Source organism: Mustela nivalis (genome assembly GCF_964662115.1).
Source record: "Mustela nivalis genome assembly, chromosome: 9".
Lineage (NCBI taxonomy): Eukaryota > Metazoa > Chordata > Mammalia > Carnivora > Mustelidae > Mustela > Mustela nivalis.
The window spans coordinates 94,065,252-94,209,430 of NC_139028.1; the positions used below are offsets into that span (position 1 = coordinate 94,065,252).

Here is a 144,179-nt window from a genome sequence, read left to right on the forward strand (position 1 = left end):
GTGATGTTAGGAGGCAGGAGTTTTGCAAGCTGGAGATACACAGATACAAGCTTATACGTGTAATCACGATGTCAGTGAAGAGCATCTGCTGGTTTATGATAAAAGCGCAAAACGCTGCCTTCACACACTCGGACCTCAGCTGCGGGAGCAGATTTTGATTGGTATCAACAACTGGAACTCATGGCTGTCTGGGAAGAAATTGAATTTGAAAAGTTCTCTTCAAAGGGCCTGCAGAGAGCCAAGAGGGATAAATGTAGGCAACTTGCTGAAGAGAGTTGGGGGCTTGGATGGAGAGGCTGGGGGAAGGAGGGCCGGCAGGCCAGGTGCACGTGCCCAGAGGGAGCCAGGCCAGTGCAGGACCGTTAGACACTTCCAGAATTAACCACAGCTAATGGCTTAGCAGGGAGTGCCGGGCTCAAGGCTGGAAACGGGCATTGAATCGTCCAAACACCAGTTTGGCCTTTTTGTGCTTTTCCTCCTGCTAAATTAGGCCAAGATCTGTCAGCAGTGTTTTATTTTTAATTTGCTCGGAACGACGTGGCATCCAAGGCAGCTCTGACTTTGCTGTTTTAAGACGGAAGTCCGAGTTTGCTTGTCACGTGGGACATTGTCACGTGACCCACTGACATTGTTTGTTTGGACTTCAGGAATGTTCCAGAAAAGTGGGATGGTTGGCTACCTTAGTATCGCTTAACTTCTAGGTGAGTCTTTAGAACCGAAGCCTGCCTGATACTTGGAAGCTGGGACTCCCTGCTTTTTCTAATTCTGTGATAATTTCCTATTTCCTTCAACATGAAGCAAGAACATCTGGCCCTTTCTCTTTCTGTGAGTCCCGGGAAGATGCAGGGTTTTGGACCCTGGGAGGAGGGTTGGGAAGGGCATCGTCTTCCTGTCTGCTGTGTTGTCTCCTCTCTACCTGACCCCAGTGAATGAAGGACTTAAAGGCTATAAAGCCCACCCATCCTGCAGGTCCTGCTTCCTGCTGATCTGAACACGGACACCGTCTTTAGGGAATTCTTAGCTCCCACCTGTCCTGTCTCAGTGTCATAGGGACCTCAGGTGATGGGTCTGTTCCTGTGAGCACAAACACACCGAAGCACGTAGAAACCACAGGCCATCTCTCCCAGGAGCAGTGGCTCCTGATCTGTCTTTAGCTTAGGGAGCAGGAGCTGTGTGTGTGCCCAAGGACTGCTGTGCCATTAGATTGGCCCAAGTGCAAAATATTGGAGATATGGGGCTCCTGGGTGGCTCACTGGGTTAAAGCCTCTGCCTTCATCTCAGGTCATGATCCCACAGTCTGGGGATTGAGCCACACATGGTCTCTCTGCTCAGCAGGGAGCCTGCATCCCCCTCTCTCTGTCTCTGCCTGCTTTGTGATCTCTCTCTCTCTGTCAAATGAATAAATAAATAAAATTTAAAAAAATTACATTGGCTATAACTAAAAAAATATATTGGAGATATAAGAGGAGTGTCTTACGCGGGCAGCACAGCACAGATAAATCCTTGCACCTGCCCCTTTGACAATTTTTGCTAAGAGAACATAGAAGATCCCTCACATACTAGGGGGACAGAGATGTACTTTGGGAATAAACCTGGCCTAAGAACTAAGAATGGGGTTTGAAACAGAGATGGTGTTAAGTAAACAGAAGTATATTCTTATTTATTTATTTATTTATTTACTTATTTTTAAAAGATTTTATTTATTTATTTGACAGACAGAGATCACAAGTAGGCAGAGAGGGAGGCAGAGAGAGAGGAGGAAGCAAGTTCCCCGCAGAGCAGAGAGCCCCCATGTGGGGCTCGATCCCAGGACCCTGAGATCACGAGCCGAGCTAAAGGTAGAGGCTCTAACCCACTGAGCCACCCAGGCATCCCCAGAAGTATATTCTTGAGTCATCTTCCCCTACGACTACAGACTGGCTTTTATTATTCCTTTACAGTGGAGTGGAGTGCTTAAGGAACCTGCATTCACCAGCTAGTAGCTGTGTGACCCTGGATGGGTTCTCCATTGCTCTAAACGTGTACTGCTCCTCTTTAGAGATAAAAATGTCAAATGTATAGATTGCTGGGACAATTAAATAATACGTAAAGCACTTAGAAGCCTAGCCTATTGCTCGGGGCTAAAATGATCAATCCAGTTCGTAGATGAGATTCTGGCTCCCAAAATTTAAGTAACGTATTGAAGACCTGAGGCATGATTCAAAACACGTTTAGTCTTGTTGAAACCCAGTGTTGTTGCAAGGAGCACAACCTTCCCTGACTGAGAATTGCCCAGGTAGGAGGATTCTGGGATGGGTTTGGATCTTATTTAAAAGTAAGAATAAAAATAATCAGAGTTAGTATGTGGTGAGTTTCTACTAAAGGCAGATTCTGTCCCCCACATTTTCCTGTGATAATTCTCACTGTATAATGTCGCTGACTCTGAGGTATATGCTGTTAGCCTTTCTATCTTACAGATGAGGAGACTGAGGCACAGGGCCATCGCTGCATCTTTTGGCAGAAGCCTGAACTTCTGTTGACAAGTTCATGTCCAACCCAGACAGGCTTGGGGAGTGAACTGGCAGCTCTGGCAACGTTCCAGCACACCCCCATGACACTCGGGTCCCCAGCGAAGCTTCCTGAAGAGCCAGGTGCCAGCTGGAGCTGGAGGCTCCTGGCCTGTGATTGGCTGCTGGCTTGTGTGGTTAGCCCTCTGTGGTGGGGGGAGGCTGGGAAGGGCAGTGGAAGCAGATAAATAATGCCGCTGTCTGCTCTGGGGGCGCTGAGAGAGCCAAGAGGGGGAGGAGAGCACACTTGGCCTTCTCTTTGGTTATCACGTCATATCAACCGAATTACAGACATCCCAACCCTTTGGCCAGGCAGCCTGCTGAGCAAGGTAACGCTTGTACTTTCATGCCCTGAGCCACAATATTTATTATATTTTTGTGTTTCCAATCAGAAGGACTTGGGCTTCTTTTCTTTGCAGGGGATGAGGGGAGGGATCAAGGGAAGCTGACAACAATTTAATTTTTCTTTCTAATGCGTAAAAACTGGAAAGGGATAAGAAGCCAAGTTTAGAAAGACAGCGTAGGTTCATAGAGAAGATACAGATCTCCAAATTGCTGGAAAGGTGTATGGTGAGCAGAAGAAACCTTTAAGGAGTGCTTCTCAAATAAATGAGTAAATAAATTATCAGAAGGAAGGTGTGACTCTTGGGAAGAAATGTTGTGTTTATCTAGGCATGGTAAGTAATCAGCAAACAGAATTTCAGGGTGGGAGGAAATGTAGTTTCCCAGGTACTCCCAGTATTGACAGCAATTTCCTGAACTCGATTGGAGTAAGTAGGACACCAGCTTTTCTCAAAGTGTGATCATGGACTACCCCTCACAGCAGAATCCCCAAAATGCTTAACAAATGCGATTTCTGGACTCCATGCTTGATAAGCTGAATCAGAACCTCTGGAGCCAGATGATCTGCATTATTATTATTATTATTATTATTTTACACAAGCTCCCCAGTGATTCTAACACATAATAATTTTTAGAATTGCCCCTGTAGAGATGCTACACTGAGATGATGTGCTTGAACTGGGATTCCAGACTAGGGTGTGTGACTGTGCCCTTCTCTTTCTGAAGTAGTTCAAGCAAGAGGTTGCCTGGAGGAAGGGAAAGAATCTGAGAGTCATTTTGTGGATGCCTGAGACTTCTAGAAAGGCTGTTGTTGCTGCTGACTTTTTGATGAACGTGTTGGGCAGAAAGTAGAGATGGGTACTTATGGGGTGAATGGTTGGGTGCATGAGTACCTGAGTGGGATAGGTGTGACAATGAGGGGTCCCGCTTGGGCACACAGTGGCCACTTGGCCGTTGTACACAGACCAAGTCGAGGATGTGAAGAGGGGAGACTGTAGGTCAAGGGCTTGGATGTAGGCGTGTGTAAGGTGGGGGCCGGGCTGGGAGTGGGAGGTGGTGCTGCTGTGTGACTCAGCCTCTGAAACCAGCTTGTCGCTCACTCACCACACTGAAGCTTTTATCCGGGCCACGCTATCCCAGCCAGCTTTGTCCAAATGAATCTGTGCCCTGTGTTGACAAAGACCCCACAGCTGTGGTGGCAGGTGACAGCCACATTGAGATGGCAGTGCCTCAGGGGAACAGAGCTGAGCCTGTAAGCGAGGCTGGTTTGCTGCTGAGATCTTTCGTTAGAAGAGAGATCTGGCGTTTGTAAGATTCCCGAGTGTCAAACGATGGCCACACAATGACTCTTACATAATCCCAACTTCGTGCTCTATCGAGATCCATATTTTTGTTGGCTTTCTACTCGTTCACTAGAAAAGAAAAATGAGGTTGCTGATCAGATCTGAAGCTTAGCCAGGTCTTAAAACTTTGGAGGGGATTTAGGAAGAAATAAAGAAAGATGACAATGGGTACATATGAATCTCATTTTGTTGTTGTTGTTGTTGTTTTTAAGATTTTATTTATTTATTTGACAGATGGAAATCACAAGTAGGCAGAGAGGCAGGCAGAGAGAGAGGAGGAAACAGGCTCCCTGCTGAGCAGAGAGCCCGATGTGGGGCTCAATCCCAGGACCCTGGGATCACGAGCCAAGCCGAAGGCAGAGGCTTTAACCCACTGTGCCACTCAGGCGCCCCTGAATCTCGTTTTTTTTTTTAAAAACATTTTATTTTTATTTATTTATTTGATAGAGAGAGATCACAAGTAGGCAGAGAGGCAGGCAGAGAGAGAGAGAGAAGAAGCAGGCTCCCTGCCGAGCAGAGAGTTCGATGTGGGACTCAGTCCCAGGATCCTGAGATCATGACCTGAGCTGAAGGCAGAGGCTTAACCCACTGAACCACCCAGGAGCCCCATAAATCTAGTTTTAAAACATTTTTTTCCCTAAAGCAAATTGATCAAAAAACTTAAAAAATAATACATATTTGTGATAAAAAATTAAAATGATGTAAGAATGAATAAAACAGAAAATTAAGGAGACCTTCTTACAGTATCTCTGTTTTTGGAGAATAAAAATTGTTAAGATTTTAGGACGTATCCTCCCACAAAGTGTGTGCTTGTAGATGTGGGCAAATGTGCGTAAATGGAATCCTGCTAGCTCTTGTTATCCTGTTTCTGCATTGTCATGTGGGTCTCTTTCCGCATCATTGATGCATAGAGAAATTGCACATATGCATTAAAGCATATGGCAGTGTTAAATGTCTGGGTTGTTTTCCATTGTATTTCTGGACCAGAGTTTACTTAATAATGTCCTATTGGTGATTATTTATGCTATTTCCTTGTTTTACAGTGGAGTGGAGTGCTTAAGGTTTTTTTTTAAAGTAACAAATAATTTTTTTTTAATATAAATCTCTTTCTTTGTCTCCATCTCTCTCCATTCAATATTCACTGTGGGAATAACTTATGGAATATTTATTCCCACACAAGAAATGACCTGTGGGAATGTTTCTCTAGAATAACTTCCTAAAAGCAAGTTGATTGCATCAAAGATATAGTTAAACTTTTTTAAAAAATGGCTAAATTGTTCACTAGAGATATTATATCAATTTATAGTCCTCCCAAGAATGTATGAAGACACGTGCATTTCCCCATACTTTCATTAATGTTGAGTAGTAGTATTTTCAATCTTTGTTAACCAGATAGATAAAACATACCTCATTAGATCTAGTTATTAAAAGTTCTGTCTTCTGAAAGTAATACATGTTTATTTCAGAAAAAGTAGAAATCATAGGTAAGATAAAAAACATAAAACATCTATAGCTGGGTTTGACTGGCTGGCTCAGTTGGTGGAACATGTGACTCTTGATCTCGGGGTTGTGAGTTCGAACCCCACGTGGGGTATAGAGATTACTTAAAAATAAAATCTTAAAAAAAAATCTATAACATCCACAGATAATCACGATTAGCATCTTGGTGTATATTTCCCTCAAAACAAGAAGAACACATCTCTTCTACCCCCTTCTTGCTTCTAGTTAGGATAAAGTTTCAGCAGTTGCGTTGAAAACAACAAATACGTTTGATTTGGAGGTCAATGGCTAATAATTGATTGGTGATGGTATGCTTTCTCTGGGAGTATTTAAATGAATGTATTTTGGCAGATTTGGACATAACAGTTCAGACCAGTGGGAGTCAGAAGGGGAGTGGGTAGGGTAGGAAGAGAGTTCTAGAGATCCCTCCAACATGCCTGTGGTTGATTTACTCATTATGAAAGTTCATTATTTAACTCCAGTGATGGTGACGCAGTTTTTTAAAAATAAAAACTCAGAAGACTATCTTGGAAATCCAGAGAACTCATGATACAAAAACACTGGGTAGGAAAGTCTAATGGATTAAAAAGGCATTTGAGAAGGAATTCTAGCCAGTGGGGCCGGGGAGACCTGGGAGGTCTTCACCCTTGACACAGGACAGAATTTAGGAACATAACTGAACCCTAAACAACAAGCCCAGTGTTTGCTGGGCTGCAGGTGAAATACTTTGGAGATTAATGAGACCTTGAAGATGATTGAAATTGTTTAGATTTAACACGGTCCTGCATATAGAACAATTGAACAGGATTTCCTTTTTAACCATGTCTTGGAAATTGGCTTATAGTTTTCATGAAGAACATCAGCCTCTGAAGCCTAGAGCATACACGATGGACCAAACCGTAGTTTAAAGGGCTGACTTGAAAAGAAGCTTCGGTAGAGCAGTCAGTATTGACCGCTGCACCTCCTTCCCCGAAAGCCCCAGCCCACCCAGCTGTTCATCGGAGGATTAGCCTCCATGACCACGTGACTCTATAAAAACATCATCAGCTGCACCTGGGTGGCTCAGTCATTGAGTGTCTGCCTTCGGCTCAGGTCATGATCCCAGGGTCCTGGGATCTGGCCCCACACTGGCCCCATCACTTCTCCCACTCCCCCCGCTTGTGTTCCTTCTCTCACTGTGTCTCTCTCTGCCAAAATAAAATCTTAAAAAAAAAAAAATCAAGTTGGTTAGTTAATTTTTTAAAAAAGATTGTATTTATTTATTTATTTAAAGAGACAAGGAGTATGAGTCCGGGGTGGGAGCTGGGCAGCAGGGGAGAGAGAAGCTCAAGCAGTTTGTGCTAAGCACAAAGCCTGATGTGGGGCTGGATGTCACGACCCTGAGATCATGACCTCCGCCGAAATCAAGAGTCGGATGCCCAACAGACTGTGCCACCCAGGCTCCCCAATCTAGGTAGCTAATTAATTCAGGGGGAAAAAGTGTTGCTTCACATAATTTGTGGGTCAAGAGTGTTAACCTCAACACATCTGGGATAAGTAGATTACGGATTGAAACACAGTTGCTGCTTTTCCAGTGATGTGTACTAAGGCATTTTGAAAATACTGGGCTAAAAGGATCAGGAGAGGACTCAAATGGCATTTGCAGATTTTTTTTCCGCAGCCCTACCCAGATTGGTAAGGTTTCCTGGCAGATGTAATTGCTAATATTTTTTATCAGAAGAAAAATATTACTCCTACCTCTTCTTATTACAAGCTATCAAGCTAATGACCATTGTCTAGTAATGACTTCCAGGATGACCTGTGTTATTTTTTACCTGACGCTACTTGAATTTTTCATTTTAAAAGTCCTTGGGAATCTTTGTAGATTCATACTATGGCAGCTTTAGAGAGTTCTGTGGTATTTTGTTTCTAATGTAGACACAGCCTTATAATTTACAGCAGTGTTCACTAATTAAAATTGTAAGCATAATTACTATCCATGATACTTATTATTAGTTAGCATTCATAAAGCCTCAAAATTCACTTCATCCTTTCAAGTAGTGAGTAATTAGTTTCTTTGGGTTTGTAGCTTTATCATCCCTTTATGACCCGCTCGGAAGAAATAAACAAACAACCTCCTGGGAGACTGCTTTAAAAAGCTGGAAATATATTGTCCAGCTAGTGCAATGAGGCTAATACAATGCAGGAAATATGACTTTTCCATGGTTTTACTAGCCAGTTTTTCCTTGTATTTATTCCACAAATAAAAAAAATATTCAGCCCTAGTATGTACTAGGAATGTTGGAGAGATAGAGATGAATCACTCAGAGAGTCTGTCCTCAAAGACCTTAAGGTTTTGGTGGCAAGAAAATAAGATCATACAAATATACATAAAATGAACCACAGAGGTGCATGTTGGTAAAGATGACCATGGACATGGTCAAAGCAGAGAATGACTGTTCTCTGCACCTAACAGAGTATATTAAAATAAGAGGTTTAATAAGTAACTTTTTGGATCAATGAATGAATGAATAGTTGAATGTATTAATTTGCATTCCTTCTAAGATGCATCAGTGGGATATCGAATTTTTTCTTCATCTGACTTTTTTCATTGTTCTCAGGAATCTCAGCCAGCATGGCTGTCTCTTTGCCACCCACCCTGGGACTCGCTTCTGCCCCAGATGAAATTCAGCACCCGCATATTAAATTTTCAGAATGGAAATTTAAACTATTCAGGGTGCGATCTTTTGAAAAGGCACCCGAAGAGGCTCAAAAAGAAAAGAAAGTTTCCTCTGAGGGGAAACCCTCTCTGGAGCAATCTCCAGCAGTCCCGGACAAGGCTGATGGTCAGAAGCCAGCTCTGAGTCAACCAGCAGTAAACGTTCACCCTAAGTTTCTGAAGAAATCCCATGATGACAGGAAAGAAAGAGACAAAGCCATCCACCAAGCCAACCTTCGACATCTCTGCCGTATCTGTGGGAATTCTTTTAAAACTGATGAGCACAATAGAAGATATCCAGTCCATGGGCCCGTGGATGGTAAAACCCAAGTCCTCTTACGAAAGAAGGAAAGGAGAGCTACATCCTGGCCAGACCTCATTGCCAAGGTCTTCCGGATGGATGTGAAAGCAGATGTTGACTCCATCCACCCCACTGAGTTCTGCCATAACTGCTGGCGCATCATGTACAAGAAGTTTAGCAGTGCCCCATGTGAGGTTTCCTTCCCAAGGAATGCAACCATGGAGTGGCACCCCCACACACCATCCTGTGACATCTGCCACGCTGCCCGCCAGGGACTCAAGAGGAAGAGCCATCAGCCAAACATGCAGCTCAGCAAAAAACTCAAAACTGCGGTTCACCGAGCTAGAAGAGCCCATCGGCACAAGAGAAGAGCGAAGGCAAGGATTAGCAGCAAAGAAGTGATGCAGAAAATTTCCAGCTGCAGTCATATACATCTTAGTACCAAGCTTCTTGCCGTGGACTTCCCGGCACACTTTGTGAAATCCATCTCCTGCCAGATTTGTGAACACATCCTGGCTGACCCCGTGGAGACCACCTGTAAGCACGTGTTTTGCAGGATCTGCATTCTCAGATGCCTGAAAGTCATGGGCAGCTACTGTCCCTGTTGCCAATATCCCTGCTTCCCTACCGACCTGGAGAGCCCAGTGAAGTCCTTTCTGAGCATCTTGAATTCCCTGATGGTGAAATGTCCAGCCAAAGAGTGCAATGAGGAGATCAGCTTGGAAAAATACAATCACCACGTGTCAAGCCACAAGGAATCCAAGGAGACTTTGGTGCATATTAACAAGGGGGGTCGGCCCCGCCAGCATCTCCTGTCCTTGACCCGAAGGGCTCAGAAGCACCGCCTGAGGGAGCTCAAGCTTCAAGTCAAGGCTTTCGCGGACAAAGAAGAAGGTGGAGATGTGAAATCGGTGTGTCTGACCTTGTTCCTGCTGGCGCTGAGGGCCAGGAATGAGCACAGGCAGGCGGACGAGCTGGAGGCCATCATGCAGGGACGGGGCTCTGGCCTGCAGCCAGCTGTCTGCCTGGCCATCCGCGTCAACACCTTCCTCAGCTGCAGTCAGTACCACAAGATGTACAGGACTGTGAAAGCCATCACTGGGAGACAGATTTTTCAGCCTTTGCATGCCCTTCGGAATGCTGAGAAGGTCCTCCTGCCGGGCTACCACCCCTTTGAGTGGCAGCCGCCTCTGAAGAACGTGTCCTCCAGCACCGACGTGGGCATTATTGATGGCCTGTCAGGGTTGTCCTCCTCTGTGGACGATTACCCCGTGGACACCATTGCGAAGCGGTTCCGCTACGATTCAGCTTTGGTGTCTGCTCTGATGGACATGGAGGAAGACATCCTGGAAGGCATGAGAGCCCAAGACCTTGATGACTACCTCAACGGCCCTTTCACCGTCGTGGTGAAGGAGTCTTGCGACGGAATGGGAGACGTGAGCGAGAAGCACGGCAGCGGGCCCGTGGTTCCAGAAAAGGCCGTTCGGTTTTCGTTCACGGTCATGAAAATTACGATAGCACGTGGCTCTGAACATGTGAAGGTGTTTGAAGAAGTCAAACCCAACTCTGAACTGTGCTGTAAGCCCCTGTGTCTCATGCTGGCGGATGAGTCTGACCACGAGACCCTGACGGCCATCCTGAGCCCTCTCATTGCTGAGCGGGAGGCCATGAAGAACAGTCAATTAATGCTTGAGATGGGAGGCATCCTTCGGAGTTTCAAGTTCATCTTCAGGGGCACCGGCTACGATGAGAAACTCGTGCGGGAAGTCGAAGGCCTCGAGGCTTCTGGCTCAGTCTACATTTGTACCCTTTGTGACGCCACCCGCCTAGAAGCGTCTCAAAATCTCGTCTTCCACTCCATCACCAGAAGCCACTCCGAGAACCTGGAGCGCTATGAGGTGTGGCGTTCTAACCCGTACCACGAGTCCGTGGAAGAGCTGCGGGACCGGGTGAAAGGGGTCTCATCGAAACCTTTCATCGAGACGGTCCCTTCCATTGATGCGCTCCACTGTGACATTGGCAATGCAGCCGAGTTCTACAAGATTTTCCAGCTAGAGATAGGGGAGGTGTACAAGAATCCCAACGCCTCCAAAGAGGAAAGGAAGAGATGGCAGGCTACGTTGGATAAGCATCTCCGGAAGAAGATGAACCTGAAACCAATCATGAGGATGAACGGCAACTTTGCCAGGAAGCTCATGACCAAAGAGACCGTTGAAGCAGTCTGTGAGTTAATTCCCTCTGAGGAGAGGCACGAAGCTCTGAGGGAGCTGATGGACCTTTACCTTAAGATGAAGCCTGTGTGGCGATCATCGTGTCCTGCCAAAGAGTGCCCCGAATCTCTCTGCCAGTATAGCTTCAATTCACAGCGTTTTGCTGAGCTCCTCTCTACCAAGTTCAAGTATAGATATGAGGGCAAAATCACCAATTATTTTCACAAAACCCTGGCACATGTCCCTGAAATTATTGAGAGAGATGGCTCCATTGGGGCATGGGCGAGCGAGGGAAATGAGTCCGGCAACAAACTGTTCAGGCGCTTCCGAAAAATGAACGCCAGACAGTCCAAGTGTTATGAGATGGAAGACGTCTTGAAACACCACTGGCTGTATACCTCCAAATACTTGCAGAAGTTTATGAATGCTCATAATGCATATAAAAACTCCGGGTTTACCTTAAGCTCGCAGGCAGGCGTAGGGGACCCCTTAGGCTTAGAGGACTCTCCGGAAACTCAAGATTCGATGGAATTTTAAGGAGGGCAGCTGCTTTTGAGTTGGTTTTGCAAATCAGTTTTCTTCTGGGTTGCACTGAGACCCCCTCCTCACATGCTTCAGTCCTGTGTGTAGGGTTTCGCCACCCAGGCAGTGGTAGACGGGAGAGGCCCGCGGTGCTACATGCATGTCACGAATGGATAACTGATGAGCTGATTGCTGGAGCCGTTTAGGGAGTTCAGAAAAGCAACAGGAGAAATCAGTTATTTGAAAGCTCAGTAACTCAGAACAGGAGTAACTGCAGGGGACCAGAGATGAACAAAGATGTGCATTGTGTGTGACTGAGTGACATGGAAAATCATAGCCAAGGTTGTCAAAAAACAGCCCAGGAAGCCAGGAAAGGAATTTGTTTTGTGGTTCCCATTCTCTACCCCTTCAATTTATTATACTTTGTATTGAGATACACATGTTTGTTTGTTTGTTTTTTTATACCATTTCTGGAGAATTCTTTATTTTGTAAATTTTGCAGATCTGGGCTTATGCCACAAGATTAAAAAAATCTTTAAAAGCTTTTCAGATTTCTTTAATAAGAACATCTTACACGCTTGTATGACATGATGGCCTTCGCAGAGTGCCTCAGTGCGTTTTCTTACTTGGTACATTTATGCAGAAATACCCTACATCCAGGAAATTTTTGGAAAGTCAGCCCTCTTCTGAGTTTCAATGATGTCACCATGGAGTGACCTTAAGAGTTTAGGAGGTCATCTGTGACTATGATTTTTTTCAGGAATAAAGTTGGAAGAATAAAACTGTTATCTACAGTTATTTATTAAGTCTTCTGATAATTCATTTTTACTTAGCTGTCGGTAGCCAAGTACGATTTTTATTTTTGTTTTTTTTAATTTCATTTAATTTAGCATCTCTGATGCTCGTATAGAATCTTAAAGCCACAGAGGATTTTAAGATCTGGGTTGACTCACTGTGTAAAAACAGGTTTAATGTCTTACCAAAAATTTCTGCCAGATTTTTCTCCATGTGAAACCTGAGTCAATTTTACTAAATCCAGATTTCATGGAGTCTTTCCCTCTGAAGTGTGTTACTCTTTCTATTAAGATCAGTTTACTTTCAGTGCATTCAGATTTTTGGAGCAGGATACTTTTGTACTTTTCTCACCTGCTAAATTTAGACGAAGCCTGTTCATAGCACAGAGGAAGAGTTAACATTTATAGAGTGTTTTTTTCCTCATTTTTAAATATTTTCACATTCATTTTGCTTTGTTTCTCCTCACAACAACTCTGTGAGGGTAGACATTGTTACTATTCCCACTTGAGGGAGAGTTAAATAATCAGTCCAAAGTTACAGTGATAATAAATGTCTAATCTGGAATTTGAGCTCAGGCCTTTTGTCTCCAAATTCCATACTCTTTCTACTAAAAAAAATTAACCACCATCTTTTTTTTTTTTTTTTAAATACGGCAGTGTCATAATTCGCTTAGGATCCCCAACTAATCACTGCAGTTTACAATTCTTGGGAGTGGGGATGGTGGGTTGATAAGTCATTATTGTGCTTTGGGCCTTTTGATAGGAGAAAGTGATGGGAAAGCTCCTGAGAGCCCCCCCCCCCCAAAGCTGGGATGTCTCCAGTTATTTGGAGACTATTGTCTTCATCCTTAGAAATTTGGGAATTGCCAATTGCTGGCAATTTAGAGCAGGCATAGGATTTTATATGCTAGTGAGTCATAATGATATGTTAGTGTTAATTAGTTTTTTTTTCTTTCTTTGATTTTATTGGCCATAATTGCTACTATTCATACACAGTATACCAAAGAGCTGTGTAATTTAGTTGTCAAACGTGTGTCAGAGGCATTATCCTAAATGATATGCATTTGGTGCTTTTGCAGGGATTGAACCCCCTATTTTCCATTAAAAAATACAGCAGTTTCCCTTGCTTTTTATATACAACATATATAGAAATTACAAAGACATTTGTAATTTAGTTGTCAAAAATATATACACATTTTAATTGTATTTTTCTCGAAAATGTCAAGTTTTGTATTTGGCAAACTAATGGGCTTCTGGGCCACCCCTTCCTTTCCTCTCATTTAATCCTTACAGCATGTCTCTGCACTAATAAACAGCTAAATTCATGTAATCACTCATTTCCCGAAGCATGCTGGTGCTGGTTATTTGTAGACCAACCCCCTCCCCCCTCCGCCCGCCCCGTTTCCACTCTGTTGTCTGATTGGTAGCACTGTAAATACTTTCCGGTATTAAATTTTCCTTTTCTAGCATTGTAGGAACTATTTTGAATGCATATGGCACACTGTATGATTTATAAAACAACATTCGCAATAATCTCTTAATCAAATGCTGTTTTGATAAGCCCCAGGAACATCTGGCCGCAAACATTTCAGGATGTCGAAATGCTGCCTATGGTTGTGTTAGCCCTCCTTGTTGAGATTGCAATATCCAAGGTCTGGTTTTATCCTCAGGTTTTATTTTTGACAATGCCCATTGTAAATGTGGTCACATACTCCAGGGAAATTAACCACACAGGATAGAGCTTCTTTTTTTTTTTTTGGAGTATAGACTGGGGCTTCAGAAGGGCAATGCATTTTCCTCCCGTGAAACCTGATTCTACAAGTTTTCCTGCCAACCCACGGAGACACACTGCAGGGACCCGTAGAATGGCTGATGAAAACCGAGGAATGGTCCAGGGGAGGTCAGAAAGTGCTCTGGGATTCATAAACAAGCACTGAGATGCCAGAGCAGGAGAAAAGATACCTTTTTCCAGGTGAGCTGGAATGTAGTTTTGCCTCAATTAGTTTTCACACAATATAGATGAAGATAAAGATTTTGTTGGTTGAGTATGCAGGTCTCGCATTATATCAAACAATTCAAATTCTGCACAACCAGGAGACGGCAGCAGTGGTGTTTGGGAGGAGCAAATCACCAAGTGATGGGAGGGATTTCTGAGTGCGGATAATGTATGTCTCTTCAGTTTTTGTGTGAGCGATGCTCCATTCTTGTACTGTTAAGACATTTTAAGTAAGGGTGGATATTTTGTTCTCTTTTATTTTATTTTATTTTTCTTTAACTATAGTAATCTACATAAATACACCTTGGAAATCATTTTTGATAAGATATTTTGTGCAGAACCGCCCTACGGTTTGTTTTCTTAACAAATAATCATAAAGTTTGTTTAATGGCTCCCGAGAGCCTTCTTTTTTGTGTTTTAGGGAACGTTCAGGTGCCAGAATGCAATGGCATTTATTTGATGTTGGTGACCTGTGTTTCCATGTCAAATGTTTTGAAATTAAATAAAGTATGTGTTTCAATACTTACTTTCGTATTTTAATATTTTTTCTTCTTATTAATATTATGGTTATTGTTAACAATTTTATGCTTAAGTATTTGAAATAAAGGTTTAAAATTTGGAAATAAGTGTGTCTTGTGATTTATATTCAAATAATACTCTTGAGTGCAACGTTTGAAAAAACGAAGTAATGCATATTTCCTGAGGGAAATACAAAATAAATTTGGTGGTCTTTAGAATAAAGGGCAACAGAATAGTGATTAATAGATATCATTTACCCTAATATCAGCTGAGACCATTTGTTTCTGGATATTTGAAGTGAATAGTAAGTTTTTCGAAAATTTAGAATTTAGGGGCTCCTGAGTGGCTCAGTCGTTAAGCATCTGCTTTTGGCTCAGGTCATGATCCCAGGGTCCTGGGATTGAGCCCCACATTGGGCTTCCTGCTTGCAAGGAAACCTGCTTCTCCCTCTCCACTTCCACTGTTTGTGTTCCCTCTCTCACTGTGTCTCTCTCTGTCAAATAAATAAAATCTTAAAAAAGAAAAAAAAAAAAGAAAAGAAAATGTAGAATTTGAAAATCAATAGCTTTTTTTTTTAAATTTTATTTATTTATTTGTCAGAGACAGAAGGAGAGAGAGCGAGTGAGCACAGGCAGACAGAGAGGCAGGCAGAGAAGCAGGCAGAAGCAGAGGGAGAAGCAGGCTCCCCACCGAGCAAGGAACCTGATGTGGGACTTGATCCCAGGACCCTGGGATCATGACCTGAGCCGAAGGCAGCCGCTTAACCAACTGAGCCACTCAGGCATCCCAATAGTTTTTTTTGTTTTGTTTTGTTTTTTTAAGATTTTATTTATTGAGGCACCTGGGTGGCTCAGATGGTTAAGTGTCTGCCTTTGGCTTAGACCCACATGGGGCTCCTTACTCAGCAGGGAGCCTACATCTCTCTCTGCCTGCTCCTGCTTGTGCTCTCTCTCTCTCTCTGACAAATAAATAAATAAAATCTTTAAAAAAAGAAAAATAACATCCTAGGATCATGACCGAAGACAGACGCTTAACCTAACGAGCCATCCAGACACTCTGAAAATCAATAGTTTCTGACTCTTTTTGAGAATCTGATAAAAATATGGGCCTGTTCCCCAGAAAATTCACATTTTTCATATACTCAAAACTTTGATCAGAGTGGTTGACTTGTCCATGGTCACAGAGAGAGTGGCAGTACAGAGCTGGATCCCAGGTTCTTTTGTCCAGTGGTGTTCCTGATGGCAATGATGCCGGTGATACTACTACTACTAAAACAACATCTGCCCCTTCGCAAACAGGGTCAAAGGAATTGCCATTGGTTTTCTCACAGATCTTCCCTGTCGTGTGCGTGGTCACTGAAGCTCCACTCAGCCTGCGTGGAGGCAGAGCCACTGCTCCGGTTTCCCCATCCAGTCCTGCCTGTCTTACCGTCCCATAACTGGGTGGTCTCCTTGTCAACCATGAGTTTTCAAGCATCTCAGCACCACCTTTGCTGGAGAGCTCTGAGCTCTCTCCTGCTCAGAACAACGATTCAACCTGGTGCTTCTGTGCCACCGTGCCAGTTTTTATTTTTATTTTTATTTTTAAAGATTTTATTTATTTATTTGACAGAGAGAAATCACAAGTAGTTGGAGAGGCAGGCAGAGAGAGAGAGAGAGAGAGGAGGAAGCAGGCTCCCATGCGGGACTCGATCCCAGGACTCTGAGATCATGACCTGAGCCGAAGGCAGCGGCTTAACCCACTGAGCCACCCAGGCACCCGTGCCAGTTTTTAAAATACAGAAATATGTTTGTACTTGTAGGCAAATAGCTTGTGTCCCAAAGGCCCCAGGACCCTTCCCATTCTGGCAGCCTGCCCCATCCTCTAGGAACTCAAGATCCAGCAAGTAACAGGTTAATCCTAGCACCTCAGGGAGCCTTCAGGACTGCTCCCGCACTGTTTTCTTGGCTCGGTTACTTGGTTTCTTTTTTTACCTGTTATCCTTGCCTGGTTTTGTTTTATTTTTTCCACTTTCATTGAGACGTAATTGACAAACAGAATTGTATATCGCATGTATGACATAATGATTTGATATGCGTTGTAAAATATTTATCATAATATAACTGATACATCCTCTCACATCATTCCCTTTTATTTGGGTGTGGGGAGGGTGTTTAAGATCTACTCTATTGAATGTCAAGTGCATAATACAGTATTGTCAGCTGTAGTCAGGACGCTGTTCTTTAGATACTCAGAACTTTCTCATCTTATCATTGAAAGTTTGTGTCCTTTCACTAAGTATTTGAATGTTACCACTGCATTTGAGAAGGAGGCATCTCTTTGCCCTTTAAGGCCCAGCTAAGTTCTATACTGTTCCTGGTACCCTTTCTAACTACTTCAGCCTTTATTTTATTTTAATTTTTTTAGAGAGAGAGTGTGTGTGCATGAGTGGGGGGTAGGCCAGAGGGGGAGAGAGAGAATCTCAAGCAGGCTCTGCACCCAGTGCAGAGCCGACACGGAGCTCCGTCTCACGACACTGAGATCATGATCTAAGCTCAAATCAAGAGTCAGACACTTAACCAACAGAGCCACCCAGGCACGCTGGAGCCCCTCAGTCCATATTTTAAAGAAATATGTGGAGGATGTCTTCTGCACCAGGCAGTGTGTGCTTGGCCCTGGACATTCAGTGGTGAACAACACAGTTTCTGCTCACAAAGAACTAGGTGGAAGTAGAAATTAAAACCACAGTAAGCCTAACAAATGCATCACAACACACTCTAGTAGGTGTTAGGAAGAAAAAGTACTGAGTACAATCTGAGTACAGTAGGACAATGGAATTTAAACTGGGAGATCAGAGAAAGTGTCTAGGAAGAAGGAACCTTGAAGGAGAGATGGGTAGAGGGAGTGAGGTGGGGGCAGATGAGGAGGCATGGACCTGGGGCCGACTTAGCCTGTGGGAAGGCTCTGAGCTGAAGAGCAATCAGTGGGGTCTGGGAACAGAAGAAAGTTCCATCTGGCAGGGGCAGAAGGAGTGAAGGCAGGAAAGGAGTTGCGTGTCTGGAGAATCAGGCAGAGGCCTCGTTATGCAGGATACGTGGGCTGGGAGAAGACTTTGAACCCTACCCAGTGCAAATGGAAATCTTTGAAGAGTTTTTTTTTTTTTTTTTAAAGATTTTATTTATTTATCAGAGAGAGAGAGAGAGAGAGAGCGAGCACAGGCAGACAGAGGCAGAGGGAGAAGCAGGCTCCCTGCCAAGCAAGGAGCCCGATGCGGGACTCGATCCCAGGACGCTGGGATCATGACCTGAGCCGAAGGCAGCTGCTTAACCAACTGAGCCACCCAGGCGTCCCAGTCTTTGAAGAGTTTTAAGCAGACAATGGTTGTCATCCATGCCAAGTCAGGGATGGGACATGAGTGAAATGCCTACGGAAGGTCTAACTGTGAGGGGATTTATCCGAGATTGAGAAGGGTCATGCATATATATTTAAATGACAAAGTAGTAATTTCAAACTTTTTTTTTTAATGTCAATTATACCAGGCCTGCTAATTCACATATCTCACTCCCTCAGACGACTGTGGCCAGCACGAAGGGAGGTTTGACTGTACCATCATCTTTTCATGAATTTAGCATTTCTTCCCATGACAGTTTTCCTTCTTCTTTGTGGGAAGTTCCTTTTCTCCTTGGATTCTATACAATCCTTTGCCCCCTCCTGATAGTGACAATGTATCTCTGTCCTTACAAAATACACACTGAGTTACTTGCAGGCCAAGTATGTGTATTTTTATGCTAAGGTCTGATCAAGGTCTAAATAAATACCTTGAGGTCTGTCACATATCTTTCCATTTTTGTCTTCGAGAAGTTCATTGACATGTTTTTACCCACAGTGATCAATTCTCCAATTCTCTAATACCTACTGGATGTCCCATAAGTCCATTCAATTATGACATTAACTATCCAAAGTTAGCCTAGACTCCCAGGTGAATGGCTCAGTCCCATAAGACTGCCCCCCACTTTGATACCAGCCATAAATGAGGTGCCCAGTCTGCCCATACTTCTGCCAGTCAGCTACAAATCTGGAGGACCCCATAACCCTTTTAAAAGGCTGATGAGGGAGACCTGAGTGGCTCAGTTGGTTAAGCGTCTGCCTTGGGCTCAGGTCATGATCCTGGAGGAAACAGGGGATCCACAGAGCCTGCATTTTCCTTTTTATTCTAAAAATTATAATGTAAACCAATACACGTTTACTGGGTTGATATCTAGAGACAGAATAAGCTGTTAGCTCTCTTAGTAATAAATGTGCTTTATTAGATGTTTCCTGACAGAACTAGGTTTGGGGAAATGTGATATCATTTATGATACATTCCAAGTCAAAAGGCAATATTCTATACTAGAGTGGAATTTGGTGGCATATACATAATGTGGAATTCTTGTCACTGTAGATTAGAATAGCTGCTTATTCAATCTAAATTTATCACGAAATGCTCAAGAGTGGTACAAAAACAGCTGAGTCCTAGGTGGCCTCACAGAGACAACTGTGGCCACGCTTGGAAATGAAGGGGCAGAATGATCTCCTTATTATGTGAGCCCACTAGGGACCCAAAAACAGCTAAGAGAGAACTAGATCTAATGATTTCTTATGGTTAAGGCGGATACACAACTCAGGAGTCATCATTAAGCTGATATCCTCAGGCTCTGTGGAAGCGTGGATGTTGTAGTGGAAGCTAGTGAGAAGGATGATGACCTTAAGAATCAGACGCTTCACCCCCAATCACTCCGACTCCTGGCAACCAGGCATTATGTTTCTCCCTGGAACTCAGAAAAAAAGTTGGGTGAAGAGAGAGGACCCTAAATTTATCGAAATGTAATTTCCAACCCACAATAAAAAGGATGCATAATACAATATAAGTTACAGAAAAATACAATTTTGTTCTTGTACTTCTGAGTATATAAGCAGAGATTTGCTAGCGCCCTCAAGGAGGTGATGGGGTTCAGAGCAGTCTTCCTGGGGAGCAGGCATCTGAACTGAGATGTGGAGTGGGCAGGAATGGGCCAGCTGGACTAAATATTAGCCGGAGTGATAAAGCACAAGAGGAAAGGTATGCCCAGTAGAGAGGATGGGTTTGTCAAAAACCCTGAGTACGGAGACAACTAAGAGTTCTCACTAGAAATGTTATCAGTTTAGCATTTCTAGAAATTGAGCACAATAAAAGAAAGAAAGCAGTGAAAGAAGTAGTGAAACAGGAGGTACAGGGGACAGGGCAAATACTGTGAATGAAGTTGTATGTGACTTTACTAAGGAAAACCACAGGGGGCTGGCCCTTGCTTCTCTCTTTAGGCTCAGGACATTCCATACTCCCCTTGTTTACTATGTTTTAGCCAGACTGACCTTTCAGTTCCTCAAAGGTGATGACCTTCACCTCACCCCAGGGCCGTAAGCCTATTTCTTTTTCTTACACTTCCCTTCTTCCGGACACATTAAATTCACTTGTACTTGTAGACTAAAATGATCACCTTGGAAAGCCCTATACTTATTTATTGATTCTATTCTGCGTAAACCATTTCCAGACTTATCTTTAGAACTTATTTATGTGCCCTATCAGAAAGCCCATCTTGTAGCTTGTACTCAGAATTTCTTTTTTTTACCTAACGTGGTAATATAATACTGAGCATTAGACCCTACTAGGCTTTGGATGATGTTTGTCTGTTTCCAGAAACCAATTCCATCTCTAATGGTGGGAGAGGGGCAGTTGTTAAATTTCTTCAAAGAAATGAACCATGAGGGGGCACCTGGGTGGCTCAGTCAGCTAAGCGTCTGTCTTCCGCTCAGGTCATGATCCCAGGGTCCTGGGATTGAGCCTCACATTGAGCTCCCTGCTTAGTGGAGAGCCTGCTTCTCTGTCTCCCTCTGACTGCCGCTCTGCCTACTTGTGCTCTCTCTCTACCTGTCAAATAAAAAAAAATAAAACCTTAAAAAAAAAAAGAGAGAGAGAGAAATAAGCCATAGCCCTGAAGGTGACTAAAATGTGAGTCCTAGAAATGTTTTAACTATGGGGTGCCTGGATGGATTAGTTGGTTAAGCTCAACTTGCTTGACCTTGGTTGAACTCTTGGTTTCGGCGTAGATCATGATCTCATGGCAGTCGTGGGACTGAATCCCACATTGGGCTCTGTGCTCCGTGTGGAATCTGCTTCAGATTCTTTCTCTCTCCTCTGCTACTCCTCCCACTCACTCTCACATGCTCTCTCTCTCAAAGAAATAAAATCCAAAAAAAATAGAGAAACGTTTTAAGCAAAAGCAGTACATCACCGAAGTGAGTACTCTTCTAATGTGATTCAGTTGAATGTTTGCATATGATTATTAGAACAGAAGTCTCATTATCTTTAATGTCACATTTGATGGACTCACTGGTGAGGTGACTTAAAAAGACCTATTTTTACTCAAATAGATGGTAAGCAAAACCAAAGTACTTGCTTTTGTAACATACATTCATATACCACACACACACACACACACACACACACACACCCCACAGAAGAAGCTATGCTGGTGGGATCTGAGTTTAACTACAGAACCCAGTGGGCTCAGAATTAAATCACTTGGTTATCATATCTTCATCTCACTGACTACAAAACAAATGTGGTAATAATTCTTTAGGCACTTAGTCACTATAGACAAGTCAAGATAATAGAATGTATCTACCTCTTGAGGAAGTAGCTCTTTTGAACTCTATGAAGGTTATTTCAGTTTTAACGTCTACCACTTCCATTTAACAGGAAAAAAGAAATCAAATAGAGTGATCCTGAGAAAATGAAATAGTAAAATTTTGTCTCTAATTGGGAGAATTAATAACTGGAGGAAATCAATACCAATGGAAGACATTTTAATATTCTATTAGTTTTACATAGGTGACAAAAACAACAAAAAATGAAACAGTGGTATAATAAATGGTTCAAAAGGAATATTCATTAAGCAACATTACTAAAATGAACTGAATGTGATTTAATTTATCCAAATTACTTTTAGTATCTAACACATGGAACTGGTGTAGATGAACTTGTGTTCTGGGGGTTTATCTCCTATATGGTCACGTTTCCCCTAAATCTGGCCATAGTAATTCACACATACACTGTGGACTTTCAGTGAAGACTGATGAATAAGAAGCCACGGCTCCAGCTCTTAGGATAAGGTGAGAGGCTCTGTCAGAAAAATACTCCAAAAGGAACGACATTTCTTTAAGATCATCTGATTATCAGTTGATGTCTTGGACCCTCAAAATGAAGTCTTTTTAATTTTCTTTCAAGACAGTATCTAAATGAACCATTGCAAGCACATTGATTTTATAATTTTCATTGGCAGCAAACTCCACATATCAACTAGACGCATACACACACAAATTTGTTTTTCCCCATTTAAAATCATCTACCTATTAACTTTAGAAAATCCTTCAAACTTTTTTTATTTGGGGGAAATAATACTGTTGCTCTTTATGAGATTTAATCAGTGGTCCTTTCTTAGTGTGCTCTCACTTTTATTCTCTTTTCCCAGAATTCTAAGTAGCAGTGGACTTCAGTTTTCATTAAATCTCTCAAAAAGAATTTGTTCAAGTGACTGGCCTTGGTTCATCTTCCATGCACCAGATGGTGGGGGGGATCCTCTGAAGAAAGTTCATGCAGGTAACTTGATATAATGTAACAAACTTGCTGTAGATGCCTTTCTCTTCCTTCATGTCAATGGAGACTGTCTTATAGTTTACATAAGCTATAGGGACCTTCTTCTGTTCACAGGCATAACTAAGACGTCAGTTTACAGTTAGATGTGTACAAAGAGCACTAGCGTGGGATATAAGTGATTTTGGTTTTAATTTTTGGCCAACCACCAAATTGTTATATTGTGCAAAATAATTTATTTAATTCTTTGGGTGTTAGTTTCTTGAACAGTTTTACTTCATCTTAAGTACCCTATAGCTTACTTGTAACCAAAAATCCTGTGTGGGATATAAGTATATCTTGATTACTATTACTGCTTCTGATTTAGGATTCCCTGGATGAAAAAATTCAGGTTAGAAATTCTCATTTAAGATATCTTTGAGTAAATGATTTTCAAGTATTTAGCATTGTATTATGAGCACTTTTCCTTGGCACTTAATTCATAAAACTAAAAAAAAAAAAACAACCCAGACATTTTCAATTAAAAAATTAGAAATATAATTTTCATCATTGTTATGATTCTTTAAAATGGGTTTAAAATTTTGATGCATGTGAATTTGAAAGGCTTTTGTGAAACTAATCAAACAGCCTTCTAAGAAAAGATTTCTTGGCAGGAGTAATAATTTTCCCAGAACCTTTTTTGTGGAGAGATTTCAGTGGAGGCTTTTTTAAGGGTAGGACTCTTTTGGGGGTTTGCAGTGCTCTTGCTATCTTCACGTGCTCATTGCAGTAATATTTGTTGCTTCCTTCTGACAGTTGAATGAGCGTGCGTTCTGCCAGATCCATGCACTGGGCATGGACCCAGTGCCCATCTCCATGAGAGCAGTAGATCATGGCAGGTTTGTTGAGCTCAGTTGAATAAAATGGTACCCAAGTGTTGATATCCACATCGCAACTAGGGCAGCATGTAATCCAGTAGCCTGTCTCAGACTCATCTTCCTCATCATCTTCATTGTAGGTGTCAAACTCATCGTCACCATCAAAACTACACGCTTCTGCACTGAAACAAAATTCTTCTGAGTCTTCAAAGGGAGTGGAGTCCCCTGGGTCTTCTGTTGATGTCTGAGTATTCGTGAGTGTTTTCTGATCTTCATTCACATCGCCTTCAGCACATTTCAACATATAGAAATAGAAAGCTTCTGAAGTAGCCTGTTTATTGTCTCCTGGTATGCCGAGGAATACAGTTCCATTTCCCATATTGCTCCCAAACCAGATCTTGCTGTGCTTAATATCTGGGGTCCAATCTGGGGTCTCCATCTCGCGAATGTCTATCTTATTGTCCTCCAAAGAGACGATGTTGCATACCATTCTCTTTTGATTTTCAAGCTGATAGCCACCAACAATAACAAATTCATCACTGTTTGTTTGAGTCAGGATCGCACTGGAGACAGAGATTCCTCCTGGCAAGACTGTGCAGTTCACAGCTGGGCTACCCAGTGGGAGATCAACCTTTATTCTGTATAGGTTGGCAGGGCGGATGTTACTGGCAAGTGAATGTCCTCCTAAAATATAAATGGTATCATTTCTGGCAATGGAAACATGAAAAGACAGCCCATCCTGAAGTTCTGGAAGTAGGTATGATGTCGAGCACCCAAATTCAAAATCCACCAAGAAAACATGGGGCAGACAGTCAGCTACACTATTCCATTTTTCTGTGGTTCTTTGGGCAGACGGAATGTATGACCGTCCTCCAAAGAGAACACCCATACTTTTCCCTCGACTATACACCACATCGATGGAATGACCGTATCTGGCTTCAGGAACATCTCCCACCAAGTCTTTCTCTGTGCAGCGGAAAGTAACCTTTTTGTTGTTCTTGCCAACAAAGGACATGACGTAAATCTTATCGGAAAGCTCATTGTTTGGTGTTTTCCCTCCATGGATGATGTACTGTTGCTTTTCAGACTCTACGCCGCTTCTGAATATGCAAGTGGCCGGGTAACGAAGAGGAGGAAGGTAGCAGGAATCCTTGGAGAAAAAGACAGGCTTCAGTTTGAGATGGTTATGCTTTACATCAAAGTGGAAAACTCCAGTGGGGCAGGACCTCTTTGGCCAGCCTTTTTGGCCAAAGAAGAAAACTTGCCCATCAAAATTCATTAGTGAGAAGCCTGGTTGAATTAAGGCCACGTTATTACTGACTGTTACCATCTGTAGTGACATATTTTCTGATCCTGTGGAGATCTTTTATCTGAAAGAATTAAAAAAAAAAAAAAAAGTGACATATATCTCTCCAAACAAATCACTGTTTGGATCACCTCACATGTTAAACTTGTTAAAAAAAAAAAAATTCTTCAACAAGCTTGTAGTGGGACTAGCAAAACCCGGGCAGCTAGAAGCACAGAGCCACAGAACCTCTCTTCCTAAGAGCATCCAAGCAACTGGGACATGTTTTAGACATGGACTAGTCTCCCTTAGATTTCTGGGAATTGTAGTCCTTTTTCTCCTCACAGACTCACCGCTTATTGGCAGAAAGAACTACATTTCCCAGGAATCCGTTGTCCTCGGGCTACGGAGCTACGATTGTTTTTGTTGCTTCAGGACGGGAGACTCCTAGGATGCCTCTCTGAATAAAGACGCTCAAAGTGCAAAGTGACTAGATGGGAGCTAAAGCGGAAAACTGGGGAATGGGAGGTGAGAGTGGCCGACGCACACCCAACATCCGGGTTCCCGGAAGGCCGCAACCCCAGGAGGGGCGTCAGGCAGCCCGCTGCCGGCTGCTGCCGGTTCCTCTCCGGGGTCTCTTAAACGGGTGACCCGGTAGGAGGCACAGCCGCTTCTGGCTCCAGTGGGGTTGCCTGGAAACCGCAGCCTGAAGGGACGGCCCGGCCCAGGCGTCTTTGCAGACTCCTCCCGCCGGGACGCTTTGGGGGACTGGACTCAGTTGCAGCTCTGAGTGTCCCTAGGTTGCTGGGATGGGGGGTGGGGGAGGGCGTGCGACGAGGGGGACACGGAGGTCACAAAGGTTGCCACTGTTTGACTATTTTACGGAGGCCAAGGACCAGCGTCTGTTTACCTGGAGTGCAGGGTAGAAGTGACCAGATAATGGTTCAGTAATGGAAACACTGGAATTCGATTTTAGCAAGCGTCGAGCCTTGCTAAGGCTCCTTGTTTTCCGCAGTCGCTCTTGCTCTGGTGTTTAGGATTCTTTTAGCGAAGCAAAGAAGACTCCTAACCACCTCCCTCCCTCCTCCATCCTTCTCTTCTTCCTTCTCCCACTCTCTCTCTTGGAAAAAAAAAAAAATAGTGGCTGTTATTTCAGATTTCTCTCTTCCGCCCAAGACATTTGAAATAATTCTTCAGTAATTCTGTAGTAAGCAGGCGCCAAGCAAAGAGGTGCCAGAATTATTTAGGATTAATACTAGTATTGAAATGCCAATTGAATATTACCCCCACCTTAAAAGACCACCAGAGATGTGAGTCAAAGCCAATCAGCAAGGGTCGTTTATTGCAGGTTCGAACCTGGACCTCTGCGCCGCTTGTTGCCCATAACGCCGAGAGGTCCAGAGCTGGGTTGGTGCAGGGTTTTTATAGACAGGTACAAACAAGTTTCGGGTGGGGCTGAGCTGATTGATTGACAGTTTGAACAAGCATACTTGGCGTCAGTGAATTGGGTCAGGGGACCCCCGCGCGAAAGCGCGAAAGCAGACAAAGCAATCTTACAGAAGCAGAACTGGCCGGTTAGCCCACGCATGCGGAAAAAAGCACTATCAGGATATTGAAGGCCTGGTTACTATCAAGTAAAGACAATTGGGAGTCTCCTGGTGGAATCTTACATTCCTGCTATCAAGCATCCTTGTTAGTGAGAATTAGGTTCAGAAGAAATTTAACTTGATTTACTTTTCCTTCTACCTCCGCCTCCTTCGGTTTTTTATGGAGGGGTGGGTGACATTAGGGCTATCGATAAGGTAACTTCTTTGTTGTAATCTCAAGGACATTTGCAAACCAAGGGAGACTCCTGTCTTGCAGGATTGTGATCTCAGCAAGTTAACTATTTATCGTTTTATGGCAGTCAGGGGTGCCTGAGGAATGCTACACATATGGAGGGGAGTGGGTGAAGGGGGGGGTGCAAGGCGCCAGCTTTTGCTTTGTCCTCAGCCAGCCTCCTACTCCTTCAGAATTATAGTACTTTTTTAAAAAAGATTTTATTTATTTGACACACAGAGAGGTCACAAGTAGGCAGAGAGGCAGGCAGAGAGAGAGAGGAGGAAGCAGGCTCCCCGCTGAGCAGAGAGCCTGATGTGGGATTCGATCCCAGGACCCTGAGATCATGACCTGAGCCGAAGGCAGCGGCTTAACCCACTGAGCCATCCATGTGCCCCAGTATTAAAGTACTTTTTAAAAAAGGTATTTATTAGATGAAGGAAACCTGATTAGGTTTTTTTTTTTTTTGGATTAAGTTTTTATTACTGTTACTTACCTTCAGAGATTCCAGGAGCTTTAGAAGTAAGCTCCCTGTTTGTAAAAGTGAAGTCCTAGACGCCAAAGGTTAGAGGAAACAAAATAGTACAGATTCCTGACTGTTAAGAGTAAATTGTTAATATGCTTCAAAAACAGTTTGAAACAGTGTCTCTGAATATGGCTCTCAGTACTTCAGAGTCTGGACTCTGCAAGCTGGTGGACCGTATTCAAATCCTGTCTCTCACGGCTAATGCTATGAGCTTGTAATTTTACATCTCATTATCTCAGTTTCTTCATCAGTAACATGAGGTAATTACTACATCCTTGGTCGGGGTTATTTATGGTTAGTAAATTAATACACGTAAAGCACTTAGAACAGGGCTTTGCACACTGTGATAGTTTTTATAATTATGCTTTAACTTACCAAAGGGAAGGTTGTTAGTACACAATTACCTGCAGTCACAGCAGATGATATAACGTTGGAGATGCTTAGAAGGGAGTTAGGATCTGGGATTTGGTCCGTGGGTTTAGACTGATTAATTTTTTTGACTAATGAGAATTGGATAAGCATATCAGTGGAGCAGCTAGTGGTGAGTTCAATTTAAATAACAGGAAATAATTCATTTATTTTTCTGTTACCCTTTCTCTAACCACTCATTAAATAGGCACACTATGAAGTCAGAGTCCAAATCCGGGCTCTGAAACTTAGTTGCTGTGTAACCATCTTGGGCAAGTTATTTTTCCTCTGTTCTTTCTTTCCTGTAAAATGGGAATCGTATTAGTACGTATTCATTGGATTGTTTTGAAGGATAAATGGGATAACACATGTAAGTCACAAAGCACAGTGCCCGGTATATAATGAGCATTTAATAAATGTTAGTTGACACTGTATTTTTATTCTCCCTGCAAAGATTTCTTGGACCATTTAGAATCTATGGTCAGTCTTCATGCTATCTTGGAGGGGGGTGCTTTTGCCTTGAAGCACTTCTGTAGATCAGATGTAATTAATTGCTAAATGTTCTCTTCTATTTAGTTTACTTAGGAGATTCCTCAAGATGTGATATTTTAATAATCATCTTGTGGGTTTTTTTTTTCCCCATCTTGTGGGTTATTAAACCAAATGAGGACATGGTGAGTGAGAAGCATTATTACTAAAGTTGCAAAAGCAAGCCTGTCTCTTTAGACCATGATGGTTTATAGGTTCAGCAACTTGGCCTACTTACAAAATAACATGGGTGTTTTCTTTATTTGGGGCCTATCCAAATATACATAAGAGAAGACTTCTGGGAACTAAGAAAATGCTCTCCATAGGAATTAAAAGGAAATACTGTTAACCCTCAATTCAGTAAATGAAAACCATAAGTGATTACACTTAGCATGATATGTGATGATTGTCAGAGAGTTGTTTATTTTTTGGTGGAGTGAGCGTTGAAGCCAAAGCCTGTTTATCTTAGATACCTCTGAAGACTGTTACTGGGATGTAGAGCAAGCCATACAGGGGCAATGCATTCTAGATCCCAAGGGCTGAACATACACCAAGAGCATTTGCTTTTAAACAGCGAGGTTTTTTTTTTTTTTTTTTTAAAGTGTTCATTGTGGCCTATTGGCTTCATTTTAAGGTTGTCATAGGGAATTTGGTTTCTCATAAGTGAAAACATGATTACTGTAGATTAACAGACACATTTTCTTAGGCAAGGCATAAAAAATACTACCCATTTTTTGTAGCTTAGTTTGGGTCCCTAAAGATTTCTGACCTGTCCTTCTTTTGATGCCCCGCTCTTGGTATACCTCATGATTTTAGGGTCCTAAAAACAGTGGTGAGGCTTATTACTAGTAGGATGAATTATTTCCTCTCGTGACACACTTTAAGTATTTGTGCATTTAATTTTTAGAATATCCATTTTAAACCATGACCAGATGACTTAGGTATTGAAAGGGTAAACAGGAATGTTGAAACACTGAAAGTGTTTTCATATTATTCTACCATATTTATTTAGTTTTTCAAATTTGCTTTATTAACTTAAATATGTTTTCACTGGAGTAGACTATTGTATATTTCCCATGGTCTTAATATGACTATATTAATCACATCTTGGTTTTTAAGAGTTTTTGAAAGGTTATACTAGAGCTAAAATAATCTACTTTCTTTAAATAGGCTAGATAAAAAAGGTAGATTTTGAAAAAGAAGATACTGTTCTTCAATTGAAGGAAGTTTCAAAGTTGACACATGAAAGATTCTTTTTAAAAGACAGAAATAGAGGACCAATAAATTTATACAATTTTCCCAACCCCATGCTAACATTCCTCAGCAGGGAGGTTTTCATTTATTCACTGTGAAGCTGGGGCATAGTTGAGAATCAAAAGAGAACTAATGGTGTGAGGTCTGGGTTTGTAGTTTCCTGTGTCTGAACTAACTCTTTTTTCCTTCCAAAGAAAGGTACTGTACTCGGAGGCATTAAATCTTACTGATCGGTGTTGCCCATGTTTTCCTGATCACTCCAAAATAGCAGGTAACCTCATGTAACTGTAGTCATTCCGTCCATGAATTAACACTATCTTGCACAGCTAATCAGGTTCCAGGCATATATTATTTGATTTTTTTTTTTTTTTTCCTGGCACTGAAACCCAGGTTTAGGTCTTTTTTCTGACACTTATGCCAGAGAAACATTTATGTACATGGGCTCTGATGCCACAGGAATTAAATCCTTGCAGTAGCTTGACACCAGAAAGCCCCATAGTTCCGAATTTTACAGTATCCCCTCCCCGTCTGGACACCCAGTCCATCTGTGACTAACAGACTGTACAGGGAAGCATCACCTTTCCCTGAAAGTTGACAAACGTGGGTGCCCATCTTTTAGCTTTGGTAGAAATGAAGGTTTTGGACCTACCTGAAGGCCAGAAGGGCTGCTCACCCCTCTCTGAATCTTTGCCGCTAGACCAGGTATTAAATATCAGCACTTGGGGAAGATTCACTGACTGACCACTCTGACTGTGGCAAGCAGGAGGCTCACAGTCAAGAGAGTATGTAAATGCGCCTACAGATGTTCCAGTGAACACTGATCTAACGGGAGTAACTGACTGTGACCTTTTTTTTTCTTGTCTTTAGATGGTTGAGGGAGATATTCACCAGGGTATACATACGCTCAAGATTTAACTATTTCCTTACTGAGCAACAATAGAAACACAATCCACTATTTGTAAAGACCCCCCCCCCAAAAAAAATCCTGCCTGCAACCTGATTTATGTTTTTATTAAAAACATTTTAGAAAAATATAGAAAAGAATAAATATAATTGCTGTGACTTTAATACTATTAGGAATACAGTGGTAAATTATTTTTCCTAAAGTAGAGACCACCAATACCAATGCCAATCATTTTGATTTTGAACTGCTCTTTAGTAGTCTCATTTTTTTAATTTTTTATTTTTTTAAATTTATTTGATAGAGATCACAAGTAGGCAGAGGCAGGCAGAGAGAGAGGGAGGAAAGCAGGCTCCCTGCTGAGCAGAGAGCCCTATGCAGGGCTCGATCCCAGGATCCTGGGATCATGACCTGAGCTCAAAGCAGAGGCTTTAACCCACTGAGCCACTGAGGCGCCCCAGTTTCATTTTGTTTAATGCAAAGCTCAGAGGTCATTCCAATTATTGGAGGCCTCCTTTGTACAATTTTATACAGGAGCTGCGGTATAATATTGTACAGCGGAATGATTACGAGAATGGGCTTTGGCATCAAAGTGATGTGGTTTTCTTTGCCAGCCTGCCGTTTGCCTGTGGAGTCATCTTAATCTCAAAGCCTCTGTTTCTCTGTCTCTGAAATGGGGATAATAGAAGTAGTCACCTCAAAAGATTGTTAGAAAAAGATTAAGTCAGCTCATGTCTTTAAAGTGCTCAGTGCCCAGTAGCAATGAATGGGAGTTTCTGTTGCCGTACATCCTTGTCAGCATTTGGTGTTGCCAGTGTTCTGGATTCTGGTCATCCTAGCGGCTGTGTAGTGGTATCTCATTGTTGTTTTAGTTTGTATTTCCCTGATGACGTATGATGTGGAGCATCTTTTCATGTCCCTTTTTTGTCATCTGTATATCTTCTTTGGTCAGTTGTCTGTTAAATTTCAGCTCATTTTTGTTTTGTTTTGTTTTTTAAGATTTTTATTTATTTATTTGACAGAGGGGAAAAGAGAGATCACCAGTAGGCAGAGAGGCAGGGGTGGGGTGGGGGGTGAGGAAGCAGGCTCCCTGCTGAGCAGAGACCCTGATGCGGGGCTCAATCTCAGGACCCTGAGATCATGACCTGAGCCAAAGGCAGAGGCTTTAACCCACTGAGGCACCCCTTCAGCTCATTTTAAAATCAGATTGTTTTCTTATTTTTGAATTTTAAGAGTTCTTTGCATATTTTAGATAATCAGCTGGGTTTCTGGCAAATATTTCTGACAAATATTTTCTCCCAGTCTATGGCTTTTCTTTTTATTCTCTTGTCAGTGTCTTTGGCAGAGCAGAAGTTTTTAAATTTTAGTAAGGCCATCTTACCAATTATTTCTTTTATGAATTATACCTTTGGTGTTGTATCTAGAAAGTTGTTGCCATTCCTGTGAACTCTGAACTTTATGGTTTTTTTTGTTTATGTCTGTGGTCCATTTCAGCTAATTCTTGTGAAGGGTGTAGGTCTGTGGCTAGATTCATTTCTTACCTATGGAGATACAGTTGTTCCAGAATCTTTGTTGAAAAGACTATCTCTGTTGTACTGTGTTGCCTTTGCTCTTTTTTTTTTTTTTTTTAAAGATCAGTTGATTTTATTTATGTGGGTCTGTTTCATTGTTCTCTGTTCTGTTCTATTGATCAGTTTGTCAATTCTTCACTAATACCACACTATTTTGATTACTATCGCTGATTTAATTTTAAAACGATTCATTAAAAACAGTTACTTCAGGAAAAAACTATAACACTCATTAGCCCATCAACTAATCATCAAATTTTTTATTGATTTGTTCTCTACTATGATGTTTATCTAAATATATATACATTTTACCTGGTTATAATGAGAGTACATTTAAATTTCATTTTATCTTTTTAATATAATATTTCATATACACTATAATCGTATATTTTATTTTCACCTTTATAATTTTTAATAACTTCCTAGAATTCCATTAAGTAAATGGAATTGTTGGTCATTTAATCAGTTTCCATGTAGCTTAGATGATAGAATGCGTGATCAAAGGAAAACAGGTCTGACTTTGAGTCTCAGTTCTGCCACTTACTAGCTAAATCATCTTTTTGAGCTTCAGTTCCCTTATTTCTAAAACAGAGATGCTACCTGCCTTATTGTAAGGATTAATGGATATAAAGTGTTTGGAGAGTGTACTTAGTAAATCTTGTCTGATGATGGTACTATAAATACATTTGAACAAGTGACTATTTTAATTCTTTGCAAAATTTTAGGATATAGTGTCAGGGTTGACTTTTTAAAAACTGATGAGTAGCTCAGTTGTTTGGCTGGTTTTCATCATTTGAAGTGTTGGTCCGTCCTTTAAAAAAGCCTTGTCATCTCTCCTAGTTACTTCCATGATGATTTTTTTCTTTGTCTGCAAAAGAGTATTGGATTATTTCCCTAACCTGTTTATTGTGTTATATAATGATTGTAGTACTTGAAATTCCAGCATCAATGACAGCTCTCATAAAATTGACATATTGGATATCTCCATAATAAATGCAAAATAAGCAATGTAACACAGAAACCATGGGTATGTTTATGCAAGTATTTTTGCCTTTGTATTTTACTACTAACATAAAAAAAAAAAAAACAGGCGGTTTGTTGCTGAATGGGTTATTTGTTTCCTGAAGCATCTGGAAATTAGCAACACATTTGGAAATGGGTTTTAAAGCCCTCAGCCTTTGCCACACCATTAGGAGGACATTGAACTTGCAGTGATGTTAGTCAAGATCCTAGTTTGCTTAAAGTGCTCAGCATAGAGACTAAATGTGAAATAATCAACAGTATTTACTGATCATCCACTATGTACAGAGGCATTGGAGAATGAGAAAAATTATCACAGACACAGGGCTTGCCTTTAAGGAACATACATGGTAGTAGGACGAAGCAACTTTACATACTTCTTACACTCACCCTTAAAATTCTGAAAAGTTCACCAAGAAATCATAATTATAGGTTGCTCAGCTCATTCTTAAACCTTGAGGCAGAATCAAATTTAAACTGAAATATGTTGGTTTGCCTACCTTACATCCAAAACCAGCAGATAATGAAAGAATGCAAGTCCATGCAATTACAGAATAAAATATTGTTTATTTAGCAGCAGGGAGATGAAAGTAGCAGGCTGTACTGACATAGTAACCGAACAGTTAGGAAGCATTGCTGGAGAAAAACAGAATGCCAGTGATGGAAGACAGCTTCAAGTCCAGTCCCTCTAGTTGTGCATTCAAACAGCTTAAGGCCAGAGAAGTTAAACCATGCGACAAGAATAACACAGCTGCAGGGGTGTTATACAGGGTGGGTTGAGGGGAGGCAGGGGAGAAGCACTCTTGTGTGAACTCGTGACTGTTTTTGTGCAGAGTGCCTCTCAAGCATTTCTATCCCCATTTTATAAATGGGGAAACAAATTACATGGTTGCTTGATGAATTAGTTAAGTGTTAGTGACAACTTTTCATAGCATTCTGATGGGAATAGATAATTTTTATTTTTTAAATAAGTGGCTGATTTTTAAGGACATAATACAAATAGCATAGGAAAAGAGATACTTGTAGCTCCCATAATGGGAGCTACAACTGAAACTGGCAAAGAGGAGAAAAGAGGAAGGAAGAGGAAATATATAGAAGGAAGCAATCTACAGTTAGTGTGATGGATTGTCAAGAGAAGAACATGACAAGTGACTTGTCACTTTTTACTTAGGGCAATTAATTAAATATGGCCACCTGACAAGAATGACTGGTATTTTCCTATGTTTCATTGTTCTGTGATTTAAGGTGCACTCTTTGCCATAAAATAAAATGGAGAAAAATTTCAGAGGTGATTTACAATGTTGTACTAGGAAAAAAATTCACTTCAAAAATTTTTATTTTTAGAGAAGGAGGTATTTTATGTTTCTTAGTTACTCTCTTTGGATATAGAAGCCATGTTGGTGTATGTATGTTATGTTGTATATATTGAGGTAAAATTACAAATAAAATGGTGAGATTAATTGGAATCTGGGAAAGCACTGTATGACCTCTGAAAGCTCATTTATTATTCCAGCCATAGGAATTTAGAATAAAAAATAGTTGAGAAATGCATCCTTAAAATCCTGTTTCTTTTAAGAGAATGTCAAATGAAAAGGTCGATTTTATTAGCAAGATCTGGCATTTCGAAACACTTAGAAATTAATTTCTGCAAGCAGACTTGATTTAGTTGGGTTTGTCTACACCTGCTCCTGACTAGCTGTGTGGATTTTGCTTTAAAGCAAGCTTTCTGGTGTTTTAGAAGTGTTGTGCAGTATGCAGGTGGTTGACAGGCTCAGGAAGCTGGCTAGAAGGGGATAACTTTAACAGTGTTTGCCTTTATGTTAAAGTTGTTCTGCAGTAGAGAAGACATAAGCATTAATGAGATATTAATGGCCCACATTAATGGGGCATCCCATGCGAAGATGGGATTACAACTGAGCTAAAAAATCTCTTACAATTGAAATACTAATGAGTGATTATAGAGCTCTGAAGTTGACCCAGAAACTACTGCGTCTACTGGATTCACAGCTTTGTTAGGATCCTTGAGGAAAAAATGTTCAGTGCAAGACTTAACTGTTATCATTCATAACTCACTGATGTAGTTGATTGCATTTCTGAAGATAGGAGATCAGTTTTGAATGTGGTTGAAAGACATGTATTGAACATTTTTCTTGATAAATGTGCTAGTCTAGAATTAATGTACTTGTAGGAGGTTTATTAGGGGGTGAAGACAGGGTATTTACTTGTGATCATCCATAACTTGAACTTTTTCAACAAATGGGATAAACAAAAGTGATAGTGAAAAAGAAGTCTGATTTCCAAAATAGTAGATTTTCTGAAATTTGTCTTATGGGTATATCCTTCAGATACCATATCCACTGGCAATCTGCTTTTTATAAAACAATAGGGATTGAGTGGGAAGAGGAAGTTTGAATGCTTAACAGTTTGCATTTTTCTTTGTTTAATGGAATTAATAACTGTGTAATTGAAAACAGTCTAATACTCAGTTGACCTGCCTCGGTGAGTCAATGCAGACATTTATGGATTGGCTTAAACAGCTTGAAGGAAGAGTATATTTTGGGGAAATAAAATTGATTTTATACAATCTGCTGATGAACAGCAAGGCTTAATGAATGATAGCCTCAAGAAATCTCATTATGGTAGCTTGGATGGATGAGCTGGAAAGGCAAGCAAATTTTTCAAGAGAAAAGTTCCTGCTTAAACATGTTATTTTATAGATTACTGTTACTCCCATCCCCCCAGAACTTTCTGCAGGGGGGAAGACAATCAACATGCATGAGTTCCAACATTCTTGGTAAACTTTTAGTGATGATTTTCTTAAGTCTTTTTTGCCTTCATTGACTTAGCCTTCTTCTGCTGCTCCTCTGCCCCCCACCCACCTGTAAACTTTTAACTTCAAAATAATTACAGATCACAGGATAGACTCACGTAAAGTTGCCAAAAAAAAAAAAAAAAAATGCGTAGGGACGTTTTATGCACCCTTGCTCCAGCCTTCTTCAGTGTTAACATCTTGTATATCTGTAGTATAGCATAAAAATCATTAAACTGATATTGGTACAAAACACAAACATATTCAGACTTCACCAGTTATATATACACTAATGTGTGTGTGTGTGGTTAAACTATATCATATGTGTAGCCTTGTATAACCACCACCACAGTCAAGATACTCAGCTGTATCACCACTACCCCATTCATGTTACCCTATTTATATCTGTATCCATCCACTCCCCCATCCCTAATCCAGCAACCATTAGTCTCTCTCTGTCTTGATAATTATGTTGTTTCATGAATGTCACATGAATGGAATCATACAGTATGTATGTAGCCTTTCAAGATTGGCTTTTTTCACTAAGCACAATTTCTTTGAGGTTCATCCAAGTTGTTGTGCAAGTAATAGTTTGTTCTTTTTTGTTGGTGAGTAGTATTCTGTGGTACGGATGCACCATGTTTGCTTGACTATTCACCCATTAAAGAACTTTTGGGTAGTTTTCTGGGTTTGCCTTATGAGTAAAGCTGCTATGAACATTCATATACAAGTTCTTGCACGGGAGTAAGTCTTTATTTCTCTGGGATAAATACCAAGGAGTGGAATTGTTAGCTTGTAGGGTATGTCCATTTTTAGTTTTGAAAGGAACTGCCAAATTATTGTCCAGAGTGGCTGAATCCCCACAATTTTTCTGATGATTTTTCTCATCCATTTTGAGGAGTGTGTAGTAATAGCTCATTGTGGTTTTAACTTGTATTTCTTTAATGGCTAATGATACTATCTTTTCATTAGATTATTTGTCATTTATATATCTTCTTTGGTAAAATGTTAATGTCTCTAGTTTTTTTAATTTGGATTTTTCTTGAATATTGGGTTTTGAGAGTTCTTTAAATATTTTATTTGTTAGTCCTGTATTGTATTTGTAATTTATAAACATTTTCTTCTAGTCTGTGATTTTTCTTTTCCTCTTCTTCACAAGATCTCATAAAGATCTTAAAGAGATCTTCTTAACAAGATCTTTCGTAGAACAAAGTTTTGAATTTTGATGGGGTATAATCTATCACTTTTTTTCTTATAGAGAATGCTTTGAGTGTCAAGTCTAAGAACTCTTTGCCTAGTCCTATGTCCTAAAGATTGTCTGTATTTTTTTGTGCTTCTTTTATAAAATCCACTATTTTACCTTGAGATGTTTTTATTATTCTTACTCCTATTACAGCCTTCATTTAAAAATACTTTCACTCAATTTCATATTGCTCTAATGTAAAACTAATCATGACATGAACACATTAGAGCAATTCCATACATTAGAGCAATTCCATATTGCTCTAATGTAAAACTAATCACGACATGGGTCATCAGAGTCATTCCTGTTCCAAAAATGGAGTCCTGTATAGGATGCATAGGTTATAATCCTCTTTAGGATAAGGAACAAGATCTGTTTCTATCAAGGCAGCTTTTGCGGGATCTGTATTCATGGCAAGCATGTATTTAGTCCACATTTTTTTTTTTTTAATTGGATAAAGTTTTTAGAATGGGTGTCTGCTTTTTCTCTTTTCCTCACGGTGAGATTTGTCAAGGAAAAAAATGTACCTGAAAATGCCTACTACTAAGACCTTTGCTTGGATGGCAGTACTGCTTCTGCCTTCATAAGCTCTGTAGTCAATAGTAATCTCCAAGCTTTTCCCAACTCCAAGTATTTCCTTTAAAATTTACTGCAGAAGTGTACTTAGAGCAAGCGTTTTTTTGTTGTTTTTTTTTCAGAGGAGGGAAGGAGAGAGAGGAGAGAGAGAGAGAGGAAGTGGCTGGGGACAGAGGGAGGAGAGGGAGAATCTTAAGCAGGGCTCAGTCTTACAACCTTGGGATCATGACCTGAGCCAAAATCAAGAGTTGGACACTTAATGGACTGAGCCACGCAGGTGCCCTGGGGAAGTCTTTTTATAGAGGTCAAGGGGCACCTGGGTGGCTCAGTTGGTTGAGTGTCTGCCTTTGGCTCAGGTCATGATTGCAGGGTCCTGGGATGAGTCCCACATTGGGCTCTCTGCTCAGTGGGGAGCCTGCTTCTCCTCCTCCCTCTGCCTATCACTTCTCTTCCTGGTGCTATCTGTCTCTCTCTGTCAAATTAAAAAAATAAAATAAAATAAAATCTATATAGAGGTCTAGATGCTTATGGCATCAACATTTTAGTGATAGTGAAGAATTCTGTGCCTTTAAGTGTTAGGAAAGGGTCATTGGGAAAAGTTTATAACTTAAAGTACAGCATATTCTTTGATGCTAGAATGGCAGTTTTTATCTCATGCTGATAAAACACAGTAGAAGAGTTACTGTGCCCGTACATGCACACACGCGTGCACGCGCGCGCACATATTCTTTCCCTTTCTTTTCCTCAGGGTGTTTTGCATGTTACTGGGTACAGAGTGTTTTTGGAGGCCTGGGTATACCCATCTGGGTGAGATTGCTGCCTTTTCCTTAATTTCCTGCTGACTTTATTTATGCCTTGAAATTCATCATCAGAAGCATGCTATTACTACTTTTGATATGAGAACCACATTACTGTTTCTCATCAATAGTCATTTCTTGACAAAAACCCTACCCAAAGTGTTTTTCTCAGATTTATTCTCTATCACTGGATTAGATGGCCTTCAGGTTTCTCTCAGCCCTGAGAATCAGTGACAATTTCAGTCATTGGATTTCTTTCTCTCTTTTTAATACGATCTAAAAGACATGAAAAATATTAAAGGATGTAAAATCGGTGTCGTTCAGTCAAGGAAGAGGAAATCAGTTCATACTGGGTCTCTTCTATCCCATAAATAAATCTGTACACTTGCTATGTAATTTGGTCTTTTTGAGATTTGCCCATTTTCTGAAATATAAAAGGAGACCCATCCTGTGAAGTACCAAGGTTGTTGGTTTCATTTCCGTAGGCAAGGTGAATTCTTTTGATAATATTCCATCTTACAGTTCAGCACACCAGGAGATTCTTATTGAGCAGAACTATGAAAATTTGAGAAAGTGGATTTTGACAGCCTCTGCACAACTCTTTAAAAATCTGTTATTTATTATTTTAGAATATCAGCAGTAAACCTTGCAGTTTAAAAAAGACAACCCTATTTTTACCAACACACAGCTCTCTGTGCTGTTAAAAAACAGGTTACACACTTTGAGAGGAGACTAGTTCGTGGCGACTTGTTTCCAAAGATTTAACCACTCTTGCTTCTGAAAGTTGCATTTTCTTTAGGTGGGTTGCATTAAGCAGAGATCCGAAGATAAACATCAAAGATGCGTTAAATCAATGGTGAGAATTCCACATGCCATATTTTCATAATGATGTCCTTTCAGAGAGCACAGAACACAAACTAATTTGGGAGGTTGTTAGTTTCTTTATTCAGTGATAGGAACAGGACTCCAGGAAGATTAATGTGATTTTTCTCTCCATTTCTCAGTGACTGGAGAGGAAGAGAACCAAACCTGTGGTCTTCCTGTGAAATTTACTAGTCCAAGTAGAGCAAAACATCCTCCCTGTGTCTCCTCCTAATGGCTGTGATTGTAAAAGTGTTATGTGTGATTTACTGGTCATTATTTCTACACATTTACTTATCTTCACAATATGTTCTGGGCCTTTCATGAAGAGCTCTAAGCCTTAAAACATAAAAATCAAACCAAAACAAAGAACCCTACTACGGGAAAGTGTGTCTCCCTTTTTTTTCTTTTAGAAATAATACTTCACGATAACACAAACATACATGAATGGCAACTGAAAAAACATTACTTCCTTCTACAAAACCACTGGGATTTGCATAAACCACTTTGGCTGTCTGGTAAATGATTATCTGCTCTGTCAGTCCTTGGGGACTTTCAACATTGGGTTATATGTATTTTTATAGATAAGGAAAGTTATGAATTTGCAGGTGGGTATTTGTTAAACTCTTCAAATAATGACCGTTTAGGAAACTGGATTTTCCAAAAGTCTTTAAAAAGTCAATAAAAACATTTCTTCTCCTGTATTGTGATAACCACATGAATAAAATTAAAGGTCTTGAAGGAGTTTGAATGCGCGCTGTGCATAGCTTGTAATTGTTTCCCTTTGGTAAAACTGAGATGCGTTAAGGCTAAAAACCTCAAAATATACCACTTTGAGAATTGGAAAGGAAGTTTGAAAGAATTTCTATTATCACTTTTAAAGCATCCACAAGGAGACATTTACAGCGATATAAAACACAACCTGGCTGCTTCTGTTTGGTATTTGCTTGATGAAGGAGATTACCCAAGATGGTTTGAGGGAGAGATTGATGTCATTCAGAGTTGGAATTTTGCTGGGGTCCAGTTCTGGAAAAGCAGATTGACATTAACATTCCTGTAATTAAATACATATCCTACTGACAGGGAAATAACAGTCGCCTTCAAATTTATTTATTATTTTTTATCTAATAACTGTAGCATAATTTATTAAACTTTGGCTTGTCAAAGCCTGGCTGTGTTACAGGTAAATTTGCATAAACCCTAAGTGATGCTTTTTCCTATATTTAATTTTCAGGTACAAATAGTTTGAGATCGTTTCTTTGGTTTTGAGTTCATCTACAGCTCTGTAGAAAATTTTCATTTTATTTTATTTTATTTATTTTATTATTATTATTATTTAAACATTTATGTACTTGACAGACAGAGATCACAAGTAGCAGAGAGGCAGGCAGCGAGAGAAGGGGAGGGAAGCAGACTCTCCGCTGAACAGAGAGCCCAATGCAGGGCTCGATCCCAGGACTCTGGGGTCATGACCTGAGCAGAAGGCAGAGGCTGTAACCCACTGAGCCACCCAGGTGCCCCTATTATTTCCATCTTATTTTGGGGGGTTCTGCAACACCATATTTTTATCTAGAGGTGTAAACCATGAGTGCTTATCTTATTTATCTTCAGGTGACATTGGTGCCCTCAGAGGCAGAGGGGTCACAGTCAAAGCAGGTCAAGGGCAGAGTATAATACTAAGTCTGATCTGTTACCATCATGATCATGGTGGCCGGCAGTTCTGAAGGGCCTTGTGTGCCCATTTGATCCTCAGAGCGATCCTGTGAGGGGTGTGTGGAGTCACAGTTGCTTATTTAAAACCCTTATGGTCAGATGTGTTTCAGAATTCAGAATTTTTTGGAGTTTATAAAGGTAATCAGGGATAATACCACATATGACACAAAATCTACAGTGGGGTCTGGGAAAGCACCTCAAAAACAAGCTCGTTAAGATTTCTTCAGGGAAATGTATGAGCAGTCACCCTGAGTAGAAGAAATAAAAGCCGTAAATACTTTCATGTTAATTCGAATCAGGTCTTGCCCCCAGATGATGTTAGATGTCATCTTATGAGAACACTTTTGTGTCTTTCTGAACTTTTGGTAAATACCAAATAAAATGAGTAACAAATAACAAAGTTTTCTCCTGTTTTAGAGAAACGGAAGAAGCTTGGCCCTTTCTCCTCCTGCTGTACACTGTTGGAGAACCCCCTCCTTTTTATTATCCCCCGCGAATTACACTGACTGTGTAGGCAGTAAAGACTCTTCTGCTTTCTGTAGATAGTAAATTTCTCAAAGCTATGCAAGAATGATATTTCATACCGAATGAATGGAATTTAACAAGATGAAATATCACAAGGAAAAACTAAGTTCGAACTGCAAGGATGGAAGCATTGTGTCTCAGCTGACAGGCATTTAGCAGTGTGTTAAATGAACTGACAGTGCGAGCAGGCTACCGGCAACGTGGGTGCGCGTCGGCGACACCGTGCAGTGTTTGGAATGTGAGAGTTAGTCCAGTTTCACGGGATCCAGACCATGTCTGGGATCTTGGCTTCATTTTTGGATGGCATTTTTTATTTTTTAAGATTTTATTTATTTATTTGAGAGAGAGTGAGAGAGAGCAGGAGAAGGGGAGAAGGTCAGAGGGAGAGGCAGATTCCCTGTGGAGCTGGGAGTGCCATGTGGATCCTGGGACTCTGGGATCATGACCTGAGCCAAAGGCAGTTGCTTAACCAACTGAGTCACCCAGGTGCCCCAAGAATTGTATATTTTGAAGGGAGATGCAGACAGTATGAAATCTTTTCCAGGTAGATTGAGCAGGAGGGGGGAAACTCTTGAAGTTATGTCATGTTAGGCATAGGTGAAATAATTGGGCGACTTTAGTTGAATGTTTTGCCAGCTTCTAGCAGTATTTGACTACTGTACCTGCTTAAATGAGTAATTTTAGCTTCATATTGATTGATTGCCAGCTGTATGCCCCATCCTAAGCTGTTAACATTTGGAGTACAAAAATGAAAAGACGGGGGCCCTGCCTTTCATGGGATTTGTGTCTAATTGGACACAGAAATGTACACAGCTATTTCTAATACAATGTACGTCGGAGTCCAGAAGCAGCCCAGAGAAATTATGATCAGCTCTCTGGGGTGATGGGAGATGGAAGGCTAAGAGAGAAACCAAATTCTGAGCTGGGTTTTGAAAAAGAAATTTAAGTGAGTGAAATAAAATTGAGGAGGGACAGCATAGGCTTGTTCAAATATTTGGAAAGCTGTCCTGTAGAAGAAGGATTGAAATTATTCAGTATGATCTCAGGGGCTCAGGGACCAGTTGGGGAAATGTACAGGGAGAGAGTTTAAAAGAGGTCTTTAATAGAGCTGTCCAAAGGTTTCTTTGGAATGTTCAGAGTTCCGAGTCGCTGGGTGTGTTAAAGCACAGACAAGTCAATTGTTTGGCCGCAACAGTACAATAGTACATGGTAGGGCCAGAGTGTCACGTAACAGATAGAATGAAAAACATCGTAAAGTGTGTAAGGGCATGCGTTCTAAGGATCCGGCTCTAGAACCCATTACTTCTACCTACTGGCTCTGTGACCTGAGCTCAGATTGTTACAAAGTTAACATTATCATGCTCAGAACAGCCCTTCATACATAGTAAATGCTAAATAAGTAGCTTATGAATATAAGCTATTATTGTTGTCATTGGATGCGTGGTTGACATACTTTGAAATCCATCTCACCTTGAAAGACTGAATTTCTGCAGGTTTCTACAGCATTTTCAAGGAGGCTGGTCCTGCACAACTCTCTAGTTCGTGTTTTTCTTTGTCTCCTAGGTAAAGTGGCCTTGTGAGAAGGAATGCCTGCCCAAATATCAGATTTGGAGATCATGGATGAAGATCAGTTAATTGAAGAAGTCTTGGATAAGTTTGTAAATTGCCATGAACAAACATACGAAGAATTCCTGAGCACTTTTACTCATCTTTCAAAAGGTAAAATGGAGAAGTAGACTTTCTACAGCAGTAGAGATAGATTTTATTATAATCTTATGTCTTTGCTGCCTTTTCAAAAAGACTGTGCAGTAAGCATCCATTCCTTTCTTTTAATCAGGTGTTTGAGACAGATGGATATAAATACCAACATTTTTATACAACCAAGAGTTGTATTATGGAGTCAGAGCCATTGCATTTGAAAATCAACAGGGACCTGAGAAATAATTTTGTGTAATTCCTTTATTTTTGAAGAAATGTAACTGCAAAGAGTGGAGGTTTTTTAAAGTGTATTTAAAACTTTTAAGACATACAGCATAGTATAGGCTATGGAGTTACACTGTATCCATTTGGATCCTGGTGTTGCCACTTTCTGGGCACGTGACCTTGGCGGAGGGGTTTGAGTTGGGGTTGGGGTAAAAACAGTACCTTAAAGGATGAAGGTTAATTGAGGTAATTTCAAGTCAAACTCTGAGCCTAGTGGCAAGCGTGTAAATACTTAATGAATGCTAGGTATTGTGTTCTTGTCATCGTTATGATGATGATGCTAGGGTTTCTAGAGAATGGAAACAATCCTTTAGATCGGAAGTGATAAATTGAAGCCTAAAGGCCATACCCATATTGCCTGTTTCATTATGTCTTGTTTTTTTTTTTTTTTATTGAGCTAACATTTAAAGGATGGGAAATTTTACATAAAAATATTAACTTGCTTTGTGTATTTCCAATTAAGAGAGGAGACCTGTTATCTCTTATTTCCCTGATGGCAATAGCAGCTAGAGTTCGGGAGCCCTTGCTGTGTGAGCTCCCCGTTTGTCACACCCTCTGGCTCTCACACAAGGTAAAAATGCGTGAGTGTGCCTCACCTGCTTCATTCACCCAAGTGGTGCCTGTAGGCGTTTGAGTTTGTCCTATTCGTTTTGGTTTCACTTCAGCCCGCCTGCTGCTGACCTGCTCTCATTCTGGTCCTTTGTGGGTCATCAATCCACATCTGTGAGGCAGTAGGTTCCCCCCTTGCTGCACTGTGGACTCAGCGGAGGGTATTGTAGAGCGCGGTGATTTTGGGGCCCCCTCAGAGTCTTAACGGGTGCCCAGAAACCTGCACTTTGTAAAAATTCCCCCTGGGGATTCTAATGTGTACCTGACTGAGAACAGGGAGTTTCAGAATCTCCCGAGGTGATGACATTTGTCAGGATACTTGACTTCATGATTTTAAACCATTTATCATGTGTCCTTAACAAATGTGTAAGAAAGGTTTTTACAGTGAAGAAAAGGAAAAGTGATTGTACCTTTCTTTCTTTCTTTCTTTTTTTTTTTAAGATTTTATTTATTTATTTGTCAGAAAGAGAGCACAAGCAGGGGGAGTGGCAGGGAGAGGCAGAGGGAGAAGCAGGCTCCCCATGGAGCAAGGAGCCCGATGCAGGACTCTATCCCAAGACCCTGGGGTCATCACCCAAGCCGAAGGCAGATGCTCAACCAACTGAGCCACCAAGGCGTCCAGAGTCTACCTTGCTTCTTTTGCAAGATAGTTGTGATGAAGTTTTAGAATGTAGGTGAGGTGCAGTGGGGTGAAGTCTGGAGCCGATGACCAAGAAAGAATTCTTCAGACATCTTTGGGGCAAAATGATGGTTTATTAAAGCACGGGGACAGGACCCACAGGCAGAAAGAGCTGCTGCCCCGGGGTTGTGAGGCGTGACAGGTTATATATGATGGAGAACTTTTCATATGCTAAAGAGGACCTACAGAATACTGGAGGCCATTAGGCCTTGTCATTGTCCAGGTCCTTTTCCCCTTCTTAACAAGGTATTAACATTAACATAGTTGGGAGACTCCTAAAGAATGTCACACTTGACCCACCCAGGGGTTGGGGGAGGAGTAGGGTGTCAGCTTTTGCTTTGCCCTCTGCCAGCCTTCTGTTCCCTCATCCGCTGGAATATCCATATTTGTTTTGTTTACAATTTTAAACTGCGGACTGTGTTTTTGTTTGCACTTAATGGAAAAATTAGGTAATATCTAGTTTACTTTGGGGTTGTGAATGATCTCCTCTGACAGGATATGTGGATCCAACTACTCTTGATTCATGGCCAAATCATCTTTTGGTCTGTGACCTTGGGTTTGGGAAGATGTTTGCCTTCCCCGAGCCTAAGGATTTTGTTCCATGCTCTCTGTACCTAACAGCGCAGCGTGAATGGTTGGGGTAGGGTCCTGGAAACAAGTAACACTAGCAGGATTAATACATTCTGAATGACAGTGGCATTTTGATAATCCAAATTATTTTTGGAAATTAGTTGTAAAACTGACTTTATTTTCATACTCTGAAACAGTAAGAACTTCTTGCAAGCACGTGGATATTTTAAAGAGGTTATAATGTTTTTGTTTTGAGGCCAAGAGGTGTATATTCTGTTTTCAGATTTCTGTTAGGTCATTGCATGCTGAGAAAGAAACTGTTGCAGATATGGTGACTTCATTGCAAGTTCAGTTTTGGGCTCCAAACTGAGCTGAAATAAATGATGACACAAGTCACATAAACTGCATCTCCAAGCGCACTTTTTTTTTTCTCCTTTCAAAATATCCCTAGGCGCCAGTTCACATTATAAACTAATGACCTGAAAAAATTCTTCTTAAAGCACAAAGAATCGTGAGTGCAAAAATGTGTCTTCAATCAGTAAGCGTCCTTGTCCCCCCTGAAACATTTAAGTACCTTCTGAAAAACCAAACAGCCCTTAGGGACAGCCTGAGCATCAAGTGACATCCCGCAGAATTGATCGAAGTGATTGTGATTCTGTTTTAAGGAAGACAGGAAAGCTGTTTCTTCAGACTTTGCCCCTTCTTTCCAGCCCTTCGTCTGTCTTCGTGTGCTCAGTTTTGCTAATGTGTAGAATCTTCTCCCTGTGAAAGTGGTTACCAATACACTATCATGTACATTTCTTTAGAGTTTGGTTTCTCAAGTCTATTACGATTTCCCCTGACTGACTGTTCTATTTATTTTTATAATAGTTATATGCCAGAATGCTTATAGGATTCATTTTCTTTCCAAGAGTGTTAAAAGGGTCAGTAATCCTATTAAAAATATTTCCCTGGAAAAAATTTAACTATAGCCTGGTTGTAAGAAACTCACATCATTGCTTCAGACTGTTGGAAAAATCACTGGAAACTGTAAATATTGTAGCAAAATCTTTGCTCCAGTATGTTGATGTTGATCACGTTTGGCAGGGTATTTTTTTTTTAAAGCAATTCTGTTTTTTTTAGATCATGGTACATACTTGATAATAAATACAATCTTCTATCAAAATGTTTAAAGAGACATATTAATTATTTATTTTAAACAAACAGTTATAATTGAATTCTCAGTATTGTCATCAGTTCAAGAGAGTAAGACCAAGTTGCAAGATTTGTATTAGAAAGTCAGTGTGCAGGGGCGCCTGGGTGGCTCAGTGGTTAAGCCGCTGCCTTCAGCTCAGGTCATGATCCAGGGGTCCTGGGATCGAGCCCCACATCGGGCTCTCTGTTCAGCAGGGAGCCTGCTTCCTCCTCTCTCTCTCTGCCTGCCTCTCTGCCTGCTTGTGATCTTTCTCTGTCAAATAAATAAATAAAATCTTAAAAAAAAAAAAAAAAAGAAAGTCAGTGTGCAGAATTTGGTTTTATTCATTATTGGTGAAGATGTTATTATGTTGTTGATATTATTGTGGGTAAAGATAAGAGGCTAAGTTTCAATCTTTGGCATCTCAGTTTCTTTGTGAATGTGATTAATTTACAGGTTAAATTTTTTTTTTTAATTTATTTATTTGTCAGAAAGAGAGAGAGAGAGCACAAGCGGGGAGAAGGGATAAAGGCAGAGCGAGAAGCAGGCTTCTCACTGAGCAAGGAGCCCTCTGAGGGGCTTAATCCCAAGACTCTGGGATCATGACCTGAGCTGAATGAAGGCAGAGACTTAACTAACTGAGCCACCCAGACATCCCTAATTTACAGGTCTTTCTAAACTCTACATGTAGGGGCACCTGGGTGGTTCAGTGGGTTAAAGCCTCTGCCTTCGGCTCAGGTCATGATCTCAGGGTCCTGGGATCGAGCCCCGCATCAGGCTCTCTGCTCAGCAGGGAGCCTGCTTCCCCCTCTCTCTCTGCTTGCCTCTCTGCCTACTTGTGATCTCTGTCTGTCAAATAAATAAATAAAATCTTAAAAAAGGTGATTTAAACTATCCATCTACAGGAAAAACACTCCTTTCCCTCCTTTGTCTGACATATTTCTGTCATTTACCTAAGTTATAAAAACACAGATTGTGAAAACGTATTTGATTTTCTGTTAATGCCTTTATTCACTTACTCATTAATCTGTGTCTCCTAATGGTCTATGTTATTGTTTTAGGTGATGAGGATCCAAAAATAAGATATAGGTTATGTTTTCAAGCTCATAATCTAGGAGGGAAGATGAATAAGTAGACAAAAAGTTACATGAGTGTATGATAAGTACCAGAATGGTGGAAAATACAGAATTTTGTGAGAGCTCATAAGAGGGACATACAGCACTGACTTGGGCGGGGAAGACAGTATAATCTACCCATTGAAGAGGATGCCCATAGTGAGTCTGCAGTAACTGCTGAACCAAAAATTGCCTTGGGTCCTAAGACATAAGTAAAATAGAATGCAGGAAGTTTTGGCAGATAAGAGCCAAATTGAAAGATGTTCAAAATGCCTCCATTGTTGATTGTCCTTTAGATCATGTTTCCATTTGTTTTAGTACTAATATATATATTCTTTAAATAATATATGGTGGAGGTGGAGATGGAGCCTTGTTTTAGTAAGGGTGAGGGTTATTTCTAACTTTCTTTCACACCAAGATTACCGCACAATCGGATTTGGGAGCCATCTGCTCCCAGTTTTTAGAGTGCTAGTTACTACTCATATTGTGGTCACACAGAAATTATATATTTAAGAAGCCAGTGACTTAGAAATGGACATTCAATTGTTTCAAGTCCATTTGTTACATATAGTAGAAACCTTGGGGGGAGGGTTATAGTAGTTATACCCAGATCTTAACATCTTTCTCTCTCTGTCTCTCTGTTCTCTCTCAGACACACATAGTGTCATTGTTCTGATTTTGTTCTTCAGGCTGCATGATTAATTTCCATTAAAGTTACCCACTTTGCCAACTGTTTAACTTAAAATAGTTTGGAAATTGAAATGAATCTACTGTGATTTTTATGACTGTTAACTAATTCTTTGTTTTTCATTCTCTCCTTTTAATCTTAGAACACATAGGACCCTTCCCCAGTGATTCTACCAGTTTCTATATTACCACATAACAGCTCTCTATGCACTGCTGTATTTATCTACTCTAACCTGTTTTCCTATGTCTAGATCAAAGATTTTGTTTCTGATTTTGATGTGTGATTTCATTTCTAGTTCTCTTGATGCTCTTCTCATTTCACTTGCAATACTTTGTGATTTTAGTGTCTTATTATTCTTTCAATGCGTCTTTGAAAAAAAAAACCCATTGACTCAACCTCCCTCTTCCTTCATATTTGTTAAATTCCTCCTGAGGGTAGGACATTCAGGCCAAATGGCCAATGCCTGTGGATTTATAAACTGGTGGTGGTCCGGCCTTTGATTATTCCAAACTCTTAGGGTTTCAAAACCTCTAAATAGGATTCAGTTTATCTTAGATTTTAGTAATCTTACGTAATCATAAGAGAGTATAATCCATATATATATATATTTTTTACTTATTCACATTTAGTTCTATAAGGAGCTATGCCAATGCTCTGTCACCATTGCAAATTTCAGGAAGGTATAGTTACCGTATGATGTGATCACTAGGTCCCATTGTCTAGTACGGACCACTAGCCCATGTGGCAGGCAGTTGAGTACTTGAAGTGTGGCTAGTGCTGCTCACTGAGTTTTAAATTTCACTTAATTTTAATTGTTTTAAGCTTAAATAAAAATATTGCTTCTCAGTTCAGTTATTGGAAAGCTTTTAAATGTTTTTGGGACAACTTAGATGTGTGAATCAATTTTTTCAAATGTAAATTTTGTGAGATACATGGTAGTTCCTCCCCACCCCCCATCTGTGGTTTCATTTTGTATGGTTTTAGTTACCTGTGGTCAACCAGGCTTTGGAAGCAGATGGTCTTCCTTCTGAATTCTCATCAGAAGGTCCTAGTAGCCCAACACTCCATCACATTGCTGCCTCGTTCATATCACTCCATCTCTTCCAATAGGCATTTTATCATCTCACATCATCACAAGAAGAAAAAGGGTAAATATGGTATAATAAGATATTTTAGAGAGACCACAGTCACATAACTTCTATTATAGTATGTTGTTGTAATTATTCTACTCTATTGTTGTTAATCTCTTACTGTATCTAATTTATAAATCAAACTTTATCATAGGTATATATGTACTTGAAACAACCAGTATAGATAGGGTTTGGTACTATATGCAGTTTCAGGCTTCCACTGAAAGTATTGGAACAAATTCCTCAAGAAAGAGGGGTTGACTACTACAAATACAGATCAAATATTTCTGATGAGAAATTCACATCTGAATTGAGAAACACTATAAATGCAAAATATACACAGGGGTGTGAAGTCTTAGTATGAGAACAGAATGTAAAATACCTCAATAACATTTTTATTTATTTTTTTAATTAATTTTTTTTTTAAGATTTTATTTATCCATCTGACAGAGAAATCACAAGTAGGCAGAGAGGCAGGCAGAGAGAGGGGGAAGCAGGTTCCCTGCCAAGCAGAGAGCCTGATGCGGGGCTTGATCCCAGGATCCCGAGATCATGACCTGAGCCGAAGGCAGAGGCTTAACCCACTGAGCCACCCAGGTGCCCCTCAATAACATTTTTATTTTAACTACATTTGAAATGACAATATTTTGGAAAATTGGCTTAAATAAAATACATTATGAATATTAACTTCACTTTCAAAACTTTTGAAAATGTGGTTGCTTGAAAATTTAAAACCACACCTGTGGCTTATGTTCTATTTCTACTGGGCAGATCTGCTAGAGACCAGCGTGGTTCTTAAAGTTGGCTGAGTATCAAAAAGACTTTTACAATGTCAAACTTGTATAAGCCTAAAGATTTCAAAAAAAGAAGAAGAAGAAAAAAGAAAGACTAAAGATTTCTAGACACTATCCTGGGCTTATTAAATGAGAAGCTCTATAGTGAGGGGTCTAGGAATTTTTACATTCATAAGGCTCTTAACTAGTAATTTGGCTACTAGTAACTAGTAATTTGGCTAGTTTTGAGACTACAGTTCTGGCAGTGCAGTCCCCCACACAGAGAAGCAGATATTGCAAGTGATTTTGCAAAGGAGGGGAGAAACATTGGAGTTAGGGAGCCCTGCAAGGACCCTGAACAGAAATACAGCTTTAGGGATATGGACCGGGAGAGGGGGACAAGGAAAGCAGGGAAGGGTAATGAGACCCGGAGGGCACTTGGCAACAAGAGTCACAGAGGACAAGGGAGAAGAAAGAGTCTAAGAGCAGTCAGAGGTGTCCTGCCTGGGAGAGGCCAAGCCCGCAGAGGCAGAGGGACCTGTTCAAAGGTCCATGTTTCTCGTTTTCAGGAGGCTTTTGTTTCTTTTTTTATTGGGCGTCACTTCTGTCAAGAGCTTAGAATCCTGAGCTGGGATTTGCTTCACTCCTCTGGACTGATAAGTTTTGAGTTGTCAGTTCAGGCAAAGGAATATCGCTCCGCATACTTGACAACCTCTAGAAAATGTAATTAAAAATGAAAGTGGTGACAGCACATAAAACAACACATTTCCGAAGCTGACATATCATTTTGGTCCCCAAAGCTGTTTTGAATGGGAACGCTAGAAAAACACATCTTTAAAGTTCCATAGGGGTACAGAGAGTCCTTTCCCTGTCTGAAGGATGCATTTAAGGTAGGCTGTTGAAAAATACCACAGAGGAAAAAAATAGCGAAAGCAGCTGGCCCTCTTACCAATCTCAGAGCAGGAAAGAAATTTCAGTGGAGCATAAAAAACAGCTTTCTCTCACTCGTAAAAGAACACACCAAAACAAAAAAATAATCCTTGCTGTGTAGCCTTTTGCGGTTGTTTTCAGTCGGTATTAGACAAAGACCAGCGGGCTTAACATTGTTTTGATACCCTTGCAACTGGCAGATCGCCGGCTAGAGGAAGCTGGAGCGAACGGCCCGCTTTCTGCTTCCAGGTGGCACGCACGCCTCAGTTTCTGGGCAGTTGTTATCAGGCACTTTAATTCCCTACTGAATATTGAGTGGTGTTTTCAGTTCACAGGCCATTTGCAGTCTTTCTGTTTTTCCTTTTTATAAAAAAATTTTCCGTTAGTCACACTGAGGGGGGAAAAAAAAGGCTGCTTGGGAGGCACGTTTGGAAATGGGAGTTGAACAGCGAAGCCCGAAGCCCACGGTGGAAACAGCCCAGCAAATAGCAGCCACCATCCTTCGACTGAAGACATAGGCCACTGGGATGTTAACCTCAAGGGAAAGTTGTAGGAGACATCCTAGGAGGACTTGCTAATGAAAGCAACCAGGTGATTAAAAAACCCACTAATTAGTCTGGCATCTTGGCATCTCAAGGGAGAGAATAAGGAAGCCCCATCGAAGCTTTTCATTGACTCTTTTTTTTTTTTTTTGTATTGCTAGAAAGAGTGGGGAAAAAAAAGAACATGGTTTTATATTGATATAAATCAAACTTATATAAGACTAAAGCTTTCCAAAAAAAAAAAAAAAAGAAAAGAAAAGAAAGAAAGACTAAAGATTTCTAGACACTATCCTGGGCTTATTAAATGAGAGGCTCTATAGTGAGGGGTCCAGGAATTTTTACATTTATAAGGCTCTTAACTAGTAATTTGGCTCCACTAGTTTTGAGACTACAGTTCTGGTAATGCAGTCCCCCACACAGAGAAGCAGACAGTGCAAGTGATTTTGCAAAGGAGGGGAGAAACATTGGAGTTAGATAGCCCTGCAAGGACCCTGAACAGAAATATAGTTTATATTGGTTTTATATCAGTAGCCATATGTATGTGACGACTTCATCAAAATAGAGTACCAAAATCCACCTAGAAGGCTGAAGGAGGAAAAAGTGTGGAACGAAGTGAAATCATTACTAGCAGAGCCAAGCCTGGTGGGAGAAACAGCCCCAGCAGCACTACCCTACTCTTTCTCTCTGGGGGAACATCTGTAAACTGTAATTAAGCAATTTTCATTTTTTTCTCTATTCCTTTTGTCATCACTAAATCAGTACATTTAGGGAACAAATTGACAAATTAGGAAACAGAAAACCACTGGTTCGTGATAGAAGGAAATTTCTCCCCTCAAATTACGATGCATTTTGAGCTGATTAAGCTATTTTGTTTCAGATATATTAGCGTAAATGTTCAGCTGTGGTTGTTACGATTCATATTCTATCCATGAATATTTGGCCCATAGATAATCGTTTGTTTTCTGTGCCTGCTATAGTTCAGGTGTAATTGCATAAAGGAGAGAAAATATGTTTAAGTATTTACAACATTTTGAATTATAAGCTTTAAATTTATTTTTGGCAGTGTTTTTAACGCATAGTATTTTGTTGCAATAAATTTATTTCTCAGTGAAATAAAATATTATGAGCTTTTTAATTTGGTTGGCCTATAAATAAAGAATAATTTTCTTTGATTCTCTGTATATGTTTTCAACATGTATATATTATATATATTGTGTGTGTGGATATAGATGAGAGAAGTAAATTTTCTTAGGCAAATGGAATCTTTTAAAAAAGATTTTATTTATTTGTTTGTTAGAGTGAGAGAGAGAGCACAGGCAGGTGGAGTGGCAGGCAGAGGCAGAGGGAGAAGCAGGTTCCCCGCGGAGCAAGGAGCCTGATGCAGGACTTGATCCCAGGACCCTGGGACCATGACCTGAACTGAAGGCAGCCGCTTAACCGACTGAGCCACCCAAGTGTCCCAGGCAAATGGAATCTTGAACTTCTACAAAAGACAAGCAGAAAACTGCTAGTGGCCAAAGAAATTTTAAAGATGGTCACCGTCAGCCTTTAAGAGGCTGATGAAAACAATATTGAGTGAGTGCACAGTTGTTTTGTATGCATTGGTCTTTAACTTGAGACTTTATTTTTATTATTCATTGTTAAATGTACTGTTACGCTTGAAAAGAAAGAGTAAATTGTGTAGCTTGGAACTGAGGTGATTTTAAGACTGTATCCTTTGATTCAGTTGAATGGGTCTGTATTCAAATGTGTGTGGCTTTCAAATCTGGAATCTCTCAGCCGTAGACCAATAATATTTTCTTTGAAATGGTCAGCTAAACCCAAAGGGATACAAACAGGAAACTTTATTGCAGCCAAACTCACATCTTCTTTGTATGACAATCAAACCACAGTCTGTCTAGTTTGAGATTGTTAGTGTCTTTTTTCTTCCCCCTCCTACTTGGATTCCCTCCAGATGAGAAAGGTTTAAGTGGCACCAGTTAACTCGTTCTCCTTGAAGCCCACTGCTTCTTTAACACAGAGAAGAATCATACCATTTTCACGTGTTTTTTGAGCTTAGCCTGACTTTGCCTTAGGTTTTATAGTGTATGGATTGCTGATTAGAAAAAAGGGATTGTGGATCAAGTGCCACATTTTCCTCCTCTCCATCAATTATGCTTTGTGTGACTTGTAGCCAGTCATCTAATTTCTGAGTATTAGGCTTAGTCCCCAATTAAAGCGTCACTGCAGTTCTTCTTGCAAATGTTGAAATCATTTCCGTATTGACTGTGTTCCTGCTGTATTTTAGGCATTGAGCTAAAATCTGGGAATATAAGATGAACGAGACAGAGTCCCTAATCTGATACGTCATTTTTATTTATTTCTGTGTGCTCTGCGTTTCAAATGCTCCAGATGTGTGAAGGCACACTGGCAGTCAAGCACACTCTAGTTAGAGGTCAATTGGTAAGCTAATACTAACCACTCTTTACATAGTGCTGAAAAAACAATATGCAGAATATTGCCTTTGGTCTGGGGGACTCAGTTTTAGATTAGAATAAACCCTCTGTATGAGTTTAAAAAAGAGAAATCAGAATGATTAGAACAGTAGATTTTTCAGACTGTTTTTTCTCCTTTTTTGACTTCAAGCTTTTTTTTTTTTTTTTTAAATGAGGGACACCCTGAAGTGCACTGGAAAAAAAAAAAAAATGAGGGAATGTGAGAGACATGTACAGTTTAAGTGTGTTCTTGCATTGCCCCAATGCTTTATACTAATAAATGGGTCCTGGATTATTGCAAATTTGGGCAGTTTGAAAACTCCTAAAAAGCATTTATTTGTAAAAGGGTAGAAAAACCTCGCAGTCCCTGACTTTCTCCAACCTGTGTGCATAAAAAAGGTTGTCTTAAGTTGATGTATCACTGTGTAGGCAGGCAGAAGGAGGGTATGATCTCAGCGTGAAGGAAGATTTTTTTGGTTGATGGGATTTGGTTTTATGAAGAGTTTAGTGTACTGCCCTTTTATTTCTCATTTTATTGCGAGCAGGGCCAGTGTTATGGAAAGGGTTCTCTTTGAGCTCAGGATTCAGAAGACCTGGTCCAGGCACTTATTAATTCTTTGACACTGCAGGCCTGCCGCTTATTCTCTCTGAATCTGTAAATGAGGGATAATTCTGCCTGCTCAGTATGTCTCATATGGTTGTGAGGTGAAGCCGATGAAATATACATGAAGGTACTTGGTAGGTTTTAAAAAGATGTACTCCGGTGTGGTTTTTATTTGTGGAGGCTATTTATGATTTAAAAGGGAAACATCAAGGTTAAATAGTAAAAAAAAAATCTTGAATCTACAATATAAAGAAGGTAAAAGTATTGTTTACCGTGTTAGCTGTCCACACCCTTGGTGGAGTCAAAACGAACTCTGTATGGTATATATTGTGTAGTATCTATGTATAGAGTCTCTCATATAGTGTAAGACTGCACAGTTCAGGGAATAATCCTACACTGGCCTCTGGTGGATAGACTAAATAGTATGTCTACACAGAACCTTGAAGCAAAGGTATTTATATACTTTGACAAAGATATCAGATACTACATCTTTTTTTTTTAATTGAAGTATAATTGACACACAATGTTACATAGTTTCAGTTGTACAACATAGTGATTCAGCAACTCTGTGCATTGTAATGTGCTCACCACATGTGTAGCTATGTCACCATACAACAATATTAAAATTCCATTGGCTCTACTCCCCGTGCTGTCCCTTTCATCCCTGTGAACTTCTTCATTCTATAATGAGAAGCCTGTACCTTCCTCTCTTTTTAATTCTCAATTTTTGCATTCTACTCCAAGAAACCTTTCCTTGGGAGTCTTACCTCAAGTATCATTTAATAAGCTTATTAAAATGTGGATTCTTGGGGAATCAGTCCCCAAATTTTAGTTCAACAGTGCTAGTGTATGGATGGACCAGGAGCCTTGACTTCTAGACCAACTTTCAGAAATATGTTCTGAATGAGATCAAGGAGAGGAAGGGGGAAATGTTTGTGTTCCATAAAATTCTCTGCTTTTGTATGTACTGCATTTTCCCAGGAATAAGGTCCACAGCTTTCATGAAGAAATCATCTACATGCCCTGCCCAGGGAGTAAGAACTATTATTTTACTTTCACCATAATTTTCTTTTGTTTAATGTCATGTCACCATTTTATATTATTTAAAAAGGAACTTTGACAGTAGACAAAGAATGATGGGTTAGAGGAATAATTTTACTGTGATCTTGCTGATCTCTGATAGGGAGAACAGGGTATACTTGCTTACAGAATTTTAAGGTGAGCTTTGGATTAGCGTATATTCTGTTCCAAGTCTGAAGGATTGTAGAGCATGTGTGAACGGGCCAGAGTTATTCCATCACAGCGAAAATCTGGCTACTTGTGTTATTGCTGGAAGAACTATGTTCTTTATGAGCATTTTGCCATTGGCAAGTGCACAGGCAACAGTGTAGGGAGACCACATAGGCATGAAGGTATGTTGTCACCTGTACTTCTAGGAAGTGTTCCTCCAGTAATTTCAGTGCTTTTTGTACCTTTTTTGCTGTGTATTTTATAAATGAAGGTACTTTTAAAACTTATTGAGATGTAAAATTTTATGATTAGATAACTAGGATTTAAAAGAGGGACATCAAAGTTGAATATTAAAAGAATCTTGTGTCTACAATATAAAGAAATGTAAATGTGAGATATTATGTATGTATATGTATTCTTTTCTTAGTATTTCTAGGAACAACTTTTTAAGAAGGAAGGAGATGCTTGTAGGTATTCTCCCTAGATTGGAAGAGACTTGGTTAGATAAAGTGCTTTTCACCTCTACCGATAAGTTTATTTTTTTGTTCATGGTAGGAAAGTAAGAAAATAAAAAGGCATGAACACACACACCCTCACACACAAACAAAAAATACACTTTTTTTTATAGCAGTAACATTTTTAGCTGCTGCATGGCCCCTCAGAATAAAGATGACATTCCCAACTCTCCTTGCAGCTGGGTATAACTGCCCAAGTTTGTGCCAATAAGAAGGGAGGGGAACTGATATGTGTAACTTCTGGGGTGATATCTTCAAGAAACATGGCCTAGGCTCCTTTAATCTTTTTCTCCCAGCCGGAAATAGACAACTGTGGGAGTGATCCTTAGACACAGAGATGGAAGCCATGTGCCAAGGATGGCACAGCATCCTGCCAGCCTGTGTGCTTGGACCATCTCATGGAACACAGCCTGCCCACTTGCCCTAAACTATTACCTGAGAGAGAAATGAAATTCCTGTTTGAGCTGCTCTGTTTTGGTGCCTCCTTGATAGAAGAGCTTAAACTATGCCTTTGCTAATGACAGAAGGGAACAGAGGTACACACTTTCTCCTCTTTATCCTCTTGCATAGAGCAAGAGTGGGTCGTGCACCATTGTGTACCATGTTGGAGAAGGGTGGTGCCCTAGGGATGGCAGAAAGGAAGAAGTAGCCCGGGTTCTAGAATAATTCTGGGAAGCAGAATAACCATGTTATTATGGACTCTCTGCATCTTTGTATTAATGCATGAGAGAGAAATAAACTTCTATTTCATTTAAGCCATGCTTATTTGAGGTGTCTGTTTCATACAACTAAAGCGGTATCCAGTTAACTAATTAATAAAACTGTGATCCTGTATCTTAAAGATAAACCATGGGTGTATACTTCCTTGCTGAATTATTCTATTAGTTTGTGTATAGATGCACTTATTAGCTATGAACATGTGACTTAGAGACAACCAGGATTTTGAATCCGAGCTCCGCTGTTTCCTAATGAGGTGGTCTTGGGAAAGTTTTTAGAATCTCTGAGTTTCAGTGTTATCATCTGTAAAATGGGTATAATAACCTCTACTTCACAGATGTGTTATTAGGATTAAATAATCATATATACAAAAACCACACATATATTTTTATATTTATTTATATTAACAGTACCTAAATTATAGTAAGTCTCAACCTAATATTTTCATTCATTTATATATTCAGCAAATTTATTATAATTATTGTATAAAAGTGATATCATACTATGCATACTTTTTGTTCCTTGCTTTTTCACATAATGTATTATGAACTTCCCAATTAATAAATATGATAATTTAATAGAATTGTTAGACTGCATAGTATTCAATTGTGTGGATATGCTATAATTTATTTCGCCCTTCTCTTTTTTGTTGGACATTTAGTTATCCAATTTTTGGCTATTACAGATGATGTTGCATTGTCTGTCCTCATTCATTTAGTAAATGTTTATTGAACACCTACTGTGTGCCAAGTAATGCTCACATAAGTGACCAAAAGAGACAAAGGTCATTACCCTTCAGGGAATTTGAATCCTAGCAGGAGGAGAGAGCAACGAACAGTAAACATAATAAGTAAGAAAAATATTTATGTTAGAAGATAGTAACTGTTCTGGTAAAGACAAAAAAATATACTGAGCAGGATCTGAGGGTCATGAGTGCTGGTGGGGAGGTATAGGGTTGCATTTTTATGTAGAATGATGCTGTTGGGCCTCTTTGGGAAGGTAAAATGTGAGTGAAGATTGGAAGAAGCTGATGAAGGAAAGCCCGTAGATTCTTGAAGGAAAGGCATTTGAGGCCAAGGGAACAACCAGAGTGGAGGCCTGTTCACAGCAGCGCTGGGCCTGGTTGAGGAGCAGGGAAGAGGTCATTGTGGCCTGAGTGGCAGGAACAAGGGTGAGAGGGGGGAGCTGAGGTCAGAGGGTATGGAGGGCAGCTGAGGCGTGGACATGGCTAGCGTCGTAGATTCCTAGTAATGCTTTTGGCCTTATTTATTTATTTTTTCAGTAGCTACATCTTTGTATGCTTTTTTTTTTTCTTTGTACCCTTCTTATTTATGGCCTTTGGATACATTTTTTACACATGGAAATTCAAAGATATGCAAAAATTTGAGGCCTTGATTAAGTAAAAAATTTCAAGGGAAAATATTAGACATTTTTGGCTTTGTAGTGAAATCTTTGCCCACATACTTAATTATTTCTTTTGGATAAATTCTTAGACATGGAAATGCTGGCTGAAAGATATGCAAAATGTTGTGCCTTTGAGTGAGTACAGATTTTAAGAGAATAAATTATATGTTTCTCATAGACAAAGGCCATGTCTTATAACTTTATTTCCTTTTTTTTTTAAAGATTTTATTTATTTATTAAAAAGATTTTATTTATTTATTTAACAGAGAGAGAGATCACAAGTAGGCAGAGCAGCAGGCAGAAAGAAGGGGAATCCATGCTCCCTGTTGAGCAGAGAGCCCAGTGCAGGGCTCTGAGATCATGACCTGAGTGGAGCTGACCATCTTATAACTTTCTTAACTCTTCCTTGAATCTTCCAGCTCAGTTCACACAGTGAACTCTCTGGTGGCAAGGTTGAGCATCACTCTATGTTCGGTCTTAAATGTTATATGCCCTTTGGAGTGGAGAATGAATATTTTCCTTTTCAGGAACTGTGAGTAATTTCCTGACCAAGAGGTCCCTGCTTTCCTTAGGCTTACTGGGAAGAGGTAGACAATGAACAATAAGAAAGGTTTCAGGTGACTTCAGATAAATAATAGAGTGGCCTCATTGTAAGGCTGTGACCATGTGAAGAGAGATGATGATAAGAGTTTCAGCTTCACTGAGTATGTGCATTCTTCCCATTGTCTGGGTGTGGAGGGAGGCTGGAACTCTGTCTTTTGTTTCGGCTTCATCCTGTAGTGGCACAGCACAGAACTGGGTTAGCAGTAGTGGTCCTTGATCAAACTCAGCCTCAGAATCAAGGGGGTACAAGATGTGGAAAGCCCCCAATTGTCCATTCACTGGTGAATGGAAAAAACAGAATGGCATCTCTCCACACAGTAGATAAAAAAGAGCAAAGTACTGATATATGCTACCACGGGTAAAGCTCAAAGATGTGTGCTCGGTGAAAAAGTCGGGCTCAAAGACCACATATTGTATGATTACATTTATATGGAAGGTCTAGAAAAGGCAGATCTATAGCTATAAAAAGTAGATTAGTGGTATGGTTTGCCTGCAGTTAGATGTGGGAACAGGGGGTGACTATAGATGCGCCCCAGAGACCTTTTTGGGGTGAAGGACGTGACCTAAAGATTTAATTGTGGTGATGGTTGCACAACTCTGTGTTGATTAAAAATCATTGAATTGTACATTTAAAATAAGTGAATTTAATAAATTATACGTCATTAATGGAGAAGTAGAGCTACTCTTCATGGATACTTAGATGTTTGTTGTAAGTTTTTCACTAGGTGAGTCTATGGCCTTGTGACTCTGGATTTGGCTCAAGAATGAGGAGAGACCTATTTGTCTGTCCTCATATTTCCGACTAAGAAAATGAAGTGTATGTGCATAGACTTGGAAGTTTTAAGTAGGTATGGATTGTGATAGAAAAAGAAAGGAACTTCTTGGATGTAACAAGATCCTACCTTGTGTAGACAGTGTCAGCAGCAGCGGTCACCCTGTTAAGGATTCTGGGAGCTAAGGAAAGCTTTGTTCAAATGTGCCCTATCTGCTGCTACCGCGGGCCACCTCACTTCCGTGGCTGAATCCACTGGGAAGGTGAGCTTATCTTGTGGGATGACATGTGTAGATTCTTTTGCACCAGAGTGTAATCCCTTTCACAGGTTGCAAGCTGCTGTATTATCTACTTCCATCTTCACAGAGATTGTTAAAAAAAAAAAAAAAAGAAGTTACTTAGGGTGTGCCAAATTAGAATAGTACAGATTCCAGTGGGAAGATAAGGTGAATATTCTGAGTTATCTACAGGGAGGAGGAAATATAACCACTTGGAGATAATGTCTTCATTTCTGTCTCACAGATGAAAAAAGAACTCACAAAGGGAGTTCTTTCTTAAATCCTTTGCTCAGGGTCCCTTTAATTCTTACCTGGATTACTACCTTGACTTTCTATTGCTCACTCCAGTGTCTGGTCTACAATGCTCCCTTCTACTCATTTCCTCTCCTTAGAGCATAGCTCTAATTGTGACTCTCCAAGGCCTAAATACACTGCAGAGTTCTTGTCAGGCCCTCCAAATGTCAGCCCTTCCATGTGTCACAGCACATGTGCTCCCTTCTTCCTAGAATACTTTGTGACTCTTCCCCAGGGGCTTTGCTTTCCCATTTTGGGGGCTTTGTTCATGCCATTTTCCCTCTGTGGGATAACCTCAGCAGTGCTTGCCTGTTGAAATTTGTTGCGGTCTCTCAAAGCCCAACTCAGATGCTCCATGCCTATGTGAAGCCTCTTGTGATTTTCCCAAACCTGTTGTGATTTTGCCATTCTCTGACCTTGGACTCCCTTCCATTGTCTTCCATGGTTGTATTCTCTTCTCGTGGTTGACATACTTGGGTTAACTTCTTGGTGTGTAAACTCTGTAAGGGCAGGGACTGGGGCTCCCCATCTTTGTCACCTTGCATATAGTTGATGCCTGGAGTATAATTTTCCAGACTGAACGGATTGTATGACTCAACGGCCACTCGGATTTTCTTCCCATAAATCAACTTTCAACCACTTTACACTCTCTTCACATTTTTCTCTCTATGAATACCTTAAACTGGATGTTTCAACAATGTTAACTTACTGCTGTTGTGCCCCTCATCTTGGGCTTTGACACACACTTTTTTTTTTTTTTTTCCTGGGCCAGGGTTGTGCATTTGTGTCTTGGCAGCTTGAGAGCTATGACTGTGAATAATGAGTCAATTATCATCCAGCCTGGGGGAAAGCACAATTATTCCTGACTGGCTGGGCTGAGGTAATCCTCTCTTCCCTGTGCCCTTTCAAATGAAGAACATAAAACAGTTGGAATTCAGAACACTGCGAAGGGAATTTAGACAAAACATTTGTCTGCTGAATTTAGCTTCTTTGGATTTATTCTGATTTATGATTGATTGGTTTTTAAATTGCTTATTTAATCCTAATGACTATCGCTCCAGGGGAGGCCGGATACCAAGGAGCATGTGATCAAGAAGCAGTGGAGTGAAGTAGTTTGGTTGGACAAATCAAGAGCAAATATTATTGTCCAGAGAAACATTGCTCCAGGCTAGGAATATAATGTGAAAATCACCCCCTGACTTTCAAAGTACCCAGCCTTGTTATCAGCATGATTGCTTAGCCCCTATTCTCTTTGCAGAGGGCTTCTGCAAATATCCAGTGTTGCACAGAATTTCCCCCCAAGAAGTTTTCTTTCCTTCTAGCCACATGGTCAATATCTCTTCACGATTGAGAACATGCTCTTGATTTACATTGCCACTGACCCTGGTGCAGAAGTAAAGACACTGGAGGTTGTTGTCGGGATTTGGTCATGAATTCTGATGCTGGTTGTGTTGATTTGTGAAAACTCTCCTGCCAGTGCAGTGATGTTTCTCCGCACCTGGGGTCTAGTCTAATCTGACTTTTGTATGGATGGATTTGAATTTTTTAAAACTTTTTTTTTTTCTTTCAAAATGGAGTTCTCTGAAAGCGGTCACGTTCATCCAGAAGCTATACAATCAACATGCGATCAGTGTTTAATTTATTGAGGCATCTGTGGTTTCGACCTTTTCAAGGAGTGAAATCTTTTTCCTTGGCCTGAAATTAGACACGGTGGGTCTAGTTGGTGGCCTTGAAAGGGAGATCTGTTGGAAGCGTGTCTGTTTGGTATCAAAAGAAAATTGAAATTCCATTGCTTCAGAATAATGCAACCTTTAGGAGAGGAAAAAAACAAAACAAAACAAAACAACAAAAAGCCTTTGTTTCATCTGTATTGAAGTTTCCACTCAGAAATACCCAGAGAAACTCTCTTTCAGGTCTCAGTAACCTACTTGTGCTCTGAAATATTGCTGCTAGATTTCTAAAGTGTATTATGTCTGACACTTATTTCAAAGCAAGGAACATTAGGGATAAGATGAAAGGGGGAAGAGGGCTCAATGGAACACAGAAACAGAAGGAGATGAGACGGACACTTGGGTGGCACGTTTGGAATGCCACCGGGGTAACTCCAGGAGGCAGCAGCTGGCTCTCTGATCAGGCTGTAGGCCACTTTGGATTCTGGGCTGTGCCAGCATCTGCCATTTTGACATTATCATATTGAAAAAAAAGAACTTTTTTTCCTATTTTATTTTGCCAAGAGATTTATATTTTGCTGCTTTTTCAAAAAAAATGATAAAAGCTTTTATGAGAAGCACTTCTGGGTCTTTGGAGTGATCGAGTAAATATTCTTGTGGAACGATTTTCAAGGTTCAGGAAGGAGGCCTCAACTATAGGTTCTGTCAGAGAGAGAACACATTCTTTTCTGAATCTTCTGGTATTTTTTAAATGAAAGCTTTATGTTTATGAAATAAAGTTTTAAAAGGATGAGCCAAATATTTTGTTAGATCTGAGACCCCAACAATAGTCCAACGTCGGCATCAAAACCTGGGACTTTGTGATACATTGCTTTTTATTTTGAAGGAGTTTCATCGGGTTATCTGTCAAATAACCTGCATGTTTTATTGGAAATGGCAGAGGTGTACATTGAGTGATTATGAGAATAAATAGAGCTTGTCCTTACAGAGCATCTATTCTTCCCAGACATCGCTGTGCTTTTCAGGTTCTTAAGTCAATAGACTATTACAACAGTGTGCTGGGACATAGTGTTTTCTTAGTCAATACTAGATTGAGGTTGTGCTAGACATAAAGGATAAGCAGGGAGAAGGGAAACTTCCACCTCCTATGAGAACAGTGCTCTGAGGAAGAATGACAGGTAGTCACAGGTAGTCTTCTTGCCTCTAACTTTGATGGAGTTTGAGGAACTCCTCCTGTTACTACGCTTATCTCCCTCTACCCTGCTACCATCACTTATCTTGGCCCTAGGACTGATGAAGGACCCCTCTGTGGCTGTAAAAAAAGTCCAGGAGGAGAAGTCCCATGACCTTCTCTACCTCACTTCTCTGGTCTTTTAGTACCTCAAGCATTCAGCCTGTGGATTTGGAAGAGAATTTTTTGTTGTCGATTACTCCAGCAGTATTCTCGGCAACCCTCCCACTACCTCACTCACTCTCCCCCTTCCTACCCCTCTGTTCCCTCACTGCCCCCTGCCAAGACTAGTGCTTCACATTAGAGTTTCTACTGTGCCTGTGGAAAGCATTAGGAGTCACAGATGTTGGTTCCCGAGTCAGTAGAGAGAGCTGGCCTGAACTTGTGTTATTTCTTAATTCTTTTTAAAGAGAAAGTGGTGCAGTTAGTATTTGCATTTTCCCTCACTGGCTTATAGACTAGGTTACGTGACCTCTGTGCTCCAGCAGTATCTCTGTGTTCATGTCCTATAGGTACCCCCACATGTCTTAACTCTGCCGGTGATGGGGTAGAAGGAAGCAAACAAAGGACTCTGGAGTTGCACCCAGCTGTGAACAAGAATCTCACTGACTCTGAAGCCATGCAATTAACAGCTCAAGAGAAACAAGCTTGGCCACTGGGCTGGGTTAGGCTGTCTTGTAACGCCTTTAGCAGACACCTGCCTACAAAGCTCACAGATCAGACAGTCCTTGTGACCCTGGAGCTTTTTCATGGTGGAGTACCATAAGGAGATGGAACAGGGTTCTCCAATCTGCTTGTTGCTTGATTTCTGCCACTTGACCTCTTTTGAATCTCTTTATCACTCTTCTGTTGATCACTACACAGATTCCTGCATTTGCTCTGCTCATTTGCAGCAAGCCACTTCTATGCACTCTTGCTTCTTCTGGTGCTATTGTAAACTTCTCTTGTCTCTTTTCCAGGATTTTTTCTTTGTCTTTTTTCTGCTTCATTCTTCTGTTTTCTAAGGACTCTTTGCCTTTATCTGCTATATTACTCCAGTTGGCATAACACTGTGGTTGGGAGTGTGGGTTCTGAGTCTAAAGGCCTGACTTCAAATCCCCACTGTGCTATTTGCTAGCCATGTAACTTTTTTTTTTTTTTTTTAAGATTTTATTTGGGACGCCTGGGTGGCTCAGTTGGTTGGACGACTGCCTTCGGCTCAGGTCATGATCCCGGAGTCCCGGGATCGAGTCCCGCATCGGGCTCCCAGCTCCATGGGGAGTCTGCTTCTCCCTCTGACCTTCTCCTCACTCATGCTCTCTCTCACTGTCTCTCTCTCAAATAAATAAATAAAATCTTTAAAAAAAAAAAAGATTTTATTTATTTGACGGAGATCACAGGCAGGCAGAGAGGCAGGCAGAGAGAGAGGAAGAGAAGCAGGCTCCCCGCTGAGCAGAGAGCCCAATGCAGGGCTGGATCCCAGGACCGTGGGATCATGACCTGAGCCGAAGGCAGAGGCTTTAACCCGCTGAGCCACCCAGGTGCCCCACTAGCCATGTAGCTTTGAGTAAGTTACTCGACCTCTCTGTAGGCCTTGGTTTCCTCATCTGTAAAATGGGGGTACTAATGGTAACTACCTATAGGGTTGTTGCGGGCTTTAAATGAGATTTATGAGTGCTCATAAAAGACTATCTGACACACAGCAAATGTTAACCCTAATGATTAATTCTAATATAGAAAGCAGTTTTACGGCTTAGACCATTATCTCAGTGTGATTTTTAGCAGATATTTACCTATTGCTCTGATATCTCTCCCACATTTTAGCCTGCATTTGCAGCTGCCTCTGGGACATTTCCCTCACAATTTCTACTGGCACTTCAAATGAACATGATCAAAGCTTAATTCATTATCTCTCATCTGAATTTATCCCCCACATTTCTGTTAATGGCATCATGTTATCATAATTTTCTCAATCTCTTAATTTAGGATTAATCTTAGACTTTCTTTATCCTAAGAACATAATCATGAATATGCATAGATTTAGTACAAAAGTATTAATTGTTTATAGTTTTAAATAGTCAAGGATAGTCAAACATTGCTTTTTAGAAGTATATGGATCCACAGATAAAATACGAGAAAAATAGCCATTGAAAAAAAATTGTTATAGCTTTTCTGTTTTACAGAATTATTTCTAATTTTAATTTTTTCTCTTAAAAACTTTCTAAAATGACACATACATTGCTTCCATATAAGGAAAACCTCCCTTCAAATTTAGGGAAAAAAATGAGATAATTAATGCCTAAGAGTTTTTCAAATACCATACTTCATTGACCTTTTAACAATGGCTGAGAACAGTGCTGGGTATAATAGTAAGCACTTAGTATTTGTTGAAAAGTGAATGAAATAGTGTTATCGTTCTATGCATTTTTAGAAAAAATTTTGTAAAGTTCAGAGTGCTCAGTATCTCAAACATTCTGCTTGTAGACTTTGAAGAGCATTTGTTGTTGTTATTGTTTGGAAGAAAGACTCAGGAAATGCAAAATAAGCAAGACTGGGTGTTTGTATATTTTCTAATGTGTAACTTATCATTTCAGAGGATAATGTGACCAAACGAGGAGCATTTGGAACTGATTCTTCAGAAAACGTATTTCCTTCAGTAAAATTTGCTCATGAAAATGAACCAAATGATCATCATCTTAGAAACAAAGCCGTCTTTCTTCATACTTCATCACAATGTTCAGAAGACGAACAGGTAATGTCATAGCACATTTATAGAAACAGGAAAAAGAGCATTCTTTATGAATTAAAAAGAGAAAGAAACTGTAAAAACATAAGAAACATTGGACAGTTATTGGATCAGTAACTCAGATTCTTAATTCTGGAAGGAGTGCCATTGGGAAACTTTATTAAGAGTCATTATTTTATTTCTTTTTCCTTTTTTAAAAAGATCTATTTATTTATTTATTTGAGAGAGTGAGAGTTGGGGGAGGAGCTGAGGTCATGCAGGCTCCCTACAAAGTGCAGAGCCCAATGTGGAGCCCAGTCCCAGGACTCATGAGATCATGACCTGAACTTAAACCAAGAGTTGGACACTTAACTGGCTGAGCCACCCAGGCACCCCCAAAAATCGTCATTACATTTTATGATTTCAGCAGCCAGTGTTTATGAGGGTAACTTGGTTAGCCCTAAGTTTTTAAGTTCCTTTAAGGAACTGCCATCTAAAAATTCTTGTAATTATTTACATATTTTAGCTTGTCCTCTATTTGGGACAAAAGAATTGCTTTTTATAATTCTCTGTGTTAAATGGGAGTTTCTATTATCTGCTCTGGATTCATCTCTTAAAGTAAAATCTGTTATCTTATTTTTTCCAACATTTTGTTATTAAATATTGGATGCTCTCTTCCTAATCTTTAAGACTTAATAGACAATATTTATATTCTCCTTAGCTATGGTTTTTTAATTTTCAAGGAACCCTAGTGGAAGCTGTTGTATTTTTTACAACATTTGAGTTTCTACTTTCTTTCTTTTATTTTTTTTTAAGATTTTATTTATATTTGATAGAAGACACAGCAAGAGGGGAACACAAGCAGGGAGAGTGGGAGAGGGGGAAGCAGGCTTCCTGCTGAGCAGGGAGCCCAATATGGGGCTCGATCACAAGACCCTGAGATCATGACCTGAGCTGAAGGCAGACACTTAAGGACTGAGCCACCCAGGTGCCCCAGTTTTCTATTTTCTAGCTCATCATGTCTTCCTGTGTTATTGTGGACAAAATTATGGTTATATGTGAGATGTGGTTTCATATGAGGGAACAAAAGTCTCTGTGTTAGAAAAGTGTTTCTGTATGCCAGAGGCCTACAGTGTTTTAATTCCAGAACTTAACATCCAATGAAATGATTATGGGACCAGAACTTTTTCTTTTTTTAAAAGATTTTATTTATTTATTTGGGGCGCCTGGGTGGCTCAGTGGGTTAAGCTGCTGCCTTCGGCTCAGGTCATGATCTCAGGGTCCTGGGATCGAGTCCCACATCGGGCTCTCTGCTCAGCAAGGGGCCTGCTTCCCTTCCTCTCTCTGTGATCTCTTCCCTTCCTCTCTCCTACTGTGATCTCTCTCTGTCAAATAAATAAATAAAATCTTTAAAAAAAAAAAAGATTTTATTTATTTATTTGACAGAGAGAGAGAGAGCACAAGTAGGGGGAGCAGTAGAGAGAGGGAGAGCAGGCTCTTAGCTGAGCAGGGAGCCTGGTGCAGGGCTCCATCCCAGGACCCTGGGACCATGACCTGAGCCAAAGGCAGATGTTTAACCAACTGAGCCACCCGGGTGTTGTCAGAACTTTTTTTTCCCCCCTAGAGGATTCACTTTATACTGGCTATTGCTGGCAGTTGGAGAGGCATTTTCTGTTGAGTCTTTAACCAGCATGTGGAGAGGCAATGAATTGTTCAATGATATTGTTTCCTAATAACTTGAAAATGTTGTATTAGCATTCTCTGGTTTGTCCTTGAGAGGTGCATTGGGGTGGGATGGGGGGGTGGGGTAATGAGGTGGGGAGTGTTCCTATTTTACACATGAGAAAACTGAGGTTAAGTAATTTACTCTAGGTTATTCTGTGGATGAGTCTACAAGCACAAGTAGAAGTCAGACCTCCTGAAAACTATTCCCTGACCACTACTATGGTTTAGTGGATCTGGTCCATCATGCATAGCTAATTAACAAAAACCGGAAGGGGAGTTTTATTGCCTGAAGGGCTACAAGATCAGCTCCTTTATTTTTGGTTGTTTCATTTTCTCATCAAGATGTCCTCACTGGTTTTTTTTTTTTTTTTTTCATTTTCAGATAGTGATAGATGAAGGCCAAAAAGTTGGCAGTTCCTTTCAAGGTGATCTGAATCGGGCTGGAAAGGTGAAGGTAAGGGATGATTCAGTTTTCTTCCATGGCAAAGAATACAAAAAATTGAAAACAAAACAAAAAATCCCAAAGGACCCATTTGCTGTCACTCATACAAAATTGGAGAATTTAGCAGATTTTGTCTTTCTCTCTGTCATATATATATATGATTTTTAATTGGTGTTTAAATATCTTAAACTACGTTCAGTTGGCTGGGTTCCAGATCTTTCTTCCTCAAAGCTTAGCAAATGGAATGGGTTCTTGAGTACAGAAACATGACTCCAGTCACCCTGAACATACACCATCAAGAGAAATGACAACTTAGCAGTTTTGGCACTAAAACCATCGTGGGGAAGATAAATTTTTGCTGTCACTTGGATGCCAGGAAAGAACAGCAGTTATGTACGTGCAAGCAATGGAAGCTACCATTTGTAATTCGTATGTAAGAGCAGTGGTCTGGGGTGTAGAGCTAGGGGAAGAAAGACCTAGGCTATGTTTTGAATTCCACTTAGGAGACCTAAATTTGTAATTTTATGGTATTTTGTTATGAACGCGTTTTAGGTCATGAGCATAAAAGGCATTTCGACATTACGCCTTTACTCTGCTAGGTCTCCTTTGTGCCGGTGGTGAAATCATTTTCTTATTTACACTCTTTGATATTCACCTGAGATGAATTAGTTTGTGTCTGAAATGTTACCATTTGGTTAATATGAAATGTCTCATTGTCAGCTTGCTGTGGAAAGCAGTATTCCACGTGGAATAGTCTTTCATTGAAATGCTGCTATTGTGGCTGTAAAGGTCATTTGCTCTGCTTTTTACCTTTGAAGTAATTTTCAGTTTTATTTGCTGGAAAGAGAGAACACTTGATTTTTGGCCCCGCTCACCTCTTTTGTGATTTACCTGGGGCAGGATGATTTTTGTTTCGAATGAGCCTTTCTCTTTTGCTTTCTTTAGTTTCTTCTCTCTGACTCTGTAGAGTGAAAAGCCCATTATGGTAATAGCCAGACCCACCACCATCATTTGCTTGAGAAGCAAAAGCAATAAAACGAAAACAAAAAGTAGAGACTGTTTTGGACTGTCTCGGCGGTGGTATATATCCTGGGAGAGTCCCTTTTCAAAAACTCCTCAGACTGTTCTTTCCCTTTCAGTATAGAGATCTTACTATGGTGCCTACGAAATCCAGGCCAACTTCCAAATTTACTGCTTCTTTCAGATATCTCTGGGAAACCACAGTGAACACAAAGACCTTTAGCTGGGACTCAAAAGTTAATGAGAAAAGTGGATTCAGTTGCACACTTTGAATGCTGTGGAAGTGGATTCATTGATTCTTAATTGCACTTTTTCATTAGGTTTAATATACATAACAATGATGTTAATCCTTTTCTAGGTAGACAATTTCCTAGATTTAGAAGATTTGGATGTGGATGAAGAGACTCAGCCCCAAATGAGTAAGGGTATGCTTTCTGTTTCCTCTATCTATACTGCTTGACTTCTTTCCAGAAACTACAAGTAAGACTTTTAGATAGCTTTTTCTTCTTTTTTTTTTCTTTTTGGCAAGCCCTACTTGCGCCTTCCCTGACTTAGGGAAAACTACAGTCCTGCGATTTCTTTTTCAGTAACAAAGATTTCAGCCGAAAGGTCAAAGCATGATGAAGGTTGTGAAGTCTTTGGTCTAAAATGAAATAAAGGTGCCCCCCTCCCCCGACATGCCTCCACATGGTTGAATTTTGGATAATTTTCTCAAGGAGCGCCATTTGAGTCATACTCTTTATATCTTAGAAGTGCCGTGTAAATTGAGAGATAACATCATATAGCAATTGATCATAAAAATAGCAGAATTCATCATAAAATAAAAAATAAAATCAAAATCTTGACTTTCATAAGTATTTATTAAACAGATAAGCCAAACACTAAAGAATAAAGACATATTGTAAATGTTTCTTTGGGGCGTTTTTTCCAGTTGAGCTGGACTGGGAGAGGCTTAATGCCAGTCCAATGATGTTTATGCATATGAGGCCTTTTTCCTTTCCTGCTTGACATTACTGTGTAAACATAGGTATCCTTTGTTGCTCAAAAGACCTTTGAAATATGTTCAAAATTAGAGTTGTTTGTTTTGAAAATTCTCATTCCTAATTTAATGTGCAAGAATATCTCAAAGTTGATAGTGAATATTAGGGAAGGGGCTATTTTCCTTGGGGGTTTGGTTGCTGGTGTTGAATTGTTGGTTATAGGCTTTAGGTAATCACAAACATGGGTGCTGGTGTTGATGATTGGGGAAGGTGATTTGTTTATAATCACACAGAAGTGACAGTGCTGGGTGGTGGTGGTTTGGGAATGGCTCTGGCTTCTCTGGTTGCCCGAATTTGAGAGGCTTTCGAGATTGGAAGCAGTTAACATTTTTATTCAGCTTCCAAACATCACATTACTACACTGAAGGTATTGTTTCTTCTGCCCTCTATTAATCACTAGACTTTGCATGGAATTTTTCCTTACTTAACTTGGTTCAAGTGAGATCAGAGATCTAAAGGAATCACAAGCTCCAGGGAGAGGTTCTCTTAACTGTAAAACCCCAGGCAGCTATTTCTCTATGTAAGCAGCTTAGGGGGTCCGATTGGATCAGAAGGGATAGCTAAGGACTTATCAGGAAGCTGGGTTTGCAGAGTAAGCACACTATTTGAGGGGAACAGGAGATGTTGAAAATGCAGATACCTGGGTCCTGTTCCTAAGAGAGAGTCTAATTCAGAAGGTGTTTGGTGACAGCATTTTTTACCACTACCCCAGGGGATCTTGATATAGCTGTGTCCAAGGAAGACACTTGGAGACAAATGGTTCTGGTCTGCATGTAGTACATTTGCAATATAAATTTAATTTTATAGGAAGGCACCAAAGTGTACAGGTTGGGTATTTTTTCATGGCTTACATTTCTTGCTTCCTGGCATTAATGAGAAAATCTGTATACTGGCATAAACCTACATAGGCAACAAATCTGATTATAGTTATATTAGTCTTTCAGATTAGCCTTTTTACCTTTTCCATTATTTCCACATTTTTTTAAAAAATACTTTTCAAGTTGTGTGTTTTTTGGTTTTGTTTTGTTTTATTACCAGATCTATTCAGTAGCATAAAAAACGCTCACTACTACGATTTTCCCAGCAATCAGATAACAGGCAGTGTTGCTGTGGTGTTGTATAAGAGGTTGTTGAGGCTGAACCAGGTCTCTGTAGAGAGAATGAGCTAGTCAAGCCTATCCCATGTGTAAAATAATGTGGACAGGCGGGGCTGAAAAGCAACCCAGGCTTCATTGACCTATTCCAATTACTGAAAAGACCACCAGGGCTTCACAATTTTTATAATGCAAGATCTAGGTCATTTGAAAGGGAAAAAAAAATTAGTTTGTGCCACGGTAGATTTTAGTTTGGGCCTAATTTGTATTACACTTTAGGAATGTGAGCAGACGGCAGATATTTATATCAGATGGGGAAATGTGACATTTTAAATAGGCAAGTTGCTTGTATAATTTTGGCAGCCGAGAGGTTTACTGATTAGATCCTGTTGTTATTGTTTAAGCAACAGATTTGCCCAGGGCAACGTGGAAGAGAGCTGGGTATTGTTTTTCTATCACTGAATTTATTTGTTCCCTGTATTTGCTTTCATAAATATTCCCCAAGATTCAGGAGCACGATTCTTTCCCAGGATTTGGCTTATCATTTGGGCAGCCCGGGCAGAGATGGTTTTTCAGAAGAGCCAAGGCAGTGCAACTGAATTGAGCAGTTGTTTGAGGGTAGCATTTACCAGGGAGTTTGGTGCCCTGTGTTTATTTGACATCGAGTTAACCACATTTTCCTCCTTTGAATTCAAGGTCGGGTAGTTAACCTCATGGTTACTGTCATGCCCCAGACTGTTGTCCAGAAAAATGATTATTTGGAATAGGTGTTGGTTATTATGCTGAGGCGTTAGAGCAGGAAGAATCTTCTGGACATCTTTATTTATTTTTCCCCTTATTCGGCTGAGCAGGTGCCCGGGCTGAGTGCAATTGACTGCATGGAGATGGTCTTTTGAGGTCTTATTCTAGAATCATCTTGTCTTATATAGGTCTCTCTCTTTTTTTGTTTCTCAAGATTTTATTTATTTACTTAAGAGATATAGTTCACAAGTAGGCAGAGAGGTAGACAGAGAGAGGGGGAAATAGGCTCCCGCTTAGCAGAGAGCCCGATGCCGGGCTTGATCCCGGGACCCTGAGATCATGACCTGAGCTGAAGGCAGAGGCCTAACCCGCTGAGCCAACCCAGGTGCCCCTTATACAGGTCACTTGACTGGTGGCGGGCGTGCTTACACTGTGGCGGATCGTGGTGGGTGAGAACAGGCAACTCAGCCCTGTGCAAAGACTGGCAACCTTATTTGATTTTCATTTTCAAGCTGTCTGATACTCCCAATTCTAATGAAGTCCCCAACCACCTCTTTTTTTAAAAAAAAAAATTCTTTCCTTATTTGCAACTTCGAGCAGCTTTTGCTGCCAGTGAATGGCCTGGGACTGTTATTCGACAGACCTGGAACAACACTGGCCGGAGCCTGGAATCTAATGAAGAATACGCAGATCCGGCTTCTGTCCTCATTGAATTCATTGACCAGACATTCACCAGATAATCACTAATACAGGTTTCTAAATTGTTCTGCGTGTCACGAGAACCTATGGCAGGGATACTTCAATTTGTCCGTAGGATCGGAGAATGCTGAGAGCCTGCGATATAAAGAATGAGTCGCTGAAGGTCCTGAGCTCAGAAAGACATATTTCAGCCAACTTGTAATTTAGGTATTTTGTTTATTTTATACCTAGTACTTTAAAAATCATTCTTTCAGGGATTCCTGGGTGGCTTAGTCTCTTAAGAATCCGATTCTTGATTTCAGCTCAGGTCTTGATCTCTGGGTGTTGAGTTTAAGCCCCATGTTGGCATCCATGTTGGGTGTGGAGTCTACTTAAAAAAAAAAAAAAAATTATTCTATCATTGCCCAGAAGATCACTGAAAACATCTTGAGAGAGAGAAAAAAATCCTTCCTTCCAAATTCTCCTTCATCCACTCTTCCTCCATTTTTTTTTTTTCTGTTCCTCCAATTTTTTGTATGTGCAAATTTCTCTATGAAGGCCTAGCTTGAAAGTCACATCCACTACAAGGGCAAACCAGTTGCCCGAGCCTCACAATTATACAAGGAAACTTGAACTCCATTCCTGAGAAGAGCACAGAACTGGGAAGATACTTCTGCCCTTTCCAAATCCTCTGCCCGTTTCTCCCCAAGGGAAATGTAAGACTTTATCTATGTAGAGAAATTGGGAAAAGAAACTATGTATTTATGGATCAGCCCCTTTGTTTCTTCTTTTAGGTTCATGCTCTTTGGAAGATGTATATCTTCTCCTCTGTGTCTGTGCCATCTTTCTTATAGTAGACACACCTCAGGCGGGCCCAATGCCTACCTTATTCAATGGTTTTCAACCTTAGAGATGCAGTAGAAACACTTAAAAAAAAATTAGATACCTAAGTCCTGCCTTTGCGATTCTTTTTCAGTAGTCTGATATTTAAAGCTTCTCAGGTCATTCTCCTATGCAGCTGAGGCTGGGAACCATCTCTAGGCAGACATCTGGAGGCATTACTCTCTGAAGCCTGACTTGAAGAGCTCTAGGGAAGCTATTCTTATACCTGGATGGATCCGTGTCAGCTGTGTGGACTTCCTGTTAAATGGAATCCCAAGGTCTAGACTTAGGAAAGGTTGATATATAAGAAGCCCAAATGTGACTGCTGGACAAGCTCTGTTTTCAAATTCAGCTCTATTAGTTGTAAAGCTCATGTTTTAATCCTCATCTTTCTGACTTCTGTGTTTATTCCTCTTTTGTTTCTATATTTGAGGATAGAGAGCTATGATTTATTGTCACCGTCCAATGCCAGCCCCACCCAGTGAAGTAAGTCTTCCTTCATCATCACTATCTTCTCCTCCTTTTCACTTCCATTTTTATTTATTGTGCATTTTTTTTTCTCAAAATAGGTGTTAATGTGTCCCTTGAAAGCAATGTATGGTTTATATGTATGCATCTATACACACACTTTCTAAAATTCTGTCTTTTATTTAGTTCATTTACACTTAATGTAGTTGCTGATACCTTTGGCTTTATACCTAGTACCTTATAATTTTGTTTTCTATTTGTCCTGCCAGTTTTATGCCTCCCCCTCCCCTCATTTCTTGCTTATTTTAGATTAATCAGCTATTATTGTATTATTTCATTGCCCACTATTTTTGCTCAGTTGGGAATTCTAGGTTTGTAATTGTTTTCTTTCAGTATTTTACAGATGATAATCTGTTCTTTTTGGTATGAATTGTTGCAAACCAGATGTCAATCTGTTGGTTGTTCCTTTGATGATAACATATTTTCCCTCTCATTTCTCTGCTTTTATAAGTTTCTCTTTTGTTTTTCTAGTACTTTCACTGTGCTTTGGTGTTATTTAATTTGAATTTACTTTGTGTGGGGTTTTTAGAGATTCTTATACATATTGGGAAATTCTCAGCACTTGTCTTTTCATATATTACTTGTGCCTTGATCTTTTCACCATATTCCATACATCTATCTTTTATGTTCTTTTCTGCATTTTCCATCCTTTTTAATTTCCTTTCTCGCTTCAGTTAAAATATTTTCTACCATCAGGATGCCTGGGTGGCTCAGTCATGATCTCAGGGTCCTGAGATAGAAACCCCACATCAGGCTGCCTGGTCAGTTGGGAGTCTGCTTCTCTCTCACTCCCTCTGTCCCTCCCCCCAACTTGTATGGACTCTCTCTCAAGTAAATAAATAAAATCTTAAAAAAAAAAAAAAGTATTTCTACCATCTGTATTCTAGTTTACTAATTCTTTTTTCAATTGTGTCTGTCTTCTGTTAAAAGCCATGAATATTTCAGTTATTTTAGCTTTTTTTTTTTTGAGAGACAGACTAGGGGCAGGGAGGGGCAGATGGAGAGGAGAGGGAGAGAATCCTAAGCAGACTCCCTACTGAGTGCAGAGCCCAGTGTGGGGCTTGATCTCTTGATCCTGAGATTGTGACCTGAGCCAAAATCAGGAGTCCAAGGTCTAACCAACTGAGCCACCCAGATGCCCCTCAGTTATTTTAGCTTTTAAAAGAGATCTAGAATATCTGTTTTGAGAGATTTCAGTTCTGTGGTGAAATTCTCCATTTATAATGTATTTTGGGGGGAACATATTAGTCAGTTATTTTAAAATTCATGTCTTTTTTTTTCTTTTTTAAAGATTTTATTTATTTATTTGCCTGAGAGAGAGCTAGAGAGAGAACAAGCAGGAGGAACACCAGGCAGAGGGAGAAGCAGGCTCCCCACTGATCAGGGAGCCTAATTCAGGATTTGATCCCAGGACCCTGGGATCATGACCTGAACCAAAGGCAGATGCTTAAATGTTGGAGCCACCCAGGTGTCCCTAAAGTTCATGTCTTATAATGCTAATACCTGGGATCTCCTGTGGGTCTATTTATATTATTCATTTTCCTTTTGATTTCATGTCTTTGTATATGTGGTAATTTTTGTTTAAATGTTGAACATAGCATATAGAATATATAGGGACTGGATGATGTTATCTTTTTCTAGCATAGCTTTTGTTCAACATTTTGCTAGCAATTAGAGTAGTAAAAGGTCACCTTCATCCAGTCTGGGATTGGGCTGATTTAGGACTGGGGTCAAGGCCTTGTGGGGGCTGCTCTACTTCTAGTTCTTGCTTACTTCTAGGGTGTGGCCCTTCAAGGTAAATCATAGCATCGCCTTCTTGGAGACCCTGAACTCTAATTTTTTTCTTCATAACACTGTGATTTCTGTTGGCAATTCTGCTAAGCTTCTGAGCTTCTTAGCTTCTCTCATCTTTATTTTGGCCTCTCAGTTTCTCCTTGAAAATCAGTAAATGCCACGAGTTGAAAAGCATCTTAGACTCTTGGACTCCCTTCTCGGTACTTTCCATCTCTCTGGGATCTTGGCCGCTCAAGTCCTAGGCTGCCCTGGTAGCTTACCAATGCCTTTATTTATTTATTTATTTATTTGACAGACAGAGATCACCAGTAGTCAGAAAAGCAGGCAGAGAGGGAGGAGGAAGCAGACCCCCACTGAGCAGACAGCCTGATGCTGGGCTCGATCCCAGAACCCTGGGATCATGACCTGATTTGGAGGCAGAGCCCTTAACCCAGTGAACCACCCAGGGGCCCCACACCAATGCCTTTAAATAGTTGATTTTTTGGTAACTTATCTAGCTTTATTATTTTTATTGATCAGAGGGTTAGATGGTATTAGGTAGACCAGCAAGACCCTTGTGGATGTGGTCTAGGAACTCCTAGGGAAACTCCTAGGGAAAGCTTTGTGCTTAGCAGGGAGTATGTTTCTCCCTCTCCCTCTGCCCTACCCCTCACTGGTGCTCTCTCGCTCTCTCTCTCTCTCTCAAACAAATAAATAGAATCTTAAAAAAATAAAATAAAATGAGTGCTATTTTCCATTGAACATGTTCTTGATGAATTGGTAAAAATTATTAATTTTATTAAATCTTGATTCTTGAATACACCTTTTTTACTGTTTTATGTTCTGAAACCATAGGTATGCACAAAGCACTTCTGGGGCATTCTGCCATACTTGGTTGTCTCATGGGAAAACACTTGTGTGATTGCATGGTGTGCTGAACGAGTTCTTTTTTGCCCCTTACTTTCATGGAATAACATTTTTACTTAAAAGAATGACTGACAGACAAACTATAGTTCTCAGAATGAAAGAAGCAAGCCTGTCCCTTCAAGAGAAACACTGGTAATATTCGTTGCCAATGATAAAATTGGCAGTAGATCAAGTGAAAATTCATTTTTGGAAAACTTGTATCCAGTACTGTGAGCTTGACAGCTTCCCAATATTTGATGACTATTCTGATAAAATTGGTGATGTTAACTAATGTGATCCTTATACTATATAATGAAATGTGTCAACATTTGGAAGACCTACATAAAACAGTGAACCAGTATTTTCCAAATGACCAATTTATGATGTTACAAAATTATGCATAGGAGAAAGATCTGTTCAGTGTGTAAGATAGACCAATGAATTTTAATGTAACAGTATGAAAAATTCACTGAAATAGTTTCAGATTGCACACTGAAACTATTTTTTAAAACTTTATCGTTTGTCAAGATCTGGTATAGCATCAAAGAAAAATATCCACAATTATATAAAAAGACTATCAAAGTACTCCTTTCTTTTCCAACTACATTTCTGTGAAGACTAGATTTTCTTCATTTACTTCAACTGAAACAGCATATTCCAAAATTGAATGCAGAAGCAAATATAAAACCTAGATTTTTTTTCTCCTAAGGCATTTACAAAATTTTTAAAATGTAAAACAGTGTTTCTCCCTTACTATTTTCTTTGTTTTTGGGAAAGAGATTTTTCATAAAAATATGTATTTCAACATATAATGGTATTATTGTCAGTGATTCAATAAATAAATATTTGCAAATTTGTCAGTTTTAATTTCTAATAGGTTGAATATTGAGTGATATAACCCACATAAACAAAAGCTCTTTGGGGTCCTCAAAAATTTTGAAGAAAAAGAACCAGTGAGATGGACTATCATAACAAAAAACCGTGTGCTGAAGAGGCCTTATTTATTAATACAGTTCTTATCTATATTCTTTTTAGTTTTGGGGAGGGCCCAAAATTTCATTTTGGCCATTTCTACATAGCAACAAAGGAACAGATTGGTTAATTTTTATAAATATGCCACTCAGATTAAATATTGTTGTCCAAATTATGAGATATCAGGTAGATTGCTTACTTTTTAATGTTATATTAGATTATCTGATTATAGTTTTTGACTGTTGATTATTGACTTCATACAGAAATACAAATGGCATAAACACATAGTTTGTAAATGTTGACATTCTTATCATGGAGTGAGAAAGAAGAGATGGGAGTGTTTTCAACCAGGCTTGCCATGGAACATGAACATTCGCTTCTGAGAGAGGGCTGGACTGTGCAATGCACGTCAACCAAAATAATGGTGTTTAGTTAAGATGAAAACAAGGCCTTTGGTTGTTTCAGAAACAGCAGTTAATAAGATCAGGTTAAGGGGCGCCTGGGTGGCTCAGTGGGTTAAAGCCTCTGCCTTCGGCTCAGGTCATGATCCCAGGGTCCTGGGATCAAGCCCCGCATCAGGCTCTCTGCTCAGCGGAGAGCCTGCTTCCTCCTCTCTCTCTGCCTACTTGTGATCTCTGTCAAATAACTAAATAAAGTCTTTTTTAAAAAAATTTAAAAATTAAAAAAAATAAGAACAGGTTACGTTTAATAAAGCATTTCAGTTTTGGAGAATTTTACAAAGGACTTCAGACATTCCATTTTCCCTTCCCCCACCAATGAATAGAATAATTTTTCTCTCTGAGACACTGTGAGTGTATAAATAAACCTATGCGTGATCTTAAAATGGCTGAAAGATAAGGTAGCCTTCTTCATAAAGTACATCTTACCAGACTATCCCTGTACATATTAGTGTCACTCTTTTATAAATCCATCCTCTGTAGGGCTAATGCTGTTCAATTTTACTCTTGATCACTCTCAGATTGATTGTATGTGTGAAAATCTTACCCCTGTAATAGAATTTAGTGTTTGAGGGTGAGGACTCTATATAGACATCTACAATGTCTTCCTGGCAGGTAACTCTTGGTACTTACTGTTCGGTTTAGAAGGGGAGGTGCGGGAATTCATTTCCCGTCTCAAGTATCTGTTGAGAATTTGCTGTGTGTCAGGTGTTGTGTCAGACGTTGGTGAATACGCATTTGCGCATTTTGCTTTTACACTGAAGAAACAAGGGGCAAGAATTTGAAGTGTAGGGGAAACTGAATCTTGTTGTTTTGAGGGAATTGTTTCCATGGCAGTAAAATCTTTAGGAAAGAAACATTTTTGTTGAAAATCCTCCCTTCTCTGCAAACATATCGGGGAGGCAACGAGCTTCAGCACAGGAATTTGAGAGTTGTCCTCCTCACTGCATAATATCGTCAGTCAGATTTTAGATAGCTCTGAAAGCAGAATTGATTTTGATTCACGTCTGAACTGATGTTTTGTGCTCTCAGCCGGTCGTCTCAGAGGTACCGGTTTTCCCATGAAGAGGTTTTCTCTTCTTGCCTTTGTTGTTGGCAGGCCCCTGACCACGCTTGTGTCGGTCCTAGGCAGTTACAGCAGGGAGCTCAATGAGGGAGGTGCGTTGGAGCTCATGAATAGGTATCTTAGAAAGCCAACCTCTCCATCAGCCTTACTGAGTTTAAAAACATGGCTTCTCTGGGTATAAAATGTTTACGTGTACTTAATACTGACCAACCTTGCTAATGTGCTATGGTAGTGACATTCCTTGTCTCTGAGTTTGGTTGTATAATCTGATAAATTTAAATAATTTATGTAATGAAATTGCTTGTTTAAAAGAAGTTCCTGGGGGCGCACCTGGGTGGCTCAGTGGGTTAAAGCCTCTGCCTTCTGCTCAGGTCAGGATCCCAGGGTCCTGGGATCGAGCCCCACCTCGGGCTCTCTGCTCAGCGGGGAGCCTGCTTCCTCCTTTCTCTCTCTGCCTGCCTCTCTGCCTTCTTGTGATCTCTGTCTATCAAATAAATAAAATCTTTTAAACAAATAAATAAATAAGTAAAAATATAAAGACGTTCACGGGGACACCTGGGTGGCTCAGTTGGCTGAGCAACTGCTTTCGGCTCAGGTCCTGATGCTGGAGTCCCGGGATCCAGTCCCGCATCGGGCTCCCTGCTCAGTGGGGCATCTGCTTCTCCCTCTGACCTCTCCCCTCTCATGTACTCTGTCTCTGTCTCTCTCTCTCAAATAATAAATAAAAATAAAATCCTAAAAATAAATAAATAAATAAAAGAAGTTCATCATGTGACATGTGGGCAGAGTATGGGCTCTGCTGGCCGACTTCCCGGCTCTGACACTTTCTAGCTGTGGCCCCTTGAACAAGGTTACTCTCCTTGCTCAGAGCTCCTTACCTATGAAATGGGAAGTAATAGCATCCTTGGGAGGATGAGCTCAACTGATGCCTGTAAAATGTCAGCTCCTATACGTGTTGACTGTTGTTTTTATTTCTTCTAATTTGGTCATATTTTAAGGATCCAATAATGAATCATAGTAGAAGTATCTTCTTCACGATCTCCCTACCCACTCACAGGTTCAGTTTCTAGGCTGACCATGTTCTGTTGCTGGAGTCCTAAGAATTTTGTAATTAACATGTTTTTGTGCTGGTGTTATCTGCAGTTGTGAGAGACATATTTCAAGTAAGTTTCAGTTTTTGAATATCAATACCTGCTTAATTATCTCCCTATATATGCTGCCATGGGCAACCGCCAAGGCATGCCTGTTGTTCATTAATCACTTCCACTGAGAACTTAATTAGTGTCTTCATTAGGATCATCATCGAGTCGAGTAGCAGGCAGCATGGTCCTGAGACAGCTGCAGTTCCTGGCCAGCTCCAGCAGCCCTTCTGGTCCTATGAAAGCCCGAATCCACGAGGAGGCCTATTGTGCTTCTATTTGTTTTTCTTTTTTGTCCCCCTTAAAGAAAGCTGTGGAAGACCTAATGGTGATGCCCCATGTTCCGTCACACATGCAAAAATAAGGCCACAGATCCACTTACAACGGACAGATCAGAAAACCCAGATTGGTTATTGAATTCTTGTCATGGTGCTAAACAAGCTGGAAACAAGTTGTTTGTGGGATCGAACATCAGACCGTGAATTCAGCATATGACAGAGCACTTCATTTTTCTGCTGAAAGTTAAAGTCCTTTCCTGCTGGCATCACTGTTTTATATATATATATATATATGGGTTTTTTTTTTTTTTTTTTTTTTTTTTTGCCATAGTGTTACAGGATGAATTCAGCACTTCATTTCCTTTCTTTCCATCCCTCAGGAAAATGTGGGAAAATGAGGCAAAGGTAGCATCTTGCCTTATTTTCCTACAGAGGTAGAAATTGGGTTGGGGGTGAGAGGGATGATCAAGTCAGTCCCTAAACAATCCTTCTCCCAAACCTTTGGATCAAATGTGACCTTGAGACAGTAAGATAAAAATAAATGCACAAATGACTTCTATTTTATGGAAAAGGGAATCCTCTGGGTAAATCCCCAAATGAGGGCAGGCATTGTCTCCAACGAACCTACTTTATTTGAGCATTTTTACTTCATACTTTTGACTATTGTAGGCTTTTAGGTGATTTAGGTCAATTGTGAACTTGATGAAAGCATCACGTGAAATATTTTGTATCCAACAGATTTGCTGCTGCTTCCAGGAGAAGTGGAGGAGGACATCTACCCACGTGTCCCTTCTTACATCCCTTCTGCGGCCCAGCCCTTCGCCCCTGGGGTCAAGCCAGGGCCTGCTGGGAGAGGAGCCGACGAGCAAACAGAAGAGGTACTCCATAGGGAGTTCAGTCAGTTTTGAAATTGCCTTGATTTTGTAACTTGTCCTTTCAGTGAAATGCTGCCATATCTTTGTGCTTTTTTATTTTTCTTAGATTTGGAAAAATTTAGAATTCATGTTGCTTAATCTAGTCCCTCTGACTGCCATCTATCTCTAATGTGCAGATTTCTTTTCTTTTCTTTTCTTTAAGATTTTATTTGACTGAGAGAGAGAGATTACAAGTTGGCCAAGAGGCAGGCAGAGAGAGAGGGGGAAGCAGGCTCCCCGCTGAGCAGAGAGCCCAGTGCGGGGCTCGCTCCCAGGACGCTGAGATCATGACCTGAGCCGAAGGCAGAGGCTTAACCCACTGAGCCACCCAGGCACCGCTGCAGATTTCTTTTAAACACAGAGAGCAGTTATGTCTTCTTTACATGGAAACTATTTTTGTTTCATGACGTAGACCATGCTGCAGGACAGTGTTATCTGGGGACTATGCAATAGATTCTCTCTTATTGTCTGGACTGGCCGTTTGCTTTTTACTCTTGTATCCAAGGTCCTATAAACATCTTGTAATGGTTAAGGTAAGGCCAAGCTGTTGCTGTAGAGAATCCCAACAGTAAGTCAGTGGCCAAAAGGAGATAGAACTTTATTTCCCTCAGATAACAGTCTATGGAAAACTCCTTCTTCTTCTTCTTCTTCTTTTTTTTTTTTAAAGATTTTATTTATTTATTTGAGAGAGAGAGAGAGAGCACACATAAACAGGGAGTGGGGAAGGGGCGGAAGGAGAGGGAGAAGCAGACTCCCCACTGATTGGGAGCCCAACATGGGGCTCAATCCTGGGACCCTGAGATCACGACTTAAGCCAAAATCAGATTCTTTACTGACTGAGCCATCCACACACCCTATGGAAAGCCTTTAAAGTGAGTGTTTTCTCTGTTCCCTGGGGTCACCAGGGGCCCAGATTCCTGCTCTCTGGATCTCTGCTGTGCCTCAGGACATTGTCCTCCTATGAATGTTCCAGCTCAGGTCACCGTCCTGCTATAGGGGCAGCAGGGGAGAGTGTGGGAGCTGCACATTTCCCCAGGGCTTAGGACTCAGGACTTCATTTCTGCTCACCTTCCACTGGCAACCACTTCACCGTATGTTCCTGTCCAGCCACTGGGGGGAACTGGGAAGTGTCACCTAGCCCAGCGCTTCATAGTCAAGGGGCACGGAATCTCTGCCATGCCTTTCCTGTCCCACTGGCACACCTAGAAAGTCATCAGTTGTCGTTGTTTGCAGCTCGTCTGCACATACGTTAGAAACAAGCACTAACTAAGGCTGCTGGTGGTGTTGGGTATGACCTTGATCACCATGTTTACTCCCAACAGAAGAATGTCTCAGGCACAAGAAGTTGTGAAGAGCTCTTTATTACTGTTTCCTCATAAAACTCCTAGGGATTGCCTATTTGATCATTCAGGTACTACAGATCTTATCACTTAAAGATATTCTGTTACCAGGAGGGGGGTGGGGGGGTGCCTCGGTCATTAAGCGGCTGCCTTCAGCTCCTGTCATGATCCTAGTAGTGTCCTGGGGTGGAGCCCCATATCGGGCTCCCTACTCAGCGGGGAGCCTGCTTTTCCCTCTCCAGCTCCCCAGTGCTTGTGTGCTTGTGTTCCCCCTCTCCCTATCTCTCTCTGTCATAAATAAATAAAATATTTAAAAGAAAAAAAAGACATTCTGTTATGGAAGCAGTCGTTCAGTCAAAGGTAATCCACATGTTCCCATTTTATTTTATTTTATTTTATTTTTTTTTTTTTTAGATTTTTTTTTTTTTTTTTTTTTATTTGACAGAGAGAGATCACAAGTAGGCAGAGAGGCAGGCAGAGAGAGAGAGGAGGAAGCAGGCTCCCTGTGGAGCAGAGAGCCTGATGCGGGACTCAATCCCAGGACCCTGAGATCATGACCTGAGCCGAAGGCAGTGGCTCAACCCACTTAGCCACCCAGGCGCCCCACATGTTCCCATTTTAAATTGCCTCTTTGTCATAGAATTTTTGTTTACAGACATCACAGAAGTGTGTCTGGGAGGCTTGCAGGCTTGTATTAAACCCCTGAATTGGCTACCAGATAAACTGGTAGGGGGGACAGCCACTCTTCAATGTGCTTTTTGAATTACAGATTGCTTTCTCCAAGTAGTAAGAAACTAAAATTGCAGTGTTATTTCTAGCAGGAATCAGTTTCTTTTTAAAGACTTGTTCATGCTCTTGACTTCAGTTGTGACCATACAAATTGCTGGGCCAGCCAGTGGCCATGGCACCTAGTGCCATTATAGAAATTATTATAAAATCGTTTCCATTGGTGGGTTAAAAAAAAAAAAAACTGAATGATTCCTAGAATCCATCAAGTAGCCAGTAAAAAATGCAGGTTAAAACCTTGGATATGATTGTATCTTGAAAAGAAATATCAATTTCTTCCCAGAAAATGTGAACATTTTTTAAATGTTGGAATCAAAATGATCTGAACAAATTTTGTGTTGGCAAACTTAGAAAACATAGATGGAGAGCTTTTGCTGGTTTTCAAATACCTAGACTATCTTGGCTGGGATTTTTATTTCTGACCACAATTTGTTAGAGAAACGTTTCAGAACTGTCTAGAATCCTAATACTTTACCAACTATGCCTTGGTTAATCTTATTTTAAAGCACTCACTGCCAGTTAAACATCATAATAATCAATTTCTAGCAAATATATCCTGTAAGGACCAACCAAGGGGCAATTTGGGGCTAAATATGGTAACTTCTTTTTGTGATATCAGTCTCAAAGATGAAAATGAATCCTGGATATCTTGACCTCCTCTAAGTAGAGTCTCTGACTTCCTCATACAGATTAGACCAATTTAAATTTTTTCCTAATTTTGTCACTGGGGTTTTATATATGTGCACCTCCCCCTTAGAGTCAGACATTTGCCAAGGACGTTCCATCTTTCCGTTTGTGAATAACTTGTTGCCTTAGTAATTCTGTCTCAATAAATTTAGTAACAGCTTTATAGTAACATTGGGAAGATGAAAAATTGTGTGTTTCTCCTCCACCCTTTTCCCCCAACCCCAAATCATAGAAGAAACTTTGGTGGTATTTCAATGGGAGATCTCCTTTTTTTCTGGTTCGTAATGGGACTCTAAATTTTTTCACCTATAAAGATGGTTTATTTACTATATTACTTTGTCAGATAGCCTACAGCTAAATGCTGCTCTTATTGATTTGAGCATTAGTTCTGTTTTCTCTAATTTGCCTGTGTGGTACTATGAATGAAAATGATTTCTCTGGTAACAGGGTCTCTCTTTGAATGAGTCACATGAGCAATTTTAAGGAAACTAGCCGTTTTCTAACACTGTGCAAATTCTATTCCCTGAGAGGCTAGGAAAAGATTTCAATTAGATTTGAAATGAGACCCCTCAAATCCACATATTTCTCTCAGCTCCTTAGGCAAAAATAACAAGTTAATAACTTAATTCACAGTTGTTTTCTTTTTAGTAGCAGGGGATTTGGTTTTCCATTGCATCCATTCTCCTCTTTGAAATAAATGAGAATTTCAGTTTGTAATCCCAAAGCCTTGGAGTCGTACAGCTTAGAACCCTGAAACGAACCTAACTCGAAGGAAGAGAATTCCCAGCGTGGGCTGCAGTAGCCGAGAGCCGAAATACACAAGTAGAATTGCAACTTGACTGCATTTTAAAAGCTACCATTTTGAAGATCACCGCGATGTCTTCTGAATTGCAGTGTACCTCTGCTTTGGATTACATAATGTGGTCCTTGTCTTGGAGGACTGTGAATTCACTGATGTGTGTCTTCATAAGCTTAATTAAAAAGCAGAAAAAGTAGGAAGTAGTGCCGCGTTCAGTGCTATCTGCATATGGTAGACATGCAATAAATACTGAATGGACAAATAAATAAAAGAAAAACCTCATTACCCACCGAGAGTGTTTATCTGTGACAACAACACGGTCAGGGCCATTCTCTCTCTCCTTCTCTATTGCCTCATTCTCCTCACCATGTAAACATGTTCGAGTCTCTCCCATCCTTAATGAAATGAAGCAAAACCAAAGGAAAGGGAAAAAGCCTTCTCTCTACCTCAGGCCCTTTTGGATTACTGTCCGTTCTTCTCCCTCTGTTCTCGTCTAGACTTCAGTAACTGTGAGACTTGACCCCACTCGTTGACTCTGCTTCTTTCCCCCTCATTCCTCATTCAGTGTCCTGCAGAAGGTCCTTGGCTCTAGTCACCTGCCTGGATGTATTCAGAATAAAGGTACCACTTACTCTGTAACTGCCAGATCTCAGTGGACACTTTCCAGTCCTTTTTTTTTTTTTAAATAAAGAGAGAGAGTGAAGTGGGGGGCAGAGGGAGAGGGAAAAAATAGGGCTCCATGCTCAGCACAAAGTGCTATATGGGGCTCGATCTTACACCCCTAAGATCATGACGTGAGCTGAAATCAAGAGTCGGTCGCTTAGCCGACTGAGCCACCCAGGCGCCCTAATGGATCGCTCTACTGTGCCTGACCCTCATGGTCCTCTGGTTCTCACTTTACTGCTCTCCCCAGATTCTTTGTACATTTCTCTCTTTGTTCTTTCCCTGCCTCCTTTGGGGGCTTCCCTCCATCCATCCCTGAGTTGGTACTGCTCAGGGGTCCGTGCTAAACTTCTTTCCATTTAACATACTTGGATCCATTTTCCTCTCTAGGTTTTACCTTTCCTGCTTCTGTCCTCAAATCCGCATCTCTAGCTTCAGACCTTTCTCGGAGCTTCAGGTTCTGGTTTTCAGTGGCCTGTTGATATCTCTATCTAGATTCCTTTGGGTGCCTTCAAATCAACATGTCCAAAGCCAAACTTGTCTTTCTTTGCCTGCTTCACTTCATGCATTCTTGCCTTTCCAAATCCAAATCAGTCCTCAAGTGGTGCCAGTTTTGCTTTCTTATATTTTCATATCTCTGCTGTCAGCTTCCTGTTTTCGTTATCTCTTGCCTGGACTGCTCTATCAGGCACCTAACTAGTCTCCCTGACTCCAAATCTACCCTCTTCTTACTCTTCAAAGTAACCCATCTGGATGTAATCTCCATGAGGGTAGGGCGTCTTTCTGGTTTTCACAAAGCAGTCCGTCCAGCACTTGCCTCATTGTAGTTGCTTGGTTAAAATTTGAAGGAATGAAGGAATTTACCTGAAATGCATGGATGACCAAGTATCTGCCTTTCTTTGAAGAAATCCTTCAATGACTTCATCATATCTAGGATAAATAGCATCTAAGATTGTCGTGATCTGGCATCTCCTGTTTCTCTCTCCCTTAACACTTAACTACTTGCAGATCCTTACATGTGAAACTTGGCATCTTATTTCCTTGTCCTGCTCACTAGAACTCCCTTTATCTGCAAAGTTCTTCCCTCAACCTTTTTAACTAATATCCTTAAGATTCTGCTTGGATATCAACTCTCCCAGGAAGCCGTCTCTGATTCCTTCCCAGTACCTTATAGTCCGAGTGGGTTTAGGTGTCTCTTCTCTGTTCCCATCACCCCCAACATACTGTTTGTACTTACTCCGTTTTACTCTACTGACTTGTTAAATGTCTATCTCCTTTCTCTCCGATGTCAGACAAGACTTCATCTTTGTATCCTCAGTGCCTATCGCAGTGTCTAGAATTTCATAGGCGCATAGAGTTTGTGGAAAGAATGGAAAGTCACTGAATGGTTGCAGGAGGGCCCCCTCTGACACTGTGAATCAGGGACATACTGGCCACATTACAGGGCTACCCTCAAATGGTTTGAAATGTCATGAGTATCATTACATTTGGCATTGCAAATATGAAATTACTGCTCTTCTTGGTTTCTTGCTTTTGTAGTTCAGCACTGAATTGATTGCCTAGAGAGTTAATTTAACAATAGCTGCCATTATAACTCCATTTCCAAGTGAAGAAATTTATATTTTTAGGTGTATTTTTGTAACTCTAAATGTATTATAAATGAGTAACTCTCGTGTTGCCATCAGATTTATTGACCAGCTAAAACCTTTATTCCTTGCTATTGTTTTGGTTAATACTGAATGACCAATGAAGGGAATCATACTCCTTAACAGAAAAAATTTAAGTGTATTAAAAAAAAAAACTTACAGGAAAACAAGATTTTTCTACTTAAGGATAAACTTCTACATCTCTAGTACCACGGTGTTGGATATTACAGCTGCAAGTTATGTTGGGACCTCAGACAAGGCAGAGGAATAAGGGTGTGATGGATTGGGCCATTTGTAGAGCTAAGTGGGCCATGGGAGTGAGCCCTTAGCAGAGAGTCTAGGAGTACGGCACACAAGCTGTTCTCTCTCTGGGTTGCTAATACGAGGTGGGTCATGAGTTGGGTGTTGAATGAGGAGGCAAGTGGGATTTTCTGGAGAGTAGCAATGCCCAGCTGAGGGTAAGGTAAGCCTCAGCACTTCCCCTCTATGTTTTTGCAGCCCCTCTTTGCATTTCTCAGTTGGAGAGCATGGCACACGATGTAGAAATTGTTCATTTGCTCTGTCTTCTCCCTGAAGGGAGGATACCTGGTGGACACAGATTTTGCTATTTTCATCCCGTGTTCCCTGTATCTAACACATATTAAACACTCAATACATGTTTATGGAGTGAACAAGTAAAGGCGAGGGAGGTGGGAATGTGAGGGTTGTTTGTGTTGTATAGAGAGAATGTGAGGAGGATGGTCTGGTATCACCGGGATTTTAGCACAGCAAAGAGATTTGTCTCCTATTAAATGCATTCCAGCCTCAGAAGGAGGTGGGTGAAAGCAAAGTGGCTGCATCTAGAGAGTGGCTGGTACAGGGTAGGTAAGGTTTTAGAGGCTGGGGGTGGGGCGATGGTTCAAATTCCTAGTGCGATGGACCCACGTGGGTACTTGCAGCCTGAAACTTGGCCGATAAGTGGATGCCAGGCCTCGAACCAGCCATAAAAGGGCAGCAAGAATCCCATCAGGCTGGATACACTGGTAGAGAGGGGACTCTTTCTGGTCCTCTCCCAGGATCTGTTGGAATCGGCTCAGGGTGGGGTGTGGCCAGGCCTGCCAGCCACAGTGCTCCCTGCTGAGTAGAGATGGAGACGACAAGGATGCTTACGTTCAGGAAATGAACATATTGTGTCACTGTTTATGTTTCCTCCATTGAGCTGTTCTTAGCCGTATTACCACTCTGTCACTTCCACTGTGGAGATAATTGTAATCTTAGAGAGTGACCAAAACGGACAGATTGGTCACTTTGTAGACCGATTGGCTTCCTGTGCACGCACGCTCTTTTCAAGACAGTCATGGTGTTACATGGAGCCTTCGATATGGATTTTATGATAAACCGTGGGAATTACTTAGCTTATTTGGAAAAGGTCTTTTCTCCGCAAGAGCCGTCTATGACTTGGCTTAGTGAGAAGTTCAAGGTTGAGTTTTGCTGGTGTTTTTGTTGAGAGGGTAAGCTTCATCTGAAACCGATTGCCCTGGGTTCCATTCTTGCTTCTTTCCCTTACTAACGATACAGCCCCAGGCCGGTCACTTAACCTTTCAGAGCTTCAGAAGAGAGGTTGTTTGAAGATTACTGCTGTTACCCACCCCGTTCCTTGTACTGGGGCGGACATGAGGTGGGAACTCACTCAGTGGCAGCTCCCATCATTGCCTTTGTCAGGAAAGCCTGCAGACAGTTCCAAATACAGAGGAAATGAACAAGTCTCTGAAGTCTGTTCTCTTGCTGGTTTTACTTAGAAAGGATGGTAGATGGCTACATCTTTGCTATTAGCACTGCACACCTAACTACAAGATGCAACTTGCCAAACAGATAGGAGATACCGACTTTTCATGTCCCCCCCCCCCCACCTTTAATAACAGCACATGGTTTCTCAGCTACATGGTCTGTTTTTGAGAACATTGCAAAATCCACTCAATGAGATAATCTTGAATGCAAGAATATTTAAAGCTGATTATAGCTTCAGGGCATTTTTTTTTCATTCCTCCATAAACCATAGTTTTCAATTATTTTAGCATCGCCATACATATCATAGAGTTACATAGAACTGCAAGGTAATTTTATTGTATTACAAAGCATTTGCTTTCAGAGCAGCTCTTTAAGAGGTGAATACAATGTGATTTAATGTGTATTCTCTTTTTGTTTATTGGAAAATATCTACCTTCCTCTAGGAAGTCTTTAAACTCACAGATTATGAATAAATAGGTACAGAATTATTGTGCCACTTTGCAGCTACTCTGACTTGTAGATAAATTCTGTAATATTTTTTAAAGTTCTTGAGAGAAGAAAGAGATCCTAGAATTTTTGAGGAGATGGTGTGTGTTTTAATTCCCACTGTTATTGGCTGCAGAGTTACAAGTATTATCTGAAGAAGTAAGTATGATAAGTGTAGAGTATTTTTATCTTTGAAAATTGTTGTATAGATACAAGTCTTTTTTTAGTAAATGGTGAAGGTGTGTTGAAGGTTGATCCAAATCTCAAGGTATATTTTCTCACATTTTAATGTAACTCTTAGTTTTTCCATATGCCTCGAGCCCTAACACTGCAAGTGGTAAAAATGTAATGAATGTGTGCAAGAGAAACTCTCTGATTCTTGCCGTGGGTGGAATTAGTTAATGATATTCATTCCGATGCAGGATGGTACAAATGGGGCATATTAAGAGACTTAAATTAGGTCAAATTGAATAATTGAATTTATTCCTTTACTTAAAAACAGCTTAATCAGCGGAGAGTGCTGAAGTTCTAAAAAAAAGTTGAATTAAATATTAATAGGGAGTTTATGTTTTCAACTTTTTCCTCATTTACAGCGATCGTAGGATTTTTCTCCTTCTACCTTTTACAGACACTCGGAGATGAAGTCCAGCCCTTCTCACTTGACGAAGAATTTGATTATGACGCTGTGATGCTAACCCCCAAGTTCACTCCTGCAGAGATTGATGCGATCACACAGCTGTCCAAGCAAGAGATATCACCGACACAGACTTAGAGGAACCCCACGGCTGATTCACGGAGACATCTTTGTGTTCGTGTTTATTTTGTTGTTATACAAGCAACATTAGAATAAAAGGTAAACCTACTAGGATTCCCTTTGTCGAAATTTTCTTGTGCATGAGTTGATCAGAGTTTTTGTCAAGAGGGAGCTGCGACTAACAAGACCAGGGAGATCTGTACACTTACAGGATTCTCCTCTGTCGTGTGTTGCTAAATCCCATGGCAGGCGAGGGGAGATGGAGGTGGCCAATAGGGACAGGAAGCAATACCCACAGAAGAGTCCATTTTTTTAAATTAATTTTTTTTTAATTTGCGTGTAGTTGACACAGAATGTTACATTGATTTCAGGTGTACAGCACAGTGACTCGACCTCATGCTACGCTCTCCACAAGTGTACCAGCCATCTGTCACCATACGACGCTATTACGCTATCGTTGACTATATTCCCTAGGTGGTGCCTTTTATTCCCCTGACTGGAAGCCTCTATCTCCCACTCTCCTTCACCTGTTTTTGCCTGTCTCCTAAGCCTCCTCCTCTCTGGCACCCCACTTTAGTTTCAGCTGTCCTGCCAGGACCTCCTCTGCTTGGAGAGCTCAGGGACTTGCTGTCCCACACGCTGCCTCACCTCCAGCCCCTCTGCCAGGGCACCCCAGGCACAGAGTGCCCTGGGACTCCCTGGCCTGTGCCTGCTTCAGCGTCACCCGTTCTGCCAGGGTACCCACGGTGCACGGAACAGAAGGGTCTGTTCTGATGATAGCACAGCAGCTACGTAATGTGGGCTATTGCAACAAAGATGGGAAACATCATCCCACCTCCTTGGGGGTGAAACACTGTAGCACATAGAGACAAACTGACACAGTGGTGGTGGGGGGGGCGGTCACTGGTCCCAGCTCTCCGGAGACTGGGGTGTGAATGTGCGTGCTGAGAGGTTGGGCTCCTAGGATCGATCAGGAAAGGCTTCACTGAAAAGGAGGCATCTGAGAATTGATTATATGTCATATATTAAATTCTTGTACTTTGGCATTGCCATTAAGCCTTCTGTGATGATCGTTACAAAGTACAAGGAATGGTGTCTCTATCCAGAAGCTTAGAATAATTTAAGAAGGCAAGACTTAGGTAGAGAAAGTAACTGGAGAAGGTGGAAGCATATTATGAAGTGCTCATTGGGAAGGATACCCAATAAATGTGTTCACGGAAGGAGGAAAGAACAGGGAAGGCGCAGGAAAAGGGGGAATCGTATGCATGAAGTCATTTTCATTATTAAAGGAATCGGTAACAAGTCCAGTGTGCGTGGGCTTAATGAGTTTTCATGTAGGCCTGTGCTTGTGGGTGCCACTGATATTCCTTACAAAGGACATTCTTGTTTTAATGATAGAGTCAAGTGATTTCCACATCTATTTTTCTTTATTTAGTCAACAAACTTTCATAAAACACTATTTTCGTGCCAGACCTTAAACCAGGCAATGGGGAAGAGGCGGTAAATTAGACGTGGTCTGATTTAGTTTGGAAGATAGATGCGTACACTAACTCCAGCAGAGCTGTGCTGTCCGATGGAATAGCCACAAGCTATTGACGCTGCGTGAGGCTGCGCGAGGCTGCTGAGCACGGGAAGTGTAGCTAGGATGACCGTGGGACGGATTTTTAAATGTTAATTTCCCTTTGATGTGAAATAAAAAGGTAATGTAATGTTCAGCATGGGGCATATAGTCAGAAACATTCTATTAACTTTGTAAGGTGACAAGTGGTAGGTGATTAGACTTATTGTGGTAACCGTTCTGCAGTGTGTATGAATGTCAAATCCCCATTTTATACACCTGAAACTAATACACTGTATGCCAATGACAAAGAAAGACAGGGCCCCGGTCTTTTTTTTTTTTAAAGTCGATATTTGATAGAGTTATTATAAAACTTTCAGGTATACATTTGAAACAATGTAGGTATGGGAATCTATTTTTTTCATCTTTAAATTTTATGACAGGTAAATACAGATCAGTTATTTTTGATGACAACTTTAGTACCTAATTTAAAATATGCTATAAATGTGAAATGCATATTGGATTTTTGAAGAATTAACATGAAAAATTGTAGACTCTCTTCTTATTTTTTTGTGCGTGGATGACATGTTAAAATGATATGGGTCAATGCTATGGATCTCTCTGGTTAAATAAAATATTTAATTCACTGATCTCTCCTTCCCTTTTTAGTGAGGCTTCTAGAACATTTAATATTCCACACACATGGTGCATATTTCTATTTGCCAGCCCTGCTGTAGGGGGCAGCCCGTGTTGGAAGAGTGGTGTGCACTGAAAGCTACTGGGGCAAAGTGAGTGGAGTTATTTAATCAAGAACAGAGAGCTGGGGAATCTTCATCAAGGGGTGACATCTGAGTTTGCTCGGGAGCAATCAGGAGGAGTTTTTGGTTGGATACTGTTGGAATAGTTTGCGTAGGAGATGATAAGAGCTCGAATTAAGGCGCTGGAGGTAGAGGTGGAGGGCATGGATGTGATTAGAGGTTTGGAAGTAAAACAAGCAAGGATTATTGATTGGTACGATGTGGAAATGAGAGAGCGTCTGCGAGGTTAAGACAAGATTTTAACACACGATCTATATACACACTGCCTTGAAGACAACACATCGTGATCTAATTGTTCACAAGACCGGACTCCCTTGTCTCAGCATATATGCAGCATTTTGGTGTCGTGAATAAAGAAAAGACTTCACCATTTTTTAAAAAAATATTTATTTACTTGATAGAGAGAAAGACAGTGAGAGAAGGAACACAAGCAGGGGAAGGGGAAAAGGGGAGGCAGGCTCTCCACTGAGTAGGGAGCCTGATGTGGGGCTTGATCCCAGGACCCTGAGATCACGACCCGAGCCGAAGGCAGAGACTTTAACCCACTGGGCCACCCAGGTGCCCCTATTAGGTCTTATTATTAAGTCTTACCAAGAATTTTCTAGAAAACCATTTCTCCATAGATGAATGGAAATCTATATTCTTCACCATGGTCTTCCCAGCCCTTACATAGTCTGGGCCTTGCTTCCTTCTCCCATCCCGTCTTGAACTATCTTCTTTATTTTTTGTGATGCTATGACCAGTTGCTATTCTTTTTAATTTTTCAAACACACCACCTTGTTTCCACCACCAGCCTTTTTACTCTTGTTCTTCTTTCTGCCTGGTACCCACTGGTCTTTGTATGGCTGGGTCCTCTCATTTTTTTTTTTTTAATGTTTTATTTATTTATTTGACAGAGAGAGATCACAAGTAGGCAGAGAGGCAGGCAGAGAGAGAGGAGGAAGCAGGCTCCCCGCCAAGCAGAGAGCCCAATGCGGGGCTCTATCCCAGGACCCTGAGATCATGACCTGAGCCGAAAGCAGAGGCTTAAGCCACTGAGCCACCCAGACGCCCCTGGATCCTCTCATTCTTCAGGTCTCAGGTGGACTGTGTCTCCCCAGAGTCTGTCCCTGACCACCCTATCTAAAGTAATTCCTATCTCACAACCTCCACCCTGTCGCTGTGCATCCCCTCACCTTGCCTTGTTTATTACCAGATGCTCCCACGAGGACACAAGCTGCAAGCGGGTATAGACTTACTCTTTTTATTGATGGAAAGGCCTGGAGTAAAGTGGGTGTCCTGTAAACATTTATTGAATGAATCAAGCCTGAAAGGATAAGTTTATTAGTTTGAATAACCTGGAGGTCCATTTCATCATATCAGTTTGGTTAGACATACGTTGAGCAATTTTTGTAGACACCTTTTCAGTTTATATATGGGAATATACAAGTCCTTACTTCCTAGACTCATGGTAAGGTGATGGCCACGGCCAATTTGGGACGCCTCGCTTGACTGAACAGAACTGTTCCGTGTTCCATGTGCCTTCTTTTTTTCCTCACCATAACCTTGTGGAGAGTTGAGAGAATCCTGGTTCACATGGGAACTTCACCCACTTCTCAGCTGCTCTTTGGAAATTTTGTTACGATTTCTTCCATGAAAGATCCCGTTCAGGAGTAATTCATGTGAGAACTGATTCGGCCAACCATCTGCGGTGAGGAGTATGGACTATGGACTACAGCCAAACTGGGAAGGGAAAAGAAAACAAGCCTGGAAGAGAGAGGTAGGAAGAGGAAAACTTCCATTTTGGTAGCTGTCTATCAAGCAGAATCCTTCAGCCCCTCATTGAAACATGTTGATACTCCTAAGAATCATCAAACTTTAAACGTGTCTTAAAGTCCAATTCCCCCGTTTTCTTTATATTTTCATTTATTCCAAGTGCAGTGCAATCCACAGAAGGGTTTAAGCAGAGGAGGGACATGGTCTGCCTTAGGTTTGAGGGGAGGTGGGTGGAAAGGGCGGGGTGCGCTGTGCTATCCTGGGGAGGGGTCGGCATGGAGAGGAGGATGCAGGGCTGGGCTGTTCGTGGTTTTCCCTCTGGAAGTGTATGTAGTCTTGTTATCCCCAGTTTTCTGAAAATGTAGGCTGTTTATTGGCACAGGTCTATTTTCATCCTTTGATACTAGGCACTCAGTAGGCTTTTAGTTTAGAAAACTACATCCAGGAGGCGCCTGGGTGGCTCAAGTGGGGTAAAGCCTCTGCCTTCAGCTCAGGGCATGATCCCAGGGTCCTGGGATGGAGCCCCACATCGGGCTGTCTGCTCAGCAGGGAGCCTGCCCCCCCATCTCCCCTCCTGCCTCTCTGCCTACTTGTGATCTCTGTGTGTCAAATAAATAAATAAAATCTTTAAAGAAAAAAGAAAAGAAAAGAAAACTACATCCATAGTTCTGAGAAATTGTCTTGAGTAAATTTTTTGATGATTCTCTTCCTTTAGTTCTCTTCCTCTTTTCTTTCTTCCTAGAACGTCCACATTTCAGATGTTGAACTCCTTAGATTGCTCCTGTAATGCACTCCCTCTTTTCCTATCCTATACTCCCTTCTCTCCTGTTTTCCTCTTTTTGTTCTGAGATCCTTTCAACTTGATCATCCCCATCTTTTATGGCAGTGGGTATAGTATCTTCTTTTTTGCATTTTAGACTATTTTTAAGTCTACAAAACAGTAAAACCATTTCCATGAACAGCCAAACAAAAGACAAACACCAAGAAAGCACATCCTGTTCTGCCAGGAGTCGGCATCGGGCCGAGACCATCAGAACCGGGAAGGTGAAGGCGGTGTGTGTTACCCTCGGTCGTGTGTTGAGAAGAGTTGCTTCTTGAGGGGACGCACTTGTGCTTACCATGTTGAATGAACGAGCCACAGGAAGTGGGGTGAGATGTCGAGAGGGCCATGGATATTTCTGCCGTGTGTAGAAAGCGCCAGGCGTGAACATGGGGTGGCTCGGATCCCTGTTCTAGGATCCTTGATCTGAGGGAGGGGCGACAAGACAGCCCAGGGTGGTGGGTCTCCGGCTGCCGGCCTTCAACATGTACGAGGCGCTCGTGTGCTACCCCCTCAAGCGGCTCCTTTTCCCCTTTCTGATGTTCTTGCTCCTGTTGATGGCACCACGTTGGTTGCCAAAGTTTGTTGCTTTGGCCTCTGCGCTACCTTTTCCCCGCATTCCCTTCCCTGTATCCTGCTTGCTGTTATTCAGACCTTCGATTTCGACTTCCCTTCTCCTGGAAGCCTCCCTCCTCCCCGGTTAGACTCGACTTGCCCCTGTTCTCGCCACTCCGGCTTGTTCTACACATTGCTTTCATATCCATCTTCACGGCATTTAGCTTGTTTCAGAACTACCTGTAGCAGCTCATTGTCTATTTATTTAAAAACTCCCCCAATTGGCATTCCAGGCCCGGGTCTGTGTATGCCCGTGAAGCCCATGGAGCAGACCACACGCAGCTGCCGCAGCTTCCTTCCACCGTCACGCTTTTCCTTCCGACTGTTCTCTCTTTCTGGACGGTCACCCTTCATTTCTGCCGACTGCGTTTCTGCTCGGCCTTGAAGATGGACCCCAGAGTTCACCCCCTTCATGAAGACTTCAGTCTCTCACCAGATATAATTTCATCTCTCCCGAACCCTGATATCATCTGTCACACCATGAGCCTCATTCTGCCTTGAATTAGTTGTGTGCACGTATCCCTCCCATTCCCGACGGCAAGCACCAGATCCCACTGCCCTTGCAGCGCTAGGAAGCACTGTTTCTTGAACATCGTGGTTCTCACCACGGGCATCACTGACTTACAAAATCCAGGTTGAGTGCCCTAAACATGGATCAATGAAGATTTATTCATTCAACTAATATTTTTCTAGCGTTTGCCTCCTTTGCTGCCGTTTGCTATAGAAACAGATAGCTAACGTCATAACTTATTAGTCCATTGAATTGACGGTAAAGAAATGAATGCAAAATATCTGTACAAGCAAGGCCAGCATGTTGAGGTATTGAGAGAACAATTAGAAAAAGTAATTCCATCCAGTACGAAAGTTGGGGGGGAAAAACCCACAACGATATAATTCTAATGTTAGTAAATGTTTCCTGAACAAGTCTAAGAGGACAGTTGAGTATCAAAATAATGGCAAGTCAGTACTAATGGCTATGGCACATGATACATAATTGTAAAACTTTTCATGTCTATAAAAATGGCCAGTCTTTCCAGAGTTTTCTTGTTGTTGGTTCTACTTCAGAGGCCAGTGGATTATCTTCCATTTTGTGCACTTAGAATATTGACATCCCTGTTAAGATTTAAAAAGTAAATCCAGTAACTCTCCAAATTGTGTTAATATTGGCTATATTCTCAGAAGAAATTAGCATCAATTTTAGTTTAGATTGAAAAGTCTTTTCAGAGGACGGCTTATGCGCAAGTGGCGGTAATGATGCTTGAAGTAATTAGGGTGTTTAACAACCAGGCAGAAAAAAATCACTAATTATTCTCTTCTTCCCCCTCCATTCCCGCCCCCACGAGGATGGGCAAAACCTGGGAAGGATTTGAGTCCTACACAGACTGGGGCATTTTTTATTTGAAACCCTGGTCTCAGATGCCTTTGCCAAAATGATTTCCTAAATCCTTGGGTTTAAGAAGGTCAGTGTCTTGGAAAATAAAGGTCAGCTGATTCCTGAAGAGGCTTATTTATGCCTCTCTTGAAATCAGTTGGATAAAGTGTCATCCTGTAATCGATGCAGATTTGCATATATTTTCTATGTCTGTGTATATATGTTATTTTGCAGTGAATCTGACTTACGTTCACATGTCAACAAATTTCACAGATTGGTCTGTGTGGCTGAAATGGAGTTTGTTAACCTTTTTCAGGGAAAAAAAAAAAACCATGCAGCATTTGTTTTTACTCGACTCTCTTCCTTTCTATTGTTCTGGGCTGTGGCTTTGCCTGTAGCATCTGTGTCTGCTTACCCCAGTCCACCGAGTGTAAGTGTAACATAGAGAGGCACATGTTGCTTGTTGTGTTGTGTTGTGTTTAAACGACTGAACACCTGGCTGCCCTTGTGCAGGTGCACAGAGCTCTGGAGAAGGGGGTGCAGTTTAAGAAAACAGAAGAATGTATGCAAGTTGCAGAGGAGGTCTGGGGTGCTGGCCTTGAGATGCTGCTGTGTGTAGAAACACTAAGGACATGTGGACTGCCTACATGTCAGGGCCTGCGTAAAGTGCTGGTCATAGCACTTCTGGAACGTGTCTTCGCTTCCATAATGGCTTCCGTATTTGTCACCCCGAACAAGTCTATTGTATCCTATTTAGTCCTTGTCTTGAATTTGCAAGGATCACAGAGGGTTTTACCCAGATGGCACCTGAAGGGGTCCCTTCTCATCATCCTGAAATTAAACTCTAATATGCTACATAACAGATAAATACCCCGTCTAATGCCGTCACAATAGTTCAGACTGAGAAATGAAATACCTTTTGCAGAAAGTGTGCTCCCATGTTCATGTCCCCAAAATATGACAGTTACTGCATTTTAAACAATGATTGACCAAAATAGAAAGTATGAAGAAAATACAAAGTATCACCTGAGTGTCTACTGCATGTCCAGAAGCATCTCAGGTGAGATGTCGGAGAAGGAAAAAAAAACCAAAAAACAAATATATACTTTATGACATTACAGAGTGGCCCATTTAGACAGGAAAGAGAAATCAATGCAGTATCCCAAGAAATCCAGGGGTGACCAAGTGCTATGCTAGCTAGACCCATTGCTTCAAATTCTGTTTTTTTTTGCAGCAAAGAGCAGAGAAGCAACTTGCTTTATAACTTTCTACAAGTTGAGCTCGATGTTCTTTTGGGGAAAGAAGGCTCATCTCGATTATGTATCATCAATGACAAATAACATTTGTCTTCTGCCTTCTGCCTGTGTTATTGTTATGGTTATATTTTCTTAGCCTGTCCTGGTTCCTTGTTGGACACTTTGTCCCTGTTGGACACTTTGCTAGATCGCAGATGGCACATGTTCATCATGTGGTACTGAAGGGTTGACCTCAAAGGCAAAGAAACCCTTGAAATCCATCCCTCTCAGCCCACAAGAACAGCTTCTTTCTGCCACAGTGATGAAAGCCCAAGATAACAGGGGCATTCCCACCGCTGCACCCTCTCTTGTGGGCAGCTGGCAGTTAACACAGGTGGGCGTAAGGTGCTGCCCATCTTTTGAAGGTTGTCTGTTGAGGGGAATGCCACCCCTTTGGGACCAGTGCCCTGCTTTGGCACATGGAGCTGCTTCTGAGAAGTCACCAGGTGGTGAATACCTGCCCGACTTTTCAGAAAAGCACAGGTGGCTGTCAGGAGACCCATGATCGTTCAAAGGCTGGCAGGCAAGGTGGTGAGTCTTTGACGAGTGGCCGTTTGGGGGCCCACCTTGATTCTTGCATTTTTCAGGGGTCAGATTAGATTGCTGAGCAGCTGGCTTGTCTATCTCCTCCCATAAGTAGATGGGAGGGAGGCTGGGTCTGTTCAACTTGGGGAGTGCTTGGCTGATGTGCAGAAAGAAGGAAGCAAATGTTAAATGAGTCTGCCATTCGCCAAGCAAACATCGTTTCGTTTAAATTACACTCTGCTATTTTATCTTGACCCACAACCAAATGGAACTCATTGTAATACATTATCACATACAAGAGAGTGGCTCATTAATAAAGCCCCAGGATGGAGACAGGGGTAAACACTGGAAACTCCCACACGTTAGCGCCATAATGTACTACAATATTTTTCCTTCTTTTCATCAAAATCCTCTGTGTAATTAAATCTCAAGAAAGTCAGCAAACAAATCCCTCAGTTTCTTTTACTGCACTCTTCTTTCAAAAGTGAATTCATTGTTCTTCATACTAAGTAGCAACTCAGATAATAAATATTTATTGAGTGCTTATTATAGGCAAGGCCCTGGCATTCTGCAGCGAAAGCAAGGAAAAAGACATAATGCCTATTACTGACAAATGCTAGGAGGAGTATCCGTTCTGGTGAAGTGGCGGAGAGCATTTGGGTGGGAAGGGCATGCCTCATGAAGGAGGTTTCAGGGGAGCTGGGAGTGGAACAGTAGGATGGAGCCAGTTTGCAGGGACCTGGAGAAAGCGTCTTCCTGGTTGACCCAGGCTTCAGGCTAAAACCCTCAAGGGGGAACAGACTCTGTGGTCAATGGAGCAGGAGGAAAGCCCATGTGGCTGGGGTGGAAAGAGGGGACGCAGAGGTTGTTGGAGGTGAGATCGGACAGGTCAGGGGGATTCAGAGACTGTGGGTAATGGTGGAGGCTTGGATTTCCATCTCAGTGCTATGGGAAGCCACTGGGTTGCTTGTTAAACCTTTGAGGTGATTTCTAGCTTAAGAGCTCCATTTTGCCTGATGGGGTTGTCCTGGGTTTGGGAGAAGAAGCACGGGAACCAGCCGAGTGGCTGGCATTGCAGTAACCCGGGTGGGAGGTGATGGTGGCGGGTGGCAGGATTCAGGACCTGCTCTGGAGGCAGAGTGGATCGGGACTCCATGAGGGCTTAGCTATAGGCAGGGAGAGTGGATGAGAGGGCCCGAGGCCAAATCTTAAATTTTTACTGTACAGGTTTCTCTTTTAACCGCCCAGGGTTAAAGCCAGGATAAAGAGAAACATGTTGATAGCAGTTTGGGATTTTTCTAGAACTTCCAAACACAGCATTGCACGATATTATAGGAGGTTTTGTTCTCTCCTAAACATCATCGTCTGACTTGGATGTGATATTTCTCAAGCCACATGCAATCTTCCTTCTTTTCGAGTTAAAACCTATGGATTATTTAATAACACTCTCACTTTGAATGGGCCCAGCCTCATTCGGATTCATCTCAGCATCTGAAAGAGGTTTTAAGCCAGTCATCTAAATATCATTGGTGCCCACAGCACCTAGCACAGACATCGGAATGGCCTAATAAATGTCTGGAATTGAATTGAAAAGGGATTTAGGGCAGTACCGCTCTGTGTGGGCTACCGTCCTGTGTGGTTCTGTGAACTGTTTGTTCTGAGCGGTTTGCTGGAAGTCTGCGGCGAGACAAATTGGGAAATGAAGAGTCAACATTTAGAAACTTTGATGGCAATTTGAAATTGCTGTGACACCCAGGCAGCACTTCATTCCCCACCCCGCCCCCGCCAGTAATTCACTGTTATTCTATTTTATAAACTCTCTATCTGAGATGGATAGGAAATCAAACGGACAAACAAAACTGTCCCCCTCCCCCCCAGATAGTTTAAGAAGCACTAATCAAGGCCAATAGACAATGTCATTGTGCTTCCAGGTGCGGAAGTACAGGGAGCAACATGACATGACGTGGCAGGTGGAAGACGTTGCAGGGAAATCGAGCTGGCTCTTGCTCTTTCCCCCTTCGGCTTATCCCCCATCACAAGCGGGTTATGGGGAGTCCAGGGCTCCTGTTTTGTGTGTAACACTTGTGGGTCCCAAAAAAGGGCAGAAGCAAGAAATGACTGGGAATTCCAGGAGTCCACACTACAGGGAAGCAGGAAGCTGAGCTTGAACAGATCATGGAAGACCCATGTGTGGAGAGGACCGATTCTATCTACATCTCTTCCAAGAAATGTTCTATAAGCTGCTCCCCGTGGGCCATTTAAAACTGTTTTTGCCATTTCAGAGAGACATAAAAGTTGGAATTGGAAGGCACTTGGAGACTGTTTAGTTCCATTCTCTCATTTTACAGATGAAGTAACTGATATCCTAAGGACATCTTTTGAGAGGAAAAAGGCCTGTAGGGTCTCGAAGCCCAGGATAAAGGACCCTCGATGATCTTTTTCACCCCAAACTGGGCTGAGGCTCTGTGCGTGGCTTTCCACAGTCCCCATTTTCCAGTGTTGTGATTTGATGAACTTTCTTTACAAATCCACATCTCTGTGAAATTGGAGTTTGTGCACCCACGTTTAGCCTCTTGTTTTGACATAAACCAAAGTCCCACTTCGTGGTAAGTTTGGCTGGAAAAATACAATTGTGTGTTACAGCAGCCTTCCTCGGTTTGCACATCTGTCATTGGAAATATTTGCCAAGAAAACTTCATGAGGTGCCTTTGACGAGCAAAGCAAGCAACACGCCTGATTTTTCCTTGCCTCCTCTTTAATCCACTTCCAGTAGCGTTCTCCGAGCATTTCACTGTTTGATCAAGGGTCTTCAGGACTTAATGGGGCAAGAGGAGGAGTTGTGGGATCAGGAGGAGCAGAGTTTAACTTCGGCACGTATTAGGGGATTGTGTGAATAATGTACCCTTTTGGCGCTTACTTAACTGTTCTTCGAATGGGGGTAATACTACTTCATGGTGCTGTTAGGCTTGTAAGAGGTACTTGGAAGCACTTAGCAGGGTGCCTGGTACAGAATAATTACTCAGTAGTGGGATGTTGTACAGATGTTGCTTCTGATGGGGGGAGGGGTAATGAACGCAGAGGATCAGGTGACAAGATAAGCTGCCCAGTCAAGTCCAGTGGGAGGACCGCCTGTTTTTCCACTGTGACAACAGATGCCAAATCTCCAGCGTTTACTCGGTACTGAGTCAGGTGAGGGGACACCCCGATGGGAGCTGTTCATCTGCCAATACCTTCTTCTGCTGGGTGGGCATCCTCTCGGGCCGGATGTGCTGACATAATCCTCCTGGGAAATCTGAGAGCGAGCCTGAGCTCCCAGGCGGTAGGTTGAGGGAGATGTGGGTTAAAAATCCGGACAGAGGCCAGGCCATTTGTTAGCAGAGGAGAATTTGGGGCTTCAAGGAGACCAGGTGTCTATAGCCGGGATTTGAGTCTGGTAGGGGGCTCTTGGTTTTTACCTCTGTGCCATGGAGCATAATGTTCCATCAAATGGAGCTGGATTAGCTTCACTAACATGCGTGGATCTGAGCAATTTTCTCAGTGTCTCCATGCCTTATTTTTCTCTGGTGTAAACTGATTAATTCCTGCCTTGCAGGGTTGCTGTGATGACGAGAAAAAAATGCGTATCAGTCTCTATCACGGTGTCTTGTAGGTGCTCGATAAAAATGGTGGCTGTTATTTTTATTATTAGTGTCTCTTCTGATTTCTAAGGGGTACAAAGTACCTAGGAGTTGAGTGGTCCAGGAAGAGGACATGGCAGTCCTTTCCATGCTCAGGTAAGGAGTCGAATGGTTTACTTAGACCAGCATGTCCAAAGGTGAGTTCCTCAAGTACTTGACGTACTCTACAGTGAAAAGCTTCTATGATCAAACGTTTAAAACACATTCATTGGAATGTCAAATCATACATTAGAACATTAAAGGCTCTGAGAAGTCCTGCAGTAAAGAAAACTTTTTTCTGTTTAATCTTGTGTGGCGCATCTCCCAAACCCTGAGGTCTCATTTTCTTTTCCTTCCTCCTTTCTTTCTTCCTCCCTCTATCCCTACCTTTCCTTTTTTTCTCTTTTTCTTTTCCTACTTCTCTCTCCTTCTTTCTTTTATTTTCTCCTTCCTCCCTTCTTTCCTTTCCCCCTTGCCTCTCTCTCCTTCAGTTTTCCAGGATGCCCCTACAATCTGGGGTGGAGGGGAGCTTTGACTAAGCCCTACTCTGAATGTCCCAACACAGGGACTCATCTCTTGAGATGCCCACAGTTCTACATCATTTTTTTTTTCACATTAACATTCTTAGTTTATTAATCCTCTCATGAAAAATCTGCACAATCACCAAAGATAAAGCCACTGCAGCATCTTTACTCCTTCTGTTGTTCAATCTCCAGCTCACTTTTTGCCAGCACCAACATTGGCTTTCGCAGTCCCCCTGACTTTCTTCATTCTGTTCTTGCGTTCTTTTCGCTGTTTTCTTGAGGTCTTTTTCTTCTCATACAGACCATGTCTTGCAAGTCTATGTTTGGGTTCATTTTTCTTTGCATAATCCAAGGAATCATAAATCATGCCAAAGCCAGTTGTCTTGCCACCACCAAAATGGGTTCTGAATCCAAATACAAATATGACATCTGGTGTGGTCTTGTACATTTTGGCTAGTTTTTCCTGAATTTCTGTCTTAGGTACTGTTGCCTTTCCAGGATGAAGGACATCAATAACCATTTGTTTGCGCTGAAGTAGTCGGTTGGTCATGAACTTCCTGGTCCGGATAGTTACTGTGTTGTTCATGATGGCGGCCGAGCTTCAAGCAGCCGGAGAGTACAGTTCTACATCATTTTTAAATGAAAGAAAAATCGCCTGGAGAATAAGGTTCAATCTTACTCTTTGTCAATGTCTGAAAAATAGCTTTCTCTTTGGTGGATGAGTATGAATCTGATTAGATTTTTTTGAGCAATGTTTCTCGAACTCTCTTGTGCATGCAAGTCCTCTAGAGAAACTGTGACAATATGGATGCTGAGCTAACAGATCTGGGGTGGGACTTGAGATAACCCTAACAGGCTCTCCAGTGATGCTTGTTAGGAAAGCAGACTCTCAGGCCTCGCCCTAAATCTCTAGAGTCAAAATATATACTTTAATGAGATCTCCAGGTAATTTGTATGTTACAGAAACATTTGAGAAGCATTGGTTCAAATCAGGGTTTCTCCAAATCTTAGCTCTATTGACATTTTGGGGCTGTCTGATGCATTGTATGTCAGATGTTTAGCAGCATCTCTGGCTTTTATCCACTAGGTGCCAGGAGCGCTCCCCTTCCAATTACGACAGGCACCATTCTCTGAAAACTGACAGGAGTGCCCTGGCTGGGCGAGGTGGGGTGGGCAAAGTTGATCTCAGTTTAGAACTGCAGGTCTAGATCCATCAAACTGTCTCATATTTCTGTTTCTGGGCCATTGGGAGATTTTTTTTTTCCTTCTTCCTGTTAAATGGCTTGTTTCTTTAAATGTTTTTAATTGAGGTAAAATGGACATATATCATTAGTTTCAGGTATATAAAGTGATGATTTGATATTTGTATATGTTGTGAAATGACCACCTCAGTAAGTCTAGTTAATATCCATCACCATACAGAGTTACAATGTTTTTCTTGGGACAAGAACTTTTAAGATCTACTGTCTCAGCAAATTTCAAATAGGCAACACAGTATTATTTGCTATAGTAACTATGCTGTACGTTACATTCCCATGACTTACTTATCTTACAACTGGAAGTTTGTAACTTTTGACCTGTTTAGAGATATTTTATTTTTTAAAAGATTTTAAAAATCTATTTATTTGACAGAAAGAGAGAGAGAGAGAAAGTGAGCACAAGCAGGGGGAATGGGAGAGGAAGAAGCAGGCTCCCTGCAGGGAACCTGATGTGGGGCTCACTTCCAGGACCCTGAGATCATGGCATTAGCCAAAGGCAACCACTTAATGGACTAAGCAACCCAGGCATCCCCCATTTGGAGATATTTTAAATGAAATAACCAAATGATATTTTCATTTAAAATAATAATAAAGTCACCAATCAGTAGTTCCCAAAGCTGTTCCACATCAGAATCACTCAGGGGAGAATGGCAGATTCAGATTCACTAGAACTGGGGTGAAACCTAGGAATTTGTATTTTTTTTTAATAAATATAATAGTTTAGACTTAGGTAACACAGTCTGTGTCAGGCACTGTTCTAGGAGCTTTACATAATTAAGTCATTTAATCCTTATAAAATCCTATAAAGTAGGTGCAGGTATTTTCTCTAATTTAAAAATGAGGAAATCATGCCACAGAGTGGCTTCTTAAGAATAAAGAGCCAGGGGAAAAAAAAAAAGAAAAGGTCACAGAGCCAGTATTGGAAACTGATGGAAGCAGGGGGTATCTGTCTACAAAGTCTGTTTCCAAGTGCTTGTGGCCCTAAGCTTGGCTGGCATGGGGATTGCACAACCCAGCTGTCTCATCTTCTGGATACTTATCCATATCAGCACTTAGAAAGATCAGGCCACTGTCAATTTCAGAGATCTTTCTTTATGCCAAGATTACTGGATACTTCATTTTCTCTGGGCATAGTAACATAGTTTAGCAGTTAGGACATTTTGACCTATTTCCCCCAGAAATCTGATGGAACCAATGGACTTTTCCTGCTCTTCTATTACTGCTCTCTCTTCCAACTGCATGTCTTCTATCAGACAAAAGGTCGTATCTTGAGTTTCCAAATAAAATGGGGGGAACATTATTGAATGAAGAAATAGTCATTTTAAAAGATCTAGATCAGTGTCACTGAAACAGTCTGCTGCAGATAACTTGTATTTGTTTTCATCTCACCTGGGGCAGAGAGATGGTGTTAATGGTATGATTAATTACACTGGTGAGAGTCATGTGAAAACAAGATGAATTACTTATTTTTTTAAAGTGTTTAAAAGATTTATTTGTTTATTTGAGAGAGAGAACAAGTCCACATGCTCGAGCAGGGGGCGCCGAGGAAGAAGGAGATAGAACTCAAGCAGAGTCCATGCTAAGTGCTGAGCCTGTCACAGGACTTGATCTCACAGCCTTGATCTCACAACCTTAATCTCAGGACACGGAGGTCACAACCCTGAGCTGACATCAAGAGTCTGACACCTAACCGACTGTGCCATCCAGGTACCCCAAGGTGAATTTTTAAAAGGCCTCTATGTAAAGTCATTCACGAGATCCAAATATCCAGGAACATAAGTTTCTAGGAGCATTTCCTGGAGATATTTTGAGAAATAAGTTTGTTTAAAAAAAATTTAGAGCTACCATAAATTAGCATTTACTATGTTTCAGTGTTATAAGTTCTTCATATTAACACATTTAGTCTAACAACCCTATTGGTTGGTACTATTATTACTAGCAGCTTACAGATGAGAAAATTGAGGCACAGGGAGGTTGTGTAACTATCCCAAAGTCACACAGTTGGCAAGTGACAGAACTGGGATTCTAGTCCAGGTGCTCTGGCTCAAGAATTTTGTCTCTAAACTGCTCTTTCTGGATTTTGGTTGGGATTACATCAAATCACTGTAGTGATGTTGGTAGCTCTGTGCTGACCATAGCTTACACTGCCATTTTCTTTGTCCTGTATTCGTTAAAAAACATAGGGAACAGAGAATTGTTAATAAATGCTATTAGTTTGATTGGCAAGCTCCTTCAGTACATGGACTCCACAGACGTGTGTAGAAGCTATAATAAAAGGGATCCTTAATTGTCAGGATACCGGGCAAACATGCATGAAGACTGTTCATGGTCCTGTAATGTTGCCCTCCCACAATATTTGGGTCAGAGAGGGCTTCCCTAGAGTGACTCAGAAGTAAATTTAAGGGGTTATGGAAATGCTAGCTAGAGATTTGGGACCAGGGAAACCTTTTCAAATCCCCATTGTCATGACAGTTGTGTCTGCTGTCTAAATAAAGCTCTTATTTGGCTCTTGGCAGAGGGTACCAGTCCTCCTGATAATTGCAGGTGAACAGTTTTGTTTTTCTGCCCCCGAAAATCAGAGATGAGCAAACACGGCTAGCCTCTTTCATCCCTGGTTCTTCTCCCATTCTAAGAGCTGCTAAGGGTCTCGCCTCCACCTGGATGGTACAGATGCATTGCTCCAAGCTTTCCTGAGAGGATATGTTTTCATTGTTCTTCCTGCCCCTTTCGGCATGTTCAGAAGGAATACTGACCAAGAGTTCCAGGAACCCTGAATGTAGCAGCAGGTCCGTGACAAATGCACTAAGTGCCCCAGTGTCCTCCACAGCCTGGGAGCACTTTTTGGCAAAAAGTGTGATCTCCTTTGGAGAAGTATTTCAAAACTCCGCTGAGTTGAGACATTTTAGAAAACCCAGTCTTTCGGAATCCTTATTGGAAACATTAAAAAAAATATGAAAATCAATTAACTTCATACATGAAAAAATTCCTCATATGGTTAATCTTCCTTTACATAATTTCTTGATTATGTTTGGAAGTAAATTGCCTTGATTATACCTTGGATGGAAAGAAATGTCTTTTAATTAATTTGAAACGTGCTATCGTGATGCTGATTTGTCCCACAGAATGATGAATTGGGTGAAAGCAGTAAGCCTCTCTGATAGGAGCGCGCTGCTGTTGAGTTTTTATTTTTGGCTGTGTGGTGGATCCAGAATTCTGATTTCTCTCTTCTTCTTCTTCTTGTTCTTCTTTTTTCAAGATTAATTTGTTTATTTGAGGGAGAGAACGTAAGCAGGGAGGAGTGGAAGAACGAGAGGGAGAAGCAGCCCTGACCCATGCGGGGCTCAGTCCAGGGATCCCAGAATCCTGACCGGAGCAGAAGGCATCAGCTTAACCGACGGAGCCACCTGGCGCCCCAGAATTCTCATTTCTTAAAGGGACAAACCAGAAGGTCTGTTTCTTATGTGGAAGCCAGGATGAGTTTTATTGGCTTTTGGTTGTACGATCATTTGTGAGGGCACTTTGGCAACTTCTGTTTTGTTGCTTTAAGAGGACAAATTACGGAGGTCATGAACGGAGACGCTGGCGACTGCGCAGCCAAGAACGCTGATCCCTTTGAATGACAGAGCTGGATGGGGGAAGTTATGTTAAGAGTACGAGATGCTGGGGCGCCCGGGTGGCTCAGTTGGTTGAGAGGCTGCCTTCGGCTCGGGTCATGATTCTGGGGTCCTGGGATCGAGCCCCGCGTCAGGCTCTCAGCAGAGAGCCTGCTTCTCTCTCTGCCCCTCTCCCTGCCACTCTGCTTACTTGTGCTCTCTCTCTAGCTGTCAAATAAACAAATAAAATATTGAAAAAAAAAAAAAGAGTACGAGATGCTACTCTTTCCTGACGGTAGTAGCTTCTCTGATTTTAACTCACTTTCACCTGAGGAACCTCTGCAGCGAGGTTAAATAACCTGACCAAACACCCACTGTTAATGGCTTATCCTGATTTTAAAACCAAGTCTCTTTGCTTCCAAATCTATGGTCTTTTTATTTATTTTATTATTATATTTTATTTTATTTTATTTTTGAAAGAAAAAAAGCTTTACAGATAGGAAGGCCTATCTATAGTTGGTGTGTGATTAAGCCAAATGTTTACTGTACTTTGGAACATACTGAGAAGATGTTTAAACATCTTCTGAATCCTGTAATTGATTAACATACGTTGCATAATCCTCCTTGTTCTGATGGAGAAACCAAGGTCTATAATAATCAGTTGTGTTGAAGAGGATCAGAATATTCCAGAATTACCCATTCTTCCTGATTTAATCCCTATTTGTTTAATCCAGAACAACTAAATAGCATTCAGTTGTGTTTAATTTTTACATTGATTCCATGGTATAATATTAAAATATTTTAAAAAGCAAAAACATGGTAAGTATTCAAAACAGAGAGTTTGGAACATTAAAAAAAAAAATAAAGGAAGAAAGAAAAACAAAGCCTCCTGGCAATCCAGTAACATCTCCACAAAGATAAAAGAGAAAACAGTTTTTTTAAATTAAGTATTAAACTAGAATGTGATGTGCATCACAGGCAATCTGCTAAGAAATTACAAAGACAGAAAGAAAACTCACACTTTCAAATTTTTAAATTTATTTGCGAGAGAGAGAGCAGAGTGTGTGAGAGAAACACAAGTGGGGGGAGGGGCAAGGAGAGAGGGAGAAGCAGCAACGCGGGACTCGATCTCAGGACGCTGGGATCATGACCTGAGTGGGAGGCAGCCGCTTAACTGACTGAGCCACCCATGTGCCCTGAGAACTCACCCTTTAATATAGCCAAGCAGATACAACCCATTACGTACATGTTCTCAAGAGAAATGATAACTCGTCTTCAAGTAAGAGGATGTGACAGCACTTTTTGCCACACATAGTTCATCCCAAATCCACCTGATAATTGGGATGATGATTTGTGTTTGCTAGGTGCCTTTATTCAAAGGAAAAATAAATTTCTAATATCTTTATGACAGAAGGTGGATTTGTAATATGGATCCATAAAGTTAGGCTCTTACCCTTCCACGAACGTGAGATGGGGCCCTATCTTTCTTGATGATTACGTTTCAAAGAAATGACTCCTTGGTCCATGAGGAAACATTTCTGGGTTGTAAAATTGGCAAGAAACAGGGACAGAACAAGGGAAGAACAAGGGAGTGGGGGAAGGTCTTTTTCCATTTTCCTCCCCTCAAGGAGAATTAATTTTTTTTTAAAGATTGTATTTATTTATTTGACAGAAAGAGACACAGTGAGAGAGGGAACACAAGTAGGGGGAGTGGGAGAGGGAGAAACAGGCTTCCCACCGAGCAGGGAGCCTGATGCGGGGCTCGATCCCAGGACCCTAAAATCATGACCTGAGCCAAAGGCAGACGCTTAACTGACTGAGCCACCCGGGCACCCCAAATTAATTTTTTTTAAAGATTATATTTGTTCATTCGACAGAGAAAGAGAGAGACAGAGAGCAAGTGACCACAAGTCCCAGAGGGAGAGAGAGAAGCAGGCTTCCAACCCAGCAGGGAACCCAATGTGGGGCTTCATCCCAGCACCCTGGGATCATGACCTGAGCCAAAGGCAGATGCTCAACTGACTGAGCCACCCAGGTACCTCGAGAATTAATTTAAAAAAAAAATTTCAAATTCATATTTACTGTTACAAGAACATCAGCATCACTTAGGAACCTAAGTTGGAGATGCAAATTCTCAGATCCCAACCCAGACCTCCTGAGCCAGCAGCTCTGGGGATGGACCCAGCAATCTGTTTTCATGACCTCCTGAGGTTCCTTGAAACCTGAGGATCTTCGCAGAGAACTGCGGACAGCAGGTCATGTGAAAAGGATGTGGGGATGGTGAAGAATTTATCTTACTTGAATTATAATTCGAGTAAAATATATTTCAAGTAAAATTCAGCTGCACTTTGCATTAGACAGTCACCTGTTCTGCTAGCGCATTACCCTCCATTACTTGGCAAGAAATTAAGACATCTGACACAAAGATATTAGATGAACTTGAACCAAGAGAGTCAAATATTAACAATTTGCAAAGTAGAGGGGGAACAAAAGCAAAAACATTATGAAAAAACACCAACAACCAACATTTATGTTCTTTTGTCTGTAGCATGCATTCTCTAATTTATGAAGAGTTGCCTGATTTTCTGGCAAATCACAAAATTCTTAAATGAAGCCATAAAAGCTGAGCTCAAGAGAAATGAGATGACTATGTATGCCTTTTATATACACCCCCTCTTCAATTCACCTGCTTCTCTCCTGGGGACCAAATCTATTCTTCATCGGTCTTTGCAATTTTGGATGCAAACTGGAATCTCCCGAGGATATATTTAAAGCCAAAATAGCAGTGGAGGCTAGAAGAGCAGCCAGGGAGGTGGGAAGTGAATTTTTCTGGCTCCTGAATTCCTGGGAGCAGTCTGGGCAGTGAGCCGGTGTCCCCCCTTCTCAGCAAGGGCCAGCGCCTCCGTGGACCTTAAAGAGAAGACCTTGAGACGCTTTGTTGATATTCTAGGCACAGGACTTAGGAGGACTATTTGGAGCAGTTTAGAACTTTCTCATTTAAAGGGTCTGCCCTGAGCAAATATTTTTGTTTGTTTGTTTGTTTGTTTGTTTTTCCTGAGCAAATAGTTTTTATGCCTCAAAGTTGACCCATTCCTGAAAGACAGCCCTAATAAATGGGCTCCTGTGGCCCCTGAGACAAAATCGGGTTGCAAACCAGCCTCCCACTGGAAATGAAGCTGATGGAGCTTGATTTCGTAGGAGTGGAAATTGTTTGTGTAGGGGACATTTCGCTGGGCGCCCTGAGGCCGGGGTCTAGCTCGGCCCGGTGGCCCCTGTGCAAGGAGGTGCTTCTGAATAGCCAGAGGCCCTAGATGCTCTGGGGAAAGTCCTGCAAAGGGCGAACTTGGAATGGAAAAGCAAGTATGAGCAGCGTTGGGAGAGATGCCTGGTGATGGGAAAAGATCGCGGATGGGTTTACAGGGATCCTAACCACGTGATGGAGGAGACACCGGGACAGGAGGCGCTTGACAAAGTCAAAATTCTTTGAAAGAAAAAGGTCCCCTTACTGCAGATGGGAGCTCCATGGATAAGTCAGTCTTTGATTTTTCAAAGGAAACAAAAGGAGGTGATCAAAGGCTATCCCATGAGTGCAGAATCGCTAGAACAGTGTGTAGAGGATGACCTCCTCCAAGGGCACTGACTCCACTCAGGAGGACCCCACCCTCCTCCAATTCTAATCACCTCCCAAATGTCCCACTTCCTAATAGCATGACACTGTGGGGTAGGGACCCGGACATTGAGACCATTGCGAGATCTGTTTGCTGGAGAAGGTCATTGAGCAAAAGGATAAAGAAAACCAGGGAAGCCTGTGAAGACCAGAGTTTGGGGATAGAAAACCTTCTTTGGAAGTCCCTGATCAGTGACCTTCCCTTCTTCCTGTCATCTGTCCTTGGGACCCTGTCAGCATGTCTCCTGTTCTTCTCGTGGTGTTGTTGTTTTCCTTTTGGTGGAAATCTAAGTGATCCTCAAAACTACTGTGGAAAATCCAGTAAAGATATTTTGGCTTCCAAATGTGACTTTTCATGCTCTCTTTGGCTTATTACGTGTTGTGGCTAATCCTAAACAAGGCACGAAGGAAAACACACACACAAACACACACACACACACACACACACATGAGCCTAGGTAACTCCTGGAAACATTTGGTTCTGTCCTTTTAAGTCTTCGGTCTACCAAAGTTGACTTTAAAAAAAAAATCAACCTTTACCATTCTCTGAAGGGGTCTTGCTGAAATTAAAGCAGACAGGTCAAAATCCTCGATGTAAGACTTTTCTTTCCTTGGACTCTATGTCGCATATAGAAGACTGCATGGGAAGGAGACATTTTGCATAATATTTAATTAGTGGCTGTTTGCTTGGTAAAGCCTTATGTGACCCGTGAAGTCATCAAAATAATTATAGGCACAAATTGCATATGCAGTCCTGATACGGGGTGGGGGGTAGGTGTCCTTAGCCACTCGGCTTCTACTCTGGGGAATTTCTCTTCCCGACAATAGGGTTGTCTGCAGACATGCGCGAGCAGTGGCTGGCTTTCTCTTTGCTTCAGTGCTTTGCTTTCAAGCAGTGGAGAGATTAAAAACATAAAGAACTTCACAATAGCAGAAATGGAAGGGAAATCGGGGGTCGGGAGAGTGCCTTTTGAACTGCCAGTTAGAGCTTTTATTGACTTTACCCCTCGTTCAGGCAAGTCAGCTCTTACCTTTTATAACTATTCAAGAGGGTTTCTTACCATTAGATTGAAGTTTCCTTGAGGCTGGCACCGCGCCTTCTGTTTCTCCTGTACTTCCTGTAGCACTTCTTCTAATCTTGAGGATGGTAGCAGGTACTGGGGAAAGATCTGGAGAATTTAACCGAAGAGCTGGGGGAATATTACAGGACAGGGTGATGTTTTGAAACTTGTTTTAACTTAATTTTGCATTTCTCTATGCATCATCTTCTCCCTAGATGACTGAGGCATCCTCTGAACTTCTTAGAGGGGTTACCAGAGGCCTGCAAAGGGAAAAAGTTAATATTCTGGATTTGGTATTTAAAGTAGTATTTTTTGATTCTGCAGTTAGATAAGGCCTCTGTTGAGCAAGGAGAAGGTTTCCTGAGCCCCTCCGCCCCCCATCAAGAGGAGGCCTCAGTGGATTAAAGCACAGAGATTTCCACACCCAGAGGCTCTTCCCTCTGCCTTGGACAGGTAGGGTAGACTTGATGTCCAGGAAGATAATAATTTGCAGGGAAAGTGGAAAATTTACAGTCTACCCCTCAGGCATGGGGTAGAAACACACGGTTTTGAATTTCTCTTTTCTGGACCTGAGACCTGGAGACCTGGGGAAAGAGAGAGAGAGAGTATAACACTTGCCGTGGGTTTGGGATTCTGGGTCTATCTGGCCCCTCCTGGGTTTGCAGGATCCTGTGGGTATGATCACTAGAGGGCACTGGTCAGCACATCCCGGTTAGGTGGAGGAGGGCCTGGCTCTTCTAAACCAGCTGGAATTCTCAAGTGGCCTGAAGGGACCTAAGAATTCCTCATGTCCCCAAAGCGAGCCACTCAGTTGGTCCTGGATTACAGAGCCTGACTCAGGAGCTTGGTAGAAAGGGGTTGCTTCAGTGGGCAGAGCAGCCGGTGTTGCTGAGGACAGCAGGTCAAGGCTCTCCGGCCAGGCCTCAGGGGTATGTGTGCCACGCCAGCAAGCTCTGAATGTAGATGGTCAGGCCAGCCATAGACTTCAGAGGCATCAGCAGAATGACCAGGGAATGGGGTCAGGCCTCAGTGGTCTCCATCCCGGAGTCAGCCCAGCCTGAGCCCGCGGCAGCAGAGGTCAACCCACATTTTAAGGACCCCAGCCACCTGCCCTCTGTCCCTGGAGGTCACAGAAGTCCCATGGATCTTCCCATCCTCAAAGGAGCCATCCTAGGAGGAAGAGGGGATCAGCCTCTGAAACACTGAGCATGTTATCCAAGTCATCCACGCAGAGAGGTGCTACCCACAAAAACGAGATTACTAGGCTGGACAAACATTTCTTTTTTTCTCCCCCAGCCCCCTGCTGTCAACTGCGTGCGGGTCTGTGAAGGAAGCCAGATCAATTACAGAGGAATAAAAAGGCTATTTGTTTTTGTACATGTGAGTATAGTGTAAGTGAATATTGATCATGCTACAGTGTGTGTTTCGTGTTTCTTAGAATTCTGTAGGAATGAGTATCTCCCAGCTTTCTCTGTAAGCTCCCAGCTCAGACCTCTGTTTACAAAAGTGTCCGCAGGAGGCAGTGCCTCCCAAGGTAGAGGGAATGTGGGAGAAAAGCTTCCCAGCTGCTTCAGAGCGTCTGGGAGCCTGAACCAACTGGCAGGAGGTTTGGCTAGAGCTGTTAGCAAACAAACAAAACGTGCTTATTCCCATAGAACAGTCCCCTACCCTGCCTTCTCCAGGTCAGCCCAAATGTCTCAATTTACATTCAATGCCAACTCATCTCCAGGCATGAGGGTAAAAGCCACTTTGAATTTAACTTATAAAAAAAAAAAAAAAAAAAAGAAACACTAAAGCTGTCAGCCACAGTATGGGAGTGAAAGAGATTCTTCAACTCCCATTGCAAATAGTGCACTTTCCCAGACACTAGGAGTGTGTGTGTGTATTTAGCTTTGAAAGCAAGTATTTTGAGAATTAGAAATAGCCAATTTTGAGAATGAGAAATTGCATGGGCAAGGAGGACCTAGCCAGGTCCTGATAGGCAATAGGGTTCCTAATAATATGGGGGTAACTGTAGAAATATGGGATGACCAGATTTTTCTGGGATATTCAGTTAGCCTTCAGTCTTTACATCCACACCAGCTACAAGGTCAAATTGCATGAGAAGGTGCTATGAAGGGACTCTTGTTATTAGAAGTGTGCTGGTTGAAGTGGGGGAGGGTCTACCATTCATCATCCTGTGCCAAAAACTTGTGCATGCTTTCAAGAAATATCACCATTAATCCTCTTACTGTCCCCCCACGAAGTAGGGGGGATTATGAACTGATTCTATTGCTAGGAAAACTGAGCCTTCAAGAATTGAAACGACCTGCCCAGGTCCCAGCTTGGTGGGTGGGAAGGTTTGAACTCAAATCTGATCTGATTTAAAAGCCATGCTCTTCTGGCGATCCTGTACTGCCTCCACTTGGGAGAGATGAGAAAATCCCCTAGGGGGGAGCTAACCCTTATATATTGTACTTCTCCTTTGTCGAACGGATCTCATCTACCATTTTTTAAATTAGGGGCATCTGGGTGGCTCAGTTGGTTAAGCGTCTGCCCTCAGCTCAGGTCATGATCCCAGGGTCCTGGAATCGAGTCCGCATCGGGCTCCCAGCTCAGTGGGGTGTCCGCTTCTCCCTCTGCCCGCCGCTCCTCCTGCTTGTGCTCGACCTCCCTTTCTCTCCCTCTCTGTAAAATAAATAAACAAAATCTTAAAAAAGATTAAATTAAATACGTGTCTTCCCTTCTGAACGGGGAACAACGTGAGAGCTGGCACCGTGTCTGTTCTGGTTATTACCTGTAAAACATATGTGGCACATGGTACCATGTACACATGGTACATGCTCAAGGTTTTCACTGGCTGATTGTAAGTCATCATGTGATATTGGAAACCTAATGCAAGTCTTGGGAATTCTTCTTTGCACATAAATAAGCTTACCCATATAGGTCTTTGATTCATCTGGAAAAATAATTCTTTTTCTCCTAAAGTTATAGGTGGCTCGTGAGATTCTTTGATATTATTACTAACTCAAAACTCCCACATGATTCATAAAAAGGTAAGAAATGTCAAAGAACAGGCAGGTTACCTGCTGGAGGGATCACTGTTAAAGTTTTCTGAGTTTTCCACTTTTTCCTCCTCCTCCTCCTCCTTTCCCTCCTACAGACCAGGGTGAGATTTGGTTCCTAATCATTGGGCACAGACTTTGTGCAGCCTGGAGGATCAGAATGGTTGTGGGGCCCACGATTTGAACTGGGTGTGTGTGTGTGGTGGGGGGACTTATAGGGGAGAGGGCACTAAATAACAGCAGCTGAGATTCAGGAATGGTAATGAGTCCAATTCAGCAGGAGTCCTATAATAGCTACTAAGGAGAAAACGAACAGGGGAGGGAAAGAACAGAATATATTGAACAAGAGGTGAAAATGGGAGTTCCTAAGGGTAAGCTGATTACCCGGTACTATTGCACCGTCTGATTAATGCCTTGTGTCCATCTGGAAATAAGTCTCGTCTCTCCTCATCCAGCTGATTGCTGAGCTGCAAACACAAGGATTAAGCACGTAGGGAGGGCTGGGAAGCAGGGCTTCGATGGCAATGGGGGTGGATCTTCTTTCTGCCGCTGCCATTTTTAGCCAGGGACCACATGGTGGCAATGTTGCATCTTGCATCGTTCCTTGCAAAACCTTCACCCGCAGCTGGGCTCTAGGTAAATTCAATTGCTAAGCAATAAATTGGGAGACACAGGACGGTGTTGGTTTAACCAGCGAACATTATACTTGTATTTGGTACCACTGATTGTGTTTTCCATGATAAAATATAGCATACTCCAGGAAAAGTAATACATTTTCACCCCTTGTTAGAACACTCTTGTAATTCAAGCAAATAACAAATGCAGACAAGAGTCTGAATTCCAGCATATAGGCTCAGTTTTCCCCAAGATCGAACTAATTAGTTTTATTCCATCCAGCCAACACCTGTTTGAGAAGAACATTTAGTGTCATAAAACAAACCACCCACCAAGAAATACGGAAACTGTGAAAGGCCCACATACCAACATCATGTTGCCAAGCTCAGCTCCGAAGCAGAGTCTTACAACCTACCCTGCTGGGTTTCTTGGAGGAAACTCTATTTTCTAATATAAGCTCCTCCATAAAAAAAAATTAAAATTAAAAAAAAAATTTGGAGTGGTGAAATGTTTCTAAGCAAATGATATTGTTGGGCATTGTTTCCCTCTTGAGTAGGAAGCGATCTCTGAGGACAATTTCGGGGTTGAGTTCTTTGAACCATTCTTGAGCCCTGGGAGTTCTGACTGTGCCTGGGGGAAAGGGACCAAATGAATTATGAGTCACAATCAAATGCTGTGGCGTTTGTATTCCTGCCACGTCTGAGGGACTTGGAGGACCTACTGAATGTCTTGCCACGATTCCTAAGCTGAGGTTTCAGGTGTTAGAATTGTTCTAGAAAGGGTTCAAGTGTAAATGAGTTTCTTTTATGCAGGGCGTGAGAAAGGAGAGTATGCCACTGGCTAAGTGGGTCTTAAATCGCCTGGACAATTTGGTCAAACAGTGTGGGGTGCCCCCACCATGGAGTTTCTGATTCCTAGGTCAGGGGTGGGCCCAGGAGCTGCCGTTCTAACAAACTCCCGGGTGTGGTGAATGCGGTTGGTCTCTGAGAGTCCCTACTCAAGACCCGTGTTTCTCAAAGAATGGGCAACCGCGTGATTCTCATTTTCGTGCCCTGCTTACTGTGTGGAGACACATGGACCCCATAGAATCAACAGCTTGCTGTAGGACGTGAACCCGCGAGTTTTCAGGCTCCAAAATTCAGGCGCTGCATGAACGAGGACAGCAACTTCACCTTCTAGAATCGAAATCTGTCCTCCGTAGAACAGGGTTTTCCTCAGATACCAGGATTTGAATCCTGATAATTACTCTGTGGCTTTGTACATTACTTAACTACTCTGAGTCTGATTCTTCATGGGTTAAAAAAAAGAGGTGTTGGTTTCAGGGTTGTTTTAGAAGTAAAACATTTACTGTTAAGGATCTGCTGCTCCTTTCCCTCCCTTTTATTTTTCCTTCTTCAGTTGATTTCTGTACCCGAAAGCACTTCATGAAATATAAAATCTCCAAGACACATTAGTTCATGTTTTACAGAGGAATGGCTTGAGGGGAAGCCTCCCTGGGTCTCTTACATGGTCTGTTCTCATGGCCAGCCTGGTTAGTTCAGGAAAATTGTCTGTTTTCTTTCTATAATCTCACATCTGTTTGACCGAAATCATTGTGCAAACCAGAAGTTTGCATCATGTGTAGCTCAGGTTGCTGCTTGAGGAAGCTCTGGTAATTCCTGGGTCCCTCTCCAGTTTGGTTTGGCCAGCTCTACTTCCCTCCTTCAGCGACCCTTTTAAAATATATGAATGAAGACTCAGGAATTGGACGACTCCATGGGGGTTGGCTGGGTGAGGAGATCTTTCCAGGGCCCAGGATAGGCTGGTGCACGAGCAGAATGGACTGACTTTTTTCTGTGGACGACTGTGTCTACTGGATGTCAACAAGCCTCATTATAAAGTGAAAAAATACTCGGTCCTACGCATGTTGATGGGAAGACGTTAAAGACCTCATTCTGTGTCTGCCTGTAACAAGTCGTGTAATCCTTGAGTTAGTCATTTCCTTTCACTGAGCCTCAGTTTCTCCATCTACAAAATGAAGGGTTTGCATGAGATTAGGCTTCTGAAGTAGCCGTCTATAGTTGGGATTGGTGGGCCACCCCCAAACTCCAAATCTTGTGATTGTGCATTTCAGTGGAGAGAGGGGCCGTAGCTTTTTCTCAGATTCTTAAAGTGGCACTAGGAAAGCTTAAGATTTGGTGTTTCTAAAAATCATGAAGTCTGGTCTTGCATCTCTGCACTGCTACATAACCATTTCGAATAGGTTTTTAATCGCACAATTAAAAGGGATCAACTAGCTCTTTCGGTGTGGGATAGATACTGCATATGCGTCCTACCATTGAAGAAAATTAGCCTTTCAAACAACAGTGGGAAAATGGAAAAAGATCAGCGGGAAAGGAAAGGATAGAGACACAAAGTCTCCGTGGTAAAATGCAGCAGCTGCTTTCACTGTCCACGGACTGCAAGGACTTAGAATTGATCGGATTTAAAGCAGTGAAGACTCACCTGTCAATTCACATGAGATTCGCAGATAAACTCGGATGCCAACGTGATTGTTTACAAGAGAAAACTCCTGCATGTGCATGGGTGGCCCCTGTTCTGGGTGTCGAGCAATATTATTAATCAGTAGATGGCTGAGTGCAGATTCAAAGCAAAAGGAGGCAGATTCCTTTTGAGGAGTATTTGCCTGGGGTCCAGCTGAGGTCCCAATGTGCCAACATCATTGATTGTGTTTCTGGAAGGGCCTCGTAGACTTTTTCTTTTCTTCTATTCAGCGATCCCTTTCTTTGGTTTGTCTGTTAGTGGGCACCCTTGTTTCCAAGTTCTTTGTTCACTCCTGGTACTGCTTTAAGCCAATTATTTTTGTTAGTGAAAATATTCTTAAGGATCATCATGTGCAAACCAAGTTATATTGTTGAGATATAAGGTGTGCTTTTCTATTCACAACAATCTTTACCTTGTTGACCTGTGTTGGAAGAATCTTGAGTGTCTAACCTTATGTAACACAATGGTAGACGTCATGATTCTTGAGTTTCCATTAACTATTTCAATGAAACTGAGGCTTTTGTTCAAATACCTTTTTATCAGTTGTTCTTATGATAAGAGCCTGTAGCTATAAGGAGTCTCTTACCTCGTTCCTGGCATCCTCTGGGTTTCCCAAGAGAAGAGTCTGTCTGCTTGTTTCTCTACCAACTTGTCAGGTGAGCAAATCTCTTAGCGGTTTGGGGATGATCATATTTATTCTGTGCATTCCACACAGGCATATGGAGATCACCAGGACTCTCTGCAGAACCTTGCCCACCCGAGCAGGCATTTTGTAAATTAAATCAGAAGTTGCCATAGAGTTCTAAATATTCTGCCTTCCAAAGGGAAAGGTAGCATACACTGTGAGTGTGCCTCTTAGCAAGCAAGCCTGATGTAAAAAAGCATGCACTTATACAAAATAGTCAAGACATATTCACTGTTCAAGATGATCTCACAAATTCTCTCCTGGAGTACCTATATTGTGATTTGACTTATGAAAAATTATTGACCCAGAGCCTGTCAGAAACAAATACACCGTAAACAGTGAAACACAAGCTGGATTCACGCTGCCTCATTCTTTGGATGCCAGTGATGATGCAAAATTAGAGGCAGCAGATCTCAGTAACTCAGTCCTACAGAATAGGATTTGAGCTGCAGTCAGACCCCTCAACCTCTTACTGCCACACAATTGCCTACGTACACTTTTATCAATGCCAAGCAGGAAGTACACGTGTGAACCGAGTAAGGATTGCTCTCAGACCCTCAGTCCTCTTTATCCTTGTTTTCAATACAGGATGATAGGCCCGCCTCAGTTACTCAAGTCACTGCTTCTTCACATTCCCTCTCTATCCTCTGTAACCACCAATGCCCTAGAAAAGTGGCTAAATTTATTTAGATTTCTCTTAGGCATAAATGATTGACCGTGGTTTGATATGTGATCTACCTATATGATGTTTGCATTTTAACAGAAAAAACAAACAAACAAAAACCCCAGAGGAATACATTTCTGGTTCCAGAATTTCAGACCATAACAAAATGGTAAGTTGAGTTTTGGGGAGTAGTATTGGGGCGGGGGCAGGGAGCACATCCCATTAACTCAGACTTTGTGCCATATTTCTGGGCCTGAATTCTCTCTACTTGTTTCTAGCTGTGAAATTGATATTAATAACATAATGGTTACTGCCACTCCTTTGAGATCAAGCATGCGTTAACCTGTGGGGTTGTTTTATAGTAATTAAGTGATAAAACCTTTCTGAGGTTGGTGTGTGTATCGAAGGCTTTTGTAGTTGATTAGCAAGGGAGTGAAGATGAAGAGTTTAATCAACACCAGAGTTGTTATGTTCATGTTTATACCAGCGTCTTTGCTATTCTTTATGAAAAGAAGGAAGCAGAAAGGTAGGCAGGTGGGGAGGAAGAGGGTCTTTCATCCACTGAGATGGAGCACATATGTTTTTTCAGTTTTACTGCAGGTTGGTGAAGATCTGTCCTTCCATTTCTCAACCCCACTGTCAGACTATGCTGTGAGCTAACTTTGAGCAAGGGCCGGGTTCAGCCGGCAAGTGGGTGACACTAATAGAGACCGAGATTAGAACTTTCTTCAAGGGTAGAGCCCTGTTTTGTCCCTAGTCCTTTGTGCCTAGTTGAAGGCTCTCACGTAGCCATTCTGTCATCATTGGGCCTACAGTTACCAAGGATGAGGGAATAGGGACCTATCCATGCGACCCATGCCAATGTTGGGAAACGGGGGCCACAGTGAAGTCTGCTAGTAGGGTTGTGGTGATGTCATCTTTATATGTAAAGAATAGCACCTTCCTCCTGCCTCGTTCATTCGTTCATCACATCTTTCTAACAGCTCCTACTCTCCTCGGAGCTTGCTGCTGAGGGAGGTACCAAGATTGATTGAACATGATTCCTGACTTCAAAGAACTTATGGTAAAGTGGGGAGGAAGCTTGATACTGTTTCCGTAATGGCTGTATCAACTTACATTTCCACCAACACAGTACCTGGATTCCTTTTTCTCCATATCCTCGCCAACACTTATCTTTTTTTTTTTTTTTTAAGATTTTATTTATTTATTTGACAGACAGAGATCACAAGTAGGCAGAGAGGCAGGCAGAGAGAGAGGAGGAAGCAGGCTCCCTGCTGAGCAGAGAGTCAGATGTGGGGCTCGATCCCAGGACCCTGGGATCCTGACCTGAGCCAAACCCAGAGGCTTTAACCCACTGAGCCACCCAGGCGCCCCTCTTTTGTTGTTTTTAATGATAGGCATCCTAACAGGTGTGAGGTGATAACACATTTTGGTTTTGAGCTGCATTTTCCTGATGGTTAGTGATGTTGAGCATCTTTTCAAATCTCATGTCTTCTTTGAAGAAATGTCTATTCAGGTCCTTTGCCCATCTCTTAGATGGGCTCTTTGTTTTTTGCTACTGAGTTGTAGGAATTCTTTATACTTTTTGTATGTCAGTCATATTTCAATAGAGTAGGTTTCTTTCTTTTTTTTTTTTAATGTGGGAGAGAATCTAGAAAACTAATATTAGGGCACTTTGTCATATATACTATATGAAGTGAATAGAGAGGATTATTTCTGGGGAGATACATAGACGGTTTTTAGAGGAGATGTTTGCTGAGTGGCAGCTTGAAAAATAAGTAAGAGCTAGCTAGGTGGAGGAGTAGAAGGCTGGAATATTCCTGCTGGAAGAAACATATGATTTACACAAATGGCTTCTGATTTTCACTGGCTAGAGTGTAGGGTGATGGGAAAGAGGGATGGTAGCAGACGAGACATGTTGGGGCTAGAAGCAGGCTTCTGGGCCATGCCAAGAATTTTTGGAACATACCTCTTAAGTAATAGGGATCTTTAAATGTTTTTTAATCTGGAAATACTTACTTTGTGATTAAATGTTTAGGAAGAGCCTATGCTAGGACTATCGTTGCAGGATTTCTTGGTCATGCCACTTGGAAGAATGAAGAGGTAGACCAGACGAAGAGTGGTGGGCAGCCAAGCAAACTTTATGGAGCAAGAGTGTAAAATTCTCAGAGAGGGAGGGGACCCAAGAGGGTTGCCATTGGAGTTTCTAAGTTTAGTGGTTTTAGGAGCTCTTTTGCAGAACTATCTTAAGCAACCAGGGTGTGTTGAGTTGTACCCATCAGGGCTTTGGGTCACACATCTGTGTACCTATTAGGTTAATGTCTATGTGCTGATGGTCTTTTTTGCTGACATCTGGGGACTTATGTCTTAACTGCCCCTTGCCCGTGATGGTGACAAATGCTTTGTGGTTAATGGTCTTATTTTAGGATGTTTTGCAGAAGTCATTTCTGCAAAGGCTGCAAAGCAGAATGCTAGTGTGGTCCTGTCTAAGCTGCAAAACAGGATGTCAGTGGTGTTTTATCTTAACTGTCCTGACCCCATATTTTCTTCTTGGAGACCCTGGCCCTGACTGCCTAACTGTCCAGCTCACTCCTAATGCTATGGGCAGTAGATTGGCTAAAGTATTGATAGTGTGACCAAGTAGGAAGGCTGATGTCATGGTCCAGTGAGAGAGGAGGGGCTCCAAACTCAGCTGCAGTGAGTATGGTGGGGGCAGAGATAGCTTGGGGACATTGGCATCTTACTACTCCTTTGTACAACTGGCATAACTTCGTTGGCTATAGATGCATGCACATTATGGGAGAAAAAGTAGAAAAAAAATCCAAAAAAAGGAAACAAGATAGTAAAGGTATTTTTCTCAGAGAAAACGGAACTGCCTCTTAGACAGTGCTCTCGGAGAGGGCTGCTACCTTGGGAGTGAGTTCCGGGTGGGTATTGATGGGGAAGGTTGCAGGAGGCTCCCTGATGCTCAGGTGCTGGGGAGGATGAAAAAAAAAAAAAATAGGAGGCAGGAGAGCAGAGTGCCCTGAACGGGGAATGGAGGGGGAGTGCCGCTGTGTCTTGTCAGAGACCAACCCTCCTTAGCCCATCAGGCCAGATTTGGTATTATAACAATAGTAAGAACAATCAATTGCATAACTCTAAACACCTCAGGTACAGTAGCTTGCTTAAGAATCCCAACACCTCTGTGAGGAAAGCGAAGCTCCGAGAGGTTAATAACTTACCTAAGGTAGAGCTAGTAAGTGGTGGAGCGTGGCTTTGAACCTCAGCAGCCTTGCCCCGGGTTCCAAGGGCTCCTCACGGAGCTGTCTCCCAAACTGTTGGTAAGAGGGAGAGCTGAGCTCCTAAAACCCCACATTACGTCTGCTTCTTTATCTCAACAATTCCAAAAGTGAGTCATTCCAATTCTATATTTAGTTTAGAAGAGAGAAAGAGGGAAGGGTATTGTTCTTGTGTCTGTGAGTTCCAGGTGAGAAGCAATTAAGGAAGAGGGAGATCATCCCAGGTTCTGGGATGCCTAACAGGCTGAATGGTCCTTTAGGGGATGAACTGGCCACATCTGAAGGAATGATGTCTTTTTAGATCCAAGGGTGGTGTCATTAAACCTGGGTCGTTGCCCGTCAGCCCGCTTCTGGAAATGGTGGGCAGCTGAAGCCAAGAGAACAAAAAAGATTAGAGGCAACGGAGACCTAGCCAAGTCACAGACCTGGAAGATGAAAAGGTGAGTCTTGTTTGAAATTGCATCTCCTGGGTCTACTTCAATGCCCGAGCTTTCAGACAGAATTGTGGCACACACACTTTTCTTTATTTTTAAAAGGTAAAACACTGATTGTTCTGGGGACAAGAAACTCACCTTAGCTGTGAACTAGTGCCCCGGTCGAATGTAGGGATCAGTTTCTCCGTGGCTTTCCAACCCCTGGGCAAGGTTTTATAGCAATTACCTGTACATCCAGTTGCTATAGTTACCTCTTGTCTACATGTCCAGAGGAGAAATATCTAAGTAGGCTCGTGAGCAGGGGAGCAATATCCTGGGGTCTGAAAAAAGAGTGGGACATGCAAACATTCTTACCCATACAGCGACAAGTGTTAGAGCATCTGCCCTATTCGCAGGCCCATGATCACGTATCTCTACCTCCCCTGTCTCTCTCCTTTCCTATAGAGATCACTCCAGTTCACGGGGAACAGCCACGTTGGAAACAGATGACCACATCGCCCCGTTATAATGGGATCATGGTGAACACCTGACCCAAGCTGCGACAGTCAGAGTCTCTTCCCTGGAAATCAGGGCTGGTTTTTCTTGCTGGCTCATCTGGATAAATAGTAAAATTTGTCCTGTGTAGGCTTGTAAGCCTACGGACCGTATTCTATCCTGTGAAATGGGGAGAAGGAAAAGGAGGTAGGTGGGCAGGGAAGAAACCTATGAGCAGAAGGAGTGGAGAGGGAGAAGTTCTGAGAGTTTTTCGGTTTTTGGTTCCTGTCCCTTCATGGGTCATGATTACATTCCTGCCTTCGAGTTTTTTCTTTCTTTCTGTTGCTGTTGCCGCTGCTTCGCACTTACCAGCAGGAATTAGTTTCTATTGTTTGTCACTAAACACACACTCCGCTCTATGTACATTATCCTCAGGGTCATCATTATGGGTTAAATTGTGTGCCCCCCTCCGCCCCCCGTCCCTGGCTGCCAAGGGCACACGTGGAAGTTCTGATTCTCAGCACATCACAATGTGATAGTATTTGGAAATAGGGTCTTTAAAGACATAATTCGGTTGAAATGAAATCGTTTGGGTGGGCTGCACTCCACTACATCGGGTGTCCTTGTGAGTAGAAGGGATTAGGACAGACGTACACAGACGGGAGATGGTGTGAGGACGCAGGGAGAAGGCAGCCATCTACAAGCCAAAGAGAAAGACCCTTAGGAGAAACTGAAACTCCTGATAGTTTGATCTTGAACCTCCAGCCTCTAGAATGGTGAGAAAATAAACTTCTGTTGTGGAAGCCTTCTGGGATGCTTTGTTATGGTGGTCCCAGTGAACTAATGCCAGTGCAATCCAACGTCTGAGACTCTAATTCCTGCTCCCTCTTCCCCTGACAAAGAAAACTCAATAATGCGGTAACTGCTGCTGCTTTTCTTAATGGTGATCCTTAAAGACAGCAGCAAAAAGATCTTTTACTCAGGCTAAAAAGTAAGCCAATAACTGGCATTCAAGGACCCTGAAGGACTACAGCTCTAGAGAAATACATCTTCTTAATGCGCTTGTTTGGCTTAAATTAAAAGTGTTCAGCTTCATGTCTTCCCAAAGAGAGGTGCCTGCTAAGCTTTAATTTTGCATGAGAAAATGATTATTTTTTTAACTAATTGGAACGAATGGGAACTCTTTCTTCCATTTATTGAAACACAGGTGAAAACAAAGCGAGTGGCTTTGCAGGAAGTAAAAAGGCCTTGCAGAATCTTCTCACTGCACTTGAGTTCTGAGGTCAGTGTTTGAAAAGTCTTTTCCATCAGTTATCATCACATTAGAGAATCAGAGAAAACCATCCAGGTCTTGTTTTTAATCAAGCAAAATGAGGTGTTTAGGGAAATGCTGTAGAGATTTCAAAAAAAAAAAAAAAAAAAAAGTTTCGAGGAGAGGTGAAGGCCCAGAGTGAATAGAAAAAGAAAAAGATGTTGACTTTGCTGAGCTACAGTGGTATTTAAAAGGCCATACATAGAGACCGGCTGCAGAAGAAATGGAAATACATTGTTTGTAGGTTCAGGAAACATGATTTGCACTAATAGAAACAGGCACCAAAGAGTTTTGGCATTTGTGTGTGCATGCCCCAAGGCAATTTCTCCTGAAGGGAGGGGAAGAATTGAGGGCATTTTGTGTCATCTTCACGTTTTTGTGGAGCAACATTGGTTACCGCCAGAAAATACAGGGCAGATAAATTTCAACTTCCATAGCTCTGAATACTTTGGAACATCATCTCCCTTGGAGCGTTGTGTTGGGATGGATTCTGAGGGTGCATTCAGACTCAGTGGGAAAGGCTATCAGTTAGGGAGGATTAACTCAGGGATACATGAGTTCTCTGTAGGTGCCGCCCCTGAGATAAAGTCACAAACTAGTGGCCCATGGAGTAAGTGTGGACTGTGAGAGATTTTGTTTAACCCAGATGGTCTTCTAAAAAAAAAAAATAAATATGAACAAAACATTTAGAGATTTAAATTAAGGGGTGCCTGGGTGACTCAGTCAGTTAAGTGTCTGCCTTCGGCTCAGGTCATGATCCCAGCGTCTAGGGATCGAGCCCCTCATTGGGCTCCCTGGTTAGCGGGGAGTCTGCTTCTCCCTCACCCTCTGACCCTCCACCGGCTTATGTGTTTTCTCTCAAAGAAATAAAATCTTAAAAAAAAAAAAAAGCCCTCACATTTTCAGCTTCTCTTAAAAACTTTCAATTTTAGCAATACTAATTATTCCTATGTAACAACGGGATGGAGTTGGGTAGTGGTCCAGTTCTCGCCTGACCCCTGTGGACTCTGGAGTACGTCATGCAGGACCATACAAGATGGCCATTTGACAGAGTGTGTGAGGACTTGACCATGTTTGCAGCATTTCCAAAATGAATTTGAGTGCAGTCTTTTCTGAAGGCATTGGCAGTTGGAAGTTCTACAGGGATGGAGCTGTGGAGTCCTCCTTGGTCTATTTAAGCACTTATGTGACTTCTGGGCATCATCTTTTTTTTTTTTTTTTAAAGGTTTTATTTATTTATTTGACAGACAGAGATCACAAGTAGGCAGAGAGAGAGGAAGGGAAGCAGGCTCCCTGCTAGCAGAGAGGCTGATGCGGGGCTCGATCCCAGGACCCTGGGATCATGACCTGAGCTGAAGGCAAAAGCTTTAATCCACTGAGCCACCCAGGTGCCCCTGGGCATCATCTTTTATGAGCTGAAAAATGAGACATCTCATCAAACTACCAGCTTATCTTTAAAAAAAAAAAGGCAAAACAGAATAGAGGTATGGACTAAATTGTTCCTTTGGTGTCTAAGGTCCATGTCCAACTGTCTACTTGCCATCCTAATTGTGTTAAAGATACTGCAAAGACAAGTGCCCGAAATGAAACTTAGGTCCTCCCTCAAATCCAGTCCTTTCCAACATCTACCTCAGGGAAGAGTCTCTCCCTCCATTCAGCTGTGAATGAGAAGAACCTCTTGCTCATTACCTGCTTCCTTTCTACCCCGTGGCAGCCATTATGAAGCCCTGGTAATTTTTCTCCTAACTCCCTGTTGACCATGCCCCTTTCTCTTAGGCTCTGCCACCCATCGTCCTCAGCTCTATCACTTATTTGTTTGTTTATTACTTTATTTAATTTCCATCTCTTTTGCCATAACAATGGCAAAGACCTCCTCACTGGTCTCTCACGCTGTGCTGCCCCACTCCAAACTCTCTTATCGTCAGCCACCTGCCGCCATCTTTACAGAACCCAGGGTGGGTCACGTCTCCTCCCTGCTCCACGCAGTCCAACGGCTTCCTGTTGTTCTCAATATCCACGCCCCATATTCCTTTGCACACACTTGGCTTCTCACAAAGCCTTGGCATTTGCTCTTTTCCTGCCTTGTGTAGTTTGTCCCTTCCCTCTCTTCCTTAGCAAATTGATCTTCATAGGAAGGCAAGTCACTGCAGTTCCCAGGCCAACGCCTGGCTGTGAGGGAGAAAGAATAGAGACAAATTAGTTGGCTTTTCTTTGGCTGATACTTGATTTTTAATTTCTTCTTTCAGGACTTGCTGTGATTGCCAGCAGTCCATTCTGGACTTTTCCTGCCACTGAACTGTTCATCTTTCTGTAAAACTGAAGAATAATTGTTTTATGTGCTTGTACTGAATAACGATAAAGTGGCACAGTGCCAGTTTGAGAGTCAGGCCTTCTAGTTCTTCTGAAAGCAAATTTTAGAAATACTTGGTTTTGGGCTATAGCTCTATATGTTATCATGTCTTTAGAGGACCGGCCTCCTCCAAGTTGACTTTTTTTGGTCTTATGAGGTCAGATCCTTAATTTTGAGTAGCCCATACCACACTGATTACTAGAAGTGGATAATAGTGTGCAGTTGCTCTGTCCAATATGGTAGGTACTCCCTAAATTGCCTATTTAAATTTATTAAAAGTAAATTAAATTAAAATATCTCTTTCTTTAGTTGCAGTAAGCATATTTCAAAAGCCCAGTATGTACATGTAGCTAGTGGCTGTCATTAGACAGTGAAGATAATGACCTTGCTGAAAGTTCTATTGAACAGCGTGCCATAGAACTTTCCAGAAAGGGAGATGTTCACTTGACATATATGATATGCTTATAGCAACAAAGTTCCTTCTAATTAATCTGCTATTGTAAGGGATAATTGTTGTTAATTGGCTTTTAGTAAAACCATGAGGAAGGGAAATGAATCCATGTGGTCTCGAGGGGAGAAAATTGGTCAAATAGTAAAACACAGAAGATAGCTGAATTTGAAGAGGGAGCCCAATTTAGGGGTTCTATGGGGATGGAGTGAGGAAGGCTGGATTTGGGAGGGGTTCCCTGTATCATGCTGGTTCCTGTGTGGACACAGACAAGATTATCATGTGAATTGTTTCCACAGGAAAATACAGTGTAGGGCCCTATTCACTTTTTCATAGGCTTGGGCTGGTTGTCAAGGAGGAAGATGAGCAGTCCCCATACTGGCAACAGGACAATTAAATGTCAGTGTTGTGGCACCCTTCCAAAAATTCTGGCCTCTGACACAGCACCTCCATTCATTTCTACAGTACCTTTGACTTTTAAGTTGCCTTCATCCATATACTCTTATTTTGTTGCTACTTCTACTCCCCTCTTTGTTTTCCTACTGAGGCTGTAAGAGAAGTGGATAATTCTATTTTGGTGCTTGGTGTAGGCAGGTGATTAGATTACATTAGAGTTTCGTTGAAGGATTGTTATTGTCCTCTCCAGCTAATAAGAATAGGAACAGCTAATGTTTATTAAACATTTACTGTGTGCCAGTATTTTACTGAGGGCTACATATACTTGATCTCTTTTAGTACTTAGGGTAAAATCTCTGAGGTGGTTTCCATGGTGGGTAAGAATACTGGTCTCCACCCGGGCCTTACCATTTACTAGCTGTGCTTCAGTTCCCTAATTAAAGGCAGTTCATGGTATTTATTTCACTTCTTATGCAATTAAATGAATTATGTGAAAATCATTTAGAATAGTGTTTGCCTATAGGAAACATACTGAGATATCACCTCATGCTTCTTAAAGTGCCTGTTATTAAAAGGGAAGTGTTGGTGAGGGTGTGGAGAAAAGGAACCCTTAAACACTGTTGCTGGAAATGTAGATTGGTTCAGCCATTATGGAAAACAGAATGGAAGCTCCTCAAAAGATTTAAAACAGAATTACCATATGATCCAACAATCCCATGTCCAGAAGTATTCATCCCAAGGAAATAATATCAGGGTCTTGAAAAGATACTTCACTCCCATGTTCATTGCAGCATTATTCACAGTGACAAAGATGTGGGAACAATCTAAGTGTCCATTGATGGATAAATGGACAAAGAAAATGTGGTATATATTCAATGGAATATTATTCAGCCTTCAAAAAGAAGGAAAGCCAACTTTTGGGACAACCTGGATGAAGCTGGGGGACATCATGCAAAGTGAAATAAGTCAGGCACAGACAAACATTGCTTGAGCTCACTTACACGTCTAATCTAAAAGTCACGAAAACCTGAAACTACTGTAACAATCCTTTGACCAAAAAGGTTAAACTCCTAGAAGCAGAGAGTAGAATGATGATTGTTTGGGGTTGGGGATAGGGAGAAATGGGGACATGTCAGCCAAAGGGTACAAAGTTTCAGTTATGTGAGATGAGTAAGTTCTGGAGATCTGATGTGCAGCATGTTGACTGTGATAACACTGTGTCATATACTTGAACTTTGCTAAGTGGTTAGATGTTAAGGGTTCTCACCACACACACACACACACACACACACACACGGTAACCATGTGAAGTAATGGACATGGTAATTAGCTTGATTATGGTGATTATTTCACAAAGAACATGTATATCCAAACATCAAGTTGTATACTTTAAATATATGCAATTTTGTAAAAAAAAAAAAAAAACAACAACAAAAGAAACTTCCTTGAAAAAACACCAATTACTTTTACTGTCAGTATCTTTATTTTTGCTGGCAAAGAAACACAGGTTTGAGGAGGCTTAAGGAGGTTGAGTAATGTTCCCAAGGCCAAGTATGTTAGTAGGAGGAGGAGCTAGGGCTAGATTTTGTCGTTTTGTTGTCAAAGTCCAAATGATGACTTGCTAATGAATTTGACCATTAGCCGGCCATGTCAATATGTTATCAAGTAAGATAATGTATATAGAAGTGATTTGAAAATTATTTAGTGAGATGAGATTATCATAATCATCTTTAGCAAAAAGGACTAGCTATGTGCTATCTCAGGTTTATCGCACCAGCTGTTTTTTGTCAAATAAGTAAATCCACTTTCTTCAGCTACTTAAAAAGGAACATTATCATGTCTGTGATTTTGAGCAGAGGTCCTGAAGGGTTTCCAGTATGTAGTAAAATAATACGTTTGGGGAGCCATCCTGAAAAGCAGGAATGCAGCCTTTATAGAAGTGAAGATATCAATTAGGAATTCAGAATACTAAAGACTCCCAGATACTTGTTGGCAATTACTCTTCACAAAGATTTGTTGATGCCGATGGTGTCAGAAACCGTATTAGGCACCAGAAGCCCAATAATAAATTAGACCCGGTCCCTACCTTTGACAGGCACAAACTTTAGTGGAGGAACAGGATCTCTAGGTGTTGATGGATGAGTAGGAGCTTTCTGAGGAAAGTAGAAAAGGCATTTTGAATGGAAAAGGAGAAAGAACAAACTCAGAGCCCTAAAGGAATATTTCTTGATTAAATAATGAGTTGTTTGGAATGGCTCGAACTTAGGATACATGGTGGGCAAGTCTCTGGAAATGAACTGGGGCAGGGAAGCTGTGTTGAAAATTATGCTTAGAAATTTGGACCTTATACCAGTTGCTAGGGAACTACTGAAAGTATTAGACAAAAGGATAATTAGATTAGACTTGTGTTGGCGAACCGTAACTTGGCATCTCTGTGGGAGGGCAGGTAGAAGAGGGGGTGAGCCTGGACTTGGAGAGAATAATCAAGTGAAGATTCTGGATAGTTCAAGTGAGAGTGACAGGGGTGTAGATACTGGGGGAGAGGACAGAATCAGGAGACATTTTTGGTGACCAAAAATAAAGAGCTAGGGAAGAGGAAGAACTAAAATTCATTTACGTGGTGTGGACTCTGTGTGAGCATCACGTAAGCACTAGAGATCCAAAACCAAGTAAGGGTTCCTGGGTTTCAGTAGCTGGAAGGAGAAGCGAGTAATAATAAATACACACAATGCAATGCCACGTGCACTGAAATTGTACACAAGAACCTGCCAAGAACGATTCTAAGTTTTTTTTTTTAGCTCCAGTGACTTGGTGAATGTTGATGTGTTCTTGAAGAGGAGAGGGAAAACGGAAGAGGAGTAGGCTGCTGGAGGTCTTTAATGCATCGGTTTCGATGTTCACTGGGTGGTTAGAACTTAAGATTTTCCAGCAATAGTCAGTCACAGTCTAGCTCATTCTGGACGTGCAGGAGTTACAGAAAAAGAAAAAGAAATAGTAGTTGTCTTTAAAAAACCCTGCTGGCATAATGCTTTTCCTTTTAAATGTTTTGTTATGAATATAAAGAGAGAGAGAGGGAGAGAGCGAGAGTGAGACAGAGAGAGAGACAGACTATTAATTGCCTCTTTACCTCCCACAGTCCTGGCTTGGGTGTAAAACATTCTTCCTGCATTAATTAAGGGTTCTGTCTGCTCACCCTGAAAACTTCTGGTTCAATTACTTAAAAAAAAAAAATAGAAATGGCACTGAAGACGAAATTTGTTTTCATTTTGCAGGCAAAAGGATGATATCCTCAGGGCCTCATAATCAGTGTCACCTTCTAAAGGTCAGGTGACCTTTATCTTTACAGTGATCTTACCCAATATGGATTCAACAGCAATTTATGGGTAGGCGGAGGTTTATGCAAAACATTCCATAATTTGCAAAGATTAATGAAAGAGCCAAGTGTAAGTACGTTAACTTAACCAGTTGGAAAGCAAGTTTAGCAAAAGGTAGAAACAAGTACAAAACTAACTTTGAGCCTGTTCTAAACTAAACTCAGTATTCTTTTTTAAATAGAAAATTTCTTCTAGGGAGCTCAGCGAATTTGGCCAATGCTATCTCAGTTTCAACACTCATCTGGAATCTCTAATATACTTGTTTGCTAAAGAACAATTACAACCCTGATGTTAGAAATCAAGGATGAGGTACGACTATAGATTTTCCATACGATAGTGGGAGAGAAGTTTTATGCATCACTGCGTTCAGGAGGAAAGAAAGTCAAACTTGGAAACCTAAACAGATCCTCTCTGTGAGCATAAAGAAGGCAACGGAAAGCAGGTGTTATCCCGGGAGGGTTGTTCTCGAACTTTTGGGTTTCACTGACTTATTGAGAGCTGGGGCTTGGGGGTCGAGTAACCTCTTATTTTGCCGGCATGAAAACCTATCCTCTACTAAGCACCCTAACACATGAAAGAGGGTTTCACACGAGGTATAGGAAGGACCTTGCGGCAGGGCCGCTGCGCAGGCCACAAAAGCTGGACTACATTTCCCAGCTGCCTTGCCGGTGAGCGCTGGGCGAGGCGGAAGTGAGCGTCTGCGCTTGCTCTCCCGGTCCGGAAATCCTCCCCCCACACCTTCCTTTGCACGTGTTCAGCAGATGCCCAGCCTCCCGCTAAGGTCCCGAAGCTCTAGTCCGGGCTGTTTCGGGGGAGGCAGGAACCTGTGTGCCCGAATGGCCACTGCCGACCCAGAACATCTTCACTCTGTTGGACTCCAAGTGAGCCAGCGCGGAGCTGAAACTCAGACTATAAGGAGGGGGACACTGGCCGGTGAAACGGCGTCCCCCTCTCTGGGAGCCTGATGAGGCTCATTCTGGGAAAGCGGGGAAAAAAACCTGGAAAGTGGAGCCAGCTACTTCCAGAATCAGCTGCATCCTCCAGGTAAGAAACTGGTGCTCAGGTAGCATCAGTAGCTGTAGCAAAACAGAGCAACCCGCAGAAACACAGACGAAGAAACAAAAACAGCCCAAGAGAGCACCTGTCCCTTATCCCTCGTCAAGTCTTTCAGTCTCCTAGAAACCTCCAGGAAACAGCCAGAAAAAGGAGAATGTGGTTTGCTGAGTTCCAGCCATAGCACCCTATAGCTGAGTATGGAAAGGTGGGTTTTGAGAAGAAAGACAATAGCTTAATCGTCAGCACAGTAAGACATATACTTTAATTGTTTTACATAGCTAAGGTATTTGGTGGTGGTTACAATAGCTAATCAAAACAGATCCCCAAACTAAATTTAAGTGGAAGAAATTTAATTTCACGAAAATCCATTCTACTACTATTTTTTTTTTTTTTTTAAATTTCACTAAGGATTTAGTGAAAATTCAGCTCTTGGCAGGTTCATGGGAGGCGTGTGAGAACCATTGGTGTAGATAGGTCCATCTTTTCTTCTAAGTATTGGAATTCTCCAACATTTGCAGACGCATGGGTGTGGTTGTGGGAAAGAAAGGGGGAATTTTGGTTGGGCGCAGGAACAAAAGGTGGCATGAAAAATGAAGTGATGGTTTAGTACCAGTTTCCTTTGGATTCCTTAGAATTTAAATTCCTTGGGTTTAAATTTCTCTGGTTAGTGGAGTAGGAATGAAAACTGACTTGTTGGTGTGAGAATCTGGTGGAGGGACTGTTGTCAATAGATGGCAGAACTGTCCAAGAGAAACTTTGGATCCAAGAAGAGCTGCTTTGGGGTCCAAAGTGTGGAACAGAAATGGGGCAGAATTTATATCCTGTGTGCTTTTTCATGGGCTGCAGCAATGCTCTGACAGCCCAAGAATTGAGGGTTTTGAGTATATCCCAAGAAACCACATGAGTTGGCCTCTCTGGCATCAGCTCTGCACCTTCTCCCCTCTCTCACCATCTTCTGTTTCTGGGACAGGCTGCTCCTACCTCAGGACGTTTGCCCTTGCTGTTCTTTTTCCCAAGGTGATCTGACCCCAGATTCTACCAGTCTATTCCTCAGTTCTTTTAGGTCTCTGCTCAAATGTCATTTTACTAGCAAATTCTCTCTATAACCTGCTCACCCATACTCATCTGGTACTCCAGTTACTATCTGACACATTTTATTTTTCTTTGTTTATGTATACTAGAATAAGTTGCTATGAGAGCAGGGTGAGGTTTTTGTTTGTTTGTTTTGCTTTGTTTTTGTCTGTTTTGTTCACTTCTATATCTCTTGTACCTAGAAAAGTTTCTGGTCTATAATAAGTTCTTAATAAATATTAGTTGAATTACTACTGTTGCTGTTGCTGAAGGCATCCCTGACATGGACATGCTGCTTATTCCCATGACCATTCTTAAAATATACTTCCCGTTTTGTTAGTCCTTTGTTTAAAAATTCTCAGGTGGCTTCTCTGTACTTTCAAAATAAATTTCAATTTCTTTACGTGGTCAGGAAGGCTTTCTCAACCTATCCCTGCTAATATCTTCAGTCCCAATTTTGGCCATTCCAAATCTTTCTACTCTCCTCTTCGGCCATATTGAGGTACTTGTAGTGCCTAGTGAAACCATGGTCACTCTCATCCTCTGAGTTTTGCACATGCAGGGCCACTTCTGCTTTGAAGATACTTTCCATCCCTCTCATCCTTTAGGATTCAGCTTTTAGACATCATTTCTTCTAGAGAGATTTCCTACCCTCAAGGCTGGGTTAGTCCAACATTGCATAGTATTGATTTGTATGATAGCACCCATCATGGTATATTTTGTTAGCATAATTTATTACAATTTAAGAACTAGACTGTCTTAGCTTGGGCTACCATAACAAAATATCATGATTGGGTGGCTTAAACCACAGAAATTTATTTTGCACAGTTTTGCCGGCTGGAGGCCTGAGATCAGGATGCCAATGTGGTTGAGTTCTGGTGAGAGCTGTCTTTCTGGCTTGCTGTTAGCTGCCTTCTCTGTGCACTTACATGGCCTTTCCTTGGGGCCTGTGCCTGGAGAGACAGGGAGAGAGAGACACGACTTCCTCTAATAAGGCCACCAATCTTATTGGATTAGGATCCCACCATATGACCTTATTTAACCTTAGGAATTTAAACCGTAAGCCTTAGGAATTTCAACCTTAAACCTCCTGAAAGCCTTATCTCCAAACAGAGTCACATTGGAGTTGAGCATATGCACTCTCTTTGGGTGTGGACACAGTTCTGTTCATACCAAAGACTCTACTTTGAATTCTATTAGTTAGAATGTCAAACACCCACTGAATAGGGACTAATGTATTTCCAACAAAGGCATATGAGAATGAAATGGGAGAGAAAGATGAAGCTGAGTGAATCTGGTGGGGGAAAGAGGAGATTCTGGCCATATGTGCCTGCTGAAACGCCGGAGTCTCATGCGACTGTCCACCTGAGAGAGGGTAAGGCTCAGGATGTGACGGCTGTAGCCATCTTTGACATGTTTCAGACAGTGTTTGATCCTGCGAGGACCCGTCTAGATCAATAATATTCCAGGATGCCATCACATAGAAAAGGGAACAAATGAACAAGACCAGCCCTGGAGGCCTACAAGGAAGGGTAAGATCCAGCCGTCAGAGGGTGGAACCAGGTGGAGATCAGGACTGTGTAACCAACTGTATACTAAGGTATTTGGCAGGGAAACGGAATCTGGGTCTTTTGTACCAAGTATTTTGTTCCAAAGGGACTTGGTCAGGTAATAGGAAATAGGAGAGGCTCAGCTGGGAAGGGCCCAGGGAGTGCTGTGTGTCACAGGTTCTGAGGACATTCCTGGGAACTTGGCAGTGTGGGAGTCTCCAGCAGCTCTGAAGGAGTGAGGCAGCTGTGACTGGATCCCGGGTCCCAGGACTGGAAACCTTAGTTTACTTAACCTCATGATTATTATTCATAGCTCCAAGAGCCTTCTCAGAGCCATGGCCAACTGCGGTTTCCAGAGTTACCTCAAATACAAAGAAAAAGCCACTTCATAACTGGCAATTTTTATTATCAGAATGTCAAGAGCCTCCCGGGGAGAGGGCAGTCTAATGTCTCAAGCTTTGGACCCAGGTTTGTAGCAATCACAGAAGTATCTCTCCACTGGAGAAACCTTTTTCCCCTAATAGGAGGGAAGAGTTTTGATATGGAAACTTAGATAACCAAGGCAAATAGTTCTTCTAGATTCCTACTGCCTCAGGCCTTCCACAGTTAAGGCCCGCATCAGGTTGCTGAATATCTAAATTGTCTTTTACATATCATAGGGGAACATGGAGGATTGTCAGGGTGTCTTAACAGATCTCTCTCTCCTAACAGAAGGAATCAAGCATTTATCTGCAGATTTGTAGGGCATTGAAATAATTCTGTGTTCTAACTACCAAAGCCAAGTGGTGGAAGAGATATGGGTGATTTCAAGATTGTTCCAAAATCACGTTAGGGTTTTAAATTGTTCCTCCTCACTTTATGGTTTCTGCCAGCCTGATTTACTCTTCAGTCCTCACACCCAAGATGCCTGTAAATCGTGACCGGCTTACATTATTCTGTAGGATGCTGGAAGGCTCAGAGTTCAGGAGTCTTGGGTTATTGACATTGGGGCTTAAGCTTATTAAGCTTGAGCTCAACTTTCTTGCCTGGAGAATGACTTCAATAAGAGTCTGTCTTCCTAAAGTGTTAATGAAACAGTGCTTGTAAATGGCCACACGGTAAACATCCAATAAATGTGAGCTTTATCACATTTACATTTCCCATATTGGAACACACCCTCCACGAGGACAAGGGAGGCTCTTAATTATCTCCACGTCTTCATACAGTCTGTAGCATGTGACAAGAGGCCAGTGAAGGTTCTGTGAATAAGGAAATAGACTTTTGAACGTATCTGGACCCCTGCCCGCACCTGTCCCTTAGCTCCTATGAAAATGTGGACATGTGGGGGCCTCCCATCAATGGCAAGAATATGCTTATAAAATACAAGCTGTGAAAGTGCAACCTAAAATTGTAGTACAGTGTAGTATTTCTTCACAGATGCTGCTGGTAGGGGTACACTGCATTACTGTTCTCAGTGATCTCAAACATTTTAATCTGAGTGGTAATATTATTGTTCTCACTTGCAGGTGCCCGACAGCCACCTGGTGTCCTTCTTTCCTTCTTGCAGTGCTGAATCCTGGGCCCTGTTACTGAGATTTTGAGTCTTAGGTCTAAAGGGGAGCCCAGGAATTTGAATATATATATTTTTAAAGATTTATTTATTTATTTGACTGAGGTGGGGGCGGGAAGTGTAAGCCGGGGGAGGGGTAGAGGGAGAGGAGAATCTTAGACTCCACACTCAGTGTGGAGCCTGACTTGGGATTCAGTCTCACAACCCTGAGATCACTGCCTGAGCCATCATCAAGAGTCAGATAGATGCTTACCTGACTTTGCCACCCAGGTGCAACAGGAATTTTTATTTTTGAAAAGCTCTTCAGGTAGGGGGCACCTGTGTGGTGCAGTTGATTAAGCATCTGACTCTTGGTTTTGGCTCAGGTTGTGATGTCAGAGTTGTGAGATCCAGCCCTGTGTCAGTTCCATGCTCGGCACGGAGTCTGCTTGAGTTTCTCTCTTCATCTCCCTCTGCCCCTCTCCACCGTGCTCTCTTTCTTTCTACCATTTTCTCTAAAATAAGTAAATAAGTTAAAAAAAGTAGCTCTTGGGGAGCTTGGGTGGTTCAGTTGGTTAAGCGTCTGCCTTCTGCTTGGATCATGACCAGGAGGTCTTGGGATTGAGCCCTGCGTTGGGCTCCCAGCTCTGTAGGGAGCCTGCTTCTCCCTCTCGGCATGCCATTCCCCCTGCTTGTGCTCTCTCTCTCTCTTTTTCTGTCTGTCAAGTGGATTAATAAAATCTTAAAAAAAAAAATAGCTCTCCAGGTATTTCTGGTTGTAGGAGGGTCTTGGACTAAACTTTGAGAAATACTATTGGTTCATTACCTGAAGCTGAGTTGTGCTTGGGAAAAGCCATCTCTTGTGTATCAGTTGGGCTACTAGAAGTATTGTGGGAACAAGGGGTTGACCACAGTAGCTAGAGGTGACACAGCATGGGAGGAGCTGAGGAAGTGAAAGTGTGGAAGGGTAGGGGGCCATCGGAGAACCAGAGGAGCAGTCATGGAACCTGATGGAGACAGGGGAGCAGGTCACACACAGCTTGCAGGACATCACAGAGCCTGTGAGTTCTGGATGCTGAAGTGAACCTGCAAAGGAGGCCAGGAGAGAAATCTGGGGCAGCTGCTGCCTCCAGATGTTGGCTAGAGGCTACCCTTGTTTGGGGGGGGGGGCAGTGCAAGAAGAGGGGCCGGAAGCTTGGAGGTTGCCAGTTACCTCTGCCTGCATCTGTCTGTCACCAAGTCTGCCACTGTGTTCTGAGAATGACTTCTTCTTTTCTCCGGCAAGTTCCTCTTTTGAACAGCTCTCAGCCAGATCCATAAGGAGAGGAAGTTACATGAGGATATAGTTGCTAGCTTTGGTAAAATGGACGTGGTGCCCTCTGACACATCTTGATGTCCTAAAAATCACACCTATGTTATCCTCTCCATCCTGCTGCTTTAGGCCTTGGAGTGCCAGACCTTCACTCTTCTCGACTTTCTGTGTGTTTCAGGAGTAGCCTGCAGAGGATTCGAACATGAGAAGCTGCAGCTCTTTGCAAACCTTTATTAGAAGTTGCGAAGCTGCGCATGTTTTGTATACACAGTGAACTGCATCCTAGAGCCTGCCTGCTAGAGATAAATAATTAAAAGGTGGAAGATGTAACGTGAGTGAAAGGTGTTTAGAATCCTATCATCAGAAAAATTAGCATTTTGGTGTTCCACCAAATGTCTACGCAGACAGAGAAACGTGTCAAGAAAAGCATCCCAACTAGCCTCAAAAATGGCTTTTCCAGAGCTGGTGGAATGCTGTTTGCTAGGCAGAGGTGAAGGATGAGTAGGCTGAGTAATGGCTCCCAAAGATATCAGGTTCCTACAGGGAACCTGTAAATGTTGTCCTATGGTTACACATTTTTTATATCAGTAAAATACATTAAAGATGGAAAGAGGGTTTTTGCTGATGTATAAAGTGAAGAACTTAAGAATGTATAAGTTAAGAACTTTGAGATGGGAAGATTATCTTGGATTACTGGTTGGGTCCTAGATGCCATCATAAGTGTCCTGGTAAGGGAGAGGCAGGGAGAGATTTGACCTAGAGACAGAAGGGGAGGAGGCAGTGTGACCGAGAGGCAGAGATTGGAGTGATGCAGCCATAAATCAAAGAATGCCAGAAGCCACCACTAGCCGAAGAGTCAAGAGACAGATTCTCTAAAGGCTCCAGAGGTCCTCCACGTTGATTTCATCCCAGTGATCTATGGACTTTTGTCCTCCAGCCCAGTGAGAGAATACATTTCTGTATTTCAGCCACCAGTTTTGTTGTAATTTGTTACAGCAGCCACAGGAACCTGATTCATATTCCTTTTCCACTGTCAGCTTCCTCTTCACCCCCCCTTTAGTGTGGAACCACCTGCCTGTTGGGGTCAGTCATGGGGCCGGTGGTGCCTAGGGGAGCTCAAGCATCCCTGAGCCCATATCAGGGCCATATTGGCTTTCTGGAACTTTACACTCCACGGTGGAACCATGAAGTTATTTCTTTTGTAGCAGCAAGTTTTATTGGCAGGATTCCCCACTATATGGGGAAAAAAAACCCCTTTGTTCCATATTTTGCCAGTGTCCTCACATCCTTCAATCCTCAGCTCATAGGCCTTGGTGCCCTCTGACACTTTGGAAGTGGTTTATTTTCTCCCTCTGCTCTGACAGCTTAGATGGCTCGCTGAGGTTCTTTTTGATGTCCAGTATCTCCTTCTGCAGGCTATGTTCTACTCTTCTGCTTTTAGGGAAAAACCACAACGCTCCCTTCATTCCCTAGGCATTTGGCAGAGAAAGCAGTGAGGTCTTCTCCTGCTTGATGTAAGTATTACTGCCCTTTGCCTCGGGGACCTTGGAGGAGTTTGGTGGGGTTGCCATCATGAAATGCCACAGGCTGGGTGGTCTCTCCGCTGGACGTTTATTTCCTCACAGGTCTGGCAGGTAGAAGCCTGAGCTCAAGGTGTTGGCAGCATTGGTTTCTTCCAAGGTCTCTCCTATGGCTTGTAGACGGGCATCTTCACATGTCTTCTCTCTGTGTCTATGCCATACTTGCCTTTTCACCAGTCATATCAGACGGGTGCTCACGTAATGACCTCATCTTAACTCAGTTGCTTCTCTAAGAACCCATCTTAGAACCCATAGGGTCACATTCTGGGGTAGTGGGGTTTAGGACTTCAACATATGAATTTGGGGGCAGGGAGTGCAGTTCAGTCCATAACAGAGCTCAGCCTCCTGTGCTGAGGTGATTCTTGTGAAGAGCTTAGTGTAATGTTGGGCACACGGCAAGCACGGTATGAATAATAAGTTATACAATTACAGGATAGTTATTTTTGTTTTCTCATGTAGCTACAAAACCACCATATTTATCTGTACAAAAATGTGTCTATTATACAAGTGTAAGTGTAAATATACATTTCTTTGGCACCTTCCTGAGTAAAACGTTAGTAATTTCATTCAAGTAATATTTCTGGGTAGTTTGTTTTCTGTTCCTCAGATTCCTTGGGATATTTAAAATATAAGGCAGGCCCTCTTAATTGTCACCCACCCATTCATTCATTCAGCAGAACTTTTTTGAGGGTGTTGTGCTGGCCTCTGGGGTTATAAGGCTAAGATTGGCAGTTACAATTCAGTTTACAGGTCATGGTGTGGCAAGTGCATGTACCAGTGGAGTCTGGAGGAAGGGCCTTGGGAGGGAGTTAGTGTGTCCACAAATTCTTTGACTCTCTTGTCCATTAAGAGGAAACGTTTCTGTCCCCTCCCCTTACAGCTGGCTCGGTTCCGAGAATGCGTTGACCGTGCAATATGGCAGACGTGATGCCTCGGTCAGGCTCTAAAGAAGTAGCAGCATCTCTTTTGAAATGTTTGCTCTGAGGGGAGCCAGCTGCGATGTCAGAGGTCTGAGTGCTCTGAGACTGCCACGCTGTGAGGAAGCCCAGGCCCTGAGAGGCTCTGGGGAGAGCTGCCCAGTGAGCTCCGACTATTCAGCCTTTCCGCCAAGTGCCAATATCTGAACGAAGAAGCTGTCTTCGGTGTTTTAATCTCAGCTTTTATAATGTAGGAGAGAACCTAGGAATTCATCTGGAATCCATAATTCTGGCCTCAGACATGCGGCCCCACGCGAATCGTCCAGGCCGTCTTGTGAAACTAAGTGGCTTTTTTACTACTTAGCTTTGGGGTGGTAGGGTTTGTAGCAATAGGCAGCTGGAATAGGACCCAAAACTAGACTTGGAAGATTGTTAATTATAGGTCACAAATCCAACATTAAAGCACAGAACACGGTAGACACCAAAGTCTCAGACAGCCCCTGTCTGCGAAATCCATCGTCTTTTTTCACCTGTGAGGGCTGGAGGTGAGCTCCTCTTTAGGCCTTAGGTCTTAGCAGTCCTTGCTCTGTTGATGAACTCTGTGGAAAGTGCTGATTTTGAACATTACATTAAACGGCTACCTGTGTGGGGCCGGCTGGCCTCCTGGGAGCTGGTACTGCAGTTCGCTACAGTGGCCAGCCTCCAAACGCTCTACGGGTCATTACCACAGGCCGCTTACTCAGCCTTTCCTCAGCGCATGCTTCCATGCCAGGGAATGCTCCCCAATTCTGCCACCTAACCTGCTTTGCCAGGGGTCCTGCCCTCTCTCTCCTCACTAATTAGATTTCTCTGTCCACTGCTACTTCTTTGCATTACTGGGTCCAAAGATCTCTCAAACCTTTATTTGCCCAATTGTTGTTCCTGTTACATTGTGGAAAAGCAGCATAATAGAGAGATTCTGGGTGCAGACCCTGAGGTTAGACTGCCTGACTTTGAAGTCTGCCTCTGCCTCTTACAGTCTGACCTTGTCGTCTCTGTGCTTGCACGTCCGCAGCTACAAAGTGAGGGAAATGGCAGTGCTTGCTTCGTGGGGTCAGCGGGAGGATAGAAGAGATCATTCAGGTAAAATGCCTACCACCGTGCCTGGCGCGTAGCCAAGTGTTCAGCAAGTGTCGCTGACCTTTATTCAGAGCGTGTGTCTTGCAGTATGGTAATAGCTACCTGTTTATGGGTTTGCTTGTCACATTCCGAATTCCTTGAGGACAGAGTGTCTTAAGCGCTGTCACCTGCCCAGTGCCCTGCACAGCGTGTGACACGTACTAGACACTCAGCTTCTTCCTGACTGAGGGAATGCCGCCAAATCAACGGAAAGACTGTTCTGTCCATGGAAGGTCAATCATGTCTTCATAAGAGAAAGGCAGTGAAAACTGCATGGCAGCCTCTCCATCATTCCAAGAATCAAAAGGACAGGAAGATGGTTGGGAGAATAAGTGTACACACCTGTACTTTTTTTTTTTTTTTTTTTAACACATCTGGATTCTTATGTGTGCTTCTCACGTCTCGTTTATTCCTGGGGGCTTAAGGTGCTTGAGAACGTAAAGCAATAATGACCAGATTCCCAAAGAAGTTGGAGTGTAGGGATCCTGAACCTGAAACACCTTGATTATTCGTCAAGAAGCTGCATAAATGACTGGAGAACTATTTTTTATGTGTAGGACTCACCTTGTTTAAGAACGTGGAGCAGAGAGTCATATAACGATTGAATAAGACAGAGTGACGCGAGGGAACGGAGTCCTCTAAGTCAGAGACAGGTTAACAAGTGAGATGAAGCTGGGAGAGAGGTTTGTTCCTGAAACGCTGGCTGTGCAGTCCTATGCATTTTTCAGAGGTGAAGCTGAACTTCCTATTGGTTTTTATGTGAAAACCATAAAACAACCAATTACATGAGTCACACTTTGGAATAATAATGCTAACAGCAAGCATTTATCAAGTGCTTACTGGGTGCCAGCTACGGCTCTCAGTGCTTTGCATGTATTAACTTCTAATCCTTGTGTTGATTCTAGGAGGTAGGTACAAGGCCAAGGTCATGCAACACAGTTTTGAAGCTAGGCAATTTGCCTTCATGCTTTTATTTATTTAAAAAAAGATTTAAAAAAAAATTAACATATAATGTCTTATTTGCCCCAGGGGTATGGTCTGTGAATTGTCAGGCATATACACTTCACAGCACTCACCATAGCACATACCTTCCCTGATGTCCATAACTCAGCCACCCTCTCCCCCTCGGCTTCAGGCTTTTTAAACATACCATTTGTTTGGGAGCACCTGGGTGGCTCAGTGGGTTAAGCCTCTGCCTTTGGCTCAGGTCACGATCCCAGGGTCCTGGGATCGAGCCCCACATCCGGCTCTCTGCTTAGCAGGGAGCCTGCTTCCCCTCTCTCTTTCTGCCTGCCTTTCTGCCTACTTGTGATCTCTCTCTCTGTCAAATAAATAAATAAAATCTTAAAAACAGTTGTTTAAAACAAGAACCACTAGATCTCATTAAGAAATATGGAGGAGGCACGCCTGGGTGACTCATCTGGTTGGGCATCTGCCTTTGGCACAAATCATGATTCCAGGACCCTGGGATCAAGTCCCATGTTGGGTTCTCTGCTAAGCAGGGGGTC

At 41.8% G+C, this 144,179-nt stretch overlaps 3 protein-coding genes, 1 long non-coding RNA gene and 1 pseudogene across 9 annotated transcripts; 3 read left to right on the plus strand and 2 right to left on the minus strand.

Moving 5' to 3' along the window:
• Window positions 1–2,440: 2,440 nt before the first annotated feature.
• RAG1 (recombination activating 1) lies at window positions 2,441–14,875 on the plus strand. The gene is made up of 2 exons (XM_082748950.1): window positions 2,441–2,875; window positions 8,332–14,875. Exon 2 carries the CDS (start codon window positions 8,346–8,348, stop codon window positions 11,475–11,477), a length of 3,132 nt encoding a protein of 1,043 aa, XP_082605076.1. The 5' UTR covers window positions 2,441–2,875; window positions 8,332–8,345; the 3' UTR covers window positions 11,478–14,875.
• A 6,740-nt stretch (window positions 14,876–21,615) lies between these two features.
• On the minus strand, window positions 21,616–24,618 carry RAG2 (recombination activating 2; the record flags this gene model as incomplete). Its single annotated transcript, XM_082748960.1, has 1 exon — window positions 21,616–24,618. The coding sequence occupies one exon, from the start codon at window positions 24,616–24,618 to the stop codon at window positions 23,035–23,037; it is 1,584 nt and encodes a 527-aa protein (XP_082605086.1). The 3' UTR covers window positions 21,616–23,034.
• IFTAP (intraflagellar transport associated protein) lies at window positions 23,417–90,495 on the plus strand. Of its 4 annotated transcripts, none has more exons than XM_082748978.1 (8): window positions 24,941–25,089; window positions 29,290–29,366; window positions 42,672–42,827; window positions 65,667–65,824; window positions 67,905–67,976; window positions 69,343–69,409; window positions 81,278–81,417; window positions 90,256–90,495. In XM_082748978.1, exons 3-8 carry the CDS (start codon window positions 42,695–42,697, stop codon window positions 90,397–90,399), a joined length of 714 nt encoding a protein of 237 aa, XP_082605104.1. In that variant the 5' UTR covers window positions 24,941–25,089; window positions 29,290–29,366; window positions 42,672–42,694; the 3' UTR covers window positions 90,400–90,495. The 4 variants fall into 4 exon arrangements, with proteins under 4 accessions (XP_082605103.1, XP_082605104.1, XP_082605105.1 ...); XM_082748979.1 differs by having other exon boundaries at window positions 24,944–25,089; window positions 69,343–69,403; XM_082748977.1 differs by lacking the exon at window positions 29,290–29,366 and having other exon boundaries at window positions 23,417–25,089.
• A 12,901-nt stretch (window positions 90,496–103,396) lies between these two features.
• LOC309873419 (small ribosomal subunit protein eS24 pseudogene) lies at window positions 103,397–103,945 on the minus strand (annotated as a pseudogene). Its single transcript has one exon. The product of its transcript is annotated as a small ribosomal subunit protein eS24 pseudogene (transcript).
• A 15,972-nt stretch (window positions 103,946–119,917) lies between these two features.
• LOC309873420 lies at window positions 119,918–133,078 on the plus strand. Of its 2 annotated transcripts, XR_014316349.1 has the most exons (6): window positions 119,918–120,599; window positions 121,414–121,493; window positions 124,013–124,151; window positions 124,590–124,826; window positions 125,827–125,901; window positions 131,924–133,078. It is a non-coding gene; the product is annotated as an uncharacterized lncRNA (long non-coding RNA). The 2 variants fall into 2 exon arrangements; XR_014316350.1 differs by lacking the exon at window positions 121,414–121,493.
• Window positions 133,079–144,179: the final 11,101 nt, after the last annotated feature.

Coding starts and splice junctions, on each gene's coding strand:
- IFTAP (XM_082748977.1), top strand. CDS start 42,695: ATGCCTGCCCAAATATCAGATTTGGAGATCATGGATGAAGATCAGTTA. Junction 42,828..65,666: donor TTTTACTCATCTTTCAAAAG/GTAAAATGGAGA, acceptor TTATCATTTCAG/AGGATAATGTGACCAAACGA. Junction 81,418..90,255: donor CCGACGAGCAAACAGAAGAG/GTACTCCATAGG, acceptor TACCTTTTACAG/ACACTCGGAGATGAAGTCCA.
- RAG1 (XM_082748950.1), top strand. CDS start 8,346: ATGGCTGTCTCTTTGCCACCCACCCTGGGACTCGCTTCTGCCCCAGAT.